The sequence below is a fragment of the Cyprinodon tularosa genome, unplaced genomic scaffold (genome assembly GCF_016077235.1).
Source record: "Cyprinodon tularosa strain WSP-4 unplaced genomic scaffold, ASM1607723v1 ctg566, whole genome shotgun sequence".
NCBI classification, from domain to species: Eukaryota; Metazoa; Chordata; class Actinopteri; order Cyprinodontiformes; family Cyprinodontidae; genus Cyprinodon; species Cyprinodon tularosa.
In genome coordinates, this window is record NW_024039303.1 from 4121 (window position 1) to 124007 (window position 119887).

Genomic DNA, 119887 nt, shown 5'->3' on the forward strand with positions numbered 1-119887 from the left:
ATAACGACATAACACTAAGCCCGTAAGCAACATTATCTGGGTGGGCCCCATATGAAGTACAACACTCACGCTCTCCCCATTCATCTCCTGGTCGCAATCTTCACTCACTGTAGCAGCATCGTCCACTAATCCCTCTTCGGTCCTTTGAAAGAACATGTTTATTTTTTCAAAGTTTATTCCGTTCTTCCAGCAGCTCTTCGTTGCTTTTTCTTTTCTGGAAATCCGCTTAAGTATCTCATTTTGGTAGCCATCATACGTAACGGTTATGGTTTTAATCTACGCTCTGGATTACCCATAATTCCAAGTCGTATTGTAAAAAAAACAACAAAAAAAACTCAAATAAATTGTTCTTTTGAGATCTTTATTGTGGTTTGAAACATATGAGTGTATTTTTCACCAACCGTCTAATGAACTATACACAGTTATTAACATAGTAATTAAAAGTACCACTGTCTGCTTTGCTATCGGTGTCATGTTAAAACGGCTCACCATCATATTGAAATCTGGCATGTGTTGGGGTATAAATAAGGTCCGCTCAGTCAGTCTAGTATCAGGTGGGTTTAAGAGGAATTTTTCGCACCAATATATCTGCAAAGAGACCTCCTAGTCCTCAATTGCATAGGGGGCCAACCAGGTGTCAGTGACGGGGCCCCTAAGAGGCCGGCGGCCCCTAAGCAACTGCAGTCACTGCTTACCATAGTTACGCCATTGAAGCCAATGTTAAACCAATAATACCAATCTAACCCTACATTTGCTACCACTTCCTTTCTAATTGGGACGCCCTACTCCTTCTAGGGTTAAGCATCTCCATGGGATTCAGTCTACAGGTAAAAAGCACACACTTCCAGAATAGCACTACAGAGCATAAATAAGGCTGTGAAGTAATGCGTGCCAGGTCGGTGAAAAAAAAAAGGAAGAGAAAAGAGTGGAATCATATAATATTAATGCTTCCAGAGTTGTGCAGGTGCTTTGGGTAAAACGCAGGCGCGCGCTGAACGCGCCGCATGTGATTCCCAGCTTCAGTCATGTTGGCAGCACGATGCGAGACGGAGACGAGCGCGAGGCTGTGAAAGCGGACCCTCTGCCAGGGATGGAGACGAGTCCCTGAGACCGCCGCCAACCCGGGATACCGCCTATCTGGACTCATATGTGTTTTTCTCTATGAGTGGGGGGGCTGCCTTGTCCTGCGTTTTTTTATTGTTTTTTTTTTTTTTTTTTTTTTATTCCCCCTCTTCCTGCAAGCAGCCTATAGTGGACCTGGATGCCGTGTGGGCGATACAGCCACAAGGGATGTATTGTGAATTGGCGGAGATGTTTTAGTCAGCTTCACATAGAATAAAAACAATTAAAAAAAACATCCAACCTTACACGGGATCTTAAAGATCGCCACCTGTTACCAGAAAATCAGGTAAGCCTCGCAAATCTACTGTCGCCTTTAACATTTGCAAAGCCTGACAGTAAGAGGGACGTAATTGTTATTCTCCTAAAGATCATTGAGATCAAACATAAATATTCACAATGTACTTTTTTTTTTTAAAGGTGAATTTTGCTTTAATGTTGCGCTCCAAAATTAATGTACCCATCACCTTTATAAACCAAAAGCGTTTATATCCACATTTAATATTAGGTTTGTGCGCTGAATAGAAGAAAACACAATAAATCAGAATTTCTTTAATATTTGATTAAGTGAAAGATATGTGGGCTTGCACAAACCTTTGCAGTGCATCAGTGCAGGTGTATATAGACAGCAACCGCAGTTCCTCAAGCAAGTGCAGTGGCAGTAGACCTCTTTTCATCCACAGCTATTCAGCTGCGTTCAAGTAGCCTGCTCCTTCTGTGCTGGATGCCAATCTAAAGCAACATTTCTACTTAGAGGGGGGAGAAGAATAAGCCCGTTTTTATAGCTGTTCACAAATCACTCGTCAGTGCTCTGCCTCTTTTTCTAGATCCTTCCCTGCTTGGGGAAAAAAGCTTCCTTGCAATGTCCATCTGTGGAGGGGTTTCACATGGGAAATGCTCTATGTTGGCTCAATGTAGAATTTTAGCTTTTAAGAAAAGTTCTGAATCAAACCATTGGTTTTTCCTGTCTTATCGTGCAGTATAAAAGTTTCATAGCTTTTTAAGGCTTTAATGTATTTCATTTTGGTTATATTTGACATACCAAATGGAAGGTACATAATGCATGGTTTAATTTCTGATTTTCTATTGCAAATACTGAAATATAAAGCGTGTATTTCAGTTATTTCAATGTTATTTCTTTGCATCAAGTGAGAAACCTTTGCCTATTCTTCCTCTAATTTGAACAGAAATGACCTGTGATAGAAATCTTATCCAGGGATGCCCGATATCATCAGCATGCTATCAGTCAGTATTAGCTTTAAAAGTAAATATGATACACCCGCCTTTCCACAAATGCAATTCATTGGTAAAAAAAAAAGGCACTGCTTATGTGATAAAAAGTACGGATTATATCTGCGGTGCCAACAGCTCAGGTTAAACCAGCTGATGCATGAGTCTGCCATGGGAGAGATGTTGAAGTAAAAATGTTGGTAATGTGGATGTTTTTTTCAGAGAAGCTTCACAAACAGGTAGTTGAAATGCTATTTGCAATGACTTTACAAGACAGGAGAAAAAAATTACATAGCATTGGTAAGTAAGGCTTGGGAAAAAATCTCAATATTGGTTATTGGCAATTTGAGTTGGACAATATCATCATGTCAGCCTAAATTTCAATATGGTGCATCTCTAATCATGATCATCTTGTACCCTCTGATTAGGGCTGCTGTTCTGTTGAAAGGTCTTGTACTGTAAGTGGGAGTTGTATTTTTTTCTTTTCCCAGAACTGCCCTCTGTTTAGCTATACTATCAGAATCTCCGACCATATTTGGCTGCACTGGATTTTCTTTGGGGGTATCAGGGTAAAGGACCCTAAGTAAAATGTGCCTTCCAATCTTAAGGCTTTGATTGTGAAAATGATTGATAATCATGTATCAGGGGAGATGGCGGCATAGTGGTTAGAGCCTTGCACTTTGAATCCAAAGGTTCTGAGTTCAAGCCCCAGTCCCAAGGACTGTCACTCTGGCTCCCTGAGCGAAGACCCTTAACCCCACACTTCTCCCTGGGCACCACACAATGGCAGCCCACTGCTCCCCAAGGTGATGGTTTAAATGCAGAGAGTTAATTTCATTGCCCTGTACTTCTGACAGTTTAATGACAATAAGGCTGGAGAAAAAAAATCTTTCCACTTCTCTATTATATGCTAATTTGTATTGGTCTGTCAAAAAATGGATTGATTTTGTGGTTGTATTGAGACAAAATGCAATGGACACTAGACTAGTTTTACAGAGTTTGCTTTTTATTTCTCTGATATACTTTAGGCCAAAGAAGCAAACTAGAGCTCAAGTTTAGACCTACCATAAAGACATAGTGTGAATTCCATTCACACTGGATGTGTGTCATGGTCCCATTTACTATGTGGGGAGTGGTGCTGAATTATCATTGACAGTTGTATTTCTAAACCCCCGACCACCCCCACCCTGCTTATTTCTGAAATCAAAGAGAATTTTGGCCAAGTGACAAGGCTATGCTGTCTGGAGATGGAAAGAAAAGATAAAGGGAAGAAGCGAAATGGTTGTCAGTCTTGTCTGAGCTGTATGTCATCCTGTGAGACAACTATGTCTTTGAAACTATCTTTTCTGCATCTAACTAAGATAGACTCAACCCCAATTTAAAGTCAACTTTAAAAACTTCTCTGAGTCATCTCATCGATAATCTGCTTTTCTTTTCTTTTGTCCCCTACTGCCATATCCATCTGGTACATTTAGAAAAATCCTCACTGGTTAAAGCTCCTGTAATATACAAGCGGAAACAGCAGTCCTAAAGCATCACTAAAAGCAGCGAATGTGCACATTGACATTAATTTTGTATGTTAACACATTCAAAGTGCTGCTCCACTCCCCCAGCAACACCTAGTCGCTTGATATGCAATCGAGCTGCTCTAAATATTCAAAGGTTGCTCTTTTTTGTCCTTTGAATTAAGCAGAAGTGGCTTTTTTAATGCCACATGTCTTTGTCCGTAAACTATTTTGATCTTAAAAGTTGTAACTGTACATGAACAACCTTTATTTTAACCTTTTATGTCCAGAGATCATTTCTTTCCTGCTCACTTTAGCCAACCATCTAAATTTGATTAACAACACTTTTTAGAGCCCTATATATATATATATATATATATATTTATATATTTATTTGCAAAAAATAACATAAAAAGCAGGAAGCCTGTATGTGCATTTGTAGAATATATCTTAGTGATTTTCCTCATGTGATTATCCAGTTTAAAGCATCTACATCTTCAAGCTTGGACATCTTCATTACAAGAGAGCCCTTGAGTTCAGCATAGAGAAGAAGTATACTACCTGATCATTCTGAAGGGGGGGGCAGAAGTGTTTGGTCAGTCATCCATACAAGATACTCCAGATCCTAAACTAATAGAGGAGGAGCAGTGCACCTTTTTTGCAGTGTGATGTACGAGCTGCACAAATAAAAAGAAACTGTGGATATATCTCTCAGGAAGAAGGGCTGCGCAGGGAAATATATTAACGACCTGTGCTACAGCATCACTGTCATGCAACAAGGAAAACCATTAGTCTGTCTTAACGGAGACTGATGGCTAATGAAGCGAATGCACACCCGACTCTTCATGAAGGGGACGACACAACTCTCATTTATATGCACCTCATATAGCAGCCTATCTGATTTAGGGGATCCGGCACTGCAACACAGAACCACTCACTTAAAGCTACACATGCTCGGTGATGACTGCTATAAGAAAACCAATAAGGGGTCAGATTATCCATAATGATAAATGATCACTTAACATATACATGGAAAAACCCAGTTGGATAACATCTGCACCTCCAGAGGAGGGTTTCTGTTGAGGTATTTTCTCTTTACTTTGGAACCTGGAACTAGTCCACGCTGGACAATTTTAGGTCATATTTGATTAATGTGTTAGAGCCTGCTTGTTAAGCACGGCTGCTCTGAAACCACGATACGGGAGCAGCTCAGCCTTGATGGCTCAGGCTGTAATCTGCATTACTGTGTTTCCATTTAATATTTGCAATCCATTTAATCAGTAGACGGAAGCCTAAAATAGCCCGAGGCTGTGTTCAACTCATTTCAGACTTTCCTTTTTATTGTCAGGGTAGGATAATGTATAAAATGGCACTCTTAGTTTTTTTGAACAGCTGTGGAACTGCCTACAACAGACGTTTATGTGGAGCTGTAGAAGCTGGTCCAGAATCAGGAAAGCAATAACACAAATATACAATGAGCACCTAATATTTTTTTCTTTTTTAGTGCTAAAAGGTTAATCTACTTTATAGAGTAATATTAGGACCAGATATGTGGACTGCTTAGTGACTAAAAATATTTTTAAACAACTGATTTACTTGTTGAAAGCTTTGCAAAGTGCTTCAGTCTTCCTTAGAAATTAACTTAAAATGACTTATATAACCTGTTTTTTTTTTCTTAACAATTTAGATGTTTATTTTTTTGTTGTTTTCCATTCCATGATTTAAGTAGAATTTTTCTGGATTATGACAAAGTTTTAATCAAAGTATCTTTAACCAGCTTCGAATCTATCTAATTTTATTAATATGGTTATACATATATATTTTTTATCGTATAAACTCAATCTTCTTGTTTTGTAATCACAAGGCCTCAGGCTTTAACGACAGCGCCCCCGACTAGGTTAATGTGCCACTGGGCAAGGCACTTATCTTCCAGTGTACAGCTCTGTATTTTGAGGTATAAATGTGTGAATGGAGGGAATGTGGTAGGAGGAATGAAGCGCCTGTCTAAATGCACCAAGGGTTGGCAGTGTAATTACTAGGTGAGTCTATTTACATTTAAAGTGTCTTAACATTTATTCTAACTGGGTGAAGGTGTATTCTTTTTTTCAGAGAAACAGATTTACATTGCTTTTATCAAGCCTTCAGAGTGCTTTTGTTATGTCATGTTCCATTTTCTGGAGCAGATTAAACCCATTCTGGATCCTGGAACAGACCAGTGAACCATGCTTTAGCACTGTTACAACTTCCAGCTTGGTGCAGTTGCTCCAGACCAAGGACTGGTTCACTTGCCTGTCCTAGCGTACCAAAAGCAGGAAGACAGAAAGCTACATACAAAGATTCAGACACCAAAAGAGCAACAAAAACCCCATGCTTGTACATTCTTCTTCTAGGTCTTTTTCTTTTCCATCAGCCCGATGCTGGAGCAATACTTCCCCACCAAAGCAATCTGTTGCAACGGCATGATGTTGTTGGACCCAGTATGAAATCTCTGTGTGAAAGTAAACTGTGACAAATAAAGGTTTGGCTTTTCTCACTTTTAGTGATCCCTGGACCAGACCCGTTGTATGAACGCACCCTAGAATATGTATTAGATTAAAGCATTTCAGCGATTATTTCCACATTACATCTCTTCCTCTAGCTATCAAGAGAATGAGACTAATATTAAATTGTTTAAAGACATAACTAGGGGTACTGTTTAGGGGTATGAAATCAAACTAGGAGTAATTAAATGCCAGTGTTTTAAAATGATAACATATTGGGCCTGTTACATTTTTTAGATACTATTAAGACCAATAACATTTTTGTACATTTTTACCTTGCTCGTGCAGTTAAAGAGCTTCAGTTTGACCTTGAAAAAGAAGTAGTGATTTCAACAAATAAGAACAAAAAATCCACCACTGTTTGTTAGTTTCAGGGATACCACTACTGTGAGGAAAGCAAAAAAACCAACCAACAAACAAAAGAAAATCCAAAACAAAATGTATCTAATGTCTCCAGCCTCTTTGGTTTCCTGTCTCTCTCTAGTTCTTTCTCTTGGCGTATAAAAGCCCAGGTAGAGCTCTCTGTGAAATTATAGCACATTCATTTGTTCGCAGACAAAATACAGCTGGCATTAACCAAAAAAAAAATACCCTACCTAGGGTCAAACATGGTGATGGTTTCATAAACTAAAAGCTGATGTCCAGCTGAGCAGGACCCAGAGTGAAAAGTGCAAATAATTGCTCAATTGCTAAATTATGAGCGTTGCACATTCATTTCAGGCCTTTAAAGTACCTTTAGGTGTTGATGAAAAGAGCTGGGTATTTTATAATGTGAATATGTTGGGGAATGTGTCAATTTCTACAGATAGACAGACTGACTGACTTCATAAAATACATAAAGGAACAAAAAATACAAACTTAAAGAAGAAAAACTCATAAAAAGATCCCTTACGTTTTAGGAGACGACGTTGCCTCATACCAGTGTTTCCAGTGTTTCCAGATGTGTGATGTAAGTCACTATATTCAGATAAAGTGAGGTAAAACACATAATATAGCGAATACTGTCTAAAGGGAAAGATTTTCAGATTTCAGGCGCACAATATGCTCTCTACTTTTATCACTCTTTGTCCATGCAACATTTTTTGTATGTTTTACCATCTGTGTTCCAACACAAAAGGCTTTGATAAAAGCTGTGATTCATGACTAATTCACAAACTGTGAGATAATTCTGAGTTCTTAAAAAAAAGCAAACAGAAGATGTAATTTAAAAAAAAAAAGATTCTTCTGTTGAAAAGATTGTTGCATGTCTTTCTACAAATGGTTCTTGCTTTACAAAAAAAAAGGATTTTCATTTTTTGTTGTTTAATCATCAAAATGTTTCACATTTACATCTTTCCACTCTGAGTTTCATCTTAGTCTATAAATATCTGGATATAAAAATGTCTGTCATCTTTTGTTACAAATGAACTTGTTTGGGAATGAAGTCCTTGGGATCTTCAGCTGTTAGGGATGTAGTGCACTACATATTTATCCCGTCTCAGAATTAACTACAGAACAAAATCTAAAGACAAAGAGACAACTCCTATTTTAACTCGGGATGTTTACAGTGACATGCCCTGATACAATATTCACACTGGATTTTTTTAAAAACCCAAATAAAAAACATTTTATTTGGGTTTTATTGGATAAACCACTGAAAAAAGGCACATCAGTGCAAAGTGAAATTAAACTGCTAGTCAGATTATAAAGACTTCTTGATGCTAAGCTCTTTGGCCTTATAATATGCAGATGTTGGCCAAACTTTTGTTTATATGTCAGCTGACTGCTTGATTCCTTGGTCCTCCTGATTCTGTTTGTTCAAAAAGGTTTTGTAAAAAGCCCCTGAAGCTTTTTTACAGAACAGCTGTTTTCTAAAATCAAAATAAGGTGGTGAAATTTAGTAATTTATCAAGTGACATTGCAAGGAATCCCTTAGGGTTGATTTTTTTTGGGGGGGGATCAATGTAAATTGAAAAAAAAAATCAAAATCATGCAAAACAATAAAACATAGAAATTAATGATTATTTCTGCATGCATTTTGTATCTTTTCCCCTTTTCTGCATGGGCTCTCAACATCTAGCTGCAGACTGTTGGGTTAATTGGGCTCATTTAATTGATTCTAGGTATGAGTGCACATGTATGGTTGTTTTGAATGTGTCTCTGTGCTGCCTTGTAATCAGAGATGGCAAAAGTACTCACTTTCCGTACTTGAGTAAAAGTGCAGATACTTGTGTTAAAAAATACTCTGGTAAAAGTGGAAGTACTGATTAAACTTCTTTACTGAAGTAAAAGTAACAAAGCACAGGCTTGTAAATTTACTTAAAGTATAAAAGTAAAAGTAGAAACCACTTTTTTCATGCTGTTGCCTACATTTTAAATGGATGTCTGCCAATAGGACTAGATCTCCGTTGTGTTCATTTTCAATCATCTCGTCGTCCATACTACTATGCTAATGCCACCGCCACAAAGTTGCAATGATTTGCCGCGAATGAATACCGCTGAATCTGTCGATTCATCTTGTAGTGGTGCGTCAAATGCAACGTAGATTCCCATCCAATTAGATTGAATTTGGTATTGATGACGTGAAAAATAATAATGGTAACTCCATTGAAATGATTCAAAACTAAAGTAACGAGCCAATTTTTTAAATGTAAGGAGTAGAAAGTACAGATATTTGTGTAAAAATGTAAGGAGTAGAAGTAAAAAGTCGCCATAAAAATAAGTAGTAAAGTAAAGTAAAAATATCAGAAAAATCTACTTGAGTACAGTAACGGAGTATTTGTACTTTGTTACATCCCATCTCTGCTTGTAATGGACTGGCAATCTATCAAAGGTGTGCCTTACGTGTCACCCACTGACTGCTACAGATTCTAGCTCCCCGACAAGCCAGCAAGAGTTAAGCTGATATACCTATTAAATAATTAAATCAGGTATATTCCACCTCAAAATGCTGTTTTTCACATAAAATGCCGATAGAATAAAAGGCAAAGTGTTAGGTGAAGTTTTTGATATACATCAATGCTGATTTTATTTGACTAGTAGGGCTATGCAATGTCACTGAAACATAGGCATTATAACCCCATCAGTTGTGTATCGATAATTATTGATTAGTACTTTGCTTACGTATTTGAAGTATGGTCCAGGGTAAAAAAGGCTGAATTTAAATCAAACCCCCAACCCTATTTAAACATAACACTTAACCTTTAAATATAGGCCAGAGCTTCCATCAAATTTGCTTAGTTTGGTGTTGGGAGGTCTACATCCCTCAGAAAACCATGTGGTTCAGGATGAGAGTGAGGTGGATTTATAAAACATTTTATCCAATGTATTTTCTATTCATATTGCTCCAGTTTCTATATTGATTTATTGTCCAGCATAATGACTAGGTTATGATATGTGAAGATGCTGTGGTCTCATTCCACCTTATTTTGGTTGTATATAACTTTGACAGTATTGTGAATTTTGTTTTAGTATTTTGTTTATAGAAGTATCATTTTTGGGGGCTAAAATTGCTTTAAAGTCCTGTCAGACATGGACTCTGTGAAGGTTTATGATATAATGAGCTTGCTTCCCAGAAAAAGTAATCTGCTTCAGCCAACACAGTTTGGATTATAATTAATACAAGCACAAGAACAATGGAATGAAAGAGAGAATCTATGTTTTCTTACTTTGTATTCATTTAGTAAGCACATTTGCTCCTAAAATGTGCTTCATTTCAATGTTGCAAGCCTTCAGGAAAAAAGCTGAGCTTTTTAATTCTTTCATGTTCTCATCACCCAGCATGAAGCCATTTCCAGATCCAAAAGTCTTTTCCTGTAAGGCAGCTTAGACCTTAATGCATTAAACACTAAAAGTGACTACATGCTTAATGTATTCAGGATCTTGTTCACACATAAGCAGAATGATATGGCATATTAAATTCAGAGTGGCACAAAAAAGCAATATGCCCATGGTTTGACTTGTCCTTGGATGTACTGATAATGCAGAATTTATCTTAAAAGGAAAGGCTAACAATTAGGTTAGTGCAACTATTAAGAGATACAGTAATACACATGTTGTTTATCATCAGCTATGCCTGCTTGCTTCCAGTTTGTTATATTGTCCTATAATATTCTGTGTAATCATCCTAGCGGATGTAAAGTGACACCTACCTGTTGAGGTTCCCTGTAGCCAATGGACATTAATCATAGTCAGCAAGGTCAGGATCCCAGTCTATAAATGTGTCCATCATTAATTTACCTCTCTGTCTATCATTCATGCACATTTGGCATAGAGAGCACCGCTCGCTGTGCCCGGAGGTGCAGGTATTGACTTACGAGGTAATGAAAGTCTTATTTTTTTGACAAATGCGGGAAAAGAATTGAAAGCGTGATGAGACACTCGGCACATCTCTCTGTAATCGATCTTGAACATAATCTGAAAGAGGAGGGGAAAAAAGGAGTTGCACCTCTTGGCGGCGCACAAAACGGCCCCTGATGAATACAAGATGTTCTTACGCAAATGTTTCAGAGTGCCACCTCCTGATACGGGCCTGGAGAAACTCAGAGGGATGGGCTCATTAATGTCAGGAAGAAAAAGTATCACACATCACTTTAAACGCACATGCTTTTACTAAAAACATCATGGAGCAGGACTGATTAGTCAAAATGAGCATCTTTTTCATAGTTTAAAGTCCTAGTACATATTAACAAAATATGTATTTTTGATAACCATATGGTGCTAATAGAAGTTTTAATAAGATAAAATACATATTTTCCTTTTTAGCTTCCAGTTTATTTCTTTTGAAGTTTATTTAGGTATTTATATATCACATCTATAACGGGGGAAGAGGAAATTAAATTTCCTGGTTTATTTACACAAACTTGGTGAAAAAAAGATTCTTAAAAGACAATTATTTACATAATAGAGCGTGCAATTAACACCTCAATATAATTTACACTCCTTCAAGAAGTGTTTATACATGACTGTGTGGCATTTCCTGTTTATAGATATTAATTATTTTTTTTAATTCCGGATTTTTTTCCCCACCAATCCACTCGCTGGGTTTCCATACCTCAGAGTGACATTAGTTCATCACTTTTTTTCCAGATGTGATGTGTCTTTGTGTGATACCACTAGCTGCAAAAATTTAATATGTTATATTTGCATTTTTTGTTGCATAAGAATGTTTCACAGCTTGATTTTTGTTGCACTTTTATTGAAGTTCATCTCCTAGTGGGGATGTTTGAAATAAAAGCTAATTTTTCAAAGTAATGTACAGTATTTAATTTTTTCTTTTTTAAATAAAACTTAAGGGTCAAAAAAATTAAACGGTTACTAAAATTGACTAGCCCCAATATACTTGTTGAACTTTTTGCATATTGTCATATTTTAAGCACTGATGTCATTGGATTGTATTTGGTAGACTAAAATTAAGAAGTGCAGTTTTGAAGTAGAGGGAAAATGATGAAGGTCACCACCTTCTTGTCCACTATAAGAAGTTTTTTGCCATAAAAGAGTATTTACTGGGAGCATCACACTGCCACAGCCATGCTTTACTTTTAGAGGACAATGTGTTTAGTCTGACGTACAGTGTCAGGTTTGTCTATATGTATAAATTGCATCAAGCTATGCCAAATGTTTTATGTTTTCCTTAAGTATTGGGCAAAGCTTCCTCTAGGACTAATGTTATCCCTGCAACTTGTGATGACAGTGATTAACCAACATTTTCATTCCTTTCTTGTCATGATCGGTACACGAATGTGACCCAATTATGCAGAACTCCACGACACAGGAAACAGATGAAAAGTTAACAGAGTTTATTGAATACAATCCAATGGTAGTATGTTCTGGTTCTGGTCCTGGGCAAACGGGTTCACCGGAGTCTGTGAGGAAGACAGTTAGTTAGCTGGGCCTTTAGCGGTTTGTCCTTTGAAAGTCTCTGGTTTGTACCTGTGGGTCCTTGAATGGATCTTGGAGAGGAAGGTTGTTGGAACTGGAGAGAGTCTGATTAGCTGAGTCCGTTAGCTGCTTAAGCGTCTTGCTTCTAGAAAGGCAGCAGACCTTGACTTTGGATTTCCAGCTCTGGGTCCAGAGCTGCAAGAGAATCCAGGGGAAGTCTTCAGGTTTGGCTCTGAGGGCAGGCTCGGCGGGTTAAGCTCTACCAGAGCTTCACGAAGGAAGATCAGGTTTTCCTGGAGAGACAGAGACAAGATTAGGATCCTGTCAGAATCTCAGAGTAAGCAAAGTTCTCAGAGGTTCTGGGCTTAGGTGCTAACCAACTGGCTCAACACTGCGGCGTTGAGGCAAGGTCTGAAGACAGCTTAAGTAGAGGGTCCTCCTGATGATGGTAACGAGCAGCAGCTGTGCAGAGGGCTCTGCTCAGGAGGATCCACGGCGGACTCTGCTGGAGAAGAGAGGTACTTCTCCAGCTTCCAACAGTACCCCCCCCAACGACCGCCCCTTGGCGGTCCGGAGGAAGTAGATGGGCAGGAACGCTCATACTCCTCGATCAGGGAAGGATCGAGGATGTAAGAGCCGGGAACCCACTGACGGTCTTCAGGTCCGTAGCCCTCCCAGTCGACGAGGTACTGCCAGCCGCGACCTCGTCGACGGGAGTCCACGATGCGACGGACGGTAAAAGCCGGGTGACCATCGACTTCCAGGGCGGGTGGTGGGGAGTCGGATGGCGGGCACAGAGGGCTAGAGACTACGGGCTTGACCTGAGAAACATGAAAGGTGGGGTGGATGCGAAGACTCGGAGGTAACTGGAGACGGACTGCGGAGGGACTGATGACCTGGGAAACCTTAAATGGACCGATGAATCTGGGAGACAGTTTCCGAGACATTCAGGTGGACAGCCATACCTCCTGTCCGATGGCGTACTCGGGAGCGGGACGTCTCCTGGAGTCGGCAAAAAGTTTGGTGGTCTCTGATGATTTGTTGAGGGTGGTGAAGGTTTCTTTCCAAATCCTTCGACAGCGACGGATGTGTTGGTTGATGGTCTTGACTGCTATCTCCTTTTCATCTGCGGGGAAAAGTGGTGGTTGGTATCCATGACTGACCTGAAATGGTGACTGGCCGGTGGAAGCTGATCTCTGGGAGTTATGGGCGTACTCGATCCAAGGTAGATACTGGCTCCAGTCGGTGGGGTTGTTGGAAGTTAGGCAGCGGAGGGTGGATTCTAGGTGCTGATTCATGCGCTCGGTCTGACCGTTGGATTGTGGATGATAACCTGAAGTCAAGGCAGACTTACAGCCCAGAGCTGAACAGAAGGCTTTCCAAACTTGTGAAACGAATTGAGGACCACGGTCTGATAGGATTTCCTGGGGAATGCCATGTAATCTGAAGACGTGTTTCACGAGAAGCTGAGCAGTCTGGAACGACGAGGGGAGCTTCCTGAGAGGGACTAAATGACAGGACTTGGAAAAACGGTCAATGATGGTGAGTATAGTGGACATACCTCGAGAGATGGGGAGACCAGTGACGAAATCTATGGCAATGTGGGACCATGGACGTGAAGGAATCGGAAGGGGTTGTAACAGACCAGAGGGTGGCTGATGCGAGGCCTTGTTTCTAGCACAAATGGGGCAGGCCAGCACATATTCCTTTACGTCCCTGTGGAGAGTGGGCCACCAGAAGCGTCTGGTGATGAGAGCGATGGTTCTACTGACTCCAGGGTGGGCCGAGAATTTGGCAGTGTGCATCCATTGAATGAGCCTGGACCTGACGGAAGACGGAACATAAGTTCTGTTAGCCGGACCGTTACCTGGGTCGGGTTCCGTAGCCAGGGCGGAGTTAATAAGATCGGAGATCTCCCAGTTAACGACTCCCACAGTACAAGAGGCCGGGAGGACTGGCTCTGGTGTCTCGGGTTGATCGACGGAGTATAGGCGCGAGAGGGAGTCTGGTTTCACATTCTTTGATCCGGGTCTGTAGGAGATAACGAGATTAAATCTGGAGAAGAAAATGGACCACCTGGATTGACGAGGATTGGCCTGTTTGGCAGACTGGATGCTAGCAAGGTTCTTGTGGTCAGTCCAGACTAGAACCGGGTGCTCAGCTCCCTCTAACCAGTGTCTCCATTCCTCCAACGCCAACTTAATGGCTAATAGTTCTCGATCTCCAACACCGTAGTTCTGTTCTGCTGATGAGAGTCTGCGGGAGAAAAAAGCACATGGATGAATCTTTTGATCTGAGTCGAGTCTCTGGGAAAGGACGGCTCCAACGCCAGAATCCGAAGCATCGACCTCCAGGATGAACTGTTTAGAAGGGTCGGGCTGAATTAACACTGGTGCTCTGGAAAACAAAGATTTCAGTTTGTCAAAAGCAGACTGAGCTTCGGGAGTCCATTGAAAATTCCTCTTAACTGAAGTTAAAGAGGTCAGAGGTTGAGCCGTCTGGCTATAATTTCTAATGAAACGACGGTAAAAATTGGCGAACCCCAAAAACCTTTGAAGCTGTTTTCGATTTTCAGGAATCGGCCAGTCCAAAACCGCCTTTATCTTGTCCTCAGCAGGCTTAACCTGCCCGCCCTCGAGCACAAACCCCAAAAAGGTCACTGATGGTTGGTGGAACTCACACTTTTCTGCCTTGACGAATAACTTGTTCTCCAGTAGCCTCTGTAACACTAGGCGGACATGTTTCTTGTGCTCAGTTAAGTTCCGTGAATAAATGAGTATGTCGTCTATATAGACAAAGACAAACACATTTAAAAAGTCTCTGAGAACATCATTCACTAGTGCTTGAAAGCAGGCGGGGGCGTTTGTTAAACCAAAAGGCATTACCAGGTACTCGAACTGACCTAATGGTGTCTTGAAAGCAGTCTTCCATTCATCTCCTTCTCTGATTCTGAGGAGATGATATGCGTTTCTCAGATCCAATTTGGTGAAGACTGTTGCCCCCTGAACAGGTTCAAAAGCAGAGGCTAGGAGAGGTAGAGGGTACTTATTCTTTATGGTGATTTGGTTCAACCCTCTGTAGTCAATGCATGGTCTTAACGAACCATCCTTCTTGCCAACAAAAAAGAAACCAGCACCCAAAGGAGAAGAGGACGGGCGAATAATTCCAGCAGCTAAAGACTCGTTAATATACTTCTCCATTGTCTCTCGTTCTGGCTTGGAGATGTTATATAAACGGCTGCTGGGTAACGGTGCTCCAGGTAACAACTCAATAGCACAGTCATATGGTCTATGTGGTGGAAGGGACGTAGCACTGACCTTACTGAAAACCGGGGCCAAGTCATGGTACTCAAAGGGAACTGAAGATAGGTCAGGAGAGTCCATCTCTCCCCCACCCCTAGGAGGCCCCACCACGGGGGCTGCCGACCGAAGACAAGTCTCATGACATGACGTAGACCATGCTTCCACGTGACGTTCAGTCCAATTAATGCGTGGGTTGTGTTTCTCCAGCCATTCGAATCCAAGCACCAACGGGGAACATGCGGAGGGAATAACAAAAAATGTGATAGTTTCACGATGGTTACCTGAGAGGAGGAGCTCGAGGGGTTGGGTTTGATGAGTAACTTGGTGGAGATTTTTCCCATCAATGGCAGAGACACGGAGGGGTTGAGAAAGAGGAACAGTTTCAATCATCAATTGTTGAACGAGGTTAGAGTCTATGAGGTTCCGTTCACAGCCTGAGTCAATAAAGGCAGAAAAAGAGAGGTTCTGATTATTACAAAACAAGGTGGCAGGCAGCATCAATCGAGGAGATTTCTTAGAGTTGGTTTGGCCCGCCAGACTCCTCAGATCCTCTGGCGGGCCCTGCCTTTTGATTTTGCCGGGCAGGAAGCAATGAAATGTCCACTTTCACCACAATAGATGCAAAGTCTGCTCAAAAAACGTCTTTGTCTCTCCTCAGGAGTAAGCCGAGTGTGTCCCACCTGCATAGGTTCGACCTCCGTACCACCTGAATATGAAGCCTGAAAAGGCAGAGGGAGGGACTGGGCTTTTGGTCGGTCTGAGGGAGGAGAAGAAACAGTCACAATATTTGATGCAGAAGTAGAGGCGTGAGACCCAGAATTTCTTAACTTAGAGCTGTTTCTGGCTCTAATTCTGTTATCCAATCTAATTGTTAGTTTAATTAGATCCTCAAGGGAGGCTGGTTCGTCGAGAGTTGCCAGTTCGTCTTTAATATTCTCATTTAAGGCCATGAAATAAGCTCCCTTCAGAGCACTTTGATTCCATCCGGAAGCTGCTGCCTTAACCCGGAAGTTGATCGAAAAATCAGCCACAGATGAATCTCCCTGCTTAATACTGAAAAGAGCACGAGAGTCAATTGTTTGATCAGTTTCCTGATTAAAAACCTGGGAGAATTCAGAAATGAAATCAGAGTATCGGCAGTTGAGACTCTCATCTGAGGGAAATCTGGCCTGGGCCCACTCCAAAGCTCTTCCTGTTAGTTGAGAGAGGATAAAGGTTATTTTCTTAAAGTCCGTCGAAAAGCTGTTTGGAGAGTTCTGGAACCATAATCTGCACTGAAATAAAAATCCTCTGCAATCCTTCATATTACCAGAGAATTTTTCAGGAAGGCTTGGGCGGAACTCTGATGACGTCACTGCTGGTGACCTCGGAGGGGGAACTGGACCCGGAAAAGGTTGCGCTGCCGGTGTGGCGTTAGCACTGTTCATGAAATTAGCATAGCTCTGAAGCTTTTGATTGTTAGTTTCCACAAGACAGTATAACTCACGGAGAGTCTGGGCTTGTCCATAAATTTGTGCATCTTGCTCCTCCAATCGACGGCGGATGTGTTCTGCTGGGCCTGGTGTTTGGCCGCAGTGTTCTGTCATGATCGGTACACGAATGTGACCCAATTATGCAGAACTCCACGACACAGGAAACAGATGAAAAGTTAACAGAGTTTATTGAATACAATCCAATGGTAGTATGTTCTGGTTCTGGTCCTGGGCAAACGGGTTCACCGGAGTCTGTGAGGAAGACAGTTAGTTAGCTGGGCCTTTAGCGGTTTGTCCTTTGAAAGTCTCTGGTTTGTACCTGTGGGTCCTTGAATGGATCTTGGAGAGGAAGGTTGTTGGAACTGGAGAGAGTCTGATTAGCTGAGTCCGTTAGCTGCTTCAGCGTCTTGCTTCTAGAAAGGCAGCAGACCTTGACTTTGGATTTCCAGCTCTGGGTCCAGAGCTGCAAGAGAATCCAGGGGAAGTCTTCAGGTTTGGCTCTGAGGGCAGGCTCGGCGGGTTAAGCTCTACCAGAGCTTCACGAAGGAAGATCAGGTTTTCCTGGAGAGACAGAGACAAGATTAGGATCCTGTCAGAATCTCAGAGTAAGCAAAGTTCTCAGAGGTTCTGGGCTTAGGTGCTAACCAACTGGCTCAACACTGCGGCGTTGAGGCAAGGTCTGAAGACAGCTTAAGTAGAGGGTCCTCCTGATGATGGTAACGAGCAGCAGCTGTGCAGAGGGCTCTGCTCAGGAGGATCCACGGCGGACTCTGCTGGAGAAGAGAGGTACTTCTCCAGCTTCCAACATTTCTCTGCTTTATTATGATTTCCCCACCACTCTTCAGCATCTTTGCCAATTGTTAACCTCAAAGATACATCTAATGTACACTTAGAGGGAGGCTAAAGTTCATCCAGCTGCTAAGATCCAGCTTATTATTGCCATGCAGAATCTACATTCATGCACTTTGTGGTGTTCATGACTAATAACTGGTCTATTAAAACAGTTTTTAGAGGTTTCTTTAGATCTTTTTCCAATCCTTACTTTACTGACCCTGTAGCTTCAGGTGTACATTGTCTTGGCAGGTTTGTAGACATGCCTTGCTTCTTGTTTATATTTCAGATAACATCACAGTAAAAGCCGCTGGATTTTTGACTAATGTTACACATTTTAATAGTTTAATAGTTCAATTGTTGTGTATGCTTTACTGACTTTGGAAGTAATTAACATTAATCTGCAGAGAATCTGCAATATATGAAGTAAATGTCCCAAAATTATTGATCTAATCATTTGAAAGTTTTTATTAATGTGATATTCAGAGCAGCAATAAAAAAAAAAACCCATATGCTTTCTTTTAAGGAAGAAATCTCGTAAAGATTTTTCCATTAGGTATGAAACATGATTGACATTTGGAGTGTGTAAGAATCAATTGATGACAACGCTTTGACAGGCTTTAGAAAGGAGCTCATGTGATTGATTTTACAAATCTGCCATAAAAGATCTCTAATCCTCCCCTTGCCAATCCTGTGCTTCAGGTGTACAGCACTGTCATTTTAGGTTTGCAGTCATGAACTGCATTGTGCTCACATTTCATAAAGCATCCTAATAGAAGCCACATTTTTTTGCTTTAAATGTTAAATTATGTGAATTCTTCATCCAAAACCACAGCCATCAATGATGAATTAAGAGAAACCACATTTTTTTTTTAGCTGAATAGGTCTTAGTTTGATGTTACAAACATTATGAAAAATGTTTATTTATTTTTTAACTACCACAATGAAAACCAAACTGGCCAAACTTGAACATTCCAGACTGGTTGCAATTAAGATATACACCTCTTAAAAAACAAAGATCTCTTAAATAAAAATTGAATGAAAAATGATTCCCAGACACCTTTAAAAAGAACAGGAAAGTAGATTATTGACTTGCATTTGTTCTGGGTAATTTGATTGATAGTCTGTATTAAAACCAATCACACAGGACGACAGAAGAAGGCTCTGCACAATCTTTTCAGAAAATAACTTTATAGAAGCATCATATCCAGGTCATTTCACACATGTATGAGTAAACTTTTCAGAGGGTTTTTTTTACACAGGTTATTAAACAAACTTTTGGTAGTGGTGAAGAATTCAGGCAGCAGTGTCATTAGCACGGTTTCACTGTGCTGTCCCTGATCAGCCGACGCCTACACAGGTGTAAGTGATGGTAATTAAGCTTGTATCAAATGGTTTATTATTTATGGTATCCATGGGGTATTTATCTGATTTTTTAAAACTCTGTAGGGATGCCAAGTTAAACGTTAAAAGATGTTAAAGGTGGATTTGTCTATACTTTAAACACATTTTAACGTTGCAAACAGCAGTTACACAGAGTCAGAAGCATTGGCCTTTAATTCTGTCTGCATACTCAAAGACAAGAACTGCAAAATTGATATACATTTTGTAAAGATACACCAATCATCTTTTTTTTATAATTCCCATCAAACCTGCATTCCCAGTTTTTATAATGCGTTTAGACCTATTTGTTGAAACTCTGTTTTATTACAGTTAAATTATTATGAGAAACATTTACCATGTGAGAAAAAAGAAAACCTGTTTTTCCTTTGATAGATGTAATACCTTCATTCTCCCACAGAAAATGAATGTATTAAAAAACAATTTTGCTGTAATTTGTTTGAAGAAGTGTAGTTTTCAGTTTTATTGCATTTAATCGTTAGGAAAATTCCTGTTAAAGTTATAACATAACTAATATTTTCTATTCTGTATCTAATGTTAGTCATGTGATTTATGTGTCAGTTACCTGTGTTTGTTTGTTGCGCTACAATGCAAATCTGACAGAAATCTGGAGTGTGAGCATGGCTTGGTTTTTTCATGTTGGCTTGTTGTTCAAACCAGAAAAACCCACTTTACAGCGCGCTCCACAAAGCGTGTTTTTGGTTCCTTCGTCTGCATTGCTGTCAATACTGGAAGGGTGCTGACATCAGCTCACTTTTTATTTCCAGTCCTGTTTCTATTCTACCAAAAGGTGTGATTCTAACAATCAGACTCACCTGCAGGCAGATTTGTGCATGAAACCAGGAAATGATGATGAACTAACCATTGCAAACTGCTAATGTTGCTAAGGATAAAGCCAGATGAAAAAGCATGCATGAAAGTCAAATTCTTCTGTGCACCCATGTAAAAAACTTTTTCAATTTTAGGACTGTATATATAAAATACCAGGTTATGTTAAACTATTGACTCCAAAGCAACATATAACATGTTTGAATGCCTAAGACTGGTCATTCTGGTGCCCAGAATACTTGATTTGGTAATATGCTTCACTCCTTAATCATTTCCTGTTATCAGGGTTGGTGGTCCGATTAGCAGTGCGGCATATTAGTGAGATTTAGAGCATTACTATTATCATCAATTGAGGCATAACGTTTTATCTTGTTTAGAGAGGATGATAAATAAAAGAGAAAAAGAAAATGGTCAGCTCCACTGGAGTTTGCAATAACCCATCCTGAACCCTGTTCTGTTTTCTCTGGATAATGTTTCTTTTTCGGATCTATTTATCTTATGGTATTAATCAAATATTTATTTCTATTGTAATGTTGATAATACATGTACAGATCCATCTACCCTCATAGCTGGGGTTCAGACAACCTTTATAATTTCTGCTTTAATTGTTACAAAGGATAGTTGATTTTTTAAAATTCAAACTGTCGTGTCGTCGTGTCGTGTCGTCGTCTCCCGCTTTATCCGGAACCGGGTCACGGGGGCAGCAGGCTAAGCAGAGACTCCCAGACTTCCCTCTCCGCAGACACCTCCTCCAGCTCTGTTGGGGGAAGCCCTAGGCGCTCCCAGGCCAGCCGAGAGACATAGTCTCTCCAGCGTGTCCTGGGTCGTCCCCTGGGCCTCCTCCCGGTGGGACATGCCTGGAACACCTCCCGAGGGAGGCGTCCAGGGGGCATCCGAAGAAGATGTCCGAGCCACCTCAACTGACTCCTCTCGATGTGGAGGAGAACCGGCTCTACACTGAGCCTCTCCCGAATGACCGAGCTCCTCACCCTATCTCTAAGGGAGAGCCCAGCCACCCTGCGGAGAAAGCCGCTTTTCAGCCGCTTGTATCCGGGATCTCGTTCTTTCGGTCATGATCCAAATTTCATGACCATAGGTGAGGGTAGGAACGTAGACCGACCGGTAAATTGAGAGCTTTGCCTTTTCGCTCAGCTCTCTCTTCACCAGGACAGACCGGTGCAGCGTCCGCATTATTGCAGCAGCCGCACCGATCCGTCTATCGATCTCCCGCTCCATTCTTCCCTCACTCGTGAACAGGACCCCAAGATACTTGAACTCCTCCACTTGAGGCAAGGACTCCCCTCCAACCCGAAGGGGACATGCCACCTTTTTCCGGTCGAGAACCATGGCCTCGGATTTGGAGGAGCTGATTCTCATCCCGGCCGCTTCACACTCGGCTGCGAACCGCCCCAGCGCACGCTGTAGGTCTTGGCAGGAGGGAGCCAGCAGAACTACGTCATCCGCAAAAAGCAGGGACGAGATCCGCTGTTCCCCAAACCAGACCCCCTCCGGTCCTTGGCTGCACCTAGAAATCCTGTCCATAAAAGTTATGAACAGGACCGGTGACAGAGGGCAGCCCTGTCGGAGTCCAACATGCACCGGGAACAGGTCCGACTTAATGCCGGCAATGCGAACCAGACTCCTGCTCCGCTTGTACAGAGAACGGATGGCCTCTAATAAAGGGCCCCTGACTCCATACTCCTGGAGCGCCCCCCACAGGGCAGCACGAGGGACACGGTCGAATGCCTTCTCCAAGTCCACAAAACACATGTGGACTGGTTGGGCAAACTCCCATGAACCCTCAAGCACCCTGCAGAGGGTGTAGAGCTGGTCCACCGTTCCACGGCCAGGACGAAAACCACACTGCTCCTCCTGCAGCCGAGGTTCGACAATCAGCCGGACTCTCCTCTCCAGCACCCTGGCATAGGCCTTTCCGGGGAGGCTGAGAAGTGTGATTCCCCGATAGTTGGAACACACCCTCCGGTCCCCCTTCTTGTGGAGGGGAACCACCACCCCAGTCTGCCAATCCAGGGGAACTGTCCCCGACCTCCACGCGATGTTGAAGAGACGTGTCAACCATGACAGCCCGACAACATCCAGAGCTCTGAGATACTCAGGTCGGATCTCGTCCACCCCCGAAGCCTTGCCACCGTGGAGTTTTTTGACTACCTCGGTGACTTCAGCCTGGGTGATGGACGAACCCAGCCCCAAGCACCTCGTCTCTTCTTCCCCCACGGAAGGCATGTCTGTCGGGTTGAGGAGATCCTCAAAGTATTCCTTCCACCGCCCGACAATATCCTCCTTCAAGGTCAGCAGCTCCCCACACCCACTAAAAACAGTGTTAGTGAAGCACTGCTTTCCCCTCCGGAGGCGCCGGAGGCGCCGGACGGGGATTCAATTCAAACTAAATTATTTAAATTTATTTTGATGGATTTACTCAAAAATGTATCCAGATTATGTATGAGTAACTTCTGTCCTTGAAGGGGTGATTTCCTGCATTTTTTTCTCTTTGCCCTTGATCCACTACATCTTAATCAAATAATTAAATGATTAGCAGTACAACTGGATAACGTGACTGGATACTGAGGAGGTGGTTGAGCCCTTTGATTAATGAATGAATGAATTAGTTTACTTTCAACCAAGGACACATCTTAAATTTGCCGACATCAGCCCTAGAGTAGTGGAGTTTCTATTCAGATCCTTAAAACCTTCTTCCATCATAGTTTTTGACTCATAGCAAAGCCATCACTGAACCAGATGCCTATATCTCCTTACCTTTCCTGATGAATAATGTAAAGGTATAAAGACAGCTTCTTTTTTTTTTTTGGAATACAGCTATTAAGACAGCTCAGACATTCAGCAGCTTTCATCTCAAAAGGAACTTGAAACTTTTTAGATCTATATACCGTTCATGGTTTAATCCTGCTTTTTTAATTTGGGCTATCCTCTTTAGTTTTGATATACATGTACATGAATCTAAATATAAACCTAAATCAATCTAGCATAGAATCTTTTTAAAATAAATATAAATACATGTAAATATATTATTTTATTAGGAGATTAATTGCTAAATTTTTTTTCATATATTTTGAGTAAAAAAAAACTGATCACTGTTTCACTGATCCAGCAAAAGTACAAAAACTGAGGGCAGTAAATCCATTTCTCATGATTCAATTTAAGAAGGTATTTTAATCATTTTAAAGTACTGGTAGCAGCAGAAATGTAATTTTCTATCAGGGACAGAGACACCATGAGAAATGTTCTTCATGCAGCTCTTTTCTGATACTGCAATTGAAAAAAATTATGTTTATCATCTCTTAGAAGAAAAAAAAGCTCAGAAACTGTTCTGGGTTAAAAAACACATACGTGTACCGCAGGCTGGATGAATCCCATCTCAGTATTTGAAAAGAAAAGCTGAATTTACAGGTGCTCAGTGTGTGGACAGCTGCTCCACCTGAAAGATCCCGAGGCCATTTGTCATCCTGCATGCGCCACAGCTCAGAGATAGAGATGTCATGTTGCAATCTCCACATCATCCAGGCCATTTTCCTCTTTTCCCTCCTTCCTGCTTGCTGCCGTTTTTCTCGAGGAGGGCATTATAGTAAATATAGTCCTTAGCAAACTGATAGGACAGAAAATACCTGATGCAAAAAGAAAAGCAATGCTGACTCTGCTTAAATGAAACAAAAGGTTCAGACTGTTTAATCTTTGGATTCTTAAAGGACAAAAGGAAGTGCTGGCATCTGGCAGAGAACCCAGAAGTGCCTGTTGAGACAAAGTGCTCAGTTGAGAGCTGCAGACATGTCTTTCTGCTGAGCATCGACAGACATTCAACTTCAAAACACGTCATAGCATTTGAGATGGACTGCTGCCACATTAACCATGCAAAATAGTTTTAGGATTTCATTTTGAAACTAGAAAAACTTGTTACTTCAACAAACCATTCAAAATATTATCAGATATTTCATTGTACAATACCTTGCAAACATGTTGTTAGGTTACAACTACAAACTTCTATCCAGATTTATTTACTTTCTCTATTGGATTTTGGTGTGTGCTCTGACTGGGCCAACATTGTCCTGTTCTTAGATCTAGACCATTATAACTCTGGCTTTGTGTTAATCCCATTGAAAGGTAGATATTCACCCCAGTCAGAAGTATTTTGCAGCTTCTTACAAATGTTGTTTTAGTGTTATGCTTTGTTTGGCTTAATCAGTCTTTCTTATCCTTATAGCATGATGCTACTGTTACCAATATCTTACAAGTTGGTGTGTTAAGTTTTCTGCCTTGCATAAATGCCAAATGTATCCCAAAAATTTACCTTGTTGACGTGTCTTATCACATCTTTTTCTACATGTGCTTTTTGTCCCTCACATTGCTCCCAGTGTTGTTCCATGGGCTGGGAGGTTTTCAGTTGTGTAAATTGGAAAACCATGTGACATTTCCCTCTACTTTAGAGATAAGAGTTACTTTTGTAACACTTATCCCAAAAGCAATTTGTGGTTATAAAAAAAAAAGGTTTAGAGACAAATATTACATTTATAATTTTCTGTGCATTTGGGGGGAAAAAACACATTTTCCAGTCATTTAGTTATCTGAATAAGTCCTTTAATTTAAATTTAGTCTTAAATGACTAACAGACAAGGTAAAGTGTAATTTATTTTAATTAAAAACAAAAACCTTACACCTGCCACTTTTCAGCATTTTTATTAGAACAAATCAAATCAGCTTGTTTGCCTACTTTGTCGTGTAAAAAAAAAACGGCCCAATGAAACAATGTGTCACTGTGTAAATATGTTGGTTTGTAGTAGTGCAAAACATCCTCTCTTCTTCTGCTGTGACAAAGCTCCCAACACCCTCTGAGTCCATTAGCATCTCCACCACTAAGATCTAATTTAGGTGTGAACATCTATTGCAGTGAGACTCCGTTGTGTTGAAATGCAAATGAGCAATGCGAAGCCTTGTCATTTAGCCTTGATAACATTACGGAACAAGCAGTGTTACAAAAGTGTCCCTGCACACATTAATGTTGCACTGGAAACATACATAGTGTAGCTGTATTTCAATATTTGAATTAAGTTGCATGATTGAGTTTGTGTATTAATAAAGAAGGAATGCCTGCCATATGAAAGTGATGGTTAAAGCCAAGGATTTACATTTTTATAGGTTAGAGTTTTGCATTACTTGGTGCTATAATATTCATATATTGGAAGATTTTCCTGTTATGGATTTATGGATCATTGCTTTTTTATTTGATATGTGAATAAACAAAATCATCCGTATATGTGGACACTTATACCATTTTATTAAGAAAGAAATCTGTCTGTTTTTCTGTGGAGTAAAAATAACTGCACTCAATAAATGTGAGGGATAGGGATAAAGGCAAACCAACCCTTCCAGACGATTTATGAGCATTCTATCCGTAAGGCAGGCACAGAGGACACTGAATGACATCTCGCATCTTCTCTATACAGAATATAACCTCCTGCCCTCTGGAAGATGATATCAAATCCTCCACTGTAAATGCATCTTCTTTTCACACTTATGTATTCCTTTTTCCATCTAATTACTATAGAAAAAAGGTTAAGGTTGAGGAATTTTGCAAAAGCTCTGGATTTTGAGGAAATAGCTGTGTAAAATTGATTATTTAACCTTCCTCTAGACTGATGTAAAGTTGAGATTACGCTAAACCTTTTTTACTGTTGTCATTTTACTGTGCATTGTGAAAGCATTAAAGAGGGCACAGCTTATAGGTCTAAAGATTGTCCCCATTGGAGCATCAAACCAAGTTTAAAGTCACACTTTTTACATAAAGCCAGAGCTCTTTTTCTTCCTTGCTCAGGAAATGTAGAGCGCATTAAAGTACAGATGAGGAAAAACTGATTCTCACAAAACACTTTAGGCCATTCTGTATTTATTTCGAAGGGTTAATTTGAAGGCTCTTTTATATCATAGTGAATTTATTCTCTCCAATGGTCTCTGTAGAACAAAAAATACAAATAAGGAGATTCTAGATTTTTTGGGGTGGTCAAATTTACATGATCTTCAAAATATGACCAGATAAGTATTTACAAAAATTGATAAATGCTCAATTTTTCTTTAAAATGTTTCAGATGTGCATTTCAATGAAAGTATTTACTACATTTGTCTTGATAAATTACCTGTTTTCACATTTGATTCAGACAATGATGGTAGCAAAAACACTACAGCTCTACAAAAATGAGGCATTGAGTCAACAATGGATACTAATGAGGCATGTTTTCCGGGAGTGTGCTTCTGGAATTTAATAAATGCCAGTAACGCCAAAATGTCTGATTCTGATTCTGATCACAAGCGTGTCTTTGGAAAAATCTGTGAAAATAGAAGAATATGAGTTAATTACATATTTTTTCTCTCTGGCATGTTTGTATGTGTGAAGTGTTCGAGTAGATCCTTCATCAGAATCATTCAAACTTTGAGTTTGTTTAATTTTTCCTATAGCTTGCTTAAAAGATGAAGCCTGAACCTTAAATTCTACATCCAGGATGTTCTGTACATACAGCCTTCACGACAAAAACTCTCATATCTGTGTTGTCTGCAAATGTAGATTACATATTTCCATTCCTAGTCTTAAGCAAGCTATCAACAACATTCACTAAATCATTTTTTATTTATTTATTTATTTTTTTCAGACTGGACCTCTGTGGAGCAGAACATTACCGTAGCCCCTTCCTCCCTGATACTGCAGTGCAGACACAGTTCAGGGACCTTTAGAAGAGATTCTTTCCTCCAAACGATAACCTCAATCTGCTCTCCAGCATTTGCTCTACTGGGAATAACCCTGCTAACACACGCACACACAGCCAGCAGGAATAGTGACAGTGTTGCTCTCCTGCCTCCCACATATGACAGCCATGATCCTGAGAGGCCCCCTGCTACGGCTAAGATCAGGGATCAGCCTGCTGCTCGATGGCTAGACCTCAGCACTCAAAGAGCCGGGGGCCTTTCTGTTGAGGTAAGTTTCAGTCTCCCTTTGCGGCGCTGCTTCTAAAGACCCAGTGTGAGCCCATTTCTCGAGTCAAGTGGCTGTCATGTTTGATTAAGACTGATGCTGTGTATATGAACCTTCTGTAAAACATTCCTCATAATTAATTATCAGGTGTGGTGACTTTAAAGAATGTGCCATTTAGAGTTAAAGATGTTTAGGTTTTTACTTATATAATAGAGCAATCCTGTGGTTCGGTTTTCTAGGCTCTCCAACAAGCCATGAGATATTCTAACAGTTCATTTGTAGGAGGCTGGATTCAATATTTAAACATTTATTAGGATACCTTGGCTCTCACCTTTGCTAATAAATTATTCATTAATGCTTAATGGTCTCCAGTTTTCTGCAGAAAATTGCACCATTGGGGTTCTATGCTCAGCTGGGTTTGGGAGAGGCATGTTTAACCAGAAAGATCTATTTCCCTCCATTTTCTAAGCTACACATGAGAAACAGTGGAGCATAATGAGTATAGGCAACCTGCTAACAACGCTGATTTAAACTCAGCCATGTGGTTTTGCTGCATGACTCGGCCCCATCATTAAGCATTTGTCCCTCCAGTCTCAAATTAATTTAGTTTTTTTTCTCTCTATTGCAGAATCCCTCACTGCATTGTAGCACATGGATTTCAAGACTTCAAATGAAGAGGTTAGTGGTATTTAATCAATCTCTCACAATTGACCATAATTAAACGAAGTGTCCAAGCATTTTAAAGCATTGGGACACAACATTAAGCCTTGCAGCATGTTTAGAACGCCGGAGAGTGGAAATGTTGGAGAATCCAAATCATATAAACTGAGTCTTGCAAGCAAGAAATTATTATAATTATTTTTGTACTCACAGTTGTTTGTTTTTAAACTCAGGAGATGGTAAGGAAGGATTTATAGTAGTTACATCTTTATACCTGGTAGTAACATGTAGAAATGGGTTTAAAAAAAAAACGTGAATCCTTTTTAAGTTTCAGGGTTTATACAACAAACCATCATGAAAATGTATTTTGTACTGTAAAAGCAGAATCCAGGGCTGCTAATAACACCAAAATGTTCATTTCATCATCAGGAAGTGAAACCACAGCAATAAAAACAGAAGGTTGCTGACCTGGAGCTTTTTTTCTGTTAACATAAACCAAAAAAATTTAATATAATTCATCATTTAAATGAATCACAAGAAGAACTTCAAGAAGAAATTGTTGCTATGTACTGTATCTATATTTAACGGGTTATATCCCAAATAACAGTTTAAGTTCAATGAGAAGTATACATGACTGAGAAATATTTGTGAATCTTTTTTGGAATGAAGGGTAAGTGTATCTACCTCAAGGTCAGATTGTGTAATGCTTAAAGAAATAGAAAAAAACAACATCTCCAAACTCTCACACATCACACTAAATATTAAATGCTATTAGCCTGGAGGGGCTAACACTATACCGCACTGATAGAAACAAAAAACTCTGCGGTAAGACTTGGGGTGGCGAGCTTTGTCTTCACATCAAAAACAGTTGGTGTAAACATGCTAGATCGGTCGCCTGCTTCTGCTCTCCAGACATCGAACTTCTGACTGTTAACTGTTTATCTGCCCGGAGGATTCAGTGTGGTTAGCTTTACTGCTGTTTATGTGCCCCCCAGCGCTAATACAAAAGAGGCCATGAAAACTCTATACTAGGCTATCTCTGAGCTTCAGTCTGCACACACAGAGGGTGTTTTCAACATTGCTGTCGATTTTAATCAGGCTAATTTGAAGACTGTTCACCCTCATTTTTACCAACATGTGGACTCGGGGTGAAAACACTTTAGGCCTGGTTTACTCTAATGTCAAAGATGCTTTCAGAGCTGCTCACCTCTGGTCATCAAATCACCTCTCGATCATGCTAATTCTGCATACAGGCCCCAGCTGATCGGATTAAAGAGGTCCTAGTGTGGTCTGAGGGTGCCATGGAGAAACTCGACGACTGTTTTGAATGTTCTGACCGAAATATCTAAGGCTGCAGCACCCTATGACAACCTATTAAATATAGAGGAGTATGCCATGACTGTGTCAGCCCAAATAAACAAATGCATTGAGGACGTCAGCATCAAAAGGAACACCACTACCTGAGCAAACCAGCGACCCTGGTTGAATTGGAAGGGTCAGAAATCTCTAAAAGTATGGAACTCAGCTTTCAAGTCTGGTTATAAAGAGGCACTGAGGACAGTGTGTGCCAACTTAAACTGTGCCATCAGATCAGCGAAGCAGAACCACAGCCATAAAATCCAAGATCTTTTCTACAACGCCAGCAACACCAGGAGGATGTGGCAAGGTATATGGGTAGATACAGCAAACGCTGACTTCCTAAATGAACTGAACAACTTCTTTGGAAGGTTTGAGGCACTAGACAGCACTCCAGCACTGAAAGCCGTTCCACATCAGGGAGAGGAGGCACTCAACCTTGACATAGCTGAAGTGAGGAAAACTCTGAGGAGGCAGGTGATCATCTGGATGGTGTCCTCACATACATTTTCAACATATTCCTGGACCATTCCATAGTGCCAACATGCTTCATTCCGGTCCCAAAGAAGCCTCAAGTCACTTTATTCAATGACTACTGGTCTATCACACTGACTCTGATCACGATAAAGTGCTTCAACAGGCTGGTTAAAGAATACATCATCTCCAGACTCCCCCCAACATTCGACCTGTTCCAGTTCACCTACTGACGCAACCGCTCCACTAAGGATGCCATCTCCTCTGTTCTTCACCTGAGCAAAGCACACCTGGAGGAGAAGTATACCCATGTGCCGATGCTGTTCCTGGACTTTAGTTCAGCTTTCAACACCATCATCCCACAGCATCTGATAGGAAATATGGAACAGCTGGGATTCAATACACCCCTCTGCAATTGGCTGTTAGACTTCCTCACAAACAGACCTCAGTCAGTTCGGGATGGACTGACCTCTGATGTCATCACTCTAAGCACAGGCTCCCCTCAGGGCTGCGTCCTGAGCCCCCTGCTGTTCACCCTGATGACACACGACTGCGTCCCCAGGTTCACAACCAATCACATTGTGAAGTTCGCAGATGACACCACAGAGAACAACGACCACGACTACAGAGAGGTAGTGGAGCGGCTGGTGGGCTGATGCAGATAACACAACCTGATCCTGAATGTGGAGAAAACGAAGGAGATCATTGTTGACTTCAGGAAGAACTGCCCTAACCACACTTCACTGCTCATCAACAGCTCAGCTGTAGAGGTGGTCATCAGCTCCAAAATCCTGGGGGTGCACATCACAGAAAACGTCAGCAGGACTGTAAATACTGCCTCACTGGTCAAAAGGGCACAAAAGTGCCTGAGAAGGATGAGGAGAACCCACCTGCCCACTACCCATCCTCACAACCTTCTACAGAAGCAGCATAGAGTGTTCTGACCAGCTGTCTGAGTGTATGGTGTGGAGGCTGCAACGCCGCAGACTGGAAGAAGGTGAGGAGAAAAGTGAGAACTGAAGACATGATCATCGGGGCTCTTCTCCCCTCCATTTCATCCCAGCGCTGCGTGTCCTGAGCACATAACATTATAAATGATCCCTCACACCCCCACCATTGATTGTTCTCTCTGCTGCCCTCTGGGAAGAGACTTCGAAGCATCTGATGCAGGGTCCAGCAGATCCTGCAACAGCTTCTTCCCCACTGCCATTAGACAGCTGAATGTTGGGGGATAAAAAGAAAAAAACTGTGGTGGAAAAACTGTACATTATATCTCATATAATTTGCATTTGATCACCATGTTTACATTTTATCACTGCGGCACTTTAAGAAGGGGAAATGTCTTGAGAGCTGTACTGTACAAAAATTTTGTTTTGTTTACACCCTGTGTGTACAAAATGTCAATAAAGTTTGTCTAAGTCTAAAATAAAGTTAACAAGTACAATTAGAAAAAGATGGATATGGGTTACTTTCACATATTTGCATCTAAAGATGCCCACTAGTTTATGTTGGATCCATAATACCTTTCTCAGGGATTCAGTGTCCCATGGACTGCAAAGCCTGTGAGATTACAATTCGTCATATGTGTCTATCCCAACCAAACTGAAGGAATTTTGGAGAGAAAATCAGCCAAAAATTCATCTTTTAGTGATGGTGGATTTCCCCTTTATTATCTCTACAACCTAGGTGATCTAATCGAAAGAAGACAGCTTTGCGTGCGTTAGCTCATAGCTCACATTAGAATGCGCCTCCACATGACTCTCAAGTGACCGTTTGTGATAAGCTTCCAGCTCCAGCTCTGCATGCTGATAAAGTAATATGACATATGAGGATCTGACTCACAATCAGCAGGGGGGAGTACACAGCTTTACTAATGTTTTACCACAAAAAGTGACAATCAAAAACCCCATTTAGAATGAAACACATAAGAGATTTTATTATAGACATAGACATTAATCTGACACATGTCACATCGGCCTGAGTCATGTTAATCACTGTGTTTTGACAGACGTTCTTGTAAGTCATGGGTGCTATGATGGAGAAATGACTGATGTAGTTTTGGCATGCTCTTTATTTCTGCTGAATAAAGGGAAAAAGAAAGGGTTTTAAACGCCACACTCTGAATATGAGATAAGTAACTATATTAGAAAATATAGGCTTTTTAAAAAAAACTGAGACTTCTCAACAAATTTTCATTGTTTTATTGCCTTCCATAATTCAATTCCATTCAGTTAATTTATATGGTACCAATTCACAACACATTTCATCTTAAGGCACTTAACAAAGACAATTCAATCAGATCATACAGTCAGATTGCCCAAAGATTTTCTATCTAAAAAAACTAGCTGATTGCATCAAGCGTGTCCTTTACTTTGCTTCTTCACCCTCCTCCTAGATGAGCATGTGGTGATAGTAGATATTGTTTGCAGTGTTTCGTTGACTTTGTAGTAATCCCTTACATTGAACATGCATGCAGCGACAATGGGGAGAAAAAAAATCCCTTTTAACAAGAGGAAATCTTTAGCAGAACCAGGCTCGGTGTGACACAAAAGAGGAAAAATGAGGCACTAATATATTTCTATATCTATATCTACATATATAGATATAGAGATATATCTATATTTTTTTTTTCTTAGAATACCGGTAGGTAATGCTAAACTAGCTCCATAGGTGGCTCTGTCTAGGAAAGGAACATTTAAGCGGATGAGCTCTGAGCCTGTTTTCATGCTAAAAGGGCTGAAAAAGAGCACATACAATTAGTCACAGTAAAAACTGAGCCCATAGCTATGTCTATGAGAGAAACAGGACAAAACACAAAAAAACAGGCCCAATTCTATAATCTATAATCAGAGGTGTTGATGGCAGCAACCCAGCTCATTTTTCCATCCAGGATGGTGACACAGCCAAACAGGAACAGACCAGATGGAGCTTCTACGAGGAGATAAAACCATACTGATGGGTAAGACCAGCAAATATCTCAGAATGGTAGAATAGAAAGATAGAATAAAGCAGAATGACAAAAACTCATTCCTATATCCTCCAGCAGTCTAAGCCTATAGTGGCATAACTATAGAGCTAGTGCCGGATAACGTGACACCATCTAACCACAGTATAAACTTTATCAAAGGTAATTGTTTTAATCGTAGATGTTAAAGTAGATAGCGTGGCTGCCCCATGGACTATAACTGATAGTTGGTTCCACACCAGAGGAGCCTGATAACTAAAATATCTGCTATTTCTTTTACATTTCTAGTTAATTACAAAAGAATATGTGAAAATGATGGAAATATATAAACAAGAAAAGTCAGTTAACATGAGCAAAATATAATTAATGAAAATAAAGTTCTTTCCCTTTAAAATCTCAGAACCGTCAAAATGATGGCCTTGGAAGTTCTAGTGTTATACCCCTTTCCCACTGGCCGAAAAACCCATTTAAACCCGGGAAGGATCAGCTTTTAATGGCAGTGGGAACAGCTCACTGACCCGGGTCAGATGCCTGGGCATGCGACCTGGCAAATAACCCAAGTTGAATTCACTTTAAGGCGGCTTGGCTCTGATCAGCACACAGTGGGAACATCAGACCTTGGTAGACCCGCTAATATAAGTGATACCATAAGGGCAACATAAGTACAAATGTCAATACACTCTGTCAATTACTTTTGATCAAACAAGCTGAAACAACTCTGTTTACATGTGATAAACATGAAGCAGCAGTGGTAAGAGAGATTTGGACAGATAAAAGGGCAAATCAATACAGAACACTTACTACGCCCTGGCTTCCTTACATGCTGCTCTCTATTGTTTACTTTCCTGATTTCTGTCGCACTGGTGACATCATCAACCCTAACCCATGCATCATCATCCTTTGGGAAGGTTGAGAGGGAGAGCTTGTAGAGAGACATACTTTAAAAGAGTTAAGGTATGTGCTGTTACAACAAAAGGTCTGACAAAGTACTAGATCTGCAACATTAGATACTGATGTGCACCCAACTTTTAGATTTTACTTGAAAAAACAGCTAAAAAGTCTGGGAACCACAATAAAGTTTTGCTTACAAAATTACAAAATTCTATGTTTATAATGTGAGAAAACATGAAAAGAATTCTTGCTGGTTTCAGGACAAAGCATTTCATTTTCAAGGCTAAGGGCTACATATATTCACCACCGGTGAAAAATGTCCTTGCTCAACTTTCTATTTACGTGCTGTTTGCTCTCTACTTTGTTTGCCAAGCTGGGTAGATGTACTAATGCAGAACTGAAATGACTTCTCTTGCTTCTTTTTTGTGTTTCTCTTTTTTTTACTCTCAGAACACTAGGGGCACAAATACTTTATTTCTCAAAAGGACATAAAAAACTGTATAACATATTTAAATCCCTTATTTCTTTATATATTCCTTCAGTTTAGTTTTCTCCAAATATGGCACATTTATTTTAAATATTGTTTAATTGAATAAATTATTAAATAAAATGATACCTGCAATGGTTAATAAAGAAATGTTTTGACTAAGACTGCATAAGGCTGTCCCGGATGTGGTCAGACTTCATTGTCCTTCACAGTCAGCCTAGCATGCTCCAAACCTTGGCAGAGTGTGATGTTGTGCAGCATGCAGCTGACACGTACAATCGGCGCAAACTTTTCTGTGCCACATAAGAGCACGCCTTCATACAATGGTACTAGCTTTTAAGTTTGACAAAGGTGCACTCTACAATGTTCCCTGTTGTGATATGAACCACATTATAACCCTGTTCTGTCTGTGTGGTTGGATTGACAAGAGCTGCCAGGAGGAATGGAGGAAAGAAGTATGCACTATCACCCAAAAACAACATGAAGCATTTTCACAGACTGTAAACAATACCAATGTACCAAAAAGCCAGCCATCTTCATATTGTCCAACTCTTGGCTTTGACACAAGGTATTTTACCACAACATTTGGGATTTTCCCCCTAGACTCACACACAACCTTAACCTTTAAAGCATGTGTCTGCTTCTATTTTCTAAAGACATCCTCCCCATTTAAGTGGGGAACAAACTGTACATAAATGCAGTCCTTTGCTTCTAAAGTTTTTAAAATGCCAGCAACTGCAGAAAAGCTGTTTTTGGTGTTAATGCATGTGTCCACAGTCCTTGGAAAATGTTTGTACCTGTCTATCCTGTGCAACATTGCATCCAAGACCTGGGACAGCACACCTGACACTTTACCCAAGGAGACACCCATGTAATTGTGTGCTGGAATGACCCAGATGAAAGGAACTGCAGCGAGGAGAGATTGCATTGCTTTTATATGTGACTGACTCCCAAGTCAGTCCACTCAAATCACTTTGCACCTTGAATGAAAAAGTTTGCATCAACAAAATATTTTGGTTTTAATACACGCAAACCTTTTAAGGATCAGACTCTAAGTCTGGATTTTCTTTCTGTTTATCCCAAACTCGGTCTGGTGATCAGTTTGGCCTGAGAGCCTTGAAAGTCACAATAAAATACATAAAATATCTGGCTCTGTTCTGACAAAAAGTCTAACCAGTAATTAAGTTTGAAGGGTACAAGTACTTTTGGAAGACCCCTTTATTTACTAATGAAAGTTAGAAATAGCAAGATGAAAAAGGGCTTTTAATAATGCCTTGCATAAGATTCCTCCCCGTTTGTTCTTAAAGATATGCTCCCCGTTTAGAAGATGTCCTTGCTTCATGACTTATGCTGTCAGTAAAACTTAAGGCTCTCTAAAGATGATGATGCAGATTGGACTGTTATGTGGGGGGTGACGGTGCACCTTAAAATAGGATGGGAGATAAGGCTAATTATTTGCAGTATAAGAGGCACAGCAGGTCAGACGACACTTAGTCGAGTGAGACGCTGCCTGACCTCAATAATACACAGACACTACTGCCCTCATTTCGTTCCGCTAATGATGCTTGCACAGACACATATTGCTTCAAATAATTTGAATTAATGTCTTGCTCATTTAATTTCTTACTCCATGGCTGCAGGTGTTGAGGCGCTTGTAGTGGGAGTTGGGGTGTGATAGAAATAGATGCAGTTCCTTAAGCTCTTCACCATGACAAAGACATAAACCGATTATTACTCAAGATTAAATGTCCAACAGCTATGAAGCTGAGTGTGTTATCTGCTCTTATGCATCATATGCTTGATGACAAGGATGCTGACACTGGTGGCTCTCTCCTATTAGCAGTCTCATCAGGTGAAGGTGCTTCTTTTATTCAGACCTTTTTTAAGTCAAGGATGGGACTAGCATCACAATTAGCCTACAAGGAGGAAAAGAGATGCAGAATGCAAATTTATGCAGATTAGCATGTTGTAAAGGGACCATTGGAAACACAAACACAGCCCTCACGCATGCCTGATATGAAGTAGAGACAAATGCAGGGGTGTGGTTTAACTTTTTTCCCCCAGCCTTTCTATGTCACATCTTCCTGAATTGTCACCAGCCTTTCTCTCTGTGAAATGATACAATCTGAGTACTTTTGTCACAGAAGGAACAGCATTTACAGGTTTCACAAAAGCTTATTATTTGAACTCACAAATGCATTTTTTTACATTTCTTATTTTCTGATTTATATGGTTAGCTTATTTGTTTTTAATATTAGCATTTACAATTAAAACATTTTGTTTGCATTGGAAAAAAAAAGGAAATAACAGACATCAGTCAGAACTAATTTTCATGTTCATCCTGCACGAGAGTTTTCAATGACATTTCATTTCATGGCAAGTTAATTTAGTCACGGACAGATGATGAATGATTTTATCTCTCTGACTGTTCGCAGACAAAGACTGGGATTTATTTGATGCAAGAAGGTAATGAGGAGCCATTTAATATTCGACTACACTTGGCCAAAGATATTCTTACCATTCAGGAACAAGATGTCATCTGTGTTTCGGGAGAACCTTTTTATTCGAGTGTAAGTAACCCAGTCAAATTCATAACACTGCTGGGGCTCATAACATATCTAAAACAGTATATTCACACCTTACAAGGGAAATCTATTCATTCAACAGTAATTCACCTGCTGATATTGAGGTGTTGAGTATAGCATTTAGTTCTGATTTGTCATCACCTTTGACAGCTATTCCACTGCATCTGTAAATACACCATAGCCCAGAGACCATGGCCTTTACCAAAATGGCATTCATGTAATAACATTTTCCCAGATAAAAGTCTTCACGAGCAAATGGAGGTTTGCGTCTAGTGAAAAATTGTTACTAATCTACGAAAAGGTCAGAGACCTAGAAATCCAAACATCTTTAGTGTGTCAGGTAAGGATGTTTTTAAATTTGCAGTTAAGTCGAATTTCCTCCTAAAATAAAACTTACCTGTGGAGACAGGCGGGTAGCATGAGGTACCTTATGCTTTATTGGCTCTGACAGAATGTGTTGGCCTTCCTGCTGTTCCAGCACATTCCCACCCTGTCATGTCTGGGTCACCATCTGGCACCGGTTTGATAAGGCTGAGGAGGGACATGCTTCAACAACGTTACGCTTAGCTGAACCAATTGGTACAAAAAACGCATCAAGGAACATTTTGCCTTGAAAAATTGGTGGAAATTTACACCACATGAGACTTTCTGTGCTACTGCTGTTTTCAAGCTCTACATTTACTTTTAGAAAAAGTTATATTCTGGCAAAAGAATGGTTAGCTTGCAGTTACATTTGAAATTTTATTTTGTTTGATAAAGACATTATATTCATATACTTTTCAGGCTTTTAATGATGCATTTAAAAAAGAAATATGTAATAATACCTACACATAGCTTATTTTTTAATACATAGAATTGGGTAGACACAATTGAAAAAAACTGAGCAGTTTCTATTGGAGATTTGTCCTTCAACCACACTTGTTATAGCCATCAACAAGCTTCTGAGATTAGAATATTTTTTCTGTTTTTCTGTCACAGGTGGCTTTTATTTTGAAGGTTTATTTCTATGATGAATTAAGTTTTACTTGAGCTTTGACTGCAAAGGAGAGAACATACTATATTGCTCTCAAACACTCACTTTCAAGCATGATTTAAGCTGATGCTTGCAGCTATCCTCATGGATAAACCAAAAGCCCTCATGATAAAGCTTTTTGGTCAATTGGCACAGAGATGGAGCTATTTGCTCACAATGTGAGCAAGATATTTTTGGATGTGTCAAGGAGAACCTTTAAAGGGGTAATAGAATGATTATATAGGGTATTTTGTGCTGGCCCTTAAGGTCTCTGAATAAGGTGTGTAACATTGGTTGGGCTGAAAATGGCTAATTTGCTGTTCTATGAGCTCTAGTTCAAGCCGGGTTATAAGACCTAGAATGAAACGACAGGTTTTCTTCCTTTTATGGTATGCTCATGAATATTTAGATGATTTCTGCGCTGATTGGTTGGTTTACAACGAGCAAAGCTGCTGAGCAAAGACACATCATAGCAACAAGCACTCACTCACTGAAACGGGATTTTGGTCGACTACAGTGCAGCAGAACCAAGCCATGAGCTCCGGGGCTGGTCCGAGAACCCAACCAGGGGACGGAGCGACCAAACCCGAGCTGGTGAAGGTAGCCTGTACAACGGCAGCAGGAGGAAGCACGGTAAGGCAGGTAGGGGGGAAGCACGGGGCTGCCGTTGTCCAGGCTACCATCACCGGGTCGGGTTTGGTTGCTCCATTCCCCCCTGAGGACTGGTCCAATCCAATCATCCTCCCTTTTGGAAACACAAATCTAGTCACCATAGATATGTTAGCATTGCTATTAACAGCTTAGCAACAACATATTACTTACAGCTTGCGGTTGTGATGGCTTGCAGAGCAGCCCCTCGTTTCAGTAAAAGAAGTTTAGCAAATCCTGCTTTGAACTGTCCAAGCTTCGTTTGAATTCAGCCGTTTTATGGTGGCAGTTTAGAATTGTGAGATTTGCAGAGAAAGGAGGCGTCGATGGGGTTTGAACTTATCTGTACGTCCATTTCACCCACTGAACTATCGTTATTCAACAATGACAATGTAAACTTTGCATTCTATGACCCTTTTAAAATTGCTTTGATTGCACATCATGTGCAACAATAAATATGCACAATTATCAACACTTAATTTGACTTCTTTAAAAATCTTAGCAGGTTGAAATTTGGACACATTTACGCTTTTTAACATAAAAATAATTGTAAACAACATTTTTACAAAAATGTTGTTTGGTTTATATCATTATTACTAATATTATTATTAACAACCCAAACTCTTTATGCATGTAGTTCTCATGTTCTTTTTGGGTACCCTGGCTTCCACCCATAGCCCCAAAACATAACTGTTTGGTTAATTTATGTCCCTAAATACCCCTTAAGTGTGATTGGGTGTATGCATGATGGTATGCTTCTAGTCTAAAACACCTTTCTCCCATAGACTGCTGGCAATATGCACCAGCCTGCTGTGACCCTGACGGATAAACGGCAGGTTTTTGGACTTGAACTATATAATCTCTTCAAAAAAGAGGGGGCAAATACCTATCAGGAATTCTACCAGAAGCTTGTTGATGGGTACAAAGGTGTCTTTGTTTGAATTACATCTTGCTATTTGACATTTATAATAGGAAGAATGTACATGTCCTTTACTCTGGCCACTCAATTTTGTACACTTTGTCAGTGCTGGGTTGGACCCTCTTTTACCATGTACAACTCCCTTCCTAATAACACAGATTCAGGACAGAACAAACTGTCAAGTTTAAATGAGAGTAAACTGCCTTTATGACTTAAATACTATTCTGAATATGTTGTGTGTCATATTCTTAAAGTTTTAATATGGAGGATATTCTTGTTGTCTTATAGACTACTGGAAGGAAAATGGATTCATAAGCAGATAATCATTTTGTGAGGATTAATAGTTTTTGCCATGACAAAAATTTCAAAGTCACATTTTGACTCATTCACTAACCATGAAGTGCGCTCGACTGCTTTGCATAATTGGACATCAGATCATGATCTCCCCATGTCAAAGAAAAGCGTTGCTAATTAGTTTGTTTTAATTAGACTGAGGACATCATCATTCATGTGGAGCTAAAAGAAAAGAAAAACCACAATATGATTACACACTGACAGTTTTAATACACATTTAAAATAAATTGGGTGATTTTTAAACTAAATTTTTATATTTTTAGTACAACTACATTTGAATTTAGGACAGATCCCTTGCTGGCTTTTACAACTATCTAAATTAGTCTTTTCTCTCAATGTGCAGGAGAGGACTGTAACGATCAGACGGCAGACGATTGGAGGGTTCGGTCTCAGCATCAAGGTAATTTAGATCTCAGCTGATTTGGCAACCCATCTGGACCTCTTTAAGTCGTGTGTGAACAAGTGTTATTGATCATTTCCTTGCTGAACCACTACAACAGTGACATCAATAGCTCTTGATTTTATTTTACCTCCGCAGGGTGGAGCGGAGCACAAAATCCCTGTTGTCATATCAAAAATATCAAAAGAACAAAAAGGTAAGAGAACTGTTTAGTGGATGTTTTCATCTCCTGATGTTTCAGCCCTTAGTTTGTGCTTGTTATAAAGTGTTTATTGTCGCTTTGTTTGTTCTCTAGCTGAACTCTCTGGGCTACTTTTTATCGGAGACGGCATCCTTCAGGTAAAAATGTCACATTAATGTTTCCTCCTCCCATTGTGCAAAATACCACACCCGGTGTATTAAATAATTCATGTGCCACATGTCCCTGAGACTAGGTGGAATAATCATTCATTCACATAGGCACAGGTCCCATCTATCACATACATTTCAGCCAAAGGAATTAATTAAAAAGTATTTGCACCCAGTCTCCCCCATGGTGAGTGTTGGAGACATTTAATTATGATGCTTATATTTATACTTTACTGGGAAGAAGAGACATCACTTAAAGTACCTTGCAAAAAGCATATATTTTTTTTACTGTTTATTTACATCTTACAGATAAAAGTTTCAAAATATTTTCTTGTGGTTTGTGCAACAAATATTTAATATATTTAAAATATTAATATATTTATTTAAACATTTAAACATTTTCAACAAACTCTTAAAAGTGTAGAATCACCCTCCTTAATTTTGATACCACTATATTAAATCAACTGTAAAAACTGGTTGGAAACCGAGCTAATAATGTGAGTTAATCAGGAGCCCAGATGCATTAACCAGAGGAACTACCAGAAAAGTTACTTATGGTAACGTTGAAGGGGCTGCAGACATCCACAGCTCAGGAGGAAGAATTCATCACCATGACTACTGTCATCTATAGAGTATAAACGTGACCTTAATGGAACACCTTTGCTAAAAGAAAGCGATACGAATTCCTTTTTAATTTGCCACATTTTTTAAAAGGTCACAGTAAAAATATGAAAGGAGAAAAAAAAGCTCAGATAATCTGTGTCACGGTTTTGGTTTTCTTCAAGTTTTATCTGAGTTTTCATTGGTCTTATTTCCATTTGTGTTCTAGTTATTTTTGATTGTTCACACCTGCTCCCAATCTGCCAATTAGCCTTGTATTTGTTTCTCTCTGCCATATAGTCTCCTCCTGTTCAGTTACTCTTTGCAGGTTTGTTGTCATTTCTTTGCACCCTTCTTTTTGTGAGTATTCCTGGTTTTCTGCATTTTTGGATTTTTGTGGATTCATGTTTTTGGAGGTTTGCTTCTGTTGAACCTTTTGGTTAATTAAATATTCAAGAAACCACTTCAGCATTTTGTGTTTGCATTTGGGTCCTGTCAAACCTCCACTGCCAATTGACAGTACAAACCAGCCAGGAGTGACTGAACAGGTGGAGAATATATGGCAGAGAGAAACAAAGACAAGGCTAATTAGCAGATTGGGAGCAGGTGTGAACAGAGGCAAGACGGGAGCTAGGGAAAAGGAGACTGACACAAGAGGGCATACAAGAAATATTTAAGAACGCAAATACAAAAGAAAATATCTAGAACACAAATTGAAATAAGACCAATGAAAACGCTGAGATAAAACTTGAACAGAGCCAAAACTGACAATTTGAGATCAAAATCAAACAAGTTTGCTCTCTTCTAGTAAGCAATGTGTGTATGAAAACAAGTGCTATCAGTAAAGACCCGCAATCTACATTATGATACATATCAGTAGCAGCATCACACTGTTGGGATACCTTTCCAACAGGCACAGAGATGCTGGTTAGTATTGCTCCTAAGGAGAGTGGAGACAAAGGAATTAAAAACTCAACTGATAGATGAACCCCTTGTCATAGTCAATCCAATCTATGAAAAGACTTAAAAAGTGGATGTTTGTAGGCACTTTGCATTTCATCTGATTGGCATGAGCTATTTTCAAACACAGTGGGGCAGTAACATGGTGTGCTTATGGACTAGTTCAGTGTTAACAGCTAAGCTAGCCAGAGTTAAAGTTAGATGGAACTATTTATAAGATAATCAGACAAGAAATCTTGCCCGAGGCTGTAGAAGACTTGGAACTGGGATAAAGTTTAACATTCTAGAAGGACAATGACCTAAATATAAACCCATATGTACAATGGAATGGTTTACTTCACAGCAAATTGAACAGCCTCAAAGTTAATACCTCAAAGTGATGATGGCCTAGACAGGTGAATACATTATACTACCTATGCAACTCAGAAACTTGCCAGATAAACAATTGTAGATTTTCATTCTGCTTTACATTTATATGGAGCTTTGTGTTGCTGAATCAAATAAGATCATAATAAAATACATCTTATTCATATTTTATGACATATTCCTACTAGAAGCCTACAGTTAGAATGCTAAGAAAAGTATAAGTACTTTAGCAAGGCACTTTAACGATGTTCTATCATTAATCATTTTTGTAAGATGTGCTTCAGTGCAAAGATGGTGAAATGTTATTCAGAGTACTGATGTTATTGTTGTTTTCTAGATAAATGGAATAAATGTCAGAAGCTATCGCCATGAGGAAGTGGTAAGCTGTCAGTTCATATTTCAGAGTTTCTTACACAGACACAACTCTTTCAACAGCTTATCTCGTCTTATTTTGATGATTTGTATCTTTTTGGCATGTAAAACCCCTTTTTTTTCTCATTTATCCATCCTCATAAGAAATTGGAGAAAACATATGCAGCTGTTTTTATCCCTTATCTTGGATTTTCCATTCTTAGCCAGACATTTTCATTGCCAAGTCTCATCCCCAGCAATAAAACTGCAAAACCTACACCTCCCTCCATAACAACATGAGCCCGTTTCTGTAACTTTTAGGTGCAGGTTTTGAGAAACGCAGGTGAAGAGGTAACTCTCACAGTGTCATTCCTGAAGAAGACTCCAGCCTTTTTGAAACTGCCGCTGTGTGAGGACTGCACATGTAAGAACTCTCCACAAAACGCTGAAGCACTGGAAAGCAATTAAATGGGATTATTTTTAGCAGGTCTTATTTTCTGTCTGGAAGTGGTCGTCCTGGAAACAATAAACTCAAGCCTCCTTGAGGAAAATAAAAATTACAGTAGAAACCAGAACTTTATATGCAGTCTATGAACAAACACTCACTTTGTGACTATAGATCAGACTAAGGGTTACCTGCTTATGTCATCAAGGAATACTTCTATTTTTTGGATATGCTAAATGCCAGATTAAAAAATTATAAAAAATATATATATATATTTATTTATATATATATATATATATATATATATATATATATATATATATATATATATATATATATATATATATATACATATAATATAACTTCCTTGATAGTCAGATGTTTATAGGCATTATATTCTGTATAATTAAAAGGAATTTAAATAACATAACATTTCAGGTAACATAGGCTTCTTAATACTTTGCTCGAAGGTTAACCCCTTTCTTCCAGAATTGATATGGCTTAATCAGGTTTTTTTACGGTAAATGGTAAACTGACTAAACTTGAATGGGGTCATACACTGATCACTCAAAGTGCTTTACATTTGAGCCATATCAATCCAATTGCACCCATAAGCATACACTGATGCTGATCTGTATGCAACTTGGGTTTATTTCTTATGCTGAAGGAAGTTGAAATTAAACAAATATTTCAAATTGAATATATAAATATAATAAATAAATTACAATAAATTTGTCCACCTCACAGTAACCACTGAAGGCCACACTGGTAGAGCGACCGCCTTGTCTTCTCTGCCTGCCGGTTGTCTACAGGAGTAGAATCAGGATTTCATGATGGAAAATATAACTATTGACTTTGTCGTCTTTAAATGCCCTGCCAAACATACAGTTGTCCTCTGGTCATTGTTCCTTTAAAAGATCTGTTTGTGCCAAAGCTTTAAATTCATTTCTAATGTCCTAGTTGCTATTTTCATTTATCTCATATGATACTATTTCCATTTCTCAGGCTTTGCCCTTTTTTCCTCCAGATTTATTATGCTTATTTGCAGAAAATGTTCAAATATTAGTTTCCTTGGAGTCCAGGACATGGACCTTTCAGCCAATTGCCATATACTGCTGTTTTAACTATGAACAAAGACAAAATCTTACCAGCTTCAACCAGCATAAGGTAATTGGGTCTTAGCACCTTATAACACTAATATGCATCTGTTGACCCATCTCCTTTTATATGTCTTGACATTTTCATTATATGTATAGTATATTATTGCTTAAACGGGTAAATGTGGGATTTTGGTTTATTTGGAAATTGTACAAAAGGACAAGCAGACTCTAAGAGGTCCACAATTCTCATTTCTTTTTTCTAATTTTCTTAGAATTTCGTATGATCTTGCACCAAAAAGCAGAGCATCATAGATGTTGGATTAAACTACATCCATTGATGTATGTTTTACTCAAATCTTGTAAAATAACTAAAGTAATGACATTGGCATTTTGGGTTTTCTCTAGTTGTTTAAAGACTTAGTTGAAAAATAAAATAATTATTCAACATGTTATTCTGGTATTAAACAAATGATAAAATGTGGTAATCCCTAACTGACCTAAATTAAGAAAAGTTTAAAAGAGGCTTCCTTTTTATAAAATGAAGGTTAATAAAGTACCTTTGTTCAACTATACATTTTAAACATGATAAATTGATCAGATGGTTGCCTGTTTAAAGCCAAAAAATAATGCTTTGTTAAAGAGAGAAAACCAGGAGAAGAGACGCCATTCTGAGGCAGAAGCTGCTAAAGACAAAACTGAAAGAATTGACTCATTTCTCATTTCAGTGCAATTGACTGTGTCTCGTGAGAGAGATTCAGCCCATCATCAGACATGAAAGCTTTTGTAAAATCCTTTCATATGCGTATGTAGGCCAGGTTGACTGGCCGTCAGTCAGTCAACTGAATACAAATTGGCACAAAGTGGAAGCCTGCAATGGAGCAGAACAAAGTAACAATGCTTTTGTTTATGAAACAGATAGAGGAGATGATCCAAGATTCATATATTTTATATAATAAATACTTTTTTTGCCTGTTTTTTCCTGCTTATTTTCTAGGCATCCCCAGCGACCAGAGTAGCGGGACATCATCTCCCCTGTGTGACAGCGGCCTTCACTTAAACTACCACCCCAACAACACGGTATTCCCCCTCAGACTTTTTTTTGGCTGATTCTGGAACTGTCTTGTAACCATGCAGCAGCACCCTCACTGCCAGAGAGTCGTTTCCATGCAACTGTCACTGCATGGTGATAACCATGACACCCTATCTCTACCTTTTTAAAAGAAATGACTCAGCTCTAATCTGCAGCCTGTTTGTGCACCTGCAACACAAGTAGCTGTAGCACTGCAAGACTCCAGGTCTCCTCTAAGTTATCCTTCACACTGTTACAGGACACACTGTCCTGCTCATCCTGGCCCACTTCTCCAGGGCTTCGTTGGGAGAAGAGATGGGTGGACCTGCGCCTCATTCCTCTCTTACACTCACGTTTGTCGCAATACATCCCCGGCTCTGACGTCTGCAGGTGAGCTGTGGGGCTGGTGAGGCTGTTTTTATTAAAAGCTCAATGTAGTAGTTGTGTTGAGATCCCTTTCTTAGGGATTCGAAAATGGAGTGCTGTGCTGGGCTTTATCTATAAGTATAACATATTCTGTTTTTTCGACATGGCTTCTTTACGCATACCTTTCTCTGTTTGATGAAATTAGCTTTCTTTTGGCAAATATTTCACAAACTGCTTCGATCCTTTTTATATATATACCCACCTTGCTTCCGACTAAATTTAATCCACAGAAGATACCAAATAAAGCATTTTTCTTTGACCTTACTTAGTGAACCACTAAAATAAACCTCTGATAAAACTGCCTTGTATTTATGAGCTGCTTAGGTGCCCTGTAGATCAAACATAATCAGCAATAAAACAGTCCTCTGTGTATTTCTGTAGCTCAATAAAATATTTTAATAAAACAGGGAAGTCCTGCAATAATATTTTAGAACAAATGAAAATGTCTCACAGCATTATGAGACCTATCTGTCATAGCCATATTGCCATTATTTCTAGGGGCATGTAGCAATTAAATAATGCTCAACACCAGCTCAGATCTTAAACAGATTATTGTTTTACCTGATGTACTGTAGATCATCAGGTAAAACAATAATCAAAATGATAAACAAAATTATTTCTACTCCTTGAATGCTTTAACATTTAAACATCACAACCACATTTTTTTAATGCATTTTATTTCAGGTTCATTAACAAATATGTTTTTTTTTATTTGCATTCTATTGCTTCCCCACTATACTTCTAAATAAAATCTAGTGCAATCAGTTGCCCTACTAGTCATTTATGTTAGTAGTAAATAGAGTTTACATGTGTATAATTCATACATCTGTTTTTTAAGGTATCAGAAAAAGAATATTAATGTGCAGATAACATCAAAATGACAGGTCATGGAGGTTTTGGTGATGTTAGGAATAAAAAAAAATTCCTAAACTTTGATTGTATTCTCTATGTATTTCTCTATGAAAGTGTTCGCTTTCATAGAGAAATACATAGAGAATGACACAATTGTAAATTTACAAAACCATGGAAGTATGTATGAATTGACGGGCTAGCAATGGGAGAGTATAAATCACTAGTACAACCATAGTAACTCTGGAGGAGCCCTGCAGTTCTGGTCTTAGAAACTTTAAAAATTTTAATTATTAGTCATGAATTCATGCAAATTTGTCTTTCAATGGCAAAAAAAAGCAATTAAGCAAAAAGATCCTATATGTTGTTAACAAGGAAACATTGGAATTGTGTGAAAAGTGTAAAATATGATAAGAGAAGCTGCAGGAACCAGGTGACAGTTAATGGGAGGATGGAAGTAAATGCTGGACAATGCTGGAAGAAAACAACCAAAAGGCTGCCAAAGCCTTAAGACTAGGGCAGAGGGTCGCATTACCAAAGTAAACAAAGCTCAGACAACAGTAGCAACTATTTCATTATTCAGATCAAACAATTGTCAAGGGCATATTTTGTCAATTCTGTGACCAGGATTAAAATTTCATCCAAAGTGACTGAGCTTGAGCTATCTTGTTGTGGAAAGAAGTATGCAAAGCCGATAAAGAAAAAGATATACTTCAAAAGAGCTGTAGGGAAGGAGGCTGTAGCAAAGGGTGATTTGACAAATTACAGACTGAATGGGGTATAATGAACGCTACACTTACCAGTTTTATTTCTAGATTAAAAAAAACTAAAAACATAACCTCTTAACTTCAAAATATATTTTTTTTCACTACTTTGTGTTGATTTATCATGTAAAATCCCCAAGTTTAGTGTTTCATGGCTGTAAGGTTAAAGAGGGTAGATAATTTTTGGCAGCCAATTTAAAGAAAACACCCTAAAAAACAAAAGACATAACCTGTCAAGATAATTGAAGACTTTAACACTTAGACTTAGACTTTTATTGTTATTTTGTAATGAAATGTAATTTTGTACAGCTTTTTAGACAGTGAATTAGCAGCAGCTTGGCAATATAATGAACATTTCCATTTCATAAAGTGCAGCAGTGACCAAATGTTAAGTGTGGGAGGAAAAAAAAAACGCATTGATATGGAAGTTCAGAGAATTTCAGACATATAAATATATATTGCAAATATGGAGTACTTTGATTCTGTATTATCAGTGTGATGCAGAGTCTGTGACTTGATTTAGAGTTTTTGAAATATATTTAAAAATGTGTTTTATTTTACTGAACTACAGTTGTTTTTTTTACACCATGTTAGATTTATGTTTCCCTGTTTTATTTTGTTTCAGTCTCTTTCTTGGATCTTTTTTTTTTTTCGTGTCTGTACATAGCACTATGTAAACTTGTTTTGTATATGAGCTTTATACTGTATGAAAATGGGATATGTTAGTTGTTAAATGTCAACTTAGAGCTGCACAGGAAAAAAAATATTTCCTGATAAGTTTTATTAGGACTGGTTCTTTGCATATGAATCAGGATTGATCCGATGAATTTTTCATACTTGACGTAACAAGCCATTAAGCTGCCAATAAATGTATTTCCATTTTTATTACCCTGTAAATGATAGATGCAGTAATCTAACGGATTAGACGTTAATGAATCTCACTTGTGGTCTGGCCGGTTTTAGCCCATTAACTGACAGCTGGATGAGGATATTGCATAAGTTTTTAGGATTTATGAGCCATATTACAGGCAAGGCTTTCAGGTTGTGCTATGGCTGCGATGATAAACATGAATCACACCCTTTATGTATCTTTTTTATTGTGTTTTTTTTTCTTGTGATATTAAGAGTTTAGTTTGTTTTTAGAAGATGAGTCGGATAAACAGTTAGAAATATAAATCCCTTTTAAAACCTCACAGTTGGTTCAGACCCAGTTATTGTTCATTTGCTGTGTCTAATATAAAATCCAAGATGTTAATTTATGGGTTTTAGTTATCTGGTAGCTCTAGCTGTGCTGTAAGGCATTTTCTGCTTTAGTAAGCAAAAGTTTCCTGTCTGCAGGGTGTAGTGGTAAATAAAAGATAGTGGAGTGGTGTGAGGGGTTTCCTTTTAAGGATTTAAGCTTTAAAAACTGTTTTTATCGAAGGTCTTTACAATAAAGTGGCCCTTTTCAAGAAGAACTATGAATTAATGCTTTGTGCAATAGGCTAAAGGAATTGGGCTTATTTGTAATGATAATCAGTGAGATGTCCTGCTTTGTAAAAGTCCTAATGTCAGTCCCGTATTTCACATTCTGTTACATTAAAGCCAAAGACTGAAGTTTATTGACTTTGGGACTGTATGTAAAGGGTAATAAAAAAAACATGCATATTTATTCTGCAGGGATATATTTTTTTCATACATTTATGGGTGAGTTCACAGTGGAATTCAGCTCCTGTCAATAATTTGTAAAACCAACATCCTATGAAAATGTGACAGCAAGTTCTCTGGGGTATTTTTCTTTTGCCTTCAAAAAGTTGTGCCCAATCAGATTGAATGGGAAGCTTGATTAATGAGTCTTGCAGAACATTCTACACTGTGGTCTATGTTGACCTGCAATTTGAGTGCTAAAATGTGTTTTGACCTAAGCCATGCCATCGTATCACTGACTCCTAGTATGATGCTGCCGCCACCATGTCTTACAGGGTGATATATAGTGATTGTTTTTCACAATACGCAATGTTTTGCACAGAGGAAAAAAAATAAATTTTGCTTCCAGAGCACCTTCTTTCAGATGTTGACTGTTTTCCGTATGTATCTTGAGGAAAATGAAATGTTCTTTATCAAATCCTGAGGCCTTAACAAAACAGCTGTATTTATCCTAAGATTAAACCACACACAGATGGACTTCCTTTTTGAAGGGAAACGGTAGCACTGGATTCAGGTTCGTTACAGTAAAGAGGACTGAACACAAATGCATGAAAAAATGTTTAAGATTTGTAATTTTAAACAATATTTAAACCAATGTCCCAACCTTCACAGTTATGTACTATTTGTGTATGGTCTACAACAAAAAACATTTATCTTCCAAAAAGAAAAAAAAACTATATATATATATATATATATATATATATATATATATATATATATATATATATATATGGAAATCACAGGATGATTGTGCCAATATGTGCTAACAGACCTTTTTTTGTTCTTTTAGGAAAAATGCTTTCCAGGTGATAGCAGTAGATGGAGTCTGCAGTGGAGTCATACAGTTTCCCAGTGCTGAAGACTGCTTGGACTGGCTTCAGGCAATAGCCAGTAACATTTCCAGTCTCACCAAGCACAATGTGAGTAACAAACAATACATCACCAAGGGATGGTGTTGGGCATGTTGGTCATGCAGCACTTTTACTGTTTTGTTAATTGTCTTGGAAATGTCTCATAAGATATAGTCTCATAAGGTAATATAGACAAGTAATAATGTACCTTCACACTTATCTACACAAAAGCAATACTATTAAACTATACTTATCCTCCTACAGCAAACACTTGCGTTTACTCTAAAGTCATCATATCGAATCATTTTATTTGATATCTAAGTACAAGTACACCAAAGACTTTATGTTTTTGGCTATATTCATGTAAAAGTAGGAAATAAATCAAGCTTATCTATCTCAATCATAGAGAAGTGCTCACACAAAATCTCACATAAAATATATAATTTCTACACATTTTACTTCTTTAAAAATCACATTAAAAAGGAATAATACATGCCCCGTTGGCAGACACGGATGCTAAGATGTGTAAAGATACTAAAATAAATTGATCTCTATTGCTGTAAATAGATCTCAATAAAAAAAAAAAGTAGGATAGCTAACCTTGTGGATATGTGTGCATTTATTTATAAAGTCTTTTTTTTTCTTAATGGAACATTAGTGATTCAATTAATGTGTCCCTGATGCTCTATCAGGGACACAAATAATAGATAATAGTTTCACTGACTTTCTAGAATAAATTAAACTGAATTTAAAATTATTTTTAAATTTACTTGGAAACATAGAATTATATGGGGTTTATTTCTGTAATCTTTATGAAGAAATGTTATTTTCGCCACTGTCAAAAGTGAGCAGGAGGGTAAGGAGGGTAAGAATACCTCCCAAAAGCTCTTTGTTAGAGAACAGCAGCAAAAAACAGAAAGATCACATAGTCACTCACCCTCTTTAGTAGGGTTAGGCTACTTACGCAGCTGTGACTGATGTGGAGAGCTGAACCATTCATTAATTTAAATTTCATCCAAGTATCCACCTCTAGAGCCCCAACGGCTCTTTAGACTGCTCACATTGGTGCTTAATAACTTTGGCTCAGTTTCAAATAGAATGATAGGTATCAATGTGCTAGTTTCAATAAGTTTCTGAGCATTTTTATGTAATATTTTCAAAGACTTAAAACTATTATACAAGGAATCATTTTAACAAAAAAAAAAGATTATCTTAAAGAGCAATCATTCTTATTTTGTAAATTAGAAAAAGTTGATATAAGCATTCATTTTTTAGTTCAATAACCTAAAAATAGAACTAAATGATTTTTTAGTTTGAAAATCAAAACAAATATCAACAAGAGATACAACAAGAGGGCAAAATGAAATGCCCTTATTTTTAAAAGTGATGCAGCTTTTCCTCCTTTAAACTAAACATATGCTGTGTTATGTGAATGTGTACACCTGTATGAGTATGTGATCACTTCAAACCAAGAACAAAGTGAAAGATTCAGCATTATGAAAGTAACATTTAGGAATGAAGATGATCTCGTTTACTTTGTGTTAAAGTCTAAAAATACAGCATCTTATGTGTTTTAACTATTTTTAGTTAAAGTAGTATATTGATAGTACCTGTAATTTTCTGGAATGTGAGATCCACTCCTTCCCTTGGTTGAACAGGGGAGTTTTTGTCTAGAGGAAATGTTTAGGGAAAAGGCAAACATCTGGTGAAGAAAAACTGGGTCGAATCTGTAAAATTAGAAAAGAGGGGTCCGTTTCACAAAGCAGGTTCTCTGAGTTTTTCATTTAACAAAGACAGTTTCCTCAACCTCTGTTTCAGTCACGATAGTAACACTCTCCTCATAGCCAACCTGGTCTGGAGCAGGATTTGTTCAGAAAACTGGAGTGTCCTCTGTATCCGCTCTCCTTACTGCGTAATCACATTGTTTTATTTCCTGATTTAATCAGCAGATTTTTCTCTTAGTTTTGTGCATTAAAATCATTAACCAAGTTGGACAAATTAGGTGTTAAAAATAAACATTGCATATCCGTTTGACAAAGATCTTATTAAAGAATGATTGGCATTTTTGTGGATTCTACAACTCAGCTGACAACATCTGAGATTTATTTGTTTTTTGTTTGTTCAATATGAGCGACATGCAGATCATTATTTGTGTTTATTTGTCTTTACAGTACAAGAACAACTACTGAAATTATTTTCAGGTTACACATAAATAGATAAACTTATTCCGAATGGAGAAAAGGACATACCTTAGGATTAGGATTCACTCGGTGATAACAAACTACTGTGTCTACTGGAACAATCTGAAGCCATTCTATGGGGCTGATAACCTCTAATAACCATTTATTGGGGTCATAACATCCAACAGCCACTTAGTATTTACTGTGTGATGGAAGACAGAATCAACAAGAGGATGAAGCCCATGAGATGATGTGCAAGTCCTTTCTCTTAGAACAATGTTTTTTATTCTCACCTAAATAGAATACATCGATCAACTATGATACATGAAATAAACCTGTAATATTATCGTGGTGACAACAGGCTATGGCAAGCCGTTTTGATGTATTAGTTTAATTGAATTCCCGATATCTGAAAAATCTTTTTTTCCTTGTCAAATTGGCCATTTCGAAATGACATTCTTCGCATCTAGAATAAACATTCCTGGTGTCTAGAAATTAATCTCATATTCCTATTTTTACTGGTCAGCATTTGTATTATGTATTATTTTGACTATGAAAAAATTTATTTCAGGTATCACATTTAAATGTGTAAACATATTTCTAGGTACATAAAACGTAATTTTTACTTCTATAATTTTTTAATTTTTTTTTACCTTTCTGAAATTCAGTTTCTACTGCAAAATGTAATTTATAACCTTTATTATTACAGTTCAGTCTAGAAATGTGATTTTGACCAGGAATAATCCTATTTTATTTATCTACAAATGGAACAACTGAGAAGAGATTGCTTTTAATAAAAATTAAAAAAATGGCCTGCCATAGTGACTTGATATAAACCTATGCGTTAAAGGCATTAAAGATTTCCTCTCCTTTGCAGCTTTAGCGCTGTTTCTCTGTCTTTTAAACACATTCTCAAATTTTTTTTTCTTCTCTAGTTCTGTCCGAAATCTCTTGTTCCAGTGGGGTCCAGTCATGGTGATTCATCGAATCGGGGCTCCACTATAATGGGTTTTCATACTTGTTACGCACATGTCCAACTCTGAGTGGACCTAGTCACAGTTGATTGAACTAATTAATAGCAGCCACTGTGAAACTGAAAACTCAGAGTTAGGCTAGATCAATTTAGAGTTGAGGATTTGAATCTGAATTTGTTAAACCTGCTTCTTGAAATGGACCCCAGCAACAGAACCCAAGGAACAGGCTTGAATTGGTAGACATGGGAGAAAAATAAAGTCAAGCACAGGGAGTCAGATATAGACTGACAATTCCAGGAGCAAGACAGGAAGCAGCAGTGAGATTTTTGTCCAGAGATATTGGTGCTAGGAGAATATCTGACATGGGCCTCACAGAACAGGAAAATTCTAGCAGCAAAATAACATGATTGATATCAGGTAAGCAGTGAAATAACGCTGGATATTTACTCACATATTTACTCAGTTTTTCAATATTCTTGAACCTCCTTGCTAGCATAGAGCAGAATATAGAATGGAATTAACTGTATTGCAACTTTACAACACTGTCACAACAACAAACACTCTGCATTTAACCCATTCCTTTGGGGAATGTGTGGTGCCCAGAGAGCAGTGTGGGGTTAAGGACCTTGCTCAGGGACCCAGAGTGGCAGTCTGTGGGGAGTGGGGCTTGAACTCAAAAGCTTTGGGATCCAAGTTCAATGCGCTAACCCAAAGGTGGGCAATTCCGATTCCTGAGGGCCGGTATCCTGATACTTTTAGATGTGCCTTTGGTTCAACACACCTGAATCAAGTAATTAAATGATTGAGAAGACTTTGGAGGAACTGACTGCATACTGAGGAGGTAACTCAGCCATTTGATTCAGGTGTGTTGGACCAAGGATGGATCTAAGAGTTACAGGATACTGGCCCCCAGGAACTGGAATTGCCCACCCCTGCATAAAGCCGGGCATACGGCTTTATGCATTCCTCCAGCTCACGATGTATGTTCTCACACTGTGTGGCCTGACACTATGATGCGATCTATCTGCTCACACTGTACATCTGAAAACTACGTCGGACTCAGCTCTGCAGTTAGATGGAGCTACTAGGACTTGTCTATCTGGAAGCCAAAAGAGTAGAAGAGGAATATTAAGCTCCCTAGAGTGAAACACGCTGCGTTGGCAATTTGGGCCATTTTTTTACGGTAAACCCTAAAAAGAAAAAGCAACAACATATATGGACAAAGACATGGCTGAGCAAACGTGGCTACTACGATCTGTCAATTTTGCAGATAAAACTCAATTTCACTCGCATTCTGCCATTCTTCATGAGAGGAAGAAGAAGAAGAATCCTTGTTTGCGCATGCCTGCTGAGCAATTTGCCATACATGATAAGGCTGAAAGTCAGCCCGATCGAAAAATTCTTGCATGACTGGAAAATTGGCCCAGAAAGGCAAAAAAATCATACAGTGTATACCCATAGTTAAAGTGACACTATTGCTGTTGGTAAAAAAAAAACAACAGACAATAGCCCATAACTTATAAAACTTGTTAATCATAATTTCTTTTTAAACAGTTATTAACTATAAGTACATAATGGTTGATACTTCTATTTTGATCATTTTCATGCCTCATGATACTACTTAAACATTATATGAATGTGTTCATATTCTTTTTACACAATCAAGGATGTCAAAAAAAAGCTCAGTATTATATCTCTATTGTTTCTTTGTAGAAAGCAATATTAATAAGGAATTGTGATTCATCAGGATAGACAGAAATTGGGTTTTCTGCAGGCTCTCCAAGGGACATGAATGTGAAATATAACTTACAGCAGAAAAAAAGAGGATTTTGTAATTATTGGGTGGCCATGGGGATGTGCTGTGTTTGGGTGGGTGAGGTGGGGGGAATGGAGTCCTGTTTAATTGGAGTGGACTAAGTGAGGGACACACACACTAAACACAACACAGATGACTCACCGCATTTCTCTCTCCAGCCTTGGCATTTACCGAGGTGTTTGAGCGAGCTGCAGGAGTAGCTCAGACTGATGCAGGAGGTGCAGATTTCTGCTCAGAGAGTCTTAGTGCAAAGGCTGATGGTGAGAATGAAAATTGATGAGAAACTATTACATTTTACACTTCTTTGTTTGGCTTTTTCAAATTAGATTTAGTGATTTATTGCCATAGCATCCCTTAAGTCGTCTGTTTTCCACCTGCTTTCATCACAGTGAGGGAACATAAGAAAGGCTTTTGGGACATATAAACTAGGTTATTGATTAAGTAATTATTGTGTAAGTCCAACAGAGTTCCAAAGGGAGTTAAAGAAAAGCACAAGAAAAATACACCTTTTAGCCTGTTAATCCACAATAAATATTTGCAATTCAAACACGATATATACATACAAATACAGAGGCTCCGATTACCTCAGGGGTAGTCCGTAGTTTTAATATATTAACGAGCATACAAAAAATATTCTTTCTTGGCAAACCCCCCAGATTTCTTCAAAGCAAACATAGTTTGTTGTAGCCACGAGAAAGAACCTATGTGCATGTAGCTATTGTAAGGTAAAACTATTGTTTCTTATAACTACAGGTGCTTCTTTTCCTGCTGTCCTCCTTCACAAACATACCTGATCAGCACTCTATTTGTTGTTTGTTTATAAAGCAAAAAAGACTGAAGGATGCATTAAACCCCCCTCCGACCTCCCCTATCTCTGGATCTCTTGGTGATGTTTTACTTCAGCCTCTCACCAGTCTCTTAGCTAGAAACTGCTGCTTACTTTATGGCTTAGTTAGATAGACAGACAGAGAGAAGCCTCTGGGAATCTGCTGGATAAATACACAAAGTATTGGAGCTGCAAACTGAAGGATATAAGATGACATGTGTCACGCTAATACTGTCTAATGCTAGTTTGCTAGTTTTTATATGCAATAAGCTCAACACATAAGGATTTGTTGGTTGTAGATATTTGTTTTTTTAAGCCCCACAGACTGAGCTACATGGCCCTGTTAATGGCACCTTCAGTGTTTGCTTGATGTCAAGTTGACAAAGTGCATCAACAGTAAAATGTCTGATGAGCTGACAGGTCAGCGTTTAAAAAGCATAGACCAACCTTTGACAAGCCCTCTCCCAGAATATAAATTCAATGCTTGTCAAAAGGATGGAAATTGTGAAAGAACATTTTGGGGTTCTTTAAGTAAGTTTCTCTCAATAGTTTGGTGAATTTGGGGCCATTCTTCTTACAGAACAGGTTTAATTGAGTCTGGTGTTTCAGCTGCCTTGCTCTAGTCATTTTCAGCTCCGCCCACATGTTTTCTGCGGCACTGAGATCAGTACCATGATATAGCCACTCTAAAACATTTACTTTTTTTTTTCCTTAAGCTACTTTTTGAACTAATTCTTAGGATCATGTCGTTTTGGAAGGCTTGATTATAACAAATGTTTGGCTTTATATTGAAATCTAGATCTTGCCTGTTTTTTGTGAGGTGCATCAGACCGTCTTGCAGTAAAATAGCCAAAAAGTAGCCGCCACTCCTGTACTTAATGGTTCAGATGATACTTTTTAGGCTTGCAAGCTTTATTTTTTTTTCTATAAATGCAACATTGGCCAAAAACATTAATGCCAGTTTTTTTTGTGTGTTTTTCTTAGTGAAATAATTTTAATATCCCAACTTGTCAAAAAAGAAAAGAGTTAAAAATGGCTTAATGTGAGAGGGAAAAAATGTGTGCATATTTATAACCTATGGAAATGTCTGGTGAATGTATGGTTAGATCTTCCAAAAAGGGAGAAAATATATTCATCTTTATCGTTTCAAAAAGATAATGAATGAGTTGACTTTTTATGCTTGTGGATTCAGTATTTTTTAGCAATCTGTTTGCAGTCAAACATGTGCCATATGTCACCATGAGACGCTTCCATTTCTCTGAGCGATGGTGGAAAAATGAAAATCCACTCCGCTCTCTTTGGTCGGTGATCTCCCATAAAGGCTCACTGATGTTCTGGTCTAGTGGCTGGAGAGGCCATCTCAGTGTACATGAAACCCCTCTTAAATTTGTTTAGTGATGCATTTGAAGGCATCATTGAGGACATTATGAAAGGAAGTACTTGCTCCATTGCGCCTAATGACTCCCACCAGTCAGCTGCTGCTCAGGGGAGATGCAGCTATTGTAAGCTGAAGTCTGTCTGCCATCTTATTTCCAAGCACGAATTGTGAATCAGATCAGATGTTTGGATTAGGCTTGACGATGACTCACTTCTAATGATTCATTGCGTTCATGTTCGGGCACTCTACTCCTCACACCGTGTTGTGTTTCTTATGTGTTGACCTTGAATACAAGTGTACTTTTTTCCTTTTAATCACAGCTCAGCTTCAAGTTTCCAGCTGTTCCCAGCAAAGTGCAGCCTGAACACCCGGGCTCAGAGGTGCTGATTCAATTCAGTGGAAATCTTTAAAGCTTTACTTCAGTGACATTCAGCATCTCCCACTGTTAAGTGTATTTTCAAGTTCAGTCAGTGTGCATTGGGCTGGGATCATTCTTTCTCTTTACAGGCGAAGTTTTGATGTTTATTTGGAAGTTTAAAGATAATCTTCAAATGCGTTTCCTGTAACTATTGTAAGAAAATGCTTGCCTTTAAGGTACATCTTAGTAAGTATAGTAAATATAATAGTTTAGGTTTTTTTCTCCAAAACTGAAATAAGTTTTAGTTTTCTTACTTATTGCTGGTTGCCCTTACGGGGACCAGAAGAATGAATAAATAGCTTTAGTTTTAGTCAAACATAAAATAAAAAAGGGAAATTCCTCCATTAATTACACAAACATGTGGAGAGATTATACAGATTATTCCTTTATCATTTTAATGTAAAACATAAAACATACGTATTTATGTAGAATAAGACATGAATGACCAATAAAAGATGTAAAACAAAATCTGACTGTCCTGTCTAGAGCTTTGTTGCCAAGCTATGCTGAATAATCTTAGTGTCTTTAAAAATATAGAACATAATTAGAAGAAAAATATAATATTGTTTATTACCCTTTCTATATTAACAGTTCCCTCAAAAAATACAATTCACAGATTTATTATTGCAGCTATTATGTGTAAACTACATTGACATTGGTTTTAAGGCAATTAAACAAAATAATTACAAACCGAATCTGCTTTTAAAACTCATGATTTTAAATTAACAATAATAAATTAAGGCTACATTATAAATAATGTAGCTAAAACTAGCTCATTCCTCTGGCTTGTTCTCATCTTTGTAGGAGGACGGACTTCTGAATGGACATCTTAATTTGGAGCTCAGCTTCTAAGAAAGAGTTTTATTGATAGCGTTGCTGTGGATTAGGTGCAAGTGATACCTGTGATCTGAACACAGGCTTTTAATTTGAAGCTTGACTGATCTCTCTTTTATTACTGCAGAGAGAATGGATTTTTTAAATGCATTTTTTTTAGGAAGAGCCTCAGGAGCATGTGGAAAAGACTGGGTCCATCCATTTTGAAATTTGCATACTTTGAATAAACAGTCCTTTAATGAGTGTGCTTTCTTAATACTGTTTTTTATGCATTTTAACTCCTGTTTATTTGTTTTTTTGCAATGTGATTATGAAGCAAATTGAGTCTCTTAAATTTTGCAAGAAATGTTTGTGTGCTTATTGACCCAGTTGTTGAATTTTGTAGGTGAAGAAGATTAATAGGAATTTTCCTGTGAACCAACAGGTAAGATATTTTCTTAATTCTTCAACTAAATGTATTTTGTTAACTTTAGTGTTGTTCCTTAGCTGACAATAAAATAAGTAATTCTGAGCAGGTCTTTAAGTCAAAAGAAGAAACTCTGTATTACCAGCTATTACAGCACATGGGAGGCACTTGCATCATTTAAGTCTGTCCATTGGGAGACGATGAGAAAACCACTTAAGTGCTTTCACTCAGTTAACTCGTCATTTCATCTTTTGGTCTAAATGAAGAGAATTAACCATGCATCAAGGGCTCATTGCTTATTTACTTCAGCATCTGCCTCACAACAAAACAACTAAACAAACCAGACATGTAATTTAAACAGAACAATTCACAGTGAAAAATTACTCACGTGTACCATTGTTGTACCCTAAAAACCTCTATTATTTAATTTTCATCCACATATAGTAAAAATTAGATAACCAAACATATAGAAACAACATAGTGCTAATAAATGTGAAAAAGAAACAGATATATAAAATAAACACTGCTTGGACAACAGGAATTAATGCATTATATTAGTTTCTGCAGACTTAAAAAATAATATAAGGACCACTTCCACATATAAATGTTATGTTAGTTGCTGATGTCAAGCAGTGTTCTTGTCTTTAACTCCCAAGTATTGCAAATGATAGATAATATAATGCGTAGAAATGTATTGGTACCTTTAAATAGAATGGGATTACTCACTGGGTAATATATTTTGTTGATTCTTAAATCCATGGCTGGTTCTAATGAAACAATAAATACATTAAAGACATTTTTTCTTTTTTTTTTTTTTTTATTCCCAGCTTCCAACCTAAATTCAGGATTTAATGCTACGTTCACACTGTACGCAATTTCACCAGCAAAAAACGACAGCTGGTTAATTTTTGATGCTTGTACACATAAAGGTCAGACGCACCTAAAGGGTATCTTTGATGCTCCTGAAGCGCGTCCAGTAAAGTCTGTAGAGATGCGTCCGATACTTCTGCTGATACTGTTCAATGGCAGAGAGCGGCTTTGCTCTATTTGCTGTGATAAGTGGGTAAAAAGTGGTTTTAATATATCTTTAAACGAGAAAGTCCACCTCAAAGCATTTTTTCGTGCAGCCGGTTCATCAAGATTATTATCCTGCCTTAAAATATGATTTCGTTGTCGGAGGCGCGCAGAGCCCCACATAGCAACAGTGCGCAGTCACAAGTAGAAGGGAGGTGCTGGCTCACAATATCGGCAGATTTTAAAATGTTTGGGCTTGTTCTGAACCCTGCAAAGTTTCCAGTCTGTTGGTGGGTTTTGAAGAAATGAATGGAGATTAAAACTAGTGCCAATTTCAGGCTTACAGTGCCTTACCAAAGTATTCAGCCCCTTTGAACTTTTCAACTTTTTGCCACATTTCAGGCTTCATACATAAAGATATATAATTGTAATTCTTTGTGAAAAATGAACAACAACTGGGACACAATCATGAAGTGGAACAAAATTTGTGGGATTTTTTTATAACAAATTGAAAACTGAAAAATTTGTTGTGCAAATGATTGAGCCCCCTGAGTTAATACTTTATAGTGCCACCTCTTGCTGCGACTACATCTGCAAGTCGATTGGATTATGTCTCTATCAGTTTTGCACATTGAGAGACTGAAATTTTTACTCATTCTTCTTTACCAAACAGTTTCAGATCAGTGAGGTTGGATGGAGGGCGTTTGTGAACAGCAGTTTTTAGTTCTTTCCACAGATTCTCGATTGGATTGAGGTCTGCACTTGACTTGGCCATTCTAACACCTGGATATGTTTATTTGTGAACTATTCCATTGTAGATTTTGCTTCATGCATTTATACGGAGACTTGATTACACGCATTGGATCATTTAGAGATCCTCACTGAACTTCTGGAAAAAGTTTGTTGCACTGAAAGTAAAGGGACTGATTCATTTTGCACACCCCACTCTTCAGTTATTTTATTTTCTAAAAAGGTTAAAGATATCCAATAATTTATGACTTCATGACTGTGCCCCACTTGCTGATTCTTTAAGGAAAATTAGTGTTATATCTTCGTTTGAAGCCTGAAATGTGGCAAAATATCAAAAAGTTTAAGGGGGCCAAATACTTTCGCAAGGCACAGTAGGAAGATAAGAGAGATCGACTAAAGATTTTACACTTTACTTAAAGATTTGATGCATTTTGTCAAAAAGGAGACATCACATTAGCTGTCACAATCTACCATTTGTGGAGCTTTTGAAGCTGTTTTGCAACCTGAAAACATTTTTCTCTTCAGATGTTTTGACTTGGAATAGCAGGACAGCCACAACACCTTTAATGAGAACAGACCCGAATGGTTAGAGAAATAGAGATAGAGAAAATCTTCCTCTTCAAATAAATAGAGCAGACAAAAGCTATAACAGTACAGGTGAGGGTTATTTCTGAGGCTTTAAATGATTTTGCTGGATTAGTAAATAAGCTTGTTAGAATCAAACCAACTTTCCCTGATGCAGTCACCTTTGCCCAACACCCTGAATCACATATTTCTTTTTAGTTTTACAAAAGTAACATTTCCAGCTGATGGAAGCCATGATAAAAACTTCACAAACAAAAATATTGTTTTCTTTTCCGGGTTTAAGACACTTTCATATTTATAATTCTTTAATTATGTATGAAATATGGCACTTCTGAGATAAACTTTAATAATGAATTAAGCCAAAATTAAACTTCTTTTTTAAGTATGGAAGTTTTTGACACATCAGAATTAAAGTTTGATACGTAGTGGTTTGTGATACCTCTTTTTAGCACATCATAAATCATGAAATACAATAAAGCTTTAGACAAAAATAAATAATTACTCCTGTTTTAGGAAGAATTTTTCTCTATAAATCAAGTGTGAAATCATTGGATAAAGATAGGCTGCTTAATGAAACAACAAGTTAAAAGAGGTAACAAATGAAGTATAAAATATAGAGAAGGAAAGTCAACTATTTCTGTTTTAAAGTTGAATTATTATTCAGTTGCTTATTTTAAATTGTTTTATTAGTACTGGAATATAATACATTTACAGCTTTCAGGATAGAAGCTCTATCTAAGTAAGAGCAAGATCTAATCAACAATTGCCATAAAGAATATCATCCATCCATCCATCCATCCATCCATCCATCCATCCATCCATCCATCCATCCATCCATCCATCCATCCATCCATCCATCCATCCATCCATCCATCCATCCATCCATCTTTTTGGACTGGGGGTATCCATACATGCAATGGGAGAACATACAATTTCCATGCAGAAGACCCTGCGCTGGGAAATTAACCCAGAACCTGCTTGCTGCAAGGAAACAGGGCTACAAACTGCACCACATTTCACACTCTAAAATGCAAGTTAATGTCTACTATTGTCACATGCTCATCCAGCAGGTGTGTGATGGCCAAATCCATGGCCACACTCTGAAGCTGACAAAAGATGGGGGGCCAGGGCTCAGCAAATTTGGATGCTGATTGGACTGCACCACTGGTCCTTGCTGGCGGGGGAATGTGTAGTTTCCTTCTTTAGATGAGTTTTTGCATTTAGGTGAATATTGGTATTTGGACTTTAATGGTTTTGATTTTCATTTTGTGAGTCTTTAGTTTAGTCAAACTTAGCTGTACTGTTATTTGTTTTGTTTGTAATTGTATTCTGTTTAGTTACCCCTATTGTGTCTAAATTGGTCTGATCAGCCAGTATATATACCCCTGTCTGTCATTTCTTTGTAGGTCAGTTATGTTTGTTTGTACAGCCAGTTTGTTTACATTTTTGCCTGAGTTCAGTTTTGTTTCTTTGACCTCTTTTATGAGCTCAGTTTATCTTTTGTCATCTATTTTTTGGGTTAAAATAAAAAACCCTATTTTTCTAATTAATATCCTGTGACTCCTCCTGTTTTTTTAACTCGGTCCATCACATGTGGTGTCAGAAGTGAGGATTTTGAGTTGAGGAGCCAGGATTTTTTTTCTCTTTTTTTTTTTTTTTGTGTGAGCAATTTTTCCCCCACCAACAAACTTTTTGAGCCATGCAGAACGGTCTGCGCCCAAGAAAAGGAAATAAGGTGGAGACCAAAGAGGCTTCCCAGCAATCAGAGAGAGAGGAAATGGAAGGAGGAGCTTCAGCAGCAGCAGCTGAAGCCACTGATGAGGAGGAGCCCAGAGAGCCAACTCTGCATGATATTGCTGGGATTCTTCGGGCTTTCATGGGACAACAGGAAGTTCGGGAGAAAAAGCAGAGAGAAGTTTCTGCACAACAAGAACAGCGCTTTAGGAGCTTGCAACATCAGTTTCGGCTTTTGCAGATGGAAATACAGGCCAGGACAACCCCGCCCCCTGAGCCCACATCAACTGATTCACCACCTGTTACAACTCAAATTGATCAGATTCAAGCAACATCTCAACCTGAGGATTCAGCTTTCAGCTCAACAGGTCAGTCTGTGCACCTTCCTCATCCTAAATTGGAAAAATTGACTGCTGAAGATGATGTTGAGCACTTTCTGACCACATTTGAGAGAATTGCAGCTGCTTATCGTTGGCCACAATCGGACTGGGTTTTCCATCTCATTCCTCTTCTGACGGGTAAGGCTCGCTGTGCCTATGTTAACATGGATGTGGATGATTCCCTGGAATATGGAAAGGTAAAAGCTGCCATTTTACAAAAATATGATATAAATCCAGAAACTTACCGACAAAGATTTCGCTGCCTTGATGTTCTTGATGAGAGTCCAAAAGAATTATATTCAAGGCTGAAAGAACTTTATGAGAAGTGGGTTCAGCCTAAAGATAAAACTGTGAAACAAGTTGGTGAACTGATTATTCTGGAACAATTTTTGAGAATGTTGTGTCCTGAGCTTCAGGTTTGGATCAAGGAGCACGATCCGAAGTCTGCTGCAGAAGCTGCTACTCTCGCTGACGTGTTTGTGGCTGCCAGAAGTAGGAGTCAGCCATGGAGCAACAGTGCATGGAGAGCTGCCAAAGATTCACGTCGGTTACCACCTTATCAGCCTCATCAGAAGCTAGCAAAGGGTGGGGGTAAGCCTTTTTTAGGAGAAAACCAGCCTTCTAAGGCAGGAAAAAGGCCTCCAGTGTGTTACCTCTGTGGACAAGAAGGTCACACCAAACCCATGTGCCCTAAGAATCAAAGTAAGCTAACTCAAGTGTGTTTTGTGCCTCATCAGAATGTGGATGTTAAACTTGAAATAAAGCAGTCAAGTAAAATCATTACAGTGAAGATTGCTGGGCATGAAATAAATGCTTTAATAGATACTGGCAGCACACAGACTCTAGTGCACAAGAACCATGTACCAACTAATTGTATATGCCCTTCTGAAACGATAGCAGTTCGCTGTGTACATGGTGATGAGAAATCATACCCCACTGCTGATGTTTGTTGAGGTGCAGGGAGCTCCCTATCTGTTGAAGGTTGGGGTAGCTGATAACCTACCCTATCCTGTAGTTTTGGGGGAGGATCTGCCTGTCATCTATGACTTATTGAGGGATGTGCAGAGCTGTAACGTGGCTGTAACCAGAGCCCAAGCTAAAAATCAAGATGAGCATTTTGCAACACTTAGTGCTTTACCTTTTTTCGAGGCTGAGTTGCAGACGGAACCTGGGAAGTCTCGGAAGCCACGCAGCCAAAGAAGGCGTGAGAAATTTCAACATGCATTGGGTGAGACTTCAGTTGAAGTGGCTCCAGATATGCCACTGGGTTTTTCAATACCCACAAACATCAGACAAATGCAGCAGAATGATCCAACTTTATTTGCCCTGTTGCTGAAGGCTAGGAGGGAGGCCTCTGTAGGTTCTGACACAAATAAAGAGCAGTATATACTGCAAGATGGCATTTTATATCATCAACATGGCCAGTTTAAGCAGTTAGTTGTCCCTAAGGAGGCTCGTGAAACAGTGCTGACTTTGGGACACTCTATTCCCTGGGCTGGCCACCTTGGGAAGTATAAGACCACTGCTCGCATCAAGCGATATTTTTTCTGGCCTGGTTTAAGATCAGATGTTGCTTTATTTTGCAGAAGCTGCCCTGAGTGTCAGAAAACCTCAATGAGAGTCCCTAGCAAAGCACCACTTCAACCCCTTCCCATTATTGGTACACCCTTTCTACGCCTTGGGATGGATGTAGTGGGCCCGGTGGAAAAAAGTAAATCTGGAAATCGCTTCATGCTTGTCATCACAGACTATGCAACAAGATATCCTGAAGTTTTTCCACTAAAGACTGTTAAAGCAAAACATGTGGCTTCCTCACTGGTTCAATTTTTCTCAAGGGTTGGATTTCCACAGGAGATTTTAACCGATCAGGGCACTAACTTTATGTCCACACTCTTGAAACAGGTCTATAAGCTGTTGGGCATCAGGAGCATGAGGACAACACCATACCACCCACAGACGGATGGCCTGACAGAGCGCTTTAACCAAACTCTCAAACAAATGCTACGTAAGTTTGTGAATGATACAGGCTCTGATTGGGACCAGTGGTTGCCATACCTCCTTTTTGCCTACAGGGAGGTTCCTCAGGCTTCCACTGGTTTCTCCCCATTTGAGCTCCTCTATGGCCATGATGTGAGGGGCCCTCTGACCCTGCTAAGAGATGCATGGGAGGGAGATCAGAGTAAAGAGGATCCAGTCAACATTATTTCATTTGTTCTCCATATGAGGGATAAACTGCAGCAAATGAGTGAGTTGGCTCAGAGTCACATGGCAGCTGCTCAGAAACACCAAAAGGTTTGGTTTGACAAGAAAGCTCGCCACAGAAGTTTTGCTCCTGGCCAGAAGGTTTTGGTAATGTTGCCAACTTCTGACAGCAAGTTGCTAGCAAAATGGCAGGGACCCTTTGAAGTACTGAGGAAAACTGGACCTACTACCTATCAAGTCTCTACACCAGGTCTCCAGCGAGGGAGTCGAGTGCTCCATGTTAACCTTCTCAAGGAGTGGGTTCCAAGGAAGGAGAATGAAACTGAGGTGTTGCTTATTCACAGAGTGGAGGAGGAGGAAGAAGTTAATGACTATTTGCCCTCAGTAACATCCTCTGTGCTGGACCTAAGCCATCTCACCAGCGAGCAACAGTCTCAGGTAACACCTCTTATTACTTCTGACATATTTCAAGAGTGTCCAGGTCGCACCACTCTGGTGGAGCACAGCATTGTTCTAAAACCAGATGCTGCCATAAAGCGTATGAGTTACAGGATACCCGAACGCTTCCGGGTGGAGCTGAAGGAGGAGATGGACCTCATGCTGTCTCTAGGAATCATCCAACCTTCAACAAGTGAGTGGTGCAACCCTGTTGTGTTGGTTCCGAAAAAGGATGGCAAAATAAGATTTTGCATCGACTTCAGGTACCTCAACTCTATATCAAAATTTGACTCTTACCCAATGCCACGTATTGATGACCTCATTGAGCACCTGAGGGCAGCAAGATACTTAACAACTATTGATCTGTCTAAGGGGTACTGGCAGGTGCCTCTCACTAAACAGTCCCAGGAGCTGACAGCGTTTCGCACCCCCTGGGGATTGTTCGAGTTCACAGTCCTGCCATTCGGTCTCCATGGGGCCCCAGCAACATTTCAAAGACTAATGGATCAGGTACTCTCTGGGCTCTCAGCATTCACCTGTGCATACCTTGATGATGTTGTGGTTTTCAGTGCAACTTGGGAAGAGCATGTTCACCATCTAAAGGAGGTCCTGGATCGGCTGCGTTTAGCAGGCCTTACCATCAATCCAGCAAAGTGTGCTCTTGCCAGGACAGAAATACAGTACTTGGGGTACACCATTGGAGGTGGTACTCTGAAACCTCAAGTTGATAAAATCAATGCGATAGCATCCTGTCCGCTCCCACAAACCAGGAAACAGCTGCGGTCTTTTCTTGGCATGGCTGCATTCTACCACAGATTCATTCCTAATTTTTCAGCTAGAGCAGCATTCCTAACAGACAGGACGGGCTCCAGAAGTCCCACTAAAATTCAGTGGACAGCAGAGGCTATTGCAGCATTTAAGGACATTAGCCAATCTCTGAGTAAGAATCCAGTTTTGCACTCACCTGATTTTGCAAAAGACTTTGTGTTGCAGACTGATGCTTCTGAAAGAGGCCTTGGGGCAGTGCTTCTGCAGGGACCACCGGAGGACCAACATCCAGTTGCCTACATCAGCCGCAAGCTGCTGCCAAGAGAGGGGCGCTATGCAACCGTGGAGAAGGAAGCCTTGGCTATTAAATGGGCCCTTGACTCATTCAAATATTATTTGCTAGGAAGAGAATTCACACTTCAGACTGATCACAGAGCCCTCCAGTGGCTGGAAAGAATGAAGGACACTAATGGGAGAATCACCAGATGGTACCTTGCTATGCAGCCATTTCGGTTTAAGGTTCACTACATCCCCGGCAAGGACAACACCACTGCTGATTACCTTTCTCGGAGCCAGAGGGAAGATCAGGAAGTGGGGGAGTGTGTGATGGCCAAATCCATGGCCACACTCTGAAGCTGACAAAAGATGGGGGGGCCAGGGCTCAGCAAATTTGGATGCTGATTGGACTGCACCACTGGTCCTTGCTGGCGGGGGAATGTGTAGTTTCCTTCTTTAGATGAGTTTTTGCATTTAGGTGAATATTGGTATTTGGACTTTAATGGTTTTGATTTTCATTTTGTGAGTCTTTAGTTTAGTCAAACTTAGCTGTACTGTTATTTGTTTTGTTTGTAATTGTATTCTGTTTAGTTACCCCTATTGTGTCTAAATTGGTCTGATCAGCCAGTATATATACCCCTGTCTGTCATTTCTTTGTAGGTCAGTTATGTTTGTTTGTACAGCCAGTTTGTTTACATTTTTGCCTGAGTTCAGTTTTGTTTCTTTGACCTCTTTTATGAGCTCAGTTTATCTTTTGTCATCTATTTTTTGGGTTAAAATAAAAAACCCTATTTTTCTAATTAATATCCTGTGACTCCTCCTGTTTTTTTAACTCGGTCCATCACAAGGTGCATGTCTTGCAAGTCAATAACTTGATTTATTGGGGCTATATAATAAATTGATTTGAATTGAACTGGTTGAAATCTGATTCTGATGCTGTATAAAATAACATCATCTGGGTATAATAATAGAGCCCCTCTCAGTCTCCTTTCTAATTGAAACAAACAAAATTGTTTGCTATTCTGATTAAAGCTGCTCATCTACTGTGCAATGTGTAAAAATGTCTATACAGATACAAAGCTGTGACTGTTGAGTCAGTTCGGAAATGGAAGATTGTGCCAAGATTTGCATTTGCAACCCAAGAACAATAAAAAGAGACCAACTGAGTTTATATGTAGATTTTTGCGTTCTATGTCTCATACGGTGTTTTCTATTTGCAAAAATGACAAGCCAAAAATATAAGACTTTTTACAAGACTAAAACTGTTTTCTACAGGTCTCCAAAGATGAAAGACATAAAAAAAACTACTTTTCTGCAGGTGCAAAATCCTTATTTTTTCTGGCACTTTATTTCACAGCATTACAAAGTTGGTTTTAGTGCCAAAAAAATAAGGTTTGAAATTTTCCTATAGATGATAAGATTAAATGATAACATTTTTATTTTTTTTTTATTTCATGGTAAAAAAAATATATTTTAAAAGCTTTCAAAGCTTTAAAACAATTTTTATTTATTGGACAGATCATCTACATGGGCTGGGTGGACGAGAAAGAGCAGGACTCTGTTCAGGACCGGATGTACTCACCAAAGTTTCTCGCTCTGAGGGGTTCCTCACTCTTCAAGTTCACAGCTCCTCCAGTAAGCCTTCACTTGTGTCACTCCAGTTTCCACTTCATCAGATCAAACTTCTGTTTCTGGATTGATGTTTCATCTTTTACTCAGGGGATGGCTCATTTTCATTTAAGGTAATTTATTGTTTAGGAAAATGAAAAAAAACTTCCCTGTTGAGAAACAGGAAGCAGCTCACTCATAATCATCTGTGGTGCATTGATCTTCTTCTTGATTGATGCTGATCATTTAATGTGTTTACATTCTGCCAGCCATTTGGGCTATTATGATGAGAGGGATAAGCTGTCAACGATGCTGTTGATGGGAAGAGATTGATAGATAACTGAAATTGGCTGCTGATGGTGATTGTGCTAAAATAAATGGAATATGCTAATAGGGGATGAGGGGACATAAGAGACTGCATGTTTCAAAGTCAGGAAATGTTTTACTACTGAAAACTAGTTTATCTGGGATTTTAGTTTCCCTGTTTCTTCATTAAACTTGAGTTTGAATGCCAACTACTAATGCTTGGAAAGGATTTAAAGCCTTTTTTTGTGTTTTGTCCAGTTAGAAACATAAACTGTTTTACTGTGATTTTATTCCATAGATCTACATTAAAAAGAATGATACATTTCATTTTATTCAGTTTTTTTATTCATGAATAGCATTTTTTAAAATGTGGAATGGATTTTTATTTACCCCCCTGTAGGATTGATATCCCTAGTTAAAATACAGAGCAGCTGACTGCTTTAAAAATCACATATTTAAATAACAGAGTCCCTATTGAGATGAAGGGATTTGTTAGTAGTACAAATGATATGGGAAAAGAAAGCTGTCATTGAAGCCATATCATGGCTCATTAGCAGTTTTCCTTTTTCCGTGTAGAAAACACAGCAAACATAGATCCCTGTTCAGGATCTAACACCTAGCATGGTGGATGGCTAACGCATCACCCTGAATAACAATGCATAATGCAAAAGCAATGCTTCCTTCTGCAGGGCACGAAAGGTAGTTGATTGGAAGATGGATGGAGCAAAATGAAGTGTAATCCAGAAGGACAACCTGTCAGAAAGTAGAATACTAGAGAATGCTGGAGCGCTTCCCCTACCAACACAGCAGTGAACTGTCACCATCACAGCATAAATATGTGTTGGAATGGTAGGGTTAGAGTCCAGAACCTAATACAACTGATGTCTGCCAGATCGGAGAATTGTCATTGTCAGGCTCTCTCAATCTAAGTAAGCTTAGATTGATTAGAGAATTTTCCTTACACTTCACATAAATGTACTACTATGCATTAGTATACAATAGTGCTTCTCAGTTACATAAATTGATATGTGAAAAAATTGTATCGGTATGATTACTTTTGCATTGCACTGCATGCATCAGTTGGTAAGCAAGTCCAATTTAATCATCAAGTGGTCTAGATTTGAATTTTGAAAAGCAAAAGCACTCTGCATTATTCATCACATTGTTGTTCTTAACGTTTATGAAAAGGAAAGCTCTGTCGAAAAACAAGACTAACAAATTATTGTTCGTGTTAAGCACAGTTCCTGAGATTTTTAATACTCTCTGTTGAAGCGTTTCTCAAATCAAATGCAATATTACTGTGATGTTTTCAGGTGACGACGTGGGACTGGACCAGAGCGGAGAAAAGCTTTACCGTGTATGAAATAATGTGCAAAATTTTAAAGGTATCACAGTCTCTCTTTTTACTCAAATCTCCAAGCATTTAGAGTGGTGTATCACTAACAGAGCACACCAGGAGAATATTAAACAGTAGTGGTGAATCTGAGGGATGTTCTCATATGACTCACTTATACAGTACATTTGCATGGGTTCTTATGGCTGTTTCACAGACACACTTAAGGCTTGTAGTTGTTATTCTCTGCAGGTCTGAGGTCACTTTGAATTCCACAGCGAGAATTCTTCTGCCTCTTGTTATTAGAAACAGATTTTGAATAGCTTGATGTAAGTAGATCCACCAATGCAATCATCTCCATAGGATGACCTTATATTGCAATTTAGTTTATGAGATGGCACATTAGATTAGACACCATCGTTGGGAAAGCCTGTCAGTTATCTGTGTTAGTGTTGTCTGACATGTCAGCTTGTCTGTGTTATCTTAGGACAGTGACCTTTTGGACAAAAGGAGGCACTGCTTCAGTGTTCAGACGGAGAGCGGGGAAGATATGTTCTTCAGCGTGGAGCTGGAGTGTGAGCTGCTAATCTGGGAAAAGGCTTTTCAGATGGCAACGTTCCTGGAGGTGGAGAGGATACAGGTCTGAATGTTTTTCTTTAAACAGTTTCTTGAGACATTCTGGTAACTAACATTTACTTTTGCTATTCTGCAGTGTAAAACGTATGCTTGCATAATGGAGAGTCACCTCATGGGACTTACAATTGACTTCGGCATGGGCTTTGTCTGCTTCGATGCTGCTTCAAAGGTATGTGCACGACGATCCTCTCTCCTCCCTTCACGCTCGTAACTTGTGCTTTTCCAGCACTTTATTTCACAGCATTGTAAAGCTGGATTTATGTGTGAAATAAATTAATGCAAAGAAACTGGGAAGATTAGATAAATATGCACCAATCAGAGATTCAATTGCAGATTTCTAATCACCAATTTTAATAAGCTCTGACCTGCTGATGCCTCTTTTATTCACTAAGCAGGAAAAAAGTTTTAATCTCTAGCTTTTGCCTCTTATGATTGGCGATCGTCCAGTCAAGCATATCGTTGGCCAACTCCGGTCACCAGCCAAGGGAATCCTCTGTCAGCCATTCAAATACAGAAGAGCTGTCTCCTCAGTGGGAGTGTTGCATACAGTTAGATGGAGCTAATCATTATGCTTCTGCATCCTCTTTTTTTCCGTGGCTGCTAACTAATTCTGCTCAGTGTGCATTTCAGGAGTGTGAGCACATTTGTTTTGACGGCACCCCCCAGCTAAAACCTCTTACTGCAGCATATAGTTTCTTTTGGCCTCTTCGCACATCGCCTGACTGCCATGCATACTACTCCACTGGTGCACATTACGTTGATGAGAAGGACACAAGCACTGCCATATTGTTCTCTAAGATTTTGGCCCCAACTCTAGCAGTGCGTGGCAACAATGTCCCCTAAGCATGGTAAGAATGTTGCCAGAGAATTGTTTATAGAGAGAGAGACGCACAAAGCAGAATCCATATGTAAACTGCAATTACAGGCAATACAGAGAGCGAGATTATTCCATAATTAAAAACTGCATTTGGCAACTTAACAAAAACCATGTTTTCTTTCAGAAACCAACCAAAATGAAACTGTTTACCAAAAAGATCTGTGATCTGTGAGCTTAAGATACAGAAGGATCCTTTTTCATCTCTTAGGATTGTTTCCATATGGACAACATGCCAAACAAACATGGGATATAATATTTATGGTTGATATTCACAAACATCTAACAGGAGTTATTCCTCTCATGTAAGTGCTTTTCCTCTGACAGTTTTCACTCACATGAGAGTCAAATGAACTCATAAGTAACCTTTCAAAGATGAACATACAGTGGGTGGGTGGATGAATCAATGTCTGTATATGTGACTTACTACTGGCTAATGTGCCGCATCCATTAAGAGAAAAAAAACATGTAACGTGGGGCAGCTCTTTAGTTATGTGCAGAACCTTTAAGCCAGGATTTCTTTGTATTAGAAGCCATTTAAGAGTAAATCACACTTTGAACATGGTAAAAATTAACAATGTTTTGTCATAATAAAACAACTTTGTCATTGCAAATGAGCATTTTAAACATCCCTCTGGAAGCAAGGAGCAGCTTCCAGTGCTGGGAAGCATTCAGAGGCCAAGGGTCTTAGTTATAGGAACCACATGCAGAAGCCTGTATTTAAAACATCTCCAGAAAGCAAACATCTTGCTGTGACCTCTAGGACCCCACTCCTTTTTATAGTCTGCAGCTTTAAAATTACATACTGTAAGGTAACATTCTACACTCTATGTTGCCACAGCCCGAGTTTCACCAGGGCATCCTTAGTATGATGCTCCAACACTGCTTATTTAAGAAATATTATAATTTGTGGACAAAGACCTGAAAAACATCAGTAGATTTGTTATTTTGTTATACATATTTCTGACCAAGCACATATTACTACAGTCTTCAATAAACACTAGTCCAGCTCCTTCTGATTTTCAGTGATATCAGTGATATCCTACACATAAATATTAGCACATCAGCCTAGTTCTGAAGTCCTTACACTGGCTTCACTGAATGGATCAGCACCTCAATACATAACAGATTTGTCGTCAGTGTATTAACCTTCCAGAACACTCAGGTCTTCTAGTTTAAGGCCGTTTCTCAATATGTCTACTTGTGCATTCTCATGTGCTAGGATGTAACATCCCAGGATGTTGTTCTTGCCCCTTAACCAAGTATGCATCAGAGCAGGCTTGTCCATTCTCGAGATTGACAGCTGTCCCAGCATGCACCACGGTAGTTGCAGCTTCCAGTGGAGTGCTCACAGAGCTCTGAGTATTAAGTTAAAAGTTCTCTTTTCTGTTGCATTTGTTGTATAAAAGTATTTTTTAAGATCAATATAGTCAAGAACTATATTATACTTTTAAGCATCACTTTATGGCCCATTTTCTGATTTGGTGCATCATTTTATAAAAACACATTAATTCTAATGTGTCTACAATGGACCAAGTCATCTGGGTCAAAAGATGGTTTCTTAAGTAAAGGTTAAATTACAGTAAAAGCCTGAGGTACATATCCCAGTAACAGGAGTAGATCAATAATATCTAAAATGGAGGAGGGAATCAGAGGAAATATTTGAACTGGATCTAACACACAAGTTTAGGGCATAGATGAAGACAATAGTTTTGCTAACTTTGAGAGTTCAGTTGGATCAAAGCAGTCTAAACCCGGATCAGATTCTATTGTTACCTCAGACACTGCCTCACCAGAGATAAACCAATCATATGGGGTGCTAATGATCATAATTTTAATAGAATAAATCTTATTCATAAAGAATCCCATAAAATCATTACTGCTTAGATCAGGGGGATGAATAGTTCTACCAAGCTAAGGCTGTGGGTGAGTTTGGCAACTGTATTAAAAAGATATGTAGGATTATTCTTATTCTCCTCCATTAATGAGGAGAAATATGCTGCTCTTGCTTTACAAAGTGTCATCTTATATTGCAGTACACTATTTTTCCAGACTAGGTGTAATATAATAATGATAATAGTAATTTAACTTTATTGATCTCATATCGGAGAAATTCACCTCTGCATTTAACCCATCCCCTTGGGGAGCAGTGGGCATCCACTGGGCAGTGCTCAGGGAGCAGTGTGGGGTTAAGGGTAAGAGTGGCAATCGGTGGGAATTTAATTCAGAACCTCTGGGACCCAAGCACAATGCTCTAACAATAGACCCCCACCTTCCCAGGTAGGATTCCAGTAGGCATGTAGGGGTGCCATTTTCTCTGCATTAAACCAGGGAGCCAGCTCTCTATAAAGTTTTTTTTTCTTTTTGAAAGGGGCTACATTGTTTAAGGCAGTACACAGTGAACTAGCAACCCCATCAACAAAATCAACAACCTGTGAAGATGAATAAACTACATATTTGCCCTCTGCTGCATTGCTCAGTGACAAAGAGGAGAGAGAAAGTGAAATAGATTATTTAAGTTTTATAACTATATTATCTGAAGATAATCTGCTAAAGAAAAACCTTATTTTGGAAAGGGGAAATTTGTTAAAGTAATGCTGAAGGTTAATAAAAAGTGTTCAGAGAGGACACAGTTGTGAGGAAATAATATTTCTTCCTGTTTGTCATGTATGTCAGCACAAGTTCCAAAGTATGAAGATGAGAATGTGTTGGAATACTCAAATTTTGAACAAAGCCAATCGTGTTTATGATAGCAATAAAGGCTGCACTTAAAGGTCAAATAGAAAGGAGTGCGTCTAGAGCAGTTTTATTGCGTGTGATGGTAGATTATTCTTTCTTTTCTCTAGGTGACTGGTCGAAATTGCGCTAAAAATTCTCCAAGTAATACAAAATGGAAAGAATTTTACAGTATGTTTGGTGCCTCTAGCGATCTGCGAGTCCGGTGAGAACAGTAATGTGAAGAAACCCAGCTGTGATGTCAGTGTATTCAAACGTCCTCGGGCGGTAGTATAGAAACACTACTTCACGCATTGTTAGGCACCCTGAAAGGATAGTTAAAACGTCATTACAATGTCTATTGTACTGCTCCCGATGTAGGAATGGCTTCGGTTCGGGAAAAGGAATGTTCAATTATCAGAAGGACCCAATGTTGCGTCAAATTTCAAATTGAAAAGTAAATACATTAGACAAAAATCAACCGGACAATCTGTGGCGTACAAGCCGATACAGTAAACTATGTTCGGATCACATCACGGCAGACTCTTTTATCATCAATCCTGCTCTCACAGCATCAGTTGGATTCAATATACCAAAGTATCAATGGCTTGTTTTCTCTGTTGTATAGCTTTAATAAAGTGCATGATGGCAATAAAGCTGATTCAAAGCATCATTTAATTTTTGGAAATATTTTATTTCATAAAACAACAAACCCTAGCTAGTAGCACAGTTAAGTATAGCCGCAGCTCCAGACAGATTTCCATATCATTATGGTCCGGGCTCCATCAATGATAAAATACATTTAACATTGATGAAGATACGCCTTAGATATTGGTGACAACGGTGGATTTTTATATGAACAAAATGTATATTGCAAAGTATCAGGTTATTTTACATGAACTGATCCATTTTTCTGTTTCTGTTTTTCATTACAATTATCCCACGCCCCAAAATCAGCTTTAGCATGTTTTGAGCTGTAACTTTGAATAAAATAGATTTTCTATATTGCTGTTGATTAGTGACCAGGCCTAGTTAGTCCATGTAAAGCTATAAAGGTTCTTAGAATTGAAGGTTTATAAATTCAAATACTCATTTTGACAGAAGTTAAAATGTTTTTAAGTTATCTGAAGAGATAAATCATTAGAAGAGCAGAATGACAGTTTTTAACCCAGTTATTATTTTTTGATCAACAATAAATGTTTTGGGTCTTAAAACTAAAGTTAGAGTTAGGCAAGGATATCCAGAGCACATGGAAAAATTCTGATTTCATTTATCAGGCAAAAATGCTGCTTAAAATACATTGGCTCTATGAGAGAAAGTTATTAACCTCCTTTAGGAAAAAAATCTTAAAAATTAACTTTACTTACCTCTATTTTTCAGGAAGCTAAGTTTAGTATCACTCTCTGCAACCAGTCAGGAATACTGCAGGACTCAAGAGTAAAACGTATGAAGTAGTACGGCAGCATGAATTAGGCTAAACCAGCTCAAATGCAATACATCATACCCCAGCTCTTAAGGATTGTAATTCAGCAGTCTTTAAGAAGATTTATATGCCATTTCTAAGGTTTCTGGGGCTGCCATGAACTGCAGCCAGTGGGTGGTAAAGAATAAAAAAAAGACCTTAACATTGTATTTTTATTTACACTTACTGATGTCAGAATTTGTAACCGATATTTAAATTCCCTGAACAAGGAAAGGTTTCATGGTAAAACCATTTCACAACAGTTAGTCAGTGATTGTTCCTGTTCTAATAATCAGAATCTCTGCTGCAGATCTTCAAAATCTAATTCAACACAAGCTGGGCTCTGGAAAAAAAAATGGTCTCCATTTTAGTATGAAATTCATACGCTTAGAAAACTTATTTTTCTAATAGATAAATGCTGTGCCACTACAGGGGCTTTTTTAGAGGGTAATATGAAAAACCAGCAGGAGACCAGCTTTTACAGGATTGCATTGCTAAGAAAAAGTGTTTGAAATGTATTTCAGTTAGGACAAAATGAAGATTTGAAGAGACTACGTTGCTTAATCAGCATTGTTAGAAAAAGTGTTACTTTACTGGTGATATATACACTTTTTGTAATATCAAGTAGTGGCAGAACCTTAATATGACTGGGACTACAGCTAGATGTAATAATTAGATTTTGTCTTTTTCTACACAGCCAGGTCCAAGAAAATGCATTATCTTTCAGAAAATATACTTTAATTTAAATATATATCCATTATGTAGACTATTTAAATAAATATGCAGAATAAACATATGGCTGAGATAATATTTACTGCTAAACTTTGCATTTATGTCGCATTAAAGGAGAGTATGTCCTTTGTTAACAGGACAAAACCATCTTTGTTATCGCAAAATAATGTCATCACTCTCAGCTTTCGTATGTCCCTTGCTAAAGCCAGATATTTACCCTTTTTGCTGTTTTTTTTATTATTTTTTTAAATCAAACCTAAAAGATTTTTGCTGCAGTTCACGGATAAGACCAAAGAACAGCAAAAAGGATTTGACTTAAACGTAGTAAATAGGGTTTTGAGCTTGTTTGCTCACTTCTAAGTTAATAAAAAAAATAAATAAAAAAACATTTATTTATGGCATAACATGGTATAGCAATAGTAGTCTCACTTATCTATGAACACAGCATGGACAAACAAATAATGGCAATACTTTTCTATTACAAAGCACATTAGAATGTATTAAAAGTCAAAGGTATTAATAAATATATCTTAAAATATATTGTATTAAACAGTTTTCACTCTTATCACTCTGATTAATAAACTGTTTGAACTTTGCGTTTTGGTCTTTTTTTTTTTGTGGAAGATCACCAACATGTGTCTTTTAACTGGAGAGGCCAAACACATTTTAAATTAGCCGGTCCAGAATTTTAAACCTACTTAGGATTTGAGGAGAATATAAACATTAGGGTGACGGCATGAAGTTTACCCGACCTCAAAGAATTAGCAGGCATCCGCCAGGTTGGTCCTTGAGGGCCGCTGTCCTGCAGGTTTTAGAGATTTCTCCGCTTTAGCACAGCTGATAAGCCTGTTAATCAACTATCAATGTAAATCAGCTGTGCAGGAGCAGGGAAACCTCTAAAACCTGCAGGACAGCGGCCCTCAAGGACTGACTTTGGGGATGCCTGAATTAAAGATAATATGTCAAAACACCAGTGGACAAGTATATGATTGTTCTCAATATTGATAAAACAATTTACATAATTTTATTCTCTTTTAATAAAAGCCAGAAAAAAAACATTCTTCAATTAATAAAAATAATTTCATTCAAAATCTATTAGATTCCAAAATATTTTGGATATGAGCAAAATATTACTTAAAAATATTACAAAGTATTACTTAAAGTACATTTGTGTCTGTTGGCTACTGGATCTAAACTAGTATCACAGAAAATGGATGAAAAATCTAAAATGGCTGCTCTGCTGTGTGGTCAGTTTGAACTTTGAGCAAAATGGCTGTTTGACTACAGGTGCTGGTCATAAAATTAGAATATCATGAAAAAGTAGATTAATTTCAGTAATTCCATTTAAAAAGTGAAACTTGTATATTATATTCATACATTACATACAAACTCATATATTTCAGATGTTTATTTTGTTTAATTTTGATGATTACAAATGACAACAAATGAAAATCTCAAATTCATCATATCAGAAAATTAGAATATTACTGAAGACCAATAAAAACAAAGGATTTATAGAAATGTTGGCCAACTGAAAAGTATGAACATGAAAAGTATGAGCATGTACAGCACTCAGTATTTAGTTGGGCCTCCTTTGGCCTGTATTACTGCAGCAATGCGGCGTGGCATGGAGTCGATCAGTCTGTGGCACTGCTCAGGTGTTATGATAGCCCAGGTTGCTCTAATAGTGGCTTTTAGCTCTTCTGAATTGTTGGGTCTGGTGTATTGCATCTTCTTCTTCACAATACCCCATAGATTTTCTATGGGGTTAAGGTCAGGAGAGTTTGCTGGCCAATTAAGAACAGGGATACCATGGTCCTTCAACCAGGTACTGGTAGCTTTGGCACTGTGTGCAGGTGCCAAGTCCTGTTGGGAAATGAAATCTGCATCTCCAAAAAGTTGGTCAGCTGCAGGAAGCATGAAGTGCTCTAAAACTTCCTGGTATGTGGCTGCGTTGACCCTGGACCTCAGAAAACACAATGGACCAACACCAGCAGATGACATGGCACCCCAAACCATCACTGACTGTGGAAACTTTACACTGGACTTCAAGCAACGTGGATGAAGTGCCTCTCTTCTTTTCCTCCAGACTCTGGGACCTTGATTTCCAAAGGAAATGCAAAATTTACTTTCATCAGAGAACATGACTTTGGACCACTCACCAGCAGTCCAGTCCTGTTTCTCTTTAGCCCAGGTAAGACGCTTCTGACGCTGTCTGTGGTTCAAGAGTGGCTTGACACAAGGAATGCGACAGCAGAAACCCATGTCTTTCATACGTCTGTGTGTGGTGGTTCTTGAAGCACTCACTCCAGCTGCAGTCCACTCTTTGTGAATCTCCCCCACATTTTTGAATGGGTTTTGTTTCACAATCCTCTCCAGGGTGCGGTTATCTCTCTTGCTTGTACACTTTTTTCGACCACATCTTTTCCTTCCCTTCGCCTCTCTATTAATGTGCTTGGACACTGAGCTCTGTGAACAGCCAGCCTCTTTAGCGATGACCTTTTGTGTCTTGCCCTCCTTGTGCAAGGTGTCGATGGTCGTCTTTTGGACAACTGTCAAGTCAGCAGTCTTCCCCATGATTGTGTAGCCTATAGAACTAGACTGAAAGACCATTTAAAGGCTTTTGCAGGTGGTTTGAGTTAATTAGCTGATTAGAGTGTGGCACCAGGGGCCATCAATTTTGAACCTTTTCACAATATTCTAATTTTCTGATATGATGAATTTGAGATTTTCATTTGTTGTCATTTGTAATCATCAAAATTAAACAAAATAAACATCTGAAATATATGAGTTTGTATGTAATGTATGAATATAATATACAAGTTTCACTTTTTAAATGGAATTACTGAAATCAATCTACTTTTTCATGATATTCTAATTTTATGACCAGCACCTGTAAATCAAAGGAACCGAGGCCAAGACTGTGTACTTTGTTGACCACACGTGACATTTAAGTCCATTTGCAGCTGGAATTTTACTACAGGATAATGATTCTGTGGAAGATCAGCATATCTGTTTTGGTCCAGCCTTTGTTTGTTTGGCAAAAATGTCTTAACACAATAAAATACATTTAAACATAAGCAAACCATGAAAAGGATTTAAATGTTAAACTTGAATTCGGGAACTTCACTAGTCATATGTTTAAACCCTGTACTAATTCTATGACTAAGCAGTGCAGAATAAAAAGACTCTCCTGAGATGTAAGACAAACATAGGAGTTATAAGATTAGAGAAATAAAAATGAAACAAGGTCATGCATTAAGTGCTATAATATAAAGTTAATAAACCTAAAGGCAAGTTCAAAGCTTTCCTTTTTTTTTGCACTAAGCAGAGCTCTGCAGATGACTGGCCTTTAATAGCGTCACCTTCTAAATCTTCATGATAAAGTTCATGTGATTGGCATTCAGGACAAGATAATACTCTGTCATTATCTCTGACAAGATTAGCATGAATGAATTTCAAAGGCAAAGCAGATGAGGTGACACTTCTGCTGCACTCTGATTATGCTTCCTTTTTCATCCTCTGTAGATTTTACAAGGAAACAGGTTTAAAAAAAAAATCTCATGTGCATGTCGCGTTAAAATGCAATTTTTTACACTACATTTAACTAAACTGTTGTTAAAGTCATTCCTACAGTCACCGGAGCCGTCTTCACAGTCCAACAGCGTGCAAACTGTGACATATTCATGAGGAAAGCACGATTCGCTGTCCACCTGAGGAGACTGAAAACTGACTCACTGGGCAGCTTTTGTTTACTCATTTTAGCAGTAATTGACTCACCAAAGCACTTTTTCATATTAAATTGTGCTGTAGATTCTCATTTTTTTTCCCACAGGCAGAAACAGCACATTTGTATCTCTCAAAGGCCTGTACCTGACTTATATGCTGATGTAGCTGATGTGCTTCATTTCCATCTAGCTCCTTGAGGATTTTAACATTAATAATTCATGAAAAAGGAGAAATTCTCTAATTAAATAGTGGTAAATAAAGAAAAACATTGTTTGTTGTCATTTCAGGCAGTACTGTGGAGATACAAGTTTTCCCAGCTAAAAGGATCATCAGATGATGGAAAGAGCAAGATCAAATTCTTATTCCAAAATCCAGAATCCAAATCCATTGAAGCAAAGGTAAGTCTGTTTTAAGTGAAGTTTTACACGTTTGAACAAAGAAGAAATCACCTGTGTGTCTTTTTTTTACTCTTATTAAATTAGACTAAACTTAAAAAAATATATTTTTAGTAATTCATGATTACCAAAGCTGTTTATTTTTTTATAAACGTCCAATTTTTTTGCAGTCATTAAACAGAGACACACCCATTGTAGATGCATTTCTACGCTACTACACTATGGCTGCTTTTTTTTATTATATTTTTTTAAATCTCTAAAGAAATTAGCCAAGACACCAAGAAGAGTTTCTATAGGTTTTGTGCATCATTTAGAAGTATTATCAAATAACTGAAGGTGCCATGTTAAGTTGCGACGTGTCCTTGATGTGAGGAGCATTTGGGTAAGACATCAGGGAGAAATAAAGTTAAGGTCGGCAGACCTGAGAACAATGATGCATTTTGCAAATATATGGCTTGATGAGAAAAGAACATTACTGAGCATGAGGAAACAAAATTCAAAAGAAAGCAGCCAGAGAGTTAAAGCCTGGACATAAATGTACAGAATATCACAAAATAAGTTGCTTTTACGTCTAGAAATAAAGGCAAGGCAAATTTATTTGTATAGCACAATTCAATACAAAGACAATGCAAAGTGCTTTACATGATTGAAATATAGGAAAATAAAACAGAATCAAAGCAAGTTGGAAAGATAAATAAATAAATAAAATGAAATAAAAAAAATGCAGAAACAAAAAATAATATTAAAAACAGTTGGACTAAAGAAAATAAAAAAGTTGAACTAATGATGTTTCAGTTGAACTGTTTAACTAGAACAGTGGAAGGCAATCCTAAACAAATGTGTTTTTGGTCTTGATTTAAAGGAGCTCAGGCTTTCTGCGCTTTTACAGTTTTCTGGAAGTTTGTTCCAGATAAGTGGAGCAAAGGAACTAAATGCTGCTTCTCCATGTTTAGTTCTGGTTCTAGGTATGCAGAGCAGGCTGGAGCCAGAAGACCTGAGTGGTCTGGAGGGTTGATACACTGATAGCAAGTCTGTGATGTATTTAGGTGCTAAGCCATTCAGAGATTTATAGACTAACAGAATTATTTTAAAGTCTATTCTCTGAGATACAGGGAGCCAAAAAAAACATGTGAAGGCAGTTGCCATCACAAACCCCTGATCTCAATCGGTTTTGGAAACTTTTAGGAAAGTTGAAAATGTGTGTGAACAAGGTGGCCTACAAACCGTATTCAAATAATCTAGTTTTGCCACAAGGAATGGGCCAAAAATACAGCTAACAAGAGTAAGAAAGTTTAAGATATGCAAAATATTTGACTCGTCATACATTTCAAAAGATGGTTCTACAAAATTCGAAATTCTACTGAAAGATTAGTATAAGCTAATTCTAAAAAATGTTTTGTAAGTATTCTGGCATTAACTGAGAATTTTATTTTTCAAAATATGAATATACACATATGTCTTCTTAAACAATGTCAATATGTTGTTTTAACTGTTTTTGTTTCACTGTAGGAGCTGGAGTTTTCGAACCTCTTTGCTGTCCTCCATTGTATTCACGCTTTCTTTGCTGCCAAAGTTGCTTGCCTGGACCCAGTGTTTGTGGAGAGTCAGGGCAACGCTACAACAGCTGGAATTCCTTCACTGTCCAGCCTCTCATGCAACTCACAGACTCCAAAACTAAAATACACCACTTGACAGGTGCTACTGCCTCTGGACCACTTTAAAAGTAAATACTAGAATCACCTACGTCAGTGGGAATGTGAACGTGGATCAATGCTATAACAATGTTTCAGATACTTGAGATGGAAAAAAGACCTCCTTGTGGGTGTTACACTTAAAATCTCTAAGGATTCAGGAATTATGTTGGACCTGACATTGAATCTCTGCTTTGAATAACTTCTCAGAAAGACTTCATGAACATGATGTGAGATTTTGTCTTTCTGTAAAGCCTCAGAAACCACATGATCATGTAATCAAACAAAAATCCTTAGTAATTCCCCACATTAGTTTACCGCCCCTTTTTTTTCTTTTTTTTTTTTGACAAAACATCACTGAATATCCTGGGCGAGAGGTTGCTTGCGTTAAGATCTGCACACTCATGGATTAAAGGGTTTGTACTTATAAAATCATATGTGTGCATATGAATTCTTTTCACTTGATTAACAAATTGAAGCATTTGCATGAAAGCTAAGGAAGACCTTAACTTTGATTGTTAATCTGGATGGGATTTTCTTGGGAACGCAAGCTGACTGTTCTTTTATCTGGAGGTTATGACATTATTTGTTTTCTTAGGATAATAGCTTTATCTGCTAATCCTTATTTGGATGTGATTTTCTTTAGACTGAAAGCTAATTATTTATATTGACAATTACCAAGCTACATTTTTCTCCTTATGTTGAGAAAACTAACTTTTCTTTCTTATCATACTGGCTCCACCTGTCATAATATTAATTTGGATGTGGGTCAGAATGTCATAAATTGAGGGGTGTTTTTTTTGTTTACAGAAAATAAGGCAATTTAATCACTTTATCTTTTGCAAAATAATTAGTTTCTTTTTAATAGAATAGATGTACTAGCCGATATTGTTGATAATTTTGTTTTTCAGATAAAACATTAGCAGGTTCCACTTATTAGGATACTTTTTATTTTTTTGGATATAATGTTATCTTTGCTTTCTTGAGACAATTAGGCTAATTTAGGATCCAAGTTCAATTATTCAGATGGGATTTTTATCATGAACATAACCCAAGTGGTTTTTAATTTTTTTTAAAGTTTTGTAAGATAACATTTTATCCAAGGAAACCAACAATGTTATTTTTTTCAGATTCAGTTTTTCTGAGATGGCTGTGTTGCAAAGATGGATTGGTATTTTAGTACACCCACTTCTATCATTTAGTGTCACTGTCGTGATACATCAGTGGTTCCCTGATCAGGGATGGATGTTCCCAAAAAGGATATTTTCATACTTTACCACTCACATGGTCTTCATTGACTTCTGTTTTATAATAAATTATACATTATTTATGTTTTAATTACAGAGTAAGTATATATATATATATATATATATATATATATATATATATATATATATATATATATATATATATATATATATATATATATATATATATATATATATATCTCAAACCAAGTAAATATATTGAAATGTATACTATTATATTATCATCATGACAAAATTTCCCGAATTTTAAATATTGCAAGAAATAACATTATATTAGATAATTAATTTTAATCAGAACCATTTTAGTCCCAATACAAAAATATCAGAACATGCAAAACCTTTTGTTTTTACAATTATTTACCCGATAGTAGGCTGACTATTTGGGAGATACACATTTATAGATGATAGTTGGATCTCATTTCTATTTTATTAAAAAAGAAGTATAACAGAAATGATGAACTTGAAATAAATCTTTAACTTTTTCATTTTTGAGTCTTGATTTCAAATTGAAATTAACCTTTAAACAACATCCTAGATAATTTAAAGTTGTTCAGAGATCATAATAAGACTATACACTCATTTTAAGTGTTTTATTTATCTTTTCTTTTTGTTTTCTGGGCGGGGGTGGGGGGAACCTTATTCCATGACTGAATGAAAAATTCAGTTTATCCACCTTTGTTTAGAGTCAACCTTAAAATCAAATGGCAACATGAATATGATTTCACAGCACAAATGCAATTAGCAAAAGTTAAATAGAATTGGAGGTTTTTTGTTTGTTTTTTTGTGTAAAAGTCTAATACTCTTTATATTATTGGGCGTATGAAAAAGGGAGACTTTGGCCATCAAGTTCATAATGAACAGAGAAACAATCAGCACTGACGTATGTTAATATACCTCTTCCCAAACATAATTATGTAAATAAAAACGGAGCTTTGAAGAAACAAAAAACTATTATTTATACCTTTTACTACTACTAGTTGGGATTAAGGCATTCAAGATTTGATGTGTGCTAGAGGTAAAAAGCTAATACCCTGATGCTTTCTCCATCATTTACTCTCTAAGCCCATTATAGGTATAAAATCAGCCATGGTATACTGTATTCTATTGTCGCTTGAGATTACGATGTAAATATGATATTAATGAGATGATCAGGAGGAAAACAGAAATATCTAAACATTGTGGCCTATGGTGGTTGCAGTTACCCCTTTAACTGGTCTCTGCTTTAAACCGTCTGTAAATGCTGCAGAGTGGCAGATAAACTATCAGTTACAAAGAGTTCAGGTCAATTAGAGAAATTATTCATGCTCTTACCTCCTATTTACAGAGTGGATTTCAAACAGAGAAGGAGACCCCTGGGTAAGAAAAGCTCTGGAGGATAGCAAATTAAAAGGGGTCAAAGTGTTTTTGTGCAGCATTGTTAGGTATTCTGATAGAAAGCGAAGGCGGTGCAGTCTATGCAAAGAAAGTCTATGTGATGCTTGTGTGCTTTAAAAACAACCTTGGTGAGAAACAAACCATGTAACACAGGATAGTAGAGGATGCGGTTTATTTTTTTGCAAATGTTTTAATAACAGATATGCAGTGAAATAAATCAATAAATGAGAACTTTTGTATCATGGTTCCAGTCATGATTGACTTTACTTTCCCACATACAGTGCCTTGCTAAATTATTCATACCACCGGAAACGTTCATATTTTGTCCAATAATCAATTAAGCACTTTGATTTATTGCTATCAAAGTGCTTAACTGTGATTTTGAAAAGACCCTTCTTCAAGACCATTACCTTGACATAGTCCTTAAATAGTTAATAGATTAAGAGACTGTGATTTAGAGACAATATATATACAGCTTGTCTTAAAGTGTGGACAGGCATGCTGGCCATAATTGGAAGGAAGACCTCTTCCAGGGTACAAAGGACTTAAAAACCTCTGGTGGAAATCCACTTTAAGGCAAGACAACAACCCTTAACATACGGCTAGAGCTACAACGGAATGGTTTATAAAGAACATTTTTCCTGGGTTAGAATGGCCTAGTCTAAATCCAGACCTAAATTAAATTAAGTTTGTATACAAGAGAGAGGCTACAAATCTACAATATAATTCTCTAAATTGTACTATAAAATCAAATGTAACTACCATTGCTTTATGTTACTTTGTGTTAGTCTATCAAATAAAACAAGTTAAAGGGTAAAATACTTTTGCAAGCTCTGTAAAAAAAAAAAAAAAAAAACTTTTAACCCTCAAGTAACATGCAAGACTCCATTATGGCATCTTTAAAAAAAAACTCCCACTGACTGATGGATCTTTTTCTGGGAAAAATATTCTCGAGAACGTTGTCAGGGTTACTCCATGCCTGACCTAGACACATAAAAGTTTAAGAGCATCTAATGAAAGGTGTTTTCTTTTTTTTTTCTTTTTTTTTTTACTGCTGACAACCAGAAAAATCACTGCTTGCTTTTCCTTTATCTGCTTTTTGGCAGTCACTCGGGCGAAACACCACAATGCACTTAATATTCAGCAAAATCCCCAATCTAACACAGCAGTTTTTACATTTGAACACATAATAAGCTCCTTTTTTGACAACAGTTTGTCTGCTCGGCTTCAATTTTTTTGACAGGTGTATTTCTCAACACTTTAAAGGATCAGTGTCGAGTGTGATGCTTTGGATGAGTGGTCCTCTTATTTGCAAGCTTTTTACTAAAGTATCCCCACAAGGCATTATATTCAAGCAATGGGGAAATGGTATTCATGTAGTTTGACTTTATAGTGAGTTATAAGGATTCACAGCAATATTTTACCGGATCTTTTGATTTGAATCCCCCGCTTTTTTAACCAGGTCCTTAAAAAAAAATCAGCTCAAACATACAAATAAAAAGAAAGCCAGTGTAATAACTGGAAGACAAACACTTGTGATTGTGACCTTTATTTCTGTGCCACACATTTACAATGAAACACATTTTAAAAATGAACTGCACACACTTTGAGAAAAAATATTCCTATTAGGCCCCAACAAAGAGCAACTGGACAAATTTAGCTAAATAATAAAAAAAAAAGAAAAAGAACCTAAAATAAAGAAAGTAACAAATTATGAGTTGATTTGTTTCACTGGGAAAAGTTTTAATAGTCAGATCTCGTCCACATTAAAAGTAATCACAGCCATCCTATTAACTTTGGTTCAAGGGCCGACCTTAGAGAGTTAGCTGTAGGTCCAGCGCATTCAGTGTCGCTCACTAATAAGCAATTACATTTCAGGTTATGGTATATAAACAGGCTCTGATACATCATGTGAATTTTAATGGATGCAAATAAAGTGGGAGTGTTTGGATATTATTGGTAATTAAAAGATAAGCATCTATACAGTTAACCTAGAAAACCTTTTGTTAAGGACATTTAAAACTAAACAAATAAAAAAAAAAAAAAGCTTGCTGAAATTAAAAATTACCTCTCCACACGCAAGAAAATCTATAGGATTAATCAAACCCATTTTTAAAACTAAATATTTTTCAGTACATCAGAACAAAATGAAGAGCTATAATTTCCTATGTAACAGACAGCAGTGGAGTTCCCTGTGTGAAGATACAGTACAGCAGAAAGGGATGCTACAACAAGTCAACTGCAAATTAAACTGGACGAAGAATCATATGAGAACACTATATACTTTTTATATCACTTTTAATATAATTCCTATGAACAACATTCAATGCAATTTTTTTAATACTAAAAGACTCTTTCAAAGAAAGAGTGGGTGACAGTGAAGCACAAAGAAAACCTGCAGATATCAGTGATGTGCTGTTTTTTTTTTTTTCAGAGTGGAATGTTTTTCTTTTTTGTACAAAATCACCTTTGTTTGGATCATTGACTGCAAGGAAGCTCACAGAAATCCCAGCATAATTGGTAAGAGGGGTAGGGAGTTGGGTATGTTGGCACTTAAAAGCCACCACTATTAGGGAGGTTCTGCCAGCGCCTTGTAATTAAAGGCAAATTTACATTACAATGATTTCAGTCCACAATTAAAGCCAAGAGTGGTACCTTTTTATATATTTTCTTTACTTGAGAAGTGCTGATTAAGGTGCTTTGTTGGACACAACTATAGTCCAGAATACAAAAGGCATCAAAATCTTGGAAATTGTGGTTTTGTGTGTATTTTTGTATAAGAACATTAAAAAAAAAACACGGGTGCTGTACAAAATTAAACTTCTGCCAAGGCCATGAAACTAAATATTCATTTTTAAAGGGCAAATATATTCTATAGCCAAAAGAAAAAAAATGACAGAAAAACTCAATCATAATCTGCCTTTCCACTATTTTTCAAACTTATATTTTTGTTGCCATGTCTATAAGACCGGAAGTTCGTACTGTATGTGGATGATGAAACATTATCTGAATGTACATTATCTGACAGACTTGTGCAGCGGAACAAGACTGTTTTCTTTTTAGAAAAAAACCCATTTTTATTGGAAAGAAAACCTCGTATTGGTAACCCAGCAAAAAGATGGACTTTTGCTACAAAGGTGAACAACTAAACTTGAACCCAGCCACTGAGAAGGCGCAGCTGTCATTTGTGAGTATAAAACTTTAACAAGCTAGATCGAGAAAATGCTTTCCCCAAACCTTCAGCATATTTAGTCATAAGCTCCAATTGTTATCGTTTCTGAGCAAAATGAAGGAGGGACAGTTTGACTGCAGCTGAAATGTGATTGCATATCACTATTTTATGGTCCTTCCCATCCAGCACCGTTCACATTAGCTCGGCATGACACTTTAAGGTAAACAGCATGTCACTGGGAAACTAAAAGCAGATGGATTTCCAGAGTTTGCATGAAAGGACGGATATCCTCTGTATAAATCTTTATCCAACAGCTACATTACTGTAGTGTGTTAAGCCATCTCAAGTAAAACATGGACTAGTTAGCTGAGATGTGCACATTTACTGCTCATCAATATAAAGTAGGCGAGTCTGGGAAGAAGTTAGAATAAGTAATTTTAAAATCTTTGGTCAAAGGTGGATCAGAAATAACCATTAATTAAATGTTGGCAGACGTGTTAAGTTTTTAAATTACACTTTTCTTTTTTTATTTGCCCTTAGCGTTACAAACACATGGCGGAATTCTGTGCTGCCTCTTTTTTTTTTTGTATATATATTTTTAAATTTCGGTCATGAAACCAAGAATAATCAACGCAGCTGAAGAAAAAACATAAAAAAAATTATGATACACATCCTTTAAATTACTTTTTTTTGTTTGTTTTTTTTAAGAAACATTTCTGAACTTGATCACTTAGAACATCACCTCCAGCAACCAATCAGATGATGTAAAAAGGAGCCTGAAAACACCCATGACACATATGATGTAATCAAGATTAAGAAATGTTCTCACCTCTCCCTGAAACTAAAACACCTATAAACATCTGTAGCTCCCCGCGTTAAACCCCTAACATATTATTCACATGCATCTGTGAGAAAAGAAAACAGAGTAGAGAGCTTGCATTGCATCAAATCGATGGCAGCTTCTCGCAGTAGTAGCTGCAAGAATGTTAGCATGCTTTAAAAAACTTCACATTAAAATGTGCCCTGTAGAAAATATAGGTGAACCAATTTCATCTTTCCAGTGATCTTTTTTTTTTTTTTTTTTTAGAAGAAAAGTATAAAATACATCGACACTTTTGTTTTTTATGAATATGGATTAAGTCCTTAATCTTTAGCTGTTAGATAAGATGTGGCCTCATTTACGATTCACCGTTTTTTATTAAACATAATTAAATCCCTGTATAGTGACAGCAGGTTAAAGCTTCTAAAAAAGGTGCAATAAAGTCTTCATTTGTGTTTTATCATATTTAAACAAGACTTAAAGGACTGTTGTTTTAATGATTATTATTTATGCAGTGTTTATCTGCACGCATCTGCAGACATTCGTATTTGATAAAATCTGTATCTCAAAACAGTTTCCTGAAACTAAATGTCCATTAAGGATTCTTTATACATATTTTCATATACAGATTAAAGTAAAAACATCAAGAAAAAGAAACACTCATGAAAATCAAAAACATTATTATCGGATATTATCCATCACATCTCGTTCCAATACAGTGTTACCATTGAGATTAAGTGATAATAATGCTACATTTCAACTGAAAAGGGGTGGAAAAAAACAAACAAAAACGAAACCGAATTTCAGCAGGCAGAGCACTCGTTAAGGGTGGACATCGAGTGGATCAGTCATTTCTCTCGGTAGTACAGCAAATATGCCTTCAGTGATTCAGGCAGAGGCAGAGCCAGTATTTGTTCTCTCAACTCATTCACTTGCTTGATGATTTCAATTTCGCCAATGTCTCTTTCCTCCTCCTCCTCCTCCTCTGCCGCCACCTCCTTCTGTTCCTCCTCAGCGTGTTCCTCCACTTCGCTATCCACCATTTGGGGTATGAGCTGATTGCCCACAAAAACGTAGGTGTTGATGCGCCGCCGTCGGCAGCGCCTCCGTTTGCGCTTGTGTGGAACCCGCTGCACCGTTCCTTTCCCCTGATTGTCCTGATTCGACAGGTTTCTGAGAGTGCGGCGAATGTAGACGCGAGAGAGGTCCTGAAGACTGCGGACGGTCACCGGGGCTGGAGACAGAGAGGCACGATGCTTCAGGAAAATGTGCCACAAAAAGAATATTTATACTGCAGCTAGCACATTTGCTCAACTGGGTTGGCATAAGGGAGTAAGATTGCTGCAGGAAACTGAGCTGTGGCATTTTAAAAGAATCGAGTTGGCTTTATGCAGCAGTTTCACACAGATCATGTAGGACAAGGCAAGTATTGTATCTTACTACAATCACTTCCAATAATTTTTAGTGTACTGTGCCTTAAAAAAAAATGTGGAGTCAGTTTTCTACTTCAAGGCAAGTTTTTCTTTTGTTGTCAAGGCAATGAAACTCACGCAGCTGGACAGCGTCAGGCTTCTCTCCTTCCGCACGGCTCTGCTGCACCAAAGGGGCAAAGGACACTGCCAAGATGTTTCTGCTCTCCCATGTGCTCTGACCTGTTCTGGTTATCTGGGTCAGCTGTAAAAACAGAAAATAAAAAAATGGGATTGTTGTTCAAAAGAAAACTAAATAATGTCTAAATCACAAACGAGGCAGAAGTATCACAATACACTCTTGCACTATACAAATTCCACTGTTTTATATGAGTTGTTTCAGTGTGCCACTCTACATTATATTATTGCTGTGTTTGGTCTTACCACCTGATCAAAAGTGATCCTTTAAGGCTGATTTCAGACCCACAGCAGCAATACATCTTTACAAAACCCATCTGAGACGTTGAAAATCCCTATGACCATCACCATACATCTGCACAATCTCTTATCCTTCCAATATATTTAAAGATGGTTGAATGTGTTCCACTTGTATTCCTTTTAGTATAAATTGTTGGACAGGAAAGAAACTGCGTTAATGGTGATTCTGTAGAGGTTAGATGGGCTTTTCGATGAGGTCACTCCAAAGTAGTGACTTTTTTTTCTACAAGTATCAAAACATGGAAACAAAGCATAAAGCAGCAATTCTAGCTTTTTGTCTGACCAATCACGTCACTGACAGAATTGTATGTTAGATTTAAATGTGAGACATAAATCTCAAGATGATACAGGTATGGGCCAGCTCAGGTCATAATATCACCGTCTTCATAGAAAGAAGGGTTATCCGAAACTACTGACCAATATTGAGCCATTGGCCTAAACCAGATAGTTACAAGTTAAGTCAAACTTCCTGCCCTATGGACGTTTCTTTTACAGTTTTAACTATAACCCTTCCTTTATACACACACACACACACATCTTTTTTCTTTCAAGCTCTGCCTCCTTAGATCAATGTTCAGGCTTTGCCACTAATGGAACAACACCTTCTTTATTAGCTATTAGAGTTGACACCTTGAGGCCAGGTGTCAAAGTCCGTCTGGTCATTGCTAAATTAGACTTTAAGATATGAAGGTTTTATTAAGCACAGTGTAAACCCAGGAAACAAGCTCTTCATTATATAATAAATGTTTTGCTTCAGCATGAGCCAATCATGCTGTCGATATCTTTTACTATTATGGAATCAGAACATCATAAAATGATAGATTCTTCATGGTGATTCTGAAGTATTTTATAGCATGTATTTAACTGTTAAAAAAAATCTATTCATAATGAAATCCACAGGGGGGGAGATTCCTCATCATGACAAAGACCAAATAGAGAAAAAAGAAACTTAGACGTTGGTTATAACAGCAGCAATCTCACTGCTTCGAAAGACTTTCCTACACCGCATCTGTTCCCTCCCAAAGATCTGCTCGCTTTCCCTCTCGTCCTTTGAAGCCTTCAGATTTGTCCATTTTGAAGAGCAATTTGAAAAGAAGAGCTCCAGACAAGAAGAAGGGAGAAAAATGTCAGCTTGTAGCTGATAAAAGGCTAGAACAAAGTACAATGTGTTCTGAAAATGATTCACATTACCATGGACACAGCCTGCTTAGTTTTCAGCTATAGTGCCCTCACATCATTAGATCCTACAAAGATCTCTAGGCTTACTGTATACTGAGTGTACTTGTTTCAGTGCTTGGTATACAGAGAGGGTATATACACATGTTGTGTTCTTTGAAATGAAGTCTAGCTTCTTTAGGAATACAAAACAAAGCTGAAATTGAACCGATTAGTTTATTTCCTTTAGCACTGTTCTTAAGAAATGCTATGCAAAAATATTCATTTAAAAAAAAAAAATTTTTAAATAAACATGATAAAATGTAAATTCCTCCTTTTTAATGATACTGCTGGTTAAAGTCATTTATAGCGAAAGTGTTTAACACAATACTGTGGGAAAACAAGATACACAAAGGCCTGGTTTCTGTTACAAACTAGAGTGTTGAATGACAAATTCATTTTACTTTGTCCATGCTGGTGGAAAATCACAGCTTGATAAACTGATATTTGTTGCATCATTAAAAATTATATAGCTGTTTAAGTGCATCGATCTGAACACATTTTCTGAAAAATTGCCTGCATTACTGAGAACAAATTCCCTTTAAAGCATCATTAATATTTCTTGCTCACCCTAACTTGATATTAAATATCTGGAAATTCAAAAACTTACTGACCTTAAATTTCAGAAAAAATACCACTAAATTAGCATTAATTCGTTTAGAGGCCCCATCTATGCTACATTAAGACTGTCCTACTGTCTCCAAGGCTCTCCAAAATGTAGCTGGATGTTTGTAACTTGAGACTCTTGCTGCCACAAGTATCACATGTTTCCATGCAACCTGTGGACTTTTTTTCTATATATATGTGGAGTCTCTGCACCTAAACTATCAATTATAAATTTATCTGAAAGAGGCCACTAATATTCAAATAGCTTTATCAGCATCAGAGGATGCAAGTGATGATAATTTGTCTATGTAGGGAAGTTCAGTCAGAATAAATGTGCCTAATAATTCACAGACTGCATGCCAGCAGCAATGGTGTTATCAGAGTTATAATAACACACTTTTAGAGATCCTACGGTTTTTTTTCTTTCAAAATAAAGTTTTATTTTTTTAAGACCAGATTGAAAACCACTGATGATAACTAGCGTAGGAGGGTTACTCCTTTTTTAAAAATATTTTATACCTCTCAGAGAGCTAGGCAAAGCAAAACTACAATACCGCAAAACAGGATTAAGGTGGAAGGCAACTGGACTATTTCCCTCAGTATTTTATATGCCGAATAACCACCTACCTGTTACTCTTAAATTATTCCAAGTTATTCCAAAGCATATTTGCATGTGCTTTGCAATGTGCTCAGGAGGATTGCCCTCCATGCTGCGTAAATACTTCAGCATTCCAATTACAGTTAGCTCTGGTGTGAGCTGACAAAATTGATAGAGACTCCTGGATGGATTTTGAAACATCTTCAGAAAAAAAAAAAAAAGGCCAAAAGTCATCTTCATTTCCCTCCAATTTAAGCTTGTTTTTTTGTGGTTGCCATGACCAAGATGGCTGATCATTTACGCAGGCAAAACTACACTATGATAATAAAATCTTTATTCAAAATGAGGTTTTCCTTTTTTTCTTGCTTACCATCAAATGATCAAAATAACTTCCATACTTTTCTACACGCCCCAATCCGTCAACATTTCAAAACGAGTTCCGTTTTAAATAAGACATCATTTATAGCTGCTTCAATCCAGGGGCAGTTGGGGCTCAATAATGCATGAGAAAGTTGCATAATGGGCCTTGCAGGTCAAAGCTATGTTACCTTGTTTTCCCTTATGTTTGGAAATTTGAATAGCAATCAGTGTGTGCGCCGGTTCTGTATCTACCTGAGAGCTTGGAGCACTTACCTGATCCTCTATAGGCATCACCAGTATGCCTCCAATTTTCAGCAACACTTTCATGTAATTTTCATGGTCTTTCTGCACTCCTGCACCACAATAAATGCGATCGTATTGGTGGCTGTCTGTGGAGATTTCAAGGCAATTCCCAACCACGAAGACGGGTTCACAGAATTCAAACCTGTGAAAAAAATAATCAACATATCAAACACAGTCAGAGACAACATGTTTTTCATCCCCTTAGTTACACTGTCGCAATTGTACTATGCGGCAAAGAAATAAGCAAGACACCATAAGTGTTTTCACACATGCACTGCAGCCCTAAAGTTTTCTAAACAACTCATGAGTGAGAATGCAAATGTCTGAATCAGTGGTAATAGACTTGTAATGAACGAAGGCCCTTGAAATTCAGACGAACCCCATGTGCAAATAGAGCTGGCAATTGTCTGGGGACTTCACACTGCGTGTTCATTATCTTTCATCCAAAAGGCACTGAAGAGAAAAACACCTAAGAATGAGGAGGGAACTGTGAAAACTGATATATCAAGTAAAATATCTAATAAAAAAATGGAATATTTTAAAGCACTACGCAAGGAAAGTAACTGACATTTACTTTAATGTGAGTAATTGACATTTATTACTGAATAAAGAACCACAAACTTTGCAGCAATATAAATGTTGCTTATACTCCATTCAAGGTACTATACAGTCTAAGTAAAAGACGTTATGTTTAAACACATGCCTGACATAAGCATCCATTTCTGATGTACTTGTATTTCATTGACAACAAATACAAAGAGGCATTGTTTCTTTAGTTGGCAAATATGCTTTTTAACAGAATTTGTTGCAACCATTAACTCAACTTTTCTCTCCCATGATCAGAATGCTTTCATTACTGTCTGTAGGTTATAGCACCTTTGTCAGCAGCTGTGAATCTCTGGCCTGTTTATTAGAATAATGATCTTTTTAAATGATCTGCTCTTTAATGTGGATTTGCATGTTCAATGCATGGGATACTGACGTCTAAGCATTGATTTTAATTTTCCACAACTTTCTGTCTGACTCGTCTGCTGCTCCTGGATCTCTTTGATGCCATTTCTTTTTTAACAAAACCTGTAAGGTACCAAAGCAGCTGGAATTATATCGAGATGAATGATGTGGTGGACTTATTTATTTCAGGATAGGAAAGTAAACGGGACAGAATACAAATTAATTCAACATCTCTCAGGTTTTAACTTGTAAAAAACATTACATTTTGCATTTATTTGTTTATGTTCTTAACTCTTCTCTTATTCTGTTTTTTAAATACACTTTAAGGTCCACATTTCTCTTTGCTATTATCTTTTGCTGTTGTAACACCACAATTTCCCCATTGTGGGACAGAAGGGGTTTTCTATTCTATTCTACTCTACTTCAGCTGGGAAACCCTCATTAAAAAGATTAATAATCTCAATCAATTTTTATCCTTGAAAATCTAAATTAATAAAAGTGCTTCAACAACTAGGTGCTACTTTGTATATTTCAAATGAATAAAATCCTAATAATTGTTATATGAAAAAACTATTTAAAATGATAGAATGCTCTATGCAAAAATGTTAAATAGGGAATAATAAAATCAAATTTCTTTTTAAAAACAGAAATCTACAGATGTCTTTAGCTACAACAAACAAAACACATGCGGACAATAAGAGAAAAAAGAAACTGTGTTATAAAAAGAAAGTGTGTTATAAACTAGAGACACTTTGTTTTACATTTTAAATGAGGGCTTTGCGACTGTCCCTTATAAAAGACCCTTCGCCAAGTTTTCTTATTAGTACAGGGGCCCAACTTAAACCATCATAGCTCTGTTGAGCTTTCCTTTCCCTTTGCTCTATGTGTTATATTTTTAGAAGATTCCTTATAAATAAAGTTATAACCAGAGGGAACACAGATTTTATTAAAATATTATATATAAGTATATAAGTGAATGGATATACACTGCGAGCTCAAACCTTTACTTAAACCTTCCTTTGATCAAGATGATTTAATTAATGATTTGAGGAAATAGTTTCTAATAAAATGTGTAAGAATTTACACCATAGTCGCCTGTTTGAAAAGGTTTCAGACAGGTTTTAGAGCTCATCCTAGCACAGTAACAACGGCACTATCGATATACTTATGGCCATAGATAACAGTCTTGTATCTGTACCTGTATGTTAGATCACAGTGTTGCATTTCTGTAGGGATCCAGGGAACAACAATGGGCTTGTTTAAATCCTAAATGTACTGACAGATCATAGTTCATTTATTTAACTAATAAATGTCTATTTAAAATTCAGATAAGCCAGAAGTAATTGTCATTGGGTCAAAGTCTGCTTAGTCAATCACTTCATCTGGATGCCATTAAATTGAACTCTGTCGATAACATAAAACCACAGATAGTTCTCCTTTTCACTTTTGCTGCATGCATCCATCCTTTGTATTGCTGCAGAGACTGGCCCTGGGTACTCAAGTCTCTAGATTCAATCTGCTGGGTTAGACAGAAAACTTTTCAACTAAACTAACATAATCAACTTGACTGCAGTGTTGTAAACTTGTGCTATATAAAAATAAAAAAAAAACTAAATTGGGGTTATTTGTCTCAGACTAATTCTTCTCTCCTGAGCATTTTTAAAAAAATTTGTTCATCCTTGAATCCACATAGCTTGGAGAGTTTGAACTGTTTCATGTAAAAGATGTGGCTAAACTTCTAAGGTGTGTAAATTTGTTTATGTTGAAGTAAAACACAGAAAAATAAAGGAAACGGAGCGCATAACTCCACCCCCTCCTCCCCTTCATAAGCTTTTCCACATTTCACATCAGGGATGATTTTCAACCACCTCTCGTAGAGAAACTGCTCCAGTTCCTACACATTGGATGGACTGGACTTTGACTAGATAACTTCATATTTAAACTTTTCTCTGATACAACTCAGGTCTTGCTGCTAGGTATGCTTGTTGGTGTTGTGCATGCGTTCAATTAATATGTTCATATTTTTAGTGAACTGGACTGAATGGACTGCTTTTAAAGTAGTGAACGAGAGTGCTGCTCACTCTGAGAATAATGAGCGACACACACACAGCGCAGATTCACGTTCAATCGATAACGACACTGTTCATTGGATAACGTCAGGTTTTAAGGCCCTTATTATGGCAACAATAATGACAGACCAGCATGTTGGCTGCCATTACTAGTCTTCGCGATTCAGACTCATCTATCGGTATTTCTGACGCCAGTTTTGCAGAGCGCCTGGCAGTTTTATGAACCAATGTTAAGCTCTGACAGGAAAAAAATAAAATAAAAATCACGTTTTTTTGCAAACTGTGCCCACCAGGACTACAGTCCGAACATTAAGCACATCCACTTAAAATTTTAAGTGACACATCGAGTTAACTTCATAACAGCAAATGCATCTTTCCCACGATGCATATGCTATCTTAGGAAATATCTGCTACTGAATGACTGACATACAGATCTTTTCAGCCGAATCTGAATGTATGTACCTGTATGTTTCTGAGGTTCTGTCTAATTTGGTTAAATAAAGGTTTCACTGCACACACAGTATATCTTGACTGCATCGAGTATTTTCCATTTCTTTCTATCATGATCACACATTTAATGTGAAATATGAGGTTCTATTGTGTAGAAATGTGGCTTGATTTACCAAATAAACTTTAACTAGTTCATTTATAGGTTTTTGAACATAGTTCATTTTTGAAAAAGTGAACTATAAAAGTTTGATTTTTCACCGCTGTGAACTGAACTTTAAGCTTGTGTTTTTTAACTATGACCTGGCACAACATGCTGCTTTGGGTCATTGTCCGGCTGGAAGGTGAACCTCTGTCCTAGTTTCAAATTACAGGCAGACTGAAGAGTAGTTTTTGGTGGCCGAAAAGTTAAGCTTTTATCTCATCTGACCAGGGCACCCTCCTCCATAAAAGGCCCTCTTGCTTCTGTCAAAATTATAAATGTGCTATTTTCTACCCACTCTTCAATAAACCCCAGATCCATGGAGTGTAGGACATATGGGGATAACATGGACGGGTACTCCCAGCTCTGCTGTGAAACTCTGCAGTTCTCTAAGGCAGGCTTCACCAAAGTTGGTCCTCGAGGTCCGCCGTCTTGAATGTTTTAGAGGTTTCCATGTTTACAGTTAAGTAACAGCGTGTTAATCAGCTATCAGTGGAAATCATCTGTACTGAAGCAGGGAAACCTCTAAAACCTGCAGGAAAGCAGCTCTCAAGGACCAACTTTGGGCTCTAAAGACAATGAATTTGGTAGTAACCAAGGGGAATATCACTGATTTTTTTTTTCTTTTTTAGAAAAACACCCTGACTTTGGTTAAGAACTAATATATATATATATATATATATATATATATATATATACATACACACACACACACACACTTTGATTGCTCACAATTTCCCTCATTGTGTGACCATTTGACCATTAAAGCTAATGTTTTGCATGATAACTTGTTACAGTCTTCATAGCAAAGTGAGTGGATACATATGCATGTATCAATGTTAAAAATAATCCAATATTTTATCCACATTAAAAGTAACCCGTTTTGACTAATTAGTGGGGATCCATCTAATTAAATAGGAGTTAAAAAAAGAAATCAAAAACAAAAGGCCAAGGGGAAGGTCTATTTTGCAAGGCAGTGTGGAAGAACACTGTGCCGAGTACAACAGGAAGCAGCTTTATACTATGCAAAACTGGAGGACAATAAACGATTTTGAAATGTTAAAAGTGTTATGGTCTGATGGACTGTTTGCACTTGAATAATGCTTCAGATTTAAGATTGACAAAAAAAACCACCTCAACCAGTGTAATGCAGTTTGGGGAGCCAAGTGTTTTTGTTTTTTTTCTGGCAATGAAACCAGCTGCAACCTTCCGATTGTAAAACCCAGCATCAGCCCTCCAGCTGAGGAACAGCCTCTCCATCTCCTGAGCTACAGCCATTTATTAACATTTATCTGTGTTTAATTTGTGCACACTGACAGTGATCTGTTTTAAGAGTATTTACGTGGGTGGTTTTGTTCTGGGCAGCTTCTTGGCTGACTGTTTGCTAGGCAACCGTCAGAGATTCAGGAGGAATTAGACTCATTTACAGTTTGCATCTGACAATAAACACACTTAACAAAAACCAAAAGGAATATTCTGAAGACATTTACTTACTTATCAAAACTGTCACTATTCTTAATGAATTCATCAAGTTTCTGTCGGGCATACTCAACCACATCCTTGTGGAGCTCGACTCCATGGTTCACACCATAAGGCCCTAAAACAGAAACAAAAGAAAAATAAATAAAATACAGGAGAAAGTCCTTCATCTCAAAGAGACCCAAATACAACCCGCCTGCGCTACATATTAACTTGGTCAATTTTTGAGAGGAAAAACTAAATGTTAGTTTGTGGTCTTCAGACAAGAAATATGATTATGCTTCCCTGTAAATGAATAGCAAATAAATAAGGTTTAACATTTTGTTATAAATAAAACAAACAGTTAAATTAGCTGTTTAGTTCATAGAGAGAAAGCACCTTGATCGGCTTCAATATAATTTAAATGTTAATCAATTGTAGAAAACGAATCATTAACTCCGTTTCTGTAACATATGATTAAAAAATAAAGACAGAAATATGTTTTGAATATAGAAATGTCAAACTGTGGAAAAGTATGTTCTTGTATTGTACAGTAAATGCATTCATTATCTAGCCTGTGCTGCTGTTGCATAAACTGCTGCATCAGTGCAGTGAGGCTGGAAGCCAATAAACCTGTGACTCTGCTGAGGTGTTCAAGATGCCCTGGTTGCTTTAATAACTGCCTCCTGCTCATCTGCATTGTTGGGTCTGATCTCCCTCATCTGCCCACTGATAATACATCATCAATTATCAATAAAATTTAAGTCATGAGTGTTTGCAGTGCATGTACAAAAGTTATATTACAGCCTTACTATGATCTTTATAGCAAGTATCTGTAGTTTGGGGGGGCGCAGACAAATGGCAGACATTGTTGCAAAATGAAATCAGTTTGTCCATAAATGTAGTCATAAAAATGAAGCATGAAGTGCATTTCATTAACCTGGTGAACAGCTGATGACTCTTGATATAATCTCTGGAAACAGCTTAATGAAAAAGATGTGAAACTTCCTTCGGATGTTTTTCTATCACACCTTTTCCTTCCACTTAACTTTCCATTAATCTGCTTAAATTAGGAGGTCTGAACAAAAAGTTTATTTTGGGAAAACGATATAGAAATAAGTAAAAAAAAATCTCTTAAATTAAGTGCATTTACTCTTAATTTGAAATGGTAAATAAGATGATTTGCTAATGGAATGTGTAGTTTTACACTTAGAATAAGATAATTAGATAATATTTTATGCTCCAATTGCAAAGGGTCTCACTTACCTCACCAATGAAAGGTAAAATGCACTTATTTTAAGAAAAAATTACTTATTTAGATTTCAATGTTTTGCAGTGCACTGGCAGCTGGATGGTTGTTGTGTCAGCCATCTTTCCTATTATTGTTTTGGCCAAAACCTAACATTTCTGTTTTAAAAAATTAGCTTTTTTCACTGCAGTGTCTGTCTTTTCCGCAATGAAAAATTATAGAGAATAAACACTACAAATCAATAATTTCATTGAATTCTTCTACATAATAACCAAGCTTCCCATTTTAAGAGAAACTAATTGAGTAGATTAACTTTTATGTGGTATTCTAATCTAGAAAGATGAACTTGTAGAACATCTAAGAAACTCCCCTGTGAAGCATGAATAAATTGCATAATACCTATGATGAGCCCAACCATCGTGCTCAAGTAGCCGGTTCCACTGCCAAGGTTAAGGAAAGAAAGTCCTGGCTGCAGTTTGAGGGCCTCCATTACTTCAGAGTATATACATGGGGCGGACAGGTGAATGTTTCCATGTTTCCACGCCAAGTCTTTGTAGGCACTGTCCCGATAGCCGTCCAGGTAGTAGTCGCCCCGGTCTATGGCCCGGAAGGCCTGCTCCACCTTCTCTGTGCGGATGTACTGAGCTTCCTTCAGGTTATCAATAAGGTCATCGTTGTCCTCCCCGGCGCTTACAGCTCCACCCATGTTGAGAAGAGAGAAGAGACACAGAAGGGTGGAACTCGTACGCAGGCTGAGTGAGTCCCCCTTAGAGCGGCATGGAGCTCTAAACAGGCTGTGGGGATCCTGCCAAACCGAGTCGTTGAGTGTCACTTCAAATGGTTCTCATGTCTGAGCAGCAAGTGACCTGAGAGCATTAGCAAAGAAAAAAATACAAACAGAAGCATTATTTTAAGGGTCTGCAGGGAAACACTGTGTCTTCAGAGGTTAACCAGTGAAATGCTAATTTGGTTTGAAGTATTGAGGATCTATTAATCCACAGCCAAATGCTGTTTGATGATAAAACAAAAATTAAGCAGGGAAAGAAGCCAGATGATGAATTTTCTCTCCCCACCCCCAAGATCTCTCGCAGAACAGCCGGAAGAGCACAACTGCAGTTAATAACTTTGATAAGGTTTTTATTCAATTTGGCCTCAAGGGCCACTTCATAATACATGCTGACCTACTGATGGGGCTTACAGGAGTGAAACAAAACCATCATTAATGTAATTCATAACCTCTGCATATCCTGCAGTCACAAAGATAAATATCTGCTGTTAGAAATAACAAAACTGACAATCTCATACACCCCTAAGTATCTAAAGGACAGCATTCAATTACCACTGTTCAGTTCAAGTCAGAGGCCTATGAACACTCCGCATAGCATGAATAGCTAATTCATTTTGGACTTTTTATGATTTGTTTAATCATTTCTAGGATAAAATAATAATAAAACTGCTGTTTGTTTTAGGAAAACTTCAGTTTTTCTGTGGATGTTTTTCCAACAACTGAAAGTTCTACATATAAACTCAAATACATAAATACACACATACATCATATCCAATATGTCCCTCTGTATGTTCCTAAAAAACTATACACTTTTACAGCCAGAGGGGAAGATGTTATCAATGGTTATCAAATGCTTAATCTCCTGAAAGGGGGTATGGCTTATAGCAAATCCAGAATTGTTCTGACAGGTGGGTCATTTCTAATGTTACTCTGAGATGACTGTACTGTCAGACAACCAATCCTTCACCATTTCCACCAAACTGTCCCTCTAAGGTCTTAGGAAATCTGTTCAAATTGTAAAGAACCAAAATAAACCACAGAGGCTCAATCCTGCCATAACTTAGAAAATGCTGGAATACCAGTGTCTTTGTCCAGAGTGAAGAAAACTGAACATGGATAATAATAAAACAGAAGCCTTCTGCTAAAAAAAAAAAAATGATAACAGTGAGCTTGACTGAAAACTGCAGCTGTCCAAATAAAGACATAGCAAATATGATTAAAAATAAAGTTGTATGGTCAGAGTACTGTAAGAAGAAAAAAAAAATAGCTTTAATACCAATTGGACTTACTTTAGCTTATTAAAGCAATGAACACTGTACCCACTGTCGAGCACGGTGGTAGCAGCATCATGCTGGAGCTCTGTTTAGTGCTGGTACATTGCACAAAGTGGATAAAATAATCAAAATAAAATAGTATTTCTACAACTTACATCAAATATATTTTTAGCCAAAAATAATGGAACACCATTTTGTGTTTCAGCTGGTTTGATGCAAAAATTGAAAACAGTTTAGATCCAACAATTCTACCAAGAAAAGTGTTTACAGTGCCGGCTCTAGGTTCTTTGGGGCCCAAGGCGAGAGTGCCCCTTTACACTCTTACTTAAAAAAAAATGACTCCAAAATTATTCAGTTTTTATTCTAAAAAAAGTTACTCCAAAATTATTCAGTTTTTAATTCTAAATGTTCACACAAACACTTTTTTAAAGGCATACTACTTATACTTAACCAAATGTCCTGGGTTGAAATACAAAATCAAGACGAGCATAACATTTTGCAATTAAAAACAAAACTCAAAAATATCAAAGTGAAATGTCTACCTTCATTTTGGTCAATTTTTTTTTATAAATAATGCTTAATTAAATACAATGTGCAGTCAAAGTAACCTTAAATAATCAATTTTAGGTTTGGACCAAGTTGCACACCTTTCCACAAGAGGCAAGTAAACACCCAGACTTCCCTAAAATTCCCAGTGTTGTTCAAAACTTAACTCATCTGAATTTCCTTGCAGCAGTGGGGGAGAGGCGGCCTATTGGAATCCTGAGGTTCTGAGTTTGAGCCCCACTCCCACAGACTGCCACTTTAGGTCTCTGAGCAAGACCCTTAAACCCACTGTTGTATAATCACGGCCCAAAGTGAGATCAATAAAGTTCAATTATTATTACATAATTTTTTTTTTTTTTATTCTGCAATTTTGCACCCTGTCAAGCAGATGGTGCCCCAGGCAGCTGCCACACAGTGGTTAAATATTCAGCTTGAATTAAGTCAGAAGCTCTTTGGTGGCAACAAAAAGCAGGTGGTTTCTCTGCAGCTTATCAAATATTAGTAGAGGTGTAGCAATACACCCATCCACATCAATAAATCAGATTAATGATTAACGATACAGTTACAGCTGAACATCGTCAACTTTAAGATGCACCTTAATTCTGAAATTCCCCAAGAGCGAATCGACAGTAAACATGTGATCTATTATAATTTTTTTCATATTTAAAAGAGACTGTTTTGATTTAGATGCCTGTAAGAGGTTAGAAATAAAATGACCAAAACATATTTAGCTATATGTCTAATGTAAAACTAAAAGTTACTGTAACAATATGCAAATTTTATTCTGTTTCCCTTAGAAATTTAGCACCAGTTTTTTTTTTAATATAACACATTTTTTGATTCATTTACTCAGTTGCCAAAATATAAAAAATGCAAGTTTGAAGGCAGGAAATAAACAAACAAAAAGACAGTGAGTATTCCTGAATACAGCCTAAAGTAGAAAGTGTGCAAGATGTTTCTCATTTTTAGTCAAACTGAGTTCTTATTTGATGTAACCTGTCAGGTATTCAGGTGTGAAAAGACTGATTTAGTTTTGCTTAGGGCGGATAATGTCTGCAGAATGACTCGGAGTTGACATAGTTGGCTTCAGATTGGTAACACCTCTGAACATTTGTTCATTCTTTTTGCTCCTTTTCTATGCTCCGATTTTCTGCTCTTATTGTCCTGCATGGTTTTAAAAGCTTTAGGCCTTTAAAAGAACACTTCAACTGTTAAGAATGTAGGACCAATATCAAGGATCATGCATACAGAAAAAGAGCAGAATATAAAAATTATAGCCTGTAAAAAAATGACATCTGTACAGATGCAGGATTTTCTCTAACTGAACATAAGCGGCTTGTGATGCAGCTCAGGAAGACGAGGTTTGAATTTGTTCTCTGCCGCCTCAGCATCTTCACATCTGACTCAGCTAATAAAGATTAAAATCAGAGGTGACTTTGTAGAGCGATGCCCGGTAATTTTCCTTTGGCTCTTTCACGCTGGCAAAAAAGAACCATTGATTCTCTCCCCCATCGTTGAAAATAAAGGAGAGTATTTTTCATCCCATTTTTCCTCTGTATGCATTGGAAGCAAATACAGGGAATTGGGTCATGTGAGGAATTCAAGCAAAAATGCTTTCCCGTGCTTTTGCAGTCTTACCTATGATAATCCACGTTTGTTGAAGAGGGGTTCATTACTGGCACTTTTAATACAGATTATGGAGCTAGGGAACAGCATTGCAGCACGGCTGTAACAAAACAAATCTACTAGTTAAAACGCTGATATCATAGCTCTGTACGGAGACAGTGGGAGAGCCATCTGAGGTAATGTTTACACAACCTGAAATCAAGCAGAATAAAAAAAACAACATGTAACAGATCTTCTGTCAACAGCTCGCCTGTGGTAACCAAATACCACAGGCCTGTCTGGGCGGGACGCACTGGAACACACTGCAGACAAATAAAGTGCAAAGTAAAATGGAGGAGGCCATATTTATGAGGCATGCCTTAGATTACAGTCAAACTCATGCATCTGGATTTGAAGATCAAAGCAAGTTTTTAATATGAACTATATAGCAGAAATAAAACCCTCTCATTGCTCATTCTTAGAGTAAACTCACTAAACCAGGGTCAGCTTTCTCCAAAAACACAAAGATTTGTTTTGTTAGTTTTTTTTTGTCTCAAGATAGATTTATCCATATTTACATTCTGTGGCCACTTTGGTAGAAAATCAGTTTTTATTAGGGTTTAAAGTGGCCTATAATTGTGAAATAAAGGAAAAAAGGGAAAAGTTTGCATGCATACTTGATCCATTACACCTAAAATCACTTGCGACCAAGTGATTTTAAAGGAAGAGTGTTAGAGAACATTTATGAACAAATGGGGTCATAAAGATCAAGTAAAACAGCAGATGGGTCAGAGATAATTCTCTAAAGAAGTCAAAGGTCAGGTTATAAAACAGAAACCAAAGCAGTGAATATCCTCTTAGATTAGAAATGGGAGGCAAGATAACCGCCAATAAAAATCCGATGCGTAGGTGTTTGAACTTGTAAGTAAATAAAGCTGAATGAATTAAAGATTTGTGTCAACTCATACATATATGTGATTAGTGCTCCAGCTAACGATTATTTTGCAAATCGATTAATCTCTCGAGGTTCCCTTATAGAAGATTTTTTACAAAATTAAACCAGATGAAACTAAAACTTTTCTACTTGAGGAGTTCTAGAAAGAGCATATTGACATACAAAAACTTTTTTTTATATTAATGCAAAATGCTTACATACATACACACACACACACACACACACACATATACATATATATATATATATATATATATATATATATATATAGTTTTTACAATTTTGGTATAGTTACTGCTTTAAGTTGGTTGATCTGTCAGCTAAAGGCATGTTTAAGTATCTCTATACGCCTGTTAACGATAAATCACCTAATTAGTTGAAGATTATTTCGATAATCAATTAATCACAATTAATCCTGTGTGAATCTAAGTTATGAATTAAAGATACAACTTTGCAATAAAACAAGTACAAATCACACATTCAAGTGTGATTTTGCATAAATGTAACATTTAAGGTATAGATAATGATCAATGGATCATTATCTATACCTTAAACTAATACATCCGCAGTGACTTAATTAATTTAGCGTTAATCAGTAAAAAAAATTAAAACAATCCTTTTCGACGGAATCACTAAGTCCGGGAACGGCCATTTTTGCCCAAATATAGTAACACCTCACCCCTGACATCTTCCGCCAGTGACGTCACGATGGGGTAAGCTTTGCTCCATTCTCCCCGCTTTACAAGCAAAATCAATGGGAACTAATAGACACACCTGCCATCAACAATTATTTAAGATTTCAAGAGGACTTCACCATTTAAATTCGCAAGAGCTATAGTTAAACTGACAATGCCAAAGTGCATGGCAATCGGATGTTGTAATACATCGAGTAAAAAATGAAACTAAAATTCATAACTGCATTATTTAACCATAATAATGGCATTGCAGGGCATCCTGACATCTTTCAGTCCAAAAGTAAACTTATCAAATCATGTGGTAGAATTTGTGAGACCAAATATTAGCGTTTCCCTTCTGCTTCACAATGATGTAAAGCATCATGTGATAATTTATATTACTAATAATTAAATACATGGATTTTTATGGTTTTATTTAGAAAATTGTAAAAAATAAAAATAAAATTAGTTCAAGGAACTATACTATTTCAAATGGTGCATTACTCCACTATACCTTTAAATTTAAACCAAAAATATATATATAATTTATGTTAACGAGAGAAAACTTTTTACCTTATACATCAAGAATTATACTGTTAACATTTGGCTTTGAAACCAGTTTATACTACTGCAAAAATATAAGATTTCACAGTGCAATACAAAATATATGGGAACCTTACCTATACCAAACGTTGGGTCAGGTTAATTTCGTTAGCATCAAACAACTTGGGCACATAAGGAACTATTTTATTTACAAATTAAACATTCTAGCTCAGTAAAACAGCTTTTTATTGAAATGTAAGTACACTTATTTTTGATAAAGGAACAATGGGTGAAATCATTGTTGAAGGGGCAGTAAATTATGGACTCATCACTAATTTGCATTTCTAAAACAAATACCTGCTCAAGCCTAATTCTGTAGAGGTGTTTGTACTTAAGAGATGGTTGCAGTTCACTGTCTGTTGGTTGTTACTAGGGTTGTCACGATACTAAACTTTTCAACTCGATACCGATACTAAGGAAAATATTTGATACTCGATACCATTTTCGATACCACAAGGATAAAATTTCAACAGAAAAATTTTGATTAATAATTAAAATACAATAAATAAATAAATACAATAAACAATAAGAACAACATTTTGAGGTTGTTTGCTGTGCACAGTATATAGCAAGCTTGATAAAAAACTTACAAAATTAAAATTAAGTTTTCCTTACTTGGCTATGCTTTGCACACATAACAATGACACTAGCCAAACCGGTTAAGAAACAAAAAGTAATTCTCAGCAGCTGCAACTGTTACAAAAAAAGTCTGAAACTGAAAAGTACACAATATTATTTAATCACACAGTGTTCTGAAAGTGCATTTTCCTCTATTCTGCTTTTTAGATGAATGACTGATTAGGTGCGACTGGTACTCGATACTTTTGAAAATGAGTATTGTATCCGGATACAACATTTCAGTATCGATACTTTTTTGAGTATCGATACTTTTGACAACCCTAGTTTTTACTGGGCTAATATATGTCTATAGCCTCTGGAAAGATGCTTGGAAGCATTGGATGCAGGTCCAGCAGATATCATAACAGTTTCTTCCCCACTGCCATTAGACTGCTGAATGTTTTGTAAAATGGGTTATTGTATTGTATTTTATTATATTTTATCATTATATATATAAAAAACAAAAAACTGAAATGTTAGAACTGTAAATTCATGTTTATATTACTGTTTTTATACATTTTTTACTACTTGAAAAGGAACTGAAATTGTCCAAGGAGCTGAGCTGTTCTAAACAATATTTCTTTTTGTTTTACACTTCTGTAAAAAAAAAAAAAAAGACAAATAAATCATATATTTTATTTCCTAAGCTTTGCTTGATTTCAAGATTTTTTTTTCTTCTAATGTCAAAAGGGTGATCAAGATGTTTTGTTTTATTGAAAGCAGTTCTCTCACAGCTAGATAATATGACTTTTTTGTTTTGTTTTTGTTAAAAATAAAATTACTGGCTGAACAACCGCTAAGAATCAGGCTCATAAATATTTTGTAAGGAGTCGTAGGCTAGTTTCCACATCAGTATCTAATGGTTCAAACTCTCCTAGAAGTTTAGGAAAAAACGGTTTCAAATGGATTGTGAATTAAGGTGCAAAACAACTTTAATCCCACATATAAAAACGTTTTTTGCTTAAAACGCTTAAACAGTTGTCCTACATGCTGTTCTGTATTTTTAAAAACACAGTTGTTTAAATATTATTGATATCAAATCCAATCTTAGCCTTATTATAAGTTTAAATTCATAGGAGAAGAGTTAATCGCTCTGCTTTTGCTTTGTTTTTTTAACCACTACATCAGATTTTCCCATAACTAAGACGTTTTATTTTATAGCAACAGGCTGTAAATCAAACCAAGACAATCACATCCCTGTTAAATAAACAAAATGAATCCTAGTCCACAAAATAAATCTCCAATGGATCAGTGCAGTACTGTAACCAGATCAGGATTAGCAGTTTTAGGCCTTAACCTTTACCCCACCACTTATTCATTTCTGAAAATTAACATGTCCGGGAAATGTGAACGCTCTCCGGCTGTGATCCCACTTGGACACACACTGCAGTGTCAAACAGAGGACAAACATTTCATGCATAATCTCCCTGTCGGTATTCTACAGGGAGCAAATTTATGGTTCAAACCAGAACGAGCGTCATGCAGGGTGGCTTTCAAACCTTCGCTCAGTGAGTGCGAGGAGGAAAAATCTATATGGCAACAGCAATATGCATGAACAAATCTACAACTACAGCTCAATTTTTACACAGCTTGCAAATTGCTTAGGATCCATGTCACACATCAATGACGACAAATCAGTCTTTTAATAAGGTGGACACTGTTGATTGCAAACAGCAAAGGATCTTAAGTAACATGCTAGGTATGAGTCTTCATTTCCAGAGCTGCATATGACAAGCTATAAAATGTTTACCATAATGATCTTTGCTTTAGCACCATCTTCAGACTAAATTGTTAAAGTGCTCTGTAGTGGATAAAAACTGCAGCTTGTGTCAATAACAACTCTTATTTTCCACCTTAAAGCTGTCAATACGATTTCATATGTGCATTCAAATTTATTTTTGCTATAATGGTAGATTAGTTATCATCTAAAGGAATGTGTCTATAAGGTTATTGATGTTTAAAATGTGTCGGCGAGAAACAGTTCCTGTCTGTCTGTTGTAGGTGCTAATATTTTATTATATTTTTTTATGATTTATCAATTTACATAAACAAACTGCACTGCCTGAAAGTTTATTTAAATGTATATGATATATGATATGCACCATTTAATGTAAAGATTTTTTACATAAAAAATAATTGATCATGTTCTCTTTTTTTTTTTTTTCTCAATAGTTGCGTTTTCCAAAAGAGGGCAACACAGTTGATTATTAAGAAGAGCCTTGCTGGTATTTGCAAGAGAAGTAATGCCTGCGACATGCATCGATTTTTTTTTTTTAATTCAGTCTTTTCTAAAAAAAAAAAATAATAATAATAATATTAAAAAGGAGCCCCTCATGTTCATGGAAATATCCTCTTGATACAAGAAAACTGTTTTGTTTTTTTTATGTTTTTTTTTAAATGGGGCACTTCTAATGTCATTGTTAGTAAGACAGTAATCAATAACTTGCATCCCTAATTGGGCTGGGCAATTAATTGCATTTGAAATATAATAAAAATTTAACAAAACGCAATTTTCAAATCACAGAGGCACTAGTTTTTAATCACACTATATTTAACAAGAGCAGGACACTAAATGTCTCCCTCCAGCTCATTGGGTGGTTGTTTCTCACCACACAGAAAGGTAGAGAGATTAGCAGCTAACTTGCAGATCAAGGAATACACGTAAACTAAACACTTTTTCACACAATGGTTACAGAAAGGTCATGTAACAATGGACTCTGGGCAAGCAAGTTCTCAAAAACCAAAAGCCTTGGGTGAAACATCTACAGGCTCAGGGTAGGAAAATGGAAATAAAATCAAAATTGCAATTTAGATATTTGGCCAAATCGTTCACCCCTAATCTCCAATACTAGAGATGCACTGATCTATTTGTTTCCAATGGACACGGATACATGGGCTAAGCATATCGGACATTATCTGATACATCTATGAACTTTATCTCCTGTTTGTGACATCAACATTGCTAAAGGTAATAAATGAACATAGATACAAATCCTCTCTAGCTGCTTTATGTGCTTTGTGTGATGAAATTAAAGTAACAAGTAACATAATACAAAGTCACTGTAACTGTATGATATCAATAAAGATAAAAATAGGCAAGAATCCCGTTTAGTCAGTATCTGAGCCGATCCAAGTATCAGATCAGAGCATCTCTACATAGAACAGGCAATGTAACTACTATAAAAAATAAAAAATTATAATTAGGTTAAAAAATACCTAAAAAGTCAGTTATAATGCTGAGATGAAAATTTTGCAACATTAAAAAACTGTTTTCAGGTTAGTTTATCCAATGAAAATGAAGGTTTCTATGCTGTTTCTATAAAGTAAACACATTTAAGCCCAAACTTAAATTTAATAAATTATTTTATTATTACTGTCTTTGTTGTTATCATCATTATTATATTAGTTTAGGACATCCTATTAAAAGGAAGCACTTTCCTCTTGTCCACAGATGTTCCTGAACAGTCATTAACTGACACCTGAAGCAGCCAATCAGAGCAGCCCCTGATCATGTGATCCCGTTGCCACATAGACACTGGTCCTTCAGCCAATCAGCGGCCCGAACACGCTGCGTGACAGTGGAGCAAAACAACAACACCGTTTACATGAATCCAGCCCTTAAAAAGCCATGAACCTTCTTTGTTCTTTCTAATATCTAACTATGGTGAACTCACGGGTGCCAAACCATAAATACACCTGCTGTTAAACACAAAGAGGGGCTGTACTGTAGTTGAACATTCACGCAGCTTTTTGTTTCCACTTGAGCTAAAACGCAGTTGCTGACCAGCTTTCTGCAGTGCGATTAACCCCAATCTTTAGCCGTATGCAAATCGCCAAACCGGTTTGTTAAAGCGGAAAATAGCAGCCCTCGTGTGATTTTAATACTAACGGTGTAAATAAACCCAACGGAAAATAAGAAAATAATTTCCCGCAGCCTCTTCCGGATTATATTAACATTTATGACAGTTAAAAAAAAAAAGTGTCGCTAAAACCTGAGTGCGCATTAAGAAATAAAAGCTGACTTCCACGGAGAAGGAGAGCTTTATTTCAGAGGTTAGCCTCTGTGTTTTTTTTTCCCTAAAAGTACGTGGGAACAGCTGTTTGCGTGGAGCTGGCTAAGGTTAGGTTTTGGTGGGCCCGAGTACGCCATCATCAAAACAGAGACAAAGCAGGTTAGGTAAGCTCCGCTCTTTCTGTGCTCTAACACACAGCAGCCGAACACAAACACAACGCTGCTCCTCTGCTGTGGAAGTCCGTGTCACAGCAGACACTTACACACATTAAAGCAGAAAACTCGCAAACATACGGAACTTAAACCAAACGGTAAACACAGAAAAATACTCACAATGCCGTGTCGCATTTACTTACTCCTTGCAAGTGAACGCACCGTGCAATGCGACGGTCAGTGGGAAAAACAAACACCTTCAGTAGAAAACAGCTTCTATTGATCAAGCTCTGCGTGTCTGAGCTAACTTTGATGGTTTGGTCGGATATAAGCGTGGTAGCGACGAGACGCGTTGGTGAGGAGGAAGAAAGAAACAGCTGAGAAAATGTAAACACGGGTCACGTGGTTTTAAACCGTCGAAACAGGAAAAACTGAACTGTTGCTCATCTGTTTTCTATCTATCTATCTATCTATCTATCTATCTATCTATCTATCTATCCAAATTAGTTTATTTATTTAGTGCCAATTAACAACACAAGTCATTTGAAGGCACTTAACAGACAATACTATATAGTAGTAGAAGGAAATGAGAGGACAGATAAAATGGCAAAGAGAGCAGTTCAAAATCCTATTAGTTTTACAGTTAAAACAAGTTAGATAAGATTCTAAGATAAGAATTCCCTCTTAGATAAGAGGGAAAGATTATTATTAAAGAAAATTTGATGGAAAAAAGGTTGGGATGAAGAAAAAAAAGGAAGGTGTTTTTTATAAAAATTCAGAAGATAGTAGGAAAAAGAAAAAATAGAAGATGAAATAGGAAGGAGGAGAGAGTGATAACAAGGTTAGGATTTGGGCATACAGGACTTTATTATAAACTTTTCAAAATTCAAAAGCATACCACTGGCAAATGTGATTACTGTGGAAAATATGAAACAATAGAACATGTTATACTGGAATGTCATAAATATGAAAGCCAGAGAAGATATATGAGGAGAGACTTTTGAATGTATTAAGGAAAATATTCATTTATTAGATATTTTGGGGAAGAATTTGGGGAGTATACATATACAAATAATTATTCTTTTTTTTTTAAAGAAAACTAAATTATTTCATAGAATTTGAGAGGGTGAATATGTTTATGATATAGACAAGTATGTAGTTTTTTTTCCTTTTTTTCTTTCCTTAGAAATTATATATATATATATGTTTATCAGAAGACAGTCCGTCACGAAACACACTCCATACCAGTAAGTGGCGGTAATGCTACTAAATGTTTGTTGCCAACCGCCAATAAATCCAAGAAGAACAGACAATACTGTGTGATTGGTTGATTGCATCCAGTCATTGACTTGCAAGTCATGCTCTTTCTGAAGGAGCTTGCAGCAACGATTTTTGTTCGACTTTTGCTTGCATTTTGTTGTGACTCTACAGCAATCCCTCACTCCAAGTATATGCATGTGGGGACAGTGAAGAGGAAAACTCCCTTTTAGCAGGATGAAACCTCCAGCAGTGTGTGTGGCGATCGGCCGACTGAAGCAGACATAGTAAAAGAAGTAGAGATACAAAAGGTAACTGTTAACTAGCTCCTCAGGTGACCATGTCACGGAAAGACACTGCCAGGCAGATGAGCTCCAAGCCGCTCTAGTCACAGTAAAAGAAACAGGCCAATCTCCAACATCTGTAAACAGAGATGTTGATTGCAGCAGCACAGCTGATATTTCAATCAAAAATGGAGTAACAGCCAAAATGGAACCGACCAGATGAAGCTACTATGATGAGGAAAAAGCTGAAAGAAAATAAAGTTATGAGTGGAACTTGACAAATACTGTATAATGGGAGAATAAAGAAAATGAAGCAGAATGAGGAAAAGTTCTCCGTATGTCTCCTAGCAGCCCAAACATACTATTTTGAGGTATGTAGTATAAGAAAGGTAAACCCAAAGAGAAACATTTGTCTAGACTGAAATTCTCCCCCGCTGAATCGGGCTGTTAACGCTCTACTTCCACTTACCTCTCTAGTCACCCAGCGACTAAGCAAACATCACTCAGTTTTTAACTATAAGCTTTATCAAAAAGGAATGTTTTGAGCCTAGCATTAAAAGTAGACCAGGTTTCTGCCTCATGGACTAAAACTGGTAGTTGGTTCCACAGGAGAGGAGCCTGATAACTAAAAGATCTGCCTCCCATTCTACTGTAAGAAATTCTAGGAAGCACTAGTAAACCTGCAGATTGAGAGCGAAGTGCTCTTTTAGGACCATAAGGAACAATCATATCTCTGATATAAGATGGGGCTTTGTAATTTATTTGTTTATATGTGAGAGGGAGGGCTTTAAATTATATTCTGTATTAAACAAGAAGCTAATAAGGAGAAGCTAGGATAGGAGAGATATGATCTCTTGTTAATTTTCCTCAGAATTCTGGCTGCAGCATTTTGGATCAGCTGAAGGTACATCTGAGCTGTACCTTAGCTTCAGTTTGTGGACTTCCTGATAGAAAAGAATTACAACAGTCCAACCTTGAAGTAATAAAGGCCTGGAGTAGTTTCCCAGCATCACCCCTTGACAAGATATTTCGAATTTTTTGCAATATTTCAGAGATGAAAGGATGATATTCTAGAAACCCCATTGATATGGGATTTAAACGACAAGTCCTGATAAAAAATAACACCAAGTTTTTTTTTTTACTTTATTATTTGAGATCAATTTAATCCAATCCAAATAAACTGACTGACTAATCAGCTACTTTTTCAGAGACTCATCAGGTCCAAAGAAAATAAGAGTCATCTAGGTTTTTATGTCTTCAAGACATGCCTGTAGTGTATGGAATGGGTTAGTTTTATCCAAATTTATAGACTGAGTATTATCCACATAGTATATATATATAGTGAAGAGAATTGGCCCTAGCACGGATCCCTGTGGTACTCCACAGGTAACCCTGGACCTTGAGGAAGGATTCTGTCAGAAATCTGTCAGATAAGTAAGATTTAAACCAGCCTAGTGCTGTTCCCTGAATTCCTACAAAGTCAAGTCTACCCAAAAGGATATTATGATTGAGTGTATAAAATTCAGCACTGAGGTTTAACATGCCAAGTACATATACAGCTCAATTATCTGAGGCCATGATAGTATTATTAGTGACCAACAGAGCTGTTTCAGTGATATTATATATTTTAAGTAAGGGAAGATTACAGTAGAAATAGGTTTATAATTGATTAATGCATCTGTGTCAAGAAAGTAGTAAGTAGTGTTAAGTAAAGGTTTACAGTTACCATAAAGGCCTGGTGTATGCCTCAAACATATCCTTTAACATATCCCTGTAGATTAATCATATCCAAAATAAAGTTGAAATGGGAGGGAATACTTCCTTAAATAACTTTGTTGGAACAGGATCTGACGTACAAGCTGAAGGCTTAGATAAAGATAATAATTTTGCTAAATGTTTGTTTAGGTGAAGGCCTACAACAGGGATGAAAAAGATCACAAGAATGAAATAGAAGAAGGATCTGAGAAAAGTAAAAGATGGAAGTCTGGATGGAGACAAAGAACTTAACTCTTTCTTCAAAATGTTGAATCAGAAACAATCTCAGCATCCTTCTCCTTTGTCCACACATAGACATCCTGTCCTCTTTCGACCGAAAGCTTCTTGATCACACCTCAGATGTCTAATCAACCAACTACAGAGACTGAATTGCAATAAGTCACCAGGTCCAAATGGCGTCAGTCCTACAGTCCTGAAGGCCTATGCAAAGCAGTTCTGTGGGATTCTACAGCATCTCTTAAACCATAACCTGTCCTAGTAGACAGTTCTAGTGATGGGAAAAACCTCCTGCTTCGTTCCAGTACCAAAGAAAATTCAGCAAACAGTCCTTAGTCACTATATACCTGTTTTTCAGACATCCCACATCATGAAGGTCCTAGAAAGATTACTGTTGATTCACCTCAGCAAACAAACAAACAGCTATCAGGACCCCCAGCTGTCTGTTTATTACCATGGTGTTATTGTAAAGTTGAAGATGCTATACACGCTTCGACAAACCCACTGTCATTTAGGTACACAGTATAATGAGGATCATGTTCTTTGATTTCCACAGTCCATCTAACACATTTTAGCCTGACTTATTTTGTGAGAAACTTCAAAAGACAAAAGGTGGAGTCCTCAAGAATTGCCTGGATCAAAGAATATCTGACAAACAGACCACAGTTTTTGAGACTGAAGATTCAGCTGTCTAATGAATTAGACAGCCGTACAGGAGCACCACACGGGACAGTACTCTCACCATTCCGTTTCACTCTTTTCAATTCTGATTTCCAGTACCACATAGAGTCCTGCCATCTGGAATGATTCTGCAGTCATTGGGTGGATCAAAGATAGACAAAGAGGCTGAGTTTAGGGAACTGGTGAAGTGCTCAGAATACTTGACCAAAGTGCTTTACACTACATTCAGTAATTTACCCATTCACGTGCATAGCCCCATACATCGTAGCCAGCGCTGCCCTGGGGCTCACTGACAGAAGTGAGGCTTTCATAGACAGGCAGCGCCAGGGCTTAAACCATTAACCCTTTGTTTGTAGGGCAAAATCCTGGATCTGACGCCCCTGATATGTATGTGAAGAAACAGGAACAGTCCTACTGACCTGAGAGTAGAACTAGAGCTGGTTGAGGAGTAAAAATACATATACAAATAAAACAAACTCCACTGGAGACGCAGATGTGAAGTCATCTACAAGAAAGGACAGAGCAAACTGTACTTCCTAAGAAAGCTTAGGTCCCTCATTGTTTGCAGCAAGATGCTGCAGATCTTGTCTAAGTCTGTTGTGGAGTGAGAGATCACTTCTGCCATCATCTGCTGTGGTAACAGCATCAGAGCAAATGACTACAAAAAGCTCAACAAACTAATTAAGAAGGCCAGCTCTGTTCTAAAAATTCCTCTGGAACCTCTAGATGATTTCTCAAAGAACTATTTTTCATAAAGTGAAGAAAATTATGGACAACAGTGAGCGTCATCTTCAGAAGATTGCTATTCACCAACAGAGTGTCTTCAGTCCGTTTTTTCCAGATTCGCTGCAGAAGATCCCTCCTGCCTACAACTGTTAACATCTACAACAACTAGTTGAAGAAAACTACTATGAGTTAGAACATTTAATTCCTCTTCAGATCAATAAAGTAATTTTGAATTTAATTGAATGTTTGTTCGTGTAGGTTTGCAAGTTTGCAACACAGTTCTCTGTGAAATATTAAAAACCTGGGATCCTGTTTAATTACCGAACCCTGCTTTGAACTCCACACAGCTTTACCCCCGACCTGAGACCTTCACAGAACAAATACAACAGCACTTTACTTACTTATAAAGTGACTTATAAAGGCTGCACTGATTATTTTGGTGGGATATCTGCGGCTGAATACATGTCGGTAGTTTTTCTCCTGGAAGGTAATCCTTCACCCCAAATGTTTGCAGTCCTAAACAGGGTTTCTTCCTGGATTGCCCAACAAGCAACTTTGGAGAAAGTAAGGATGTAATTTTTTTTCCAACTCACCTCATACCTCATGTCTCACATAGGTGTTCAGACCAATGCAATTAGTCACAAAACAACAAGCTTCACTTTTATTATGTATTTGTGCCATGGATTGCAGTTGTATTGGATTGTGCAACTACTTAGAGCATAAAAGGGAAGGATATGATGCAAAATTTTAATTGTGATAAAAAAAAAAAAACTATTTTATCATCGGCTTTACATATGCATTTAATCAAGTCTTCCGTAACAATCACTGTTTCTGTCATATTAACATTTAATACAACCTGTTTAGCAGATAAAATAAAGGAAGGAAATGCTGTTCTATAGCATGTGAGAATATTCAGCTTTTCGACAAGAGGGTGTAAAAATAAAAAAGGTTGTAGAAAGTGTTATGCACCCTCTGGCCTCACAGATTCCCATAATGCAAGGCCTAGATTTAGCTATGGAAGAGTGGGAATGGGTGATCACCTGGTTTAATGTGGAGGAAGCTGTGTTATTATAGTGCTTTGGCCCTGAATTGCTCCGCTTAGCTCCGCTGTGTTTTTCTTCTGGAGTTTCTTGTGTGTGAGGGAGAACACCATCTTTTGACATTATTAGTCATTTGCAAATATTTGTTTGGTGTGGGGAGAAAATTCTACATTCAAACTACATTTTACCCTACTTCTCTTTCAGAAATAATTTTCCTTTTTTTTTCCACAAACAAGTGAGTTTTCTTCCCCTAAGAGTTTATTTACCCCCCCCCCCCCCCCCCCCCCCACCACCCCGGGTGGTTTAATTGAGCAACTGAGGTGTTGAGATCCACTTGCGTGATCCAAAACTATTAATTCAAAATACACCCTGATGCACATTTGAGTGTTTCTCATAAATGAATGGCTGCTCATCCAGTATCATTAGTGATGTCACCTAGGGCCTCTCACAGAGACTCTGAATTTAAATAATAAATAAATCAACACCTCTAAACAAGAAACGCTTGGGTTTTTTTAAGCGTTATAATTAGAGTCTCATGAGATTTTTAATGATGGATGGAGAGGAGAGGTTAGAGTTACTTTAAATCACAAACACATCATATTACCTAATATGCAGAATCATATTTTTGAATGTCTAGTCAGGATGGTAAAAAAGAAAAAAATGGTGAATGGATGTAATAATTAACAGGGCCACCTTTAGGTCTGATTATTTCATTATCTGTTTTCAGCCTTTTATTTATTGCGGTCTGAAATTGTTTGTTAAAGTACCCCCCCCCCCCCCCCCCCCCCCCCCCCCCCAAGTATTGATGTGGGAGTGGTTTCACTACATTTAGTTTTCTGAAGCTCATCACGAAAACACTTCAATCTGTGGCCAGTCCACGTGTGAGTCCTCGAAGAGTTACTTTTCTCTTACCTTAGGAGAATGCAATATATAGCGTATTTACAAAATCACAAAAGCTATACTTACATGATGTTACAGTACAATACATCGATTCCATTGGGTACCCTTATGTGCTTTTGCCTTTCTTGCTCAGACTAGACTAAATAGCGAACCATCGAGCTGCTTGAAGCACTCTAACACCAGCCCAGGAAGAACAGGAACTAGTGGTAGTACAGGAAGACAGATTTGTATAACGTGCCAGGATGTGGCTTTGTGTAGTACAGCTCTCATCTTTAAGTCTTCTTTTTTATCATCAAACACACATCTGCCTTGATTTTTGTTCACCTATGCCTCGTCATATGAAGTAAATTTAAGAACAAGGCTTTGCTTATTTTGCCTTCTTATAGATTTAACCTGATTTTGAAGCAGAATGCTGCTTACCCAGTCAGGGCTTAATATAATCTGGCTTTCTAACAATAGCTAAGGACCCCATAAGATAACTAAACTTTTATTTTAGTTAGCTCTTCCCATGAGCAAACTTTTTTTTCTGCTCAAAAAACTAAAAGAGAAACTTTTGCTAAGATTACTAGAAAAAGTCACTTTTAAGCTGATGCATTTTTTTTCTATTATTTCCTTTTCAATTTAATTACCTACCTATAGGTAAATGTCATATTTAGTGTTTCTTTTTTTAATTTATGTAAGATTACTTTTACAAAATCATATTAATTTTTGCGGAGATTTTTAATTGATATAACAGGACATTATTTTTTGTGCATATTTATTAAACTCTATATACTGAAGTTGTGGACAAGGGGCATGGTTAGAATATCTCAAGCTTTGAAGATTTTACAGACCTAAATACTTAAATAAAGTGCCTGGCCAACATGGAGAGCTTGAATCACAGACACAGATATAACCAAGAGACACAACCAAGAGGAGTTGCAGAGATACAAAGCTCAGGTGGGAGTATCTGTTGACAGGTGTTGGAATATGTTAGTTATGCACAGTAAAAATCTGGGATTTTTAAAAAGAGACAATGGGAAAGTCATGCTTAAAAGAAAGGTATTAGAAGCCTAATTTCTAGCATGCCAAAGGCCATGTAGGAGGGCCATATAAATATGGACCAGCAGTTTCTCTTGTCAGATGAGCTCAGTTTTGAACAATGTGAATATATCAATAAAGAATTTCCCCATTGTGGGAGAATGTATTTTCTATGTCTCATGGACTAAAACTGGTAGTTGGTTCCATAAAATGTTCTATTCTATTCTTCTATTCTAACAATTCCTTCAAAATGTCTGTCTATTGAGGAAAACTATCCTCTATATTGAAACATAGCACTGTTATGCCATGGAACTTCTTTTCTTTAGGAGCTGTTTTCCAGTAAATGATGGTTTCACAAAAGGTTGTTCATCCAAGTGTAGGAAAACATTTGCATAGAACATGTTTCAGATTTTTATTTGGGAAAATCTTTAATAATCTTGCATAATTATATCTTCACTTAACAAATACAGGAAATTTGTGTGGGTGTATTACATAAAATCCCCAGAGTTAAACTAAGGTTTATTATTATAACAAAATAACCTTCTAAAGGCAAGACTTTTACTTCTTTGAAATGTAAGTGCATCAATAAGTCGCATATTGTCCGATGTATTTTGGATTTTATTTAGGAATAGAACTGTGAAATAAGCTCTGAAAATA

The 119887-nt window shown here is 37.7% G+C and overlaps 2 protein-coding genes across 4 annotated transcripts; one reads left to right on the top strand and one right to left on the bottom strand.

Annotated features, from left to right (window-relative positions):
• The first annotated feature begins 1006 nt into the window (after positions 1-1006).
• sntg1 (syntrophin, gamma 1) lies at positions 1007-83001 on the top strand. The gene is made up of 19 exons (XM_038305803.1): positions 1007-1408; positions 26759-27081; positions 27707-27756; positions 36347-36481; positions 39773-39829; positions 39968-40025; positions 40125-40168; positions 42441-42482; positions 42776-42878; positions 44994-45076; positions 45328-45458; positions 49584-49713; positions 58456-58494; positions 68142-68258; positions 69851-69922; positions 70358-70510; positions 70583-70675; positions 80306-80416; positions 81923-83001. The coding sequence occupies exons 3-19, from the start codon at positions 27730-27732 to the stop codon at positions 82103-82105; spliced, it is 1578 nt and encodes a 525-aa protein (XP_038161731.1). The 5' UTR covers positions 1007-1408; positions 26759-27081; positions 27707-27729; the 3' UTR covers positions 82106-83001.
• Positions 83002-86279: 3278 nt separating this feature from the next.
• Positions 86280-111731, bottom strand: pcmtd1 (protein-L-isoaspartate (D-aspartate) O-methyltransferase domain containing 1). Of its 3 annotated transcripts, none has more exons than XM_038305813.1 (6): positions 111553-111731; positions 100503-100969; positions 98891-98993; positions 93698-93869; positions 90289-90412; positions 86280-89972 (listed from the first exon to the last, which is right to left on the bottom strand). In XM_038305813.1, the coding sequence occupies exons 2-6, from the start codon at positions 100807-100809 to the stop codon at positions 89587-89589; spliced, it is 1092 nt and encodes a 363-aa protein (XP_038161741.1). In that variant the 5' UTR covers positions 100810-100969; positions 111553-111731; the 3' UTR covers positions 86280-89586. The 3 variants fall into 3 exon arrangements, with proteins under 3 accessions (XP_038161741.1, XP_038161740.1, XP_038161739.1); XM_038305812.1 differs by having other exon boundaries at positions 111534-111731; XM_038305811.1 differs by having other exon boundaries at positions 111511-111731.
• Between the last annotated feature and the right edge of the window lie 8156 nt (positions 111732-119887).

Excerpts from the sequence above, each read along its gene's own strand:
- sntg1 (XM_038305803.1), top strand. The coding sequence starts at position 27,730 with ATGGATTTCAAGACTTCAAATGAAGAG. Across the intron at positions 42,483-42,775 it reads GCTATCGCCATGAGGAAGTG|GTGCAGGTTTTGAGAAACGC; the intron begins GTAAGCTGTCAG and ends TGTAACTTTTAG. Across the intron at positions 69,923-70,357 it reads TAATGTGCAAAATTTTAAAG|GACAGTGACCTTTTGGACAA; the intron begins GTATCACAGTCT and ends GTGTTATCTTAG.
- pcmtd1 (XM_038305813.1), bottom strand. The coding sequence starts at position 100,809 with ATGGGTGGAGCTGTAAGCGCCGGGGAGGACAACGATGACCTTATTGAT. Across the intron at positions 93,870-98,890 it reads AATAGTGACAGTTTTGATAA|GTTTGAATTCTGTGAACCCG; the intron begins GTAAGTAAATGT and ends TTTTTTTCACAG. Across the intron at positions 89,973-90,288 it reads GCCTGACGCTGTCCAGCTGC|CCCCGGTGACCGTCCGCAGT; the intron begins GTGAGTTTCATT and ends CTCTGTCTCCAG.